At 39.8% G+C, this 143,050-nt stretch overlaps 11 protein-coding genes, 1 long non-coding RNA gene and 1 pseudogene across 22 annotated transcripts in view; 6 read left to right on the top strand and 7 right to left on the bottom strand.

Annotated features, from left to right (window-relative positions):
• Positions 1 to 6,959, bottom strand: part of LOC115734773 (SUPPRESSOR OF ABI3-5) — a 10,121-nt gene extending 3,162 nt beyond the window's left edge. Inside the window, exons 1-10 of one of the 4 annotated variants that reach the window (XM_030665690.2) lie at positions 6,840 to 6,959; positions 6,065 to 6,176; positions 5,787 to 5,946; positions 4,958 to 5,063; positions 2,770 to 2,875; positions 2,501 to 2,660; positions 1,276 to 1,330; positions 1,062 to 1,195; positions 888 to 980; positions 135 to 407 (exon numbers count right to left, since the gene is read on the bottom strand). In XM_030665690.2, coding sequence (XP_030521550.1) covers positions 135 to 407; positions 888 to 980; positions 1,062 to 1,195; positions 1,276 to 1,330; positions 2,501 to 2,660; positions 2,770 to 2,875; positions 4,958 to 5,063; positions 5,787 to 5,946; positions 6,065 to 6,176; positions 6,840 to 6,925 — 1,285 coding nt within the window. In that variant the 5' untranslated portion in view covers positions 6,926 to 6,959. The remainder of the gene's footprint in view (positions 1 to 134; positions 408 to 887; positions 981 to 1,061; positions 1,196 to 1,275; positions 1,331 to 2,500; positions 2,661 to 2,769; positions 2,876 to 4,957; positions 5,064 to 5,786; positions 5,947 to 6,064; positions 6,177 to 6,839) is intronic. The other 3 variants (XM_048282337.1, XM_048282336.1, XM_048282335.1) reach the window with 3 other exon arrangements.
• A 1,779-nt stretch (positions 6,960 to 8,738) lies between these two features.
• On the top strand, positions 8,739 to 13,804 carry LOC115734707 (annotated as a pseudogene).
• Positions 13,805 to 14,749: 945 nt separating this feature from the next.
• Positions 14,750 to 18,351, top strand: LOC115734794 (protein enabled homolog). Its single transcript, XM_030665726.2, has 3 exons — positions 14,750 to 15,111; positions 16,163 to 16,396; positions 16,887 to 18,351. The coding sequence occupies exons 1-3, from the start codon at positions 14,971 to 14,973 to the stop codon at positions 18,138 to 18,140; spliced, it is 1,629 nt and encodes a 542-aa protein (XP_030521586.2). The 5' UTR covers positions 14,750 to 14,970; the 3' UTR covers positions 18,141 to 18,351.
• A 178-nt stretch (positions 18,352 to 18,529) lies between these two features.
• Positions 18,530 to 19,318, bottom strand: LOC115734911 (oleosin H2-like). The gene has a single exon (XM_030665910.2). It carries the CDS (start codon positions 19,231 to 19,233, stop codon positions 18,730 to 18,732), a length of 504 nt encoding a protein of 167 aa, XP_030521770.1. The 5' UTR covers positions 19,234 to 19,318; the 3' UTR covers positions 18,530 to 18,729.
• Positions 19,319 to 26,049: 6,731 nt separating this feature from the next.
• LOC115734820 (LOB domain-containing protein 25) lies at positions 26,050 to 28,484 on the bottom strand. Of its 2 annotated transcripts, XM_030665770.2 has the most exons (3): positions 28,182 to 28,484; positions 26,623 to 27,239; positions 26,050 to 26,169 (listed from the first exon to the last, which is right to left on the bottom strand). In XM_030665770.2, exon 2 carries the CDS (start codon positions 27,233 to 27,235, stop codon positions 26,654 to 26,656), a length of 582 nt encoding a protein of 193 aa, XP_030521630.1. In that variant the 5' UTR covers positions 27,236 to 27,239; positions 28,182 to 28,484; the 3' UTR covers positions 26,050 to 26,169; positions 26,623 to 26,653. The 2 variants fall into 2 exon arrangements, with proteins under 2 accessions (XP_030521630.1, XP_030521629.1); XM_030665769.2 differs by lacking the exon at positions 26,050 to 26,169 and having other exon boundaries at positions 26,302 to 27,239.
• Positions 28,485 to 40,235: 11,751 nt separating this feature from the next.
• On the bottom strand, positions 40,236 to 41,670 carry LOC115734796 (probable polyamine aminopropyl transferase). The gene has a single exon (XM_030665727.2). It carries the CDS (start codon positions 41,311 to 41,313, stop codon positions 40,354 to 40,356), a length of 960 nt encoding a protein of 319 aa, XP_030521587.1. The 5' UTR covers positions 41,314 to 41,670; the 3' UTR covers positions 40,236 to 40,353.
• Positions 41,671 to 41,726: 56 nt separating this feature from the next.
• On the bottom strand, positions 41,727 to 66,205 carry LOC115734856 (histone deacetylase 6). Of its 3 annotated transcripts, none has more exons than XM_048282809.1 (7): positions 66,175 to 66,205; positions 45,364 to 45,924; positions 44,457 to 44,897; positions 44,217 to 44,359; positions 42,960 to 43,050; positions 42,741 to 42,877; positions 41,727 to 42,082 (listed from the first exon to the last, which is right to left on the bottom strand). In XM_048282809.1, the coding sequence occupies exons 2-7, from the start codon at positions 45,904 to 45,906 to the stop codon at positions 42,025 to 42,027; spliced, it is 1,413 nt and encodes a 470-aa protein (XP_048138766.1). In that variant the 5' UTR covers positions 45,907 to 45,924; positions 66,175 to 66,205; the 3' UTR covers positions 41,727 to 42,024. The 3 variants fall into 3 exon arrangements, with proteins under 3 accessions (XP_048138766.1, XP_048138767.1, XP_048138768.1); XM_048282810.1 differs by having other exon boundaries at positions 66,178 to 66,205; XM_048282811.1 differs by having other exon boundaries at positions 45,364 to 45,913; positions 66,179 to 66,199.
• A 3,084-nt stretch (positions 66,206 to 69,289) lies between these two features.
• Positions 69,290 to 74,492, bottom strand: LOC115734840 (PRA1 family protein A1-like). Its single transcript, XM_030665796.2, has 8 exons — positions 74,127 to 74,492; positions 73,281 to 73,321; positions 73,098 to 73,176; positions 72,702 to 72,788; positions 72,533 to 72,621; positions 72,353 to 72,424; positions 72,127 to 72,266; positions 69,290 to 69,713 (listed from the first exon to the last, which is right to left on the bottom strand). The coding sequence occupies exons 1-7, from the start codon at positions 74,282 to 74,284 to the stop codon at positions 72,163 to 72,165; spliced, it is 630 nt and encodes a 209-aa protein (XP_030521656.1). The 5' UTR covers positions 74,285 to 74,492; the 3' UTR covers positions 69,290 to 69,713; positions 72,127 to 72,162.
• Positions 74,493 to 88,691: 14,199 nt separating this feature from the next.
• On the bottom strand, positions 88,692 to 93,450 carry LOC125315893. Its single transcript, XR_007199163.1, has 3 exons — positions 93,332 to 93,450; positions 92,531 to 92,887; positions 88,692 to 88,703 (listed from the first exon to the last, which is right to left on the bottom strand). It is a non-coding gene; the product is annotated as an uncharacterized LOC125315893 (long non-coding RNA).
• Positions 89,041 to 97,987, top strand: LOC115734646 (serine/threonine-protein kinase ATG1c-like). Of its 5 annotated transcripts, none has more exons than XM_030665513.2 (13): positions 89,041 to 89,515; positions 90,193 to 90,310; positions 90,406 to 90,464; positions 90,899 to 90,963; positions 91,707 to 91,800; positions 91,873 to 91,953; positions 92,076 to 92,184; positions 93,699 to 93,771; positions 93,856 to 94,232; positions 94,315 to 94,667; positions 95,849 to 96,143; positions 96,634 to 96,704; positions 97,432 to 97,987. In XM_030665513.2, the coding sequence occupies exons 1-13, from the start codon at positions 89,273 to 89,275 to the stop codon at positions 97,666 to 97,668; spliced, it is 2,175 nt and encodes a 724-aa protein (XP_030521373.1). In that variant the 5' UTR covers positions 89,041 to 89,272; the 3' UTR covers positions 97,669 to 97,987. The 5 variants fall into 5 exon arrangements, with proteins under 5 accessions (XP_030521373.1, XP_030521376.1, XP_030521372.1 ...); XM_030665512.2 differs by having other exon boundaries at positions 89,042 to 89,515; positions 94,309 to 94,667; XM_030665516.2 differs by lacking the exons at positions 96,634 to 96,704; positions 97,432 to 97,987 and adding an exon at positions 96,313 to 96,521 and having other exon boundaries at positions 94,309 to 94,667; positions 95,849 to 96,162.
• Positions 97,988 to 102,888: 4,901 nt separating this feature from the next.
• On the top strand, positions 102,889 to 107,008 carry LOC115734705 (putative receptor protein kinase ZmPK1). The gene is made up of 2 exons (XM_030665603.1): positions 102,889 to 103,029; positions 105,239 to 107,008. Exons 1-2 carry the CDS (start codon positions 102,889 to 102,891, stop codon positions 107,006 to 107,008), a joined length of 1,911 nt encoding a protein of 636 aa, XP_030521463.1.
• Positions 107,009 to 119,685: 12,677 nt separating this feature from the next.
• LOC125316070 (putative receptor protein kinase ZmPK1) lies at positions 119,686 to 122,306 on the top strand. Its single transcript, XM_048283084.1, has one exon. It carries the CDS (start codon positions 119,723 to 119,725, stop codon positions 122,135 to 122,137), a length of 2,415 nt encoding a protein of 804 aa, XP_048139041.1. The 5' UTR covers positions 119,686 to 119,722; the 3' UTR covers positions 122,138 to 122,306.
• Positions 122,307 to 141,730: 19,424 nt separating this feature from the next.
• The window catches only part of LOC115734645 (putative receptor protein kinase ZmPK1), a 2,394-nt gene continuing 1,074 nt past the window's right edge, over positions 141,731 to 143,050 (top strand). The window contains exon 1 of the mRNA XM_030665511.2: positions 141,731 to 143,050. This exon is cut by the window's right edge and continues 1,074 nt beyond it. Within this exon, the coding sequence (XP_030521371.2) occupies positions 141,731 to 143,050 (1,320 nt within the window).

Here is a 143,050-nt window from a genome sequence, read left to right as displayed (position 1 = left end):
ATCATCGGCTAGAACTCGCATGAATGTAAACATCCTCAAGGACTGTACAGAGGTTGCATCAATATAAGTATCGTCGAATATATATTTATGCTTCCAACTGTATAAACTGTCACAACCATGAGGCAAAACCAAACCTGTTCTAACTCGTACCAGATCAAAGCGCACTTGACATATTGGAGCAGTTTTTAGAAAACCACCACCGGCAGGCATAGACGGGTGGAGTTTAGCAGATCGTTTGACGAGCCGACCGACTAGCCTAACCACTTGACTTTTTCCATCCTTTCCTGACCCTCTAACCACTTCCCAGTCCCACAAATCCACAACTGGGAACTCCAGTGCAGGCTCTTCTCTTGATTGAATGACTTGACCATATTGAGCTTGCCATTTTTCCTCATCTTGCAAGAGAGCTGGGTTAACAATATAGTGCAGTCAATCAGTATCACAAGAAAAAGATAATTACCTTTTGTAAATTGTGACAATAAACTGGGTTAGAGCGAGTGACATGATATTGTCACACTTCCACATACATAGACAACATAGGAGAACACATTTCTTAGAAGGCAATGCCCCAACTCTTTCACCATAATGATAGATTACAGGACAGATGCTTTTAGTTGTGGGGTTAGGGAGATAAGATGACGTAGATTGCCTCCAGAATGGTCAAGATTAATTCAAACCTAAAAAATAATTGCATGTTGCTTTTTTTAATCAAGAAAGTAGATATAAATCTTTTCCTCTAATTACCTCCAAGAAATATTCTATCTCCAACACAGAGAGAGAGAGAGAGAGAGGGGAAAAGCTTGAACATTGTATACAAAAGTGCATATTCCAATTAGTATCAAACTACACGAAATATAAATATCGGTCATTCTGGGTAATAAGGCAACCTTGATTTAAAGCGTCTTCATTTGAAACAGATGGAACAGGGAGGTCTTCCGGTATCCACTCTCCTTCTTCTAGCTCGTAAGCATCATTAGTTCCTATTTCAAAAGAAAAGGCTTTAAGTCATTCTGTATGAGTATTTCGTTATTCCAATTGTGATGCAAAACGCTAGAACAAACCGGGTGATGACAATCTAAAATCATTCCGATCACAAGCTTCAGGTGGTGTCATTGCATCACCAGATTCACCACCAGCATCAATTGTCTGGTTGGAATAGCCAGCCAAGTAAAGTTCAATCAGTGTATCCTCCAACCTAACCGCAGTGAAACACCCACTTCAGCATATCAGGATGATAAAATCTACAACAAGAGGCATGCTGCAGAAATATGGTACCATTCTGATGGTGGCTGTGCATCTTCAGAAGCATGATGGACAGCACCCTCATTGTCTGTGCAATAATAAAATACAATATTAATTTTAGTGCATGGAGCTGGAAAACCATGCTTTAATTTGTACAATCCAGTTGCTTCCAAGATAAGTCCATCAAAGGAGATACACTGGGAGCAAAATAAATGGATACACAACTTCTTTCGCACATTGGCAGTATAAAAAACAAAATGTCAAAGCAAGTCTGGGGTGAAAGCACCACTACGACGGCAAAAAATAATGATATTCAGTCGCCAGACTGGAGAAGCTTGGCGGATAATTATATCAAAGGTAGTGGCCAATTGGGCTGCCATGAGTTTATTGATCTAGATAATTTAGAACATATATTACAAACACTTGATATTTGATATAGCCATATCACATCAACAGCTGAACGTAACAGAGCACCGCAGATACAGGACGTTGCTATACTTTAAAAAGAAGAATCATTCAACAGAAAGTCATGTATATTGTGGATTCTATAACGTAAACCAGGATCAAACAACTTCCTCTAGCTTACGGTAATTGATAAATGAAAAAATAGTAGGTCAGACTGATGGGTCATTGGAGTAATGAAATTCTGAAAAAGCACCAGTTAGTGGTTGATGATCTCAGATTCTCACTATTGAGAGTATATTTATGCCTTCATACTCATAGACCTCATGCTCAGAGATCACATGGACTGATATGCTTGAAGCACCAAAATGCACCAGCACTTACTAAGAGATCTGAGGATGTCAAAGAAAAACTATGGTGCTCTCTTAAGCCAAACACTACATACAATGAGTTCTTGACAAAATTACATTCCAAAATGATAAAGGTGTAAATTCCACAGGTTGTCACTCAATTCTAGGGGATTTTGCAATCGAACCATTGAGTTTTGATCAGCCAAAACATTACACTTTCATTTTCTTGCAATTTAAGAACTTTGAGCAATATCTGCCAATCTTGGGCAAACTGCTATTTCCAGAAGCCTCGCCATTGCCACATGGCTGTTATGTCAGCATTCCACCAGAAATTGGCCAAATACTAGTAAAAGCGCATTAATTGCAAAAGAAGTGAAAATTCAGTGCTTTAGATAATTTAAATAAAGTTCAATGACTTGGCTGCAAAATCCACTAAAATTTAGTCACCACTAGTGAAATTTACCCAATAACAGTTATAAATCCACTGGCCTTCAGAAATGGTTCACCTGAACTGGCTTCATCAGCTATTGTTTCCTCTTGTTGGCAAGCGTCAGATTCATGTCTCAAGATAGAGGAGTAATTGTTGTTCATCCCATGGCATGTATGTGACTGAGATTCATTTTGGAGGGAATTTACGCAAGTACCTCCGACATCACCTTTATCAACCTGAAGTAACGATGGAGGAATATCAAAATTGAACCTCATATATAAGATTACAAAAGATAGAAGGTAAAGGAAAAATCAAACTAGTTCAGGTCGAGAATGCAATGTCTACCAGGTCGGACTTCAAGGGCACATAATGTCCATTTTGAAATTTGTAATATACACCATCTCTACTGCTGTAGTACCAGCCCGCATTGGGGTCATGATAAAACCCACTTCTGCAGAAGTACAGAGAACAATGTGAGAAAATAAAGGTCAACAGCAAAAACCTCTCGAACTAGATAAAGTCGGCAAAAATAATCATCTTAACAGTATGATGCCAGCTGTTTAGAACAAGAAATTTCACATCCACATTCCTAACAACATGGGACAAAGTTCTCCTACATTACAATTTCCCGTAGACCAACAAGGATTTCAGCTTAACTTGTAGAAGAGAAGATTCCGGTAATACCTCCTAGAGAATCATGGCTCTACATCACTTCGGGGATCATTTCGACCTGGTTCTACGTCATTTCATGGGGATCAAGATTCCAAAAAGTATATTATCTTCAAACAAGTTTAAATTATTTATTATTTTGATGACGTGTGCGCAGCCGTGCATAACTATCCAACAATGACAACAATGGTTCAACACAAAATGGAAATTAAGGGTCTGTCTGGCGGTGATTCTGATCCTCTGTTTCTGTTCCCAAAAACAAAAAAGGATCAGAAACATGCTTGGTAATAGAAAAAAAAATGATTTTGATTCCGGTCCCGGGAACACTTTTGAACCACTTTTCAGAAGCAAAAAAAAGATGATTTTGGTGTTTTGGAACACTTTTGGGGATCACTTTTTTACACAATATACTTATGACTTATCCCTCATACTTATAATTAAATTTTTAATATAAAATGGTATTATTTTTAAAAAAAAAGTCCACGTGGATTTTCAACTTTACATATATTAAAATAAATTAAAATTAAATTTTAAAAATTGCTAAAAACTAATTTTCTTAGATTAAAAATTTTATTTAAGGAAAATTTAATAAAAAAAATTAAAAATTTAAGAAATGGGGGAAATAAAAAATATTTAAATTTTTAATTTAATACTTTAAAAATAATTTAAAAAAATTAGATTGAAAATAGCTAAAATTTTGAAAAAAAATTCTCGTCACCGGATTCTTCCCCTCCCCCGCCCTTTTTTTTTAAAAAAATTAGTTTTTCTTTTGTAAAATTTTAAGCCTATTTTTAAATTCAATTTATATTTATATTTATATTTAAAAAAATTAGTTTTTAGAAAATTTTTAAATCTAATTTATTTTTTATATTAAGGGACCTCTAATACGCATTTTTTTCGAATTTTTAGCTATTTTATTTTTTTATTCTAATTAAGTTTTATTTTTTATTTCCTATTATGTTTTTTCAACTTTTATCTTTTTTTTTTTTTTATTAAAGATTGGACCCAACCCTCCATGTCGTCAACTAAATCTCCATTTTTTCTCCATTTTTTGAGCCACACAAAAATTTTGTCGAGTCGGGTGAAGAAAAAATCAATGTAGTTGAGTTGCATGTCTTGTAAAGCTTGTACGATGTGTAATTACAAGAGTGCAAAACTATAGGCGGTTGCACAATAAGGAGCTTTTCTTTCATTTTTTTTTGGGTAATCAATCTAAAAGTCACGAGAAATAATAACAAAGAAATGATTTAGACAAATTCTGTAAATGTAATACGAATTACTTTTCAAACAATATAAACGATCGCATACTCATGAAAAATCGACAAACGAATTGGGAACGGAAATTTTGTTACTTTTTTTTTTTGTTCCATAATCACTATTTGATTATTTTCCCTCTTTGCCATCAAATGTGATTATATAATTATTTGATTTAAATGAAAAAATTGGGAACGGAAATTTTGTGCAACTACCAAACGCGTTTACGTTCCAAGAACAAAAATTTTAAACGATTACCAAACGCGTTTTGATTCTCAAAAAATCATCCAGGGAACAGAATAAAAAAAAATGATTTTGATCATAATCATTTTTTGGGAACAGAATCACCGCCAAACAGACCCTAAAATTCTATCTTGAAGAGTTATCGACTATGTGGCCCCTGTAATGACCACGATAATCTAAAATGAACAACACCATAGACCAAAGCAGTACACAAGAAAGTCAAAGAAAAAAGTGTAGATCTTGATCTTGACTTTTGGCACAATAAAACAAGCATCATGCTAGCATCGAGAAACCACATGCTTATAATAGAAAGCACATGAATTTAAAGATTTGACACCCCCGAGATATCGAGTGCTAAGTGAGCAACCTGGCATCAAAGTACAGCTGCAATGTCTCATCCCAAATAAAGGACCACTCCTCTGGCAAATCTGCAGACCTCCCCGCCATGGAATCCACTTTTCTCTTTCCAGAGGCTAGACAACAATGACCAAGAGAGTTATCAGGCTTTCGAACAATACCACATGTTTGATTTGCTGAACCATAGTGGGACAGTGGACGCTAGCAAAGTTCCAGGTGTCAACAGTCTTTTGGTATAAAAAGGTATATATGCTCTAACCACTAGGGTCCTCTCAACTTGAAAATCTGTTCTTTTAAGTTCTGATACTTAGTTCCCGACCAAAAATAAAATAAAATCATGGTACTTTTAAGTATTGTTAGCAACAGTATCACATTGTTAGCTGAATCGTTGGCAACTTGGCATTAGTTATCACAGAGTCATGAAACAATATCACACGGATGTAGAAAAATACTACATGCATCCATAATCTCCGCAACTTCTTAAACACGCAGAGATGCCATGCAGAAGCTAAGACATATATGCTTTCCATTAAGACTATAGTGAAGAGCTTTAGTAAGGTCAAATGCCAAATTGTACCAACATTAAGCAGAAAAGAGCTCACAACGGATGCCAAAACCAAATCATGTAGCTTCAACAAAGACCTGCTACACACCTAAACTCAAAAAGAGCTCCTACAATGAATTGCCATCATTAAGCATCTCAAAGCACTTGAGGATCTCAAAGTAAAACCATGGGGCTTCTATTAAGCCTATATTACAGCCTAATATGTATTGATGATAATCAGTCTATACAATCAGGGAAAAGGTGAACAGAAGACTGGCACGAAGAAATGGTTCACCTGGAGTGGCCTCATTGACTACAGTTTGCTCTTGCTGGCAACCTTCAACTTCAACTCCCTCGTTTAAGGAGCAAATACCCTCTCCATCAAAGCCTTTATGCAAGTGTGATTCATCTTGCATGGAAATTTCACGGGTACCTCCTCCATCACGTTCATCAACCTGGACGAACAGGATAGTGAAACTTATCAATATTGCACCTTGTAGGGTGAAATGCCAAAGAGGAAACGAAAGAAAGGAACAAAATGAGCCCCTTGGACAATGAGGTCAGGAAGATTACATATACCGCATCATGGTTTAAAGGTACGTAATTTCCATCCTCAAATTTGTAATAAAGCCCGTCTTTAGTGCTATAGTACCAGCCCGCATTAGGATCATGATAAAATCCGGTTCTGTGAAAGGTACAAGAAGAAAAACTGTGACAGAGAAATGAAATGTCCAAAGGATTCAATTCGAATACAGAAAAAAGAAAATCTCGCATAAGTGATAGTTGTACAGCACCTCTCTCAAAACCGAAAGAACTTACATTCACAGCAATTCAATGGGAATTTCTTGACATTACATTATATTGTGTGGCACATGGATTATCTATTAGGTCTAGTGAAAGGTGAAAGGGTCATTCTGTTCTTCGGTATCCAACTAATAATCACTCCACCGCATAAGAGCCTTATGCTTGCACTTTCATATAAGCAAAAATACACGCCAAGCGCAACACTACGAACTCTAGGAACAGTTCTTTGGTTGTGTGGCCAAGAAAAACAACCAACCATGTAGGCGCAATGTTAATTCTTCACGCCAATTACTCTCTTCTTGCAGACGAGAACTCCAGTCCAACAGTCAAATCAGTTCGTCTCAGAAGATCATCAGATTAATCAATCTCGCCAAAAGAAAGCGGCAAAGAACACCAAAATAGATGGCGAGTTTCCACATCGAACCGAAAACGCTGACAATCTTGACATCCAATCGAGCGATCGCATGCTCACCCAAGTCCTCCTCGTGCAAGACACGAATCGCTACGGCGAAGAAAGCGGTGAATTGCTAAGAGCGAGGCATACCTGGCGTGAAAGTACAGCTGCGACGCCTCGTCCCAAACGAAAGAGCAATCCTCGTTCAGCTCTTGAGAACTCTCCTCGTCCGCCATGAAAGTCCTCCGTCTTCCTCTCTCCAATCCTCGCTCCGCCGTGAAAGAGCATCGATTTGGGCTGTAAATGAAGCCCATATGAGAAAGGGACAGTGAGCCCAAGTATCAAAATTTTATTTGGGCCATGGACATAGAAGACTTTGTCTTTGTCGCATGCAATCCGGCGTTCGTCGATAAATTCTCGTAATAATAAAAAGTCAAATATATTAAAAATTTTTACAGAAATTGTCGAATCCCAAAAAAAAAAAAAAAAAAAAAGTTCGATAGAAAATTGATCAGTTAATTCATTAAGAAATGTTAATTAGCACTCGATTCCAACCTAATTCAATTCCCTTTCGTTCACTTGCTCAACTTTAGTGATTGAATTCTCAAGTTTGGACGAGCCATTTTCAGGATATCAGACTTAGGTTGACATCGGTATATAAGCCATGTCCTACTAACAAGCAATCCTCAATTATCTATTTCACTTGTATATAAAGAAAATTTGCATGCTTCGGAATCTCCGATGTTTAAATAAATCGACGTTTTATTTTCACTGTAATTTTAGAGAAACATGAAAGCAAAAGCCTATGTGGTCCCCTTTGTAATTGGATAACCAACATCAAAAATCGTTTTTACATTGGATGATTTTAGTGTTTTCTTGATTCCCTACCTTATTTATCGCACTTTCGGTATTTATTATTGCTTTCGTTTCGTTGTTGCAACCGAATCTAAACTATGCTTTAGACAAAGAGGATGTGATATGTGTGAATTGTTTCGAGGCACAGCATAAATGCCATCATTTTTCTCCTTAGAAATCGAGTTGAAATAGACTGTCAAACCCTTAAGGGACTTGAAAAGATTTCGGATTCACCAATCGAGTTGAAATCGACCGCCATTTTCCGTGAAGTCCGGTCGATCTTTCTAGGCTTAAGTGTCCATTCACCAATCTTTTTCCCCTCTTATTCTTTTATTAACATTAGTAGTAATGGAGAATCAAATCGTAACATGGATTCATTAATTTGTACCAAATGAGAAAATTGGGAAAGATGATGTTGTCCAATGATTTTGGCGGCTGGCGATCATCAGGTTCGATGTGGTTCTGCGATATTTTCGTGGAGCTGTGAAATGAGATGAGGAATTTAATCTTTAAATTAGAAAGAAAAGATTAAAGTAAGAATAGTTTTTTTTTTTTGTTTTTTACTGCTACAATAGGTAATGAGATGATCTATCTCCAAGGCCACATAAATTTCTAGTGTCTTCCAGCATGGTCGATGGGGTCCACACATCGCAATGCCATGGAATCGTCCATAAACGTGAAACCAACGATTAGTTGGGCTCACATCGACTCGAACTGTATATACTTTCGCATTTTGTTTCGATGAACCGATTTAATTCGGGAACCAAATCGAATTTACCTTACTAGATCGGGTAAGTTTCCGGTAAAAAATAAAAAATAGTAATCCGACCTCGACCGATTCGGCACTCGATTTCATATTCGTGAACTTCAATTCGCCGAAAAGGCCGGTTCACGGGTAGGATCAATTTTTGAATTTGTCTTTTGTTTCAACTTTGTTTGAAGAGAAGACAAAAATATGTTAGAATGTGGGTTTGGTGTATTAAAGTTTAAGAAATTTATCCATTGCTTCACTACTATAACATCAATTGTTCAGTTGGTGTTGCTTTCCTAGAAGGGTGGTTACAGTACTCGAAATCCTAACCGAACTCCGACTCAATCTTGAAATCTTATTCTAGGAACCGACTTTGATAGGATAGGTTCCGAGTTCTCATGTAATTAATTGATCTTGCTTGTTACACAAAAGGTGACAAGGCAATGCCTTTTCAAATAGAGTGCAATGGAAGGCGCGCGATCGTCGTGAATGAACAATTAAAAGGGTCGAGAATTGGGGTGAAGCAATTCAGAAAAATCTAGAAAAGAATGGAAAGGTCGAGCAACTTTGGTTTCTTTCTTCTCCTTTTTTTTTTTTTGGTCAGAGAGCAACTTGGTCTTTAAAGACGTCACAGAATCACCCAGAGCAAAAGGAAATTGACATCTCTTGAGCTTTCTTCCAAGAAATTAGCACTTTGTGGGCCCCCATTCGTCTGCAGTAGTAGAAGCTGCAATCTTTCAGATGATCTGAAGTATATTGCCATAATCATGTAGAATTTATGGTCCTAAACAAGATTATACTTAGGAACAGAGTTAAACGGTTTCGAGATTTATTACCCGAATTGGATGTATTGCGTGGTGCCAAAAGTTCGCAACATCTTAATATTTTTTGAGAATTTGACTGAGATTGTGTGGTAAAAAATAATTGATATTCGTATCGGACTATCATGTTAATAGCTTTCATGAATCTAAATACCGATACAAGAACAATGCATGTCAAGACTCCATGAACATCTCTCCGCACCTAAATCCTCGCTCTATATGAGCTCCATTCTCGATCCTTCCCTCATTCCACACTCAAAACACATAGCTCCCAGTTCCACACTCGCACCCTCTCCCTCTCGCTCTCGCTGCGCACGCGCTATAGCTCTATCTTCCTTCCCATGCTCCTCCCAGCTTGACCAAGAACGCCGCGGACGCCGTGGCCCTCCTTGCTGACAGCGGTCGAATGCCTTCTTGGATTGCCCTCGAGGAAGCTGCTTTCGTCGCCAACGGCCACCCGGTCCTCACCCACGTCCCTCCCAACATCATCGCCACCCCTTCCCCCACCATCTCCTTCAGTAAGGTCAAGAGCGACGGCAACCTTATCACCGTCGGCTGCTTCGTGGGGTTCAAGTCCGGCGATTCCCCGAAATGCCGCCACGTGGTTAGCCTCAGCAAGCTCCGGGGCGTGCGGTTCATGAGCATATTCCGGTTCAAGGTCTGGTGGACCGCCCACTGGGCCGGGTCCAACGGCCGGGACGTGGAGCACGAGACCCAGCTCATGATCCTCGACCGGAACGACTCTGGGCGCCCCTACGTTTTGGTTGCTCCCACTTCTGGAGGGTCCGTTCAGGGCCTCGCTGCAGCCTGGGGCGGACGACTACGTGGACGCCTGCGTGGAGAGCGGGTCGACCAGCGTGACCCGGTCCGTTTTCCGGAGCTGCCTCTACATGCACGTCGGCGACGACCCCTACGCGCTCGTGAGGGACGCGATCAGGGAGATCCGTTTCCACCTGGGGACATTCAGGCTTCTCGAAGAGAAGGCCCCTCCCGCCATCGCCGACAAATTTGGCTGATGCACGTGGGACGCCTTTTACCTTACGTTGGCCCCGCAGGTAACAGTCCATGCAACCGTAATGTCTTTCACTCAACATTCGACATAGCCAATTTCATGTAAACTCATCCTGTCTAATATTACGTGTCTCGTCTCTTCCAAGGGGGGGCTTTTTTCCAAAGCAGAAGTAAAAATAAAAATAATTACCAAATCAGGTGAAAAAAAAAAAAATTACCAGTCCAGGTGCTGCTCGGCAGCCTTACTACCGAGTGGCACCTGGCTCAAGCTCGGGGCCCGCTCGGCAGTTAAACTACCGAGCAACCATCCCCTTTTTTTTTTTAAATTTTTTTTGTTGTTGCTCGGCACTTTGAGTGCCGAGCAACAATCTTTTTTTTTTTTGGCAATTTTTTTATTATTTTCTTTTAATCATTTTTTAATTTCTTTTTCTTGTTTTCTTTTAATCTTTTTTTATTATTCAATTTTTTCATTTAATTATTTTTTAATTTCTTTTTCTCGTCGCTCCGCCGTCCTATCGTCTCGCTCGCTCGTGCACCACAATGACGCGCATCGACTCCGCGGCCCTGTCACCTCACTCGTTCTTCTTTTTCTTCTTTTCTTTTAAACATTTTTTATTATTCAATTTGCTTTCATTCAATCATTTTTTTACTTTCTTTTTCTCATCTCTCCGTCCGCGGCCCCATCGCCTCGCTTGTTCATTTGCTCGATGACACGCCTCGATTCCGCGGCCCCGTTGCCTCGCTTGTTCGTTCACTTGATGACGCGCCTCGACTCTGCAGACCCGTTGCCTCGCTTGTTCGTGGTGCACGAGCGAGCGAGCGAGGCGATGGGGCGACGGAGTCAAGGTGTGTCTTCGAGCAAACGAACGAACTAGCGAGGCGATAGGGCAGCGGAGTCGAGGCACGTCATCAAGCAAACGAACATGCGAGGCGACGGGGGGCGGAGCGACAAGAAAAAGAAATTAAAAAAATGATTAAATGAAAACAAATTGAATAATAAAAAAATGATTAAAAGAAAACAAGAAAAAGAAGAACGAGCAAGCGAACGAAAGAACGAGGCAACGAGGCCGCGGAATCGAGGTGCGTCATCGTGATGCACGAGTGAGCAAATGAGCGAGGCGATGGGGCTGTGGAGTTGAGGCGTGGTGCACGAGCGAACGAGACGATGGGGCCGTGGACGGAGCGACAAGAAAAAGAAATTAAAAAATGATTAAATGAAAACAAATTGAATAATAAAAAAAAGATTAAAAGAAAACAAAAAAAGAAATTAAAAAATGATTTAAAAAAAAAGGATTTGCTCGGCATTCAAAGTGCCGAGCAACAATAAAAAAATTTTAAAACAAAGGGTGCTGTTGCTCGGCGGTTTAACTGCCGAGCAACACTTAGCTCCGCCATTTAAGTGCCGAGTGGGCCTCCCCAGCTCCGCCGGCCGTAATACTGCCGAGCCAGGTGCCGGTCGATGGTGAGACTGCCGAGCGACACCTGGTCTGGTAATTTTTTTTTTTTCACCTGATTTGGTAATAACTTTTGTTTTTACTCCTGTTTTGTAAAAGAAACCCTCCACAGGGAGTGTGGGAAGGCGTCAAGGGGTTGGTGGAGGGTGGCTGCCCACCGGGCATGGTCCTGATCGACGACGGGTGGCAGTCCATCTGTCACGACGACGACCCCATCACCGACGATCGAGAAGGCATGAACCGGACGGCTGCTGGGGAGCAAATGCCGTGCCGGCTTGTGAAGTTCGAAGAGAACTACAAATTCAGGGACTACCGGAGCAAGCGAGGCAACTCCGCCAAGGGCATGGGAGCCTTCGTTAGGGACCTTAAGGAAGAGTTTAGGAGGGTGGAGCAAGTCTACGTGTGGCACGCACGCCTTGTGCGGGTATTGGGGCTGGCTGAGACCCGGAGTCCCGGGGATGCCCGAATCGAAGGTGGTGAAGCCGAGGCTGTCGGAAGGGCTGAGGACGATGGTGGAGGACTTGGCCGTGGACAAGATAGTGAGCAACGGGGTGGGGCTGGTCCCGCCGGAGAAGGCGCGCGACATGTACGAGGGGCTTCACTCCCACCTCGAGTCGGTGGGGATTGATGGTGGTCCGGTTTCTTTTTAAGCCTACCTCCTTCTGGTGTTGGGTAAGTAACTGGCATTTCAGTCCTCATTATCTGACAGCGCATAGGTCGGGTTGCGAATTCGGATTCATTGTCCGAATTTTGGTATATGACTGACTATGCTTTTACCGCGCAGATGCTCCACGGATCGATCTTTCTGTAGCTCATGTCTTGACATTTATGTATATCTTAATTATTTTCGCCAATGCGGTTTCAGTTACTGGACATGCTCTGCGAAGAGTTTGGAGGCTGGGTCGAGCTAGCTAAAGCTTACTACCAAGCACTCACAGCTTCGGTGAGGAAGCATTTCAAAGGAAACGGGGTCATCGCGAGCATGGAGCACTGCAACGACTTCATGTTCCTCGGTACAGAGGCCATATATCTCTAGGACGAGTCGGTATGTCTATCAAGTTCGATCCGATCATGAGACAGAAGTTGATCGTTCTTATGTGTTAATCAGCTTCAGGCGATGATTTCTGGTGCACCGACCCCTCCGGCGACCCGAATGTTACATTCTGGCTCCAAGGGTGCCACATGGTCCATTGCGCCTACAACAGCCTATGGATGGGCAACTTCATACAGCCAGACTGGGACATGTTCCAATCAACCCATCCGTGTGCAGAGTTCCATGCCGCTTCTCGAGCCATCTCTGGAGGACCAATCTACGTGAGTGACTCAGTCGGCCAACACGACTTCGACCTGCTGAAGCGCCTGGTTTTGCCAGACGGGTCCATCTTGCAATGCCGGTACTACGCGCTCCCCACTAGAGATTGCTTATTTGAAGACCCTTTACATGATGGGAAGACCATGCTCAAGATCTGGAATGTCAACAAGGTAGGAACAAAGAAAGTTGCCTCTAGTCCCATTCATCGAGTTCTCGAAAAGATGTCTCCCAGAATTAGCACCGAAATAACACTAACCTGCGCATACTGAATCAGCACACGGGAGCACACGGGAGTCCTAGGGGTGTTCAACTGCCAAGGAGGAGGATGGTGTCCCAAGTCCAGGAGAAACAAGAGCGCGTCCGAGTTTTCGCGCACTGTCTCGTGCAGCGCAGGTCCTAAGGACATCGAATGGAACAATCCCAAGAATCCTGTTCCCGTGCAAGGAGCAGGCGTGTTCGCGGTGTACATGTTCCGGGAAAAGAAGCTTAAGCTCTTGAAGCCCTCGGAGAGCCTAGAGATTTCCCTAGAGCCATTCAGCTACGAGCTCCTGACGGCTTCGCCCGTGACCGTCTTGCCGGGGAAGTCGGTCCAATTCGCGCCCATCGGGGTTGGCAAACATGCTCAACTCCAGCGGAGCGATTCAATCGGCGGGCTTCGACCAGAACGCGGTGAGGATTGGAGTGAGGGGAGCTGGCGAGATGAGGGTGTACTCGTCGGAAGAGCCGAGAAGCTGCAGGATTGATGGGGTGGGAGTGAAATTTAAGTACGAGGAGAAGATGGTGAAGATTGAGGTCCCATGGCTGGACTCCTCTTCTTCAGAACTATCTGTAGTCGAATATGAGTTTTGACAGGGAGGGTCTGTGAAATCTTCAAACATGCAAATGCGTTTTTTTCCCAATGAAGAACATAGATCATAGAAAAGCATGTTAACGATGCTTAATTACCGTTGCGATCAACGAAAATTCTTGCAATAATGACCTTTTACAGCAGAAATCATTCGAGAGATCGACACATGTTACGGACGCGGGGCAGATTGGCCAAAGCAATTGACTGTGCCACAGACATCGTTTGACTCTGCCACGCATGCCGATGATATGATCACATGCCGAGTTCAAAGCTTAGGACGCAATGAACATTAGCTGAGAAGTCTATCAGGTTTTTTTTTTTTTTCCCTTCCTTTTTGGTGATATCTCGAGTGAATTTTCACGCATCAAATTAAGCCCGTCATTTTCTCGTTCCATTAAAGTCGAGGCCGAAATTACGAAATCCTTAACGAATTGTTTAGATGCAACACGCCCTCGAATGCCAATTTGTTACCTTGAACACAAATCGAACATATGCCGGGAGTGAAAAGCGGAAAGAGAGAGAGAGATCGGAATAAAATATTGCTGGGTATACTATGAAGCATCGATACTCATTGGGTCCGTGTGTCGTACCCGACGTTCCGACACTCTTCTGACACTCTTCGACATGCAATCGATTCGTGATCAACACTCTAGATACACCAGGGATATGCTAGTCCAACATCCCGACATACCATTTTAACAAACACTAATCCATTTTAAACATTTTCAATACATTATAGATCAAAATGTAAATTTATCAAAAATATATATTTAAATCATATACCCAATTATCTCAAAATTAATATACTAGCTAATAAAAAAGATAATCGTGCTTGTATAATATACATTTAATATATAATATATATCAATATGTCGAAATTTTTTATATTTTAAAAATGACTATTGACATGTGTATGGTGTCGCATCGCGTATTGGTGTCTACTCAGCTCTGTCGCCCTCATAAGTGCGGAAAGCAAGAATGGTAGAGCTACCGGTAAAACCAAGAGTCATACCGCGAAGCTGAAACCTTTCGAGGACGCGTGACGTCGCTTGATTGGCTTCTTCCCACTCACCGAACCCGCTTCGTTCATCCGCGAATCAACAATTTTGCTCGCATCAAAAACCCTAAATCAGGTCAAAATCGAGCAGAAGAGCTGACGCAGGATCACTGTCGTTGTCCCGATCCCCACCCTCCTGTCCCCGCTATATAGATTGGCGACGGTTCACGTCGATGAAGACATCGGAGTACAAGGACAAGCCGGTCATGGACTTCTCCGACGAGGACAGCGACGTCGACGCTTACGACTTGCGACTGCGCGGTTCGTGCAGCTTCGACTTCCACCCTGAGCAGTCGCAGCCTTCTCCCTCCAGAGTATGTTTTCACTTTTCCTCGTGCCTCTTTGCTTTGCCTCCCCTGTCAGTCCACGGCTGCTGAAACGAATTGCGCGATTGACTGGTGACTTCGTTGCTTGAAGATAATAAGTACGCCCTATTTTGGTGGTGAGGGAATCCGTGGCTGGGAATTAGCGAGATCGAGCTCTAGTGGTCCCCAATCACAACACAAACCGCAAATGGTGAGAAGGAAGAGGGGGGTTTAAAGAGAAGAAATTAGAGGAAGTAGAGATTCACTGTGAAGAATTAATGAGAAGATGAAGATCGGGTAGAGAGAGAGAGAGAGAGAGATAGAATAGAGAGGAATATAGAACAACTAGTGAGATGTCCCCTGTTACGAGAGCATATAAACTCTTACATGATCCTTGCCAAGCAAACACAAGTGAATTCTAGTGAAGATGAATGCTGTCAAGTGATTCGCTTAGGCTTATAACCGAAGGTTCCTCAATTTTGATAGTTGCTTTGTTTTTTGGCTGTTATAATTCTTGATCAGTTGCCTATCACGGTATGACTGGCTTCGTCACTTGTACATGACGCACCCTCGACCCATGACAATATCCTCTATAAGTCTACTAGTTATAAAGGGATGATCTCGAAACTTAAGCTGAGATGGCAAGATTAACTCTATTGACTCAAGTCTTCCGGTTTCGGAGAAACCAATGTTATACCAGAATTTCCATTCCTGTACAATATCTTCACCACCTCAGATAGCATCATAGAGACTCTTTGGCTATTTTCTTGTCATGTGCTCACTCTGTTGGGCGTTCTCATTTGCGCTAATTTTGTCAGTTATTAAGATATCGGTTGCTGACTTATGTGGCGGAAAATTTTCTTAATCGTGAGTTTTCTAAATATGGACTTGACCATTTCATTAAATATTTGCAGAAGTTGACCCTCTATTTCATCTATTTATTTCTGTTGTTGATGAATCCATCTCACTGGAGATAGAAATGGTTTTAGTCATGCCTTCCTTACAGGACACAACACTGCAAACTTGATGGATTAACTTTTATATTTGCAAACCTGGACAGGGGAAGGAGAGAGTTTCCTTCAATGAAACATTGATTTCTTTGATTGAGCGCAAGATGAAGGATCACAATGATAAGGTACTTCATGCTGTGGAGCATGTCAGTGCAAGACTGTCTCAACTGGAGACCAGAACGCGCCAACTAGAGAATGCTGTGGAGCATATGAAGGAATCTCTCGAGTATAATCATGGGAAAACTGATGGAAAGCTCAGAGAGCTGGAAAACCTGCTGAGAGAGGTATTTCCACTTCAGCTGTCTCAGATTTGTGACGATATTCTTGTGGTGCCTAGGAATGTTAACTAAAATTTGGTTTTGAAGTTGGGTTTCTTTGATAGGAAAATGGACTATGAACCTTTTTATTAGTCATTTTAACTTGATATCAGAGCTTTTTGACAATCGTTCCTGCACCTGGATCTTGACGATAGTTGGTGGTTGGTGTGTAGCATGCTAATAATTCTCTCCTTAAAATGTATGAAGTGCCAGTAGGAGCAGCAGTAATGATCCCTCTCTTGTAAGCATGTCCAAGTTCTTCAGTTAATTTTACTTACCAATACGAATTTGCTAATATTTGTACTGAAATGTAGTACTTTTCACATTTCCCTCGTGTGTGTGTGTGTGTTTGTGTATTTTTGGGTCAGACATTTCCCTCGTATATTACACAGTGAGTATTCTGGTGTTTCTCGATGTAGCACGTTCTGGACGTGCTTTTGATATATTCATATTGTAGGTTCAAAGCTGTACTCGGGATTTGAGAGATAAAGAAGACATAGCTCAGGCTCAGCTGCAGATTTTAAAGCTTCAGATCCTAAAAAGCGAAGCACGAGAGGAAAAGAAGGAAAATTCTTCTCAGACAAACTTGGGACAGCAGAAAGCTGCTCCTGGGACTGAACAATCGACAGAGCCACTTCCAGTCCCTCTTGTCTGTTCCCAACAATTTGCATCTTCGCTTCCATATGTTTCTACTAACCTTCATAATTTCTATGCTCCTCCAATCCCAGTGGGAATTCCACAGCTTCCATCCCAATTGGCTCAGAACACCAGTCCCTTCGTTTCACTGCCAGAACTGAATAGCCAACCACCCACTCTACCTCCACAGAACACCCATCAGCATCACCAGATACCGCTAGTTTCTCATTTGCAGCCGAGGCCTCCCATGCCATATTTTCCGTCTTTACCCGCAACACTGTATCCCTCAAAACCAGCACCGACACCTCAAGATTGCGGATTGCCCCTACCATATAGTGCTGTGGCTCCCCAAACTCACTTTCACGATAAATACCACAAGCCACTAATTTCTCATTCACACCCAGTGCCTCAAGGTCCTCCTCTTCCGTCTTCACCAGTGCTACAGTTTTCCTCAAGACCAGCATTGACACCTCAAGATTTTGGTTTGCCCCTAACGTACAATGTACCGTCTACCCAGCCTCATTATGAACCTCCCCATGACCCCAATGAACTTCCTTACATGCCTTCTCAAAACTATCCCCAAACTATTCATGCGCTTCCAAGGATGCCCTCCATTTCTTCCCATCAGTTGCAGTCTCCTTTCACCAAGACATATGACCAGCCAACAAGTAGGCCTTATTCAGAACTTCTTGGCAGATATGGGTCAGCAGGAGGGAACTCCAATTTCGACAATATTGATCCTCGAGGAAAGTATAACTCAGGAAACGGTGATTCATCTGTGGAAACTTCATCTCCTCCAGCCCCTGGCATGGGAAATGACTACTCGCAATTGCCGGTCGCGCGTATTTTGCCGCATGCTTTACCAACTGCCTCTCCCATTGGTTCTGCATCGAGTTCGAGGGAGACCAGAGGGAATGGGGCGCCGATGGATGGTGTCATTGACAAGGCTGTTGCAATGGGGTTCAGGAGGGACTTGGTGAGAGCTATTACAAACAGGCTTGAAGCAAAAGGGCAGCATCCGGACCTCAATCTGCTGTTAGATACTCTGATGAGCACTGGGGAGTCTCGGGGATGAGCCGCAGGTTAAAGCAACGACATGATCGGTTCAGCACCTTTTGCCTTTGCATGTGGGCGACTGTTAAAATGTTGTGGAGCTTCTAGTTTTTGCTGGTGAAGAACACGATGCACATGATGCATATATTATTTGGTTGATGTACTTATCGTGTGAAACCTATCAAACTTGCTACATCTCTCAGTCAAACCCGGAATGCACACCGGTATTTTCGGGGTTCTTGTTCTGTGAATACTTGTGTTTTGCCAAAGTGTATGGAATCGGTGTATCGTCTGCGACTGTTCCTAGTCTGAATCAAAGGTTGAATCGACTGTGCGTTCTAATTTGAGGATTCTTCAAGTTAGTTCACTGGTCAGCTCCGCGAATTTGGGTTTTAACACAGAACTCGGTCGTAGTAAAGTCTTATTAGTCGCTTACATGCTCGCATAAACAAATCCCAAAATGAAGGGAAGCATCATCATCATCTCCTCTTCCCTACTTCTCACACCTTTGGTACATATCATCGCAATCTTTTATTACTACGCATTCCACCGACTCATATATACACACGCAAGACAGACCATGAAAAGCGACGACCTCTGCGAGCTCTTGTTCAGGTCCTCGCAGCTTCACGGGCCTTCCCCTCATCGTGGGCCTTTTCCTGGATGGTCTGGCCCACATCCTTCGTCCTGTAGCCCAAATGGCCCGCCGTGTCCTGCATTTTCCGCTTGGCCGGCTCCACCTGCTCCGGCAGGAGCTCCCTCATCCTCCTCAGCATCCACGTGAGGGAAGCCAGCCCCGTGATCCCAAACGCCCCCGACGTCAAGAACCCGACGACCGCGAGGCCGATGGTGAGCGCCGCGGGGATGAGGACCGGGCTGAAGAGGACGAAGAGCGGGGCCGCTACGGCAAGCCCGATGAGGGCGCCCGCGAAGGTGAGGCCCGCCAGGAGGAGGAGGACACCGCCGAGCGGGACGAGCGTGACCACCGTGAGGACCTGGACTGTGGAGGGGCCTCTCCCGGAGAAGATGTCCCTGAGCTTCTGGGTCGAGGCGGCTGGGGGTTGCTGGCGGTGGGGGTGGGTCTGGAGCTGCTGTGGCTGGTGGTGCTCCGCCATTTGGTTGCGGTGGTGCTACGAGCTTGCTTTGACAGAGTTGATCCAGAAGCTAGAGTGATAAGTCTGATGCAGATGCAGAAGATTTAGTACGTAGAAGAGGTGAGGGTGTGGTTGAACATTTAAGGAGGGTAGGGAAGTGGACACGTGGAAAGGTTGACACGTGGATTGGGGTGAGAGCGCGAGGGTATGCATGAGAAGCCATTCCATGTTGTCGTAAAGCCTACCGCAGATAATCTTCCTACATATATAATTTCCTTTCTTTTTTTTTTTATCGAAAATCGATAGCTTGCTTAAAAGCAAATTTTTCTGTTTAACATAACACTCAATTACTCTATCGGAAAGCGATTGGCTTGCTCTTCCACATCAACAACACAACCGTCCGTTGCATAAAAATGCTTTCCCGTCCCTCATACAATGGGCAATTCCTCACTCCGGCGCTCGCCAATGGCGCAAGATATAACGTGAAAAAAAGAAGAAAAAAAAACATGGCTATTCTCGCTCCACAAGTTCAGCAACTTAAGCGAACCGGGACAAACGTAATACTTGAATATATATCATGGTTTGCGAACATTTATTTACTAATTGATGTGGCAAACATCGATTAATGAAAATTTCATGTATAAAACCAACTATTATCATCACATGTTGGATTGCAAATTACTTGTTTAACGTCTCTATTGGGAAGTTCATGTCGAGTTGAAACTTGAATCTACGATTTTTAGCTTCCACATTGCTTGTTCCATTCAGGTTCATATCGTATGTTCATTGCGCACAATGCTGGTCAATGGTCAATGGTCTCGGTTGGTACATGTTGAGAAATGGCACATGAATTTCCGCACCTATGCTTTCCAATGCCCAGCCCACGGATTACAACCTTGGGCCTTGCTTCATTTGGGTCTCTGTCGGACAATAAATCTTATTCGTAGTAATAATTGAAAAGGGTAAAAATTTACCTCATCCAAAAAATGGGAAAATCGCCCAATCAATCCTAAACCTATAGTGCAAAGGCTAATGTAATCCTAAACATTTCACTTTTGACAATTTAATCCTAAACCTTTGCCCGATATTCCAACGCAGCCATTCCGCCCAATATTCGCCGGAAATAGTTGACATGGCAATCCGTTCATTGCCGATCGTCTTACATGACCAATTGCCTCCCGATCAAAAAATTGGCTGGAAGGATTACGTTGGAGTTTCGGGCAAAGGTTAAGGATCGAATTAACAAAATTGAAAAATTTAGAACTGAATCGGCATCCGTACAATAATTCAGGATTGATTGGACAATTGACCCTCCAAAAAACTATTATAGTTGCAAGATGAAGAGAATGGACTACTAGGGAAAAAAAGTAAGGCATTGTAGTCCAATAATTGGAATCCATTTCTAATGTTGCGACCTTATTGATCTAGTCTCGTCCTTGATTGTACACGAGTTAACTTTCGCACATCAGACAACACGTCCTTGTTTCATACTGAAGCAAGCGACCGACAACATGGATAAGAGAACGTAGACTATTTTTCAGGGTAATTACAAAAAGGTTATAAATTTATTGTAACTATGCTAATTCAATCATAAACTATTTTTTTGCCAATTGAATTCTAAACATTTTGTAATTGTACTAATTCAGTCCATTATGGTGGCCGGTCTTGATATGACATTGACATAAATAAAATTTAATAATAATATAATATATTTAATATTTCTTTTAGTTTTTATTTTTTTTTCCTTCCTAATCTTACTGTGGTCGGCGAGGGTCGCCGGAGCTTTGTCGCCCACCGGCTGAGGGCTTTGAAGCCCCCGCCTCAAGAGGGTTTGCGAGGCGTGGCCGTAGGCAAAGGCAACCATGGCCTCACCAGCTGTGGGTGAGGCGGCCTCGTTCGAGTCCACCGTGAAGCCCTCACTATCCACAGTAGGCTTACGAAGAAAAAAAAAAAAGAAAAAAACATATTGTTAAAAATTATCCTTGTCGGTGTCGCTAACGTCACATTAGCGCCTCCCAGCAAAGTAGATTAAATTGGTAAAATCACAAAAGATTTAGGACTTAATTGAAAAAAAATAAATTAAAATTGAATTAGCACAACTGCAATAGTTTTAGGATTTTTTGGTAAATTTTTTGTAAGTTTTCCGCCGGCTTGATTCGAAGAAAATTGGACCATACTGAAAATCAACTGAAAGATGGACTAATTTTAGATCTATGACGGGGCAAATGGTCATCTAGGGTTTAGCCTTTATTCACTTAGCAATAAGGAAAAGAAATAATAACCATTCCAAACGATGAAAGCCAAATTCTATATAATTTGTTCATGGACGTATGTGCTTTCGTCACTTAGATGCTGGTGCAATCGAATTGCTTCCGACCGCATTACGAGGTTTCTCTTTAGGGTTTGGTCAACCAACCGCGCATATATAGCCGTCTTCGAAGAAAAGGGTTATTATTCTCTGACTTAAACTAATCAATGGTCGGAACATTCACATTAATATAAACCCTAAACATTCCCCACTCATTGAAAAACAAAAAAAAGTTGGAGAACGGAGCAAATATTTCCCACCAGTCGAATACCTTATCCTCCATATTCTCAGATCTCCAAGATCTGTACGCATCGCAGCTTTTTCAATTAACAAGTCATACGCCAAAAGACAGAATATTTATCTATCGCCAAAAGATCAAATTGATCAAATCTGATGATGTCTGTTTAATCTAATGGATCACGCTGATGGGATGGGAACCATCATAGCCATCATCATTGGCAATCTCAGGAAAAGAGCTTGCTTTCAGCGTTAAAAGGGCAGGGCATCCATTTGAAAAACGGAACATTTTTTTTAAAGTCCAATTGGATTTGGAAAAATCAATTAGATTAAGAGTGAGGGGGAGATCTAATTATGTATGTGATCCTTATCTTAGACCGTCCTTGTATTCATTGAATTTGTGCCGCTCTAGCTGATTAAAGTTTCTCTTCAGAAGATCTAAATCCTAGGACAATCCTCTTCGATTCGGGCCGTGTCGTGTGTGCATCCGTCGCGCCGGGCATTGCATTGCCGATGCTTGGTGCGGCAAAAAGAAATGTAGGTGATTTTCTTTGTCGTGGTGATCGAGGCGCACCCTTTGTCTTTTGTTTTGGGGTCATAAAAAAATTGTCTAACTCCGATTTGAATAAGAGCCGTCCTCGTTCCTGTCCTTCGCGTGACTTTGGCGGGTTTTTGTTGGTCTATTCAATCTCTTGTATGTACTCCCAATTCATTCATGTGCAATTTTGACTTCTGCAGCAATTAATATTGATGTCCACGTCCTTACCAAAAAAAAAAATATTGATGTCCACGTTATAGTAAGGAGCTACCTAGTTCCTACCTGATTTGGAGCTAATCTCTCTCTCTCTAAAAAAAAAAAAAAAAAAACTGTAATTATACGTAAAAATGTAAGTTCGAACACATGCGTTGAAAAATTAGGGTTAGCTCAATTTCATCTAGATATGGAGGCCACGTCCATAAGTAAACATACAAATTCTAGTATGGTTCATTAAACCGCATATACTATATGGGATCTTTTCTAGAGTATTTAGATTCTGATGTTATAGTAAGGGGCATAAATTCATTATACTCTACAAGTCTATTATGGCATTTAGTGTTTGAATATTGCCTCATTGGAATTTCTTTGGTGAAATTGTCCAAAAAGTCATAAATCTATTATACTTTTGCCAATTGAATCCTAAACCTTTTAATTTTGCCAATTGAGTCATAAACCCTTTTACGTATTGGCATTTGAATCCATTTGGCCACTTATGGCCGGAAAACCGCCGACGTAGACGCCGGGCTTCTTACGTGGTACAATCGACGCCGACACGAATAGATTTTATTAAAATATTAATATTTTTTTGAATAGTTTATTTATTTGTTCTCTTTTCTTTTCTTTTTCTTTATTTTTTTTCTCCTTATAATGGCCGGCGAGAGCCGCAACACCCTCGCCATGCCTTGCCCCTGGTCGACGAGGGCCCGGCGAACCTAGCCCAATAGTCGGCGAGGGCCCGACGGCCCTTGCCGAGCACCGTAAAAAAACACATAAAAAGAAAGGAAAAATAATAAAAATATTCAAAAAATATTAAAATACTACTGAATTTTGTCCACGTCAAGCTAAATTGGTAAAAGACTAAAAGTCTGCCCCAAAAAAAGAAAAAGAAAAAAAGAAACTAAACTAGTACAAGTGTAATAGGTAACTAATGATAACGCTTCCAAGAACCAGTTTGGCAACTTTAACAACTTAGATGATGCTTTCGAGCAAGGTTATACGTTAATCCTAAGCACATGCCCATTTTATCATAAACACACAGAAGTGCACGAGTGAATTTGATTGGATCGGATTGGATTGGACGGAAATAGACAGAAATTCCTGGCACATCGAGAACAGCCAAACCTAAGGAGTGGCGACAAACACTTCGAGTTACAAATTGTTTTAAGAGAGGCTTTTTCGCGGGTACATCTGCTGGACTGGAAGTGGAAGCTACAACTGTTGAAATGTGTGGGAAACAGTCTGTTTTTGCTTCTTTCCCACGTCTTTCCTGAGAACGATTTGATGGATTCTGGACCAACTGAAAATTGTCGCTTTTTTCCTTCAGGGAAATGACACCACCAATACTTTCAATACTTATCAAATAATCAGAAGCCCTTTTTTGTTGAACGTAATTTGATTCGCGTGATAATACTTCTACTTTAAAAATTAAATTTAAAAAAAAGATAATTTTGTTACTTTTTTAAGTGACTCTAAAATCATTTTTGAAGGAAAGAAATGCTTTAATTAAATGAATTTTTATTTTAAAAATTACGTGTGTATTTTTACTTTAAAAGTACCTATGTCCTAGAAATTTAACCTCCCAACTCGTGGGATAAAGACAGACATCTTATTTGCCGAAGCGAGGCAAATGGAAATCCGAAGAGCGGGATTTTCAGTGTGGGGGCAAGAATTTTTGCAACAGTGTGTTCAGGTTCATGTTCAGGTTCAGACTTTTCTTGATAATGTCTGAGATGACGAATTGGAGAGGGACAGCGTTGGACGTGACACTCACTGAAACTGGCAGAGATCAAAGGTCCCGACAGATCCACAGAGCAGTCGACAGGCAAAGATGAGAAAGGACCATGTTGCTCATTTTCTATTCCATTTTTTCTTTTCTTTCATAACATATTAATTATAGATAAGAGTCATGTTATAAAAGACACCGCTAAATAGGGCTCACCTATTATGTAAATATCTGTGGCCTAGTACTCTGAAAAAAACTCCAAATTTAGGTCCTATCTTAATTATATCAAGTACTCATTTTGCTCTCATAAAAAAAAATTCTAACTTTAGATCTAGTTTCAATTGTATCATGATTTTCTTTTTTGTCTTATTAAAGGTCACAAACTTTTACTGAAATCCCAAACTTGTCGACGTTAATCCTCTATCAAAGGTTTCTCTTGATAACTAAGAAAGGGAAAAATCCAGAGCACAAACTGTTGGAGCGTCCCAAGCTTTGTGTCTCAAGTGCGAGTAGAGACTTCGACCCTAATAGATGGAATACTCTTGAGCGTTAGAGATTGAAGACTGATTGCAAAATTGAAGATTCCTGAGTGAGTTGGAAGGAAGACAGAATAATAGCAATTTTAGAAAGCCACCTACCCAAATTTCAGATCCAATAAGACGAGATTTGCTCTATGGAAATTCATCTCCAAAGTACATCTTCTTGGATATGAAAATTGGAAAATTAACTAGAATAATGACTAACAAATGCCACATCACTTAGGGTGATTTTGGACGGAGGATTAACGGAGGCAAATATGAGAAGTAAAAGTTTGGAGTTTTATGAGACAAAACAAGTTTAAAGTAAAATTGGGATTGGACCTGAAGTTGATGGTTCTTTACAAGAAAAAAAAAATTTAGAGTAGTATTGGGATTGAAACAAAATTTGTGAGGTTTTTGTGAGACGGCAAAAAGTTTTTGATAGAGTTGGGACTAGAAACTCAATTTGAGGGTTTTTTTAGGGTATTAAGCAAAATATCTATGTCATATTTTCACTTTCTATATTTTGACTTGATGATTTTAGTAGTGGGTTTGTGTTCAAGAAAGAAAAAGATGCAAGACAAGAAACACCATGTCAATTAAGTCTTATTTGGATCAATAGCATTCCAAACCTCAAATAAATAAAGAAAAAAGCATCCCTTCGTAAGATCTTCTTCTTTCACTTGAAGGTTAGATAAAACCCTAGTTCTGTTCTTGCTGGAAATGACATGTCCCTGTTTGTTATTTTGGCTTCTCACTCGGCCAATACTTGCATGCTTACTAGTAGCCTATGACCCAACATATTATGCGAATTAGCCAAGAAAATGTGTAAGAGAAGCATGCACGTAATAAAGCTGCAACCTTTTACGCCCACCGGGGAGAGAGAGAGAGAGACAGGCGGACATCAAATATTATATTATATTCTATTCTCGTTTTATTTAGGGTTCTTAAAATTGGGTATTTAAAGACTGAAAACTCTTGCATGGAATTATGAGGTAAAGTGAGGCAAAGAACTGGTGGCGACTGTGCAGATTTGGACTTTCATGAACCTCTCTTTTTCCTTTTTGCCTCTGGAATTTCAGAACTTTGGAAGTCAGTGTTCTTTTCCTCCTCCACAAAGCTACTACCCAGAGTCACTGAGAACATAAATCAAATAAAGACATGAAGCAAACCCTTTTGCAGTACATAGACCAGATAAAATTTCTGGCAATCCTCGCAAAAACTTTCAAGCAATCTTTTTCAAAGGGTCTTCTCTACAATAACGAATTTTCACACTTTCGAAACCTGCTTTTTCCCCCCCTTCATGTGAAAGACGCGCAGCCGAAATGAAAAGCCGCAAGAACATCATGCTGGGAATATGCTTAAGTTACAAGAGTTGAAGATGAAGATTTGTGCTTTATGGCTGCTCAAAGATCTAATGAGAAAGTGATTATAAATCACAGTGGTCCTCAAGAACAACGCGCAGAAAGAGCGGTGAGAATACTGGCATGTATGACTAAAAGAGGCTTGTAAGTGCATGGATAAGCGTTAAAGAATATATAAACAATGATACAGACAACAGCAATTCCGCAGGCGCATGCTTTGGAACAGCTAGCAATGATAATATAAGCAATTAAAACACATATAGCTACACTACAAGACTCTCTCTTGAGCTGGTTTTTGTAGCTAGGTTTAACAGGGATTGACACATTAATACGAGTTAACCCCCATGAAACTTATTGCTTGTATAATGAGCAGTATGTTAAAATGGTCTAGAAGCTATAGCTACTACAAGACTCCACATATATATAAAACAGAAATTGAACAGAGACCTCAATTTTATAAAATCCATAACCAAGTAGGTATGCACATGGTTGCTGGATATCACCTTCCTCATTAGGGCTGGTCCTATTGAGTTCTCAAATGTTGCCTCCTCCTCCATTGAAGTCCCCTCCAAAGCTATCACTCCATGGAAGAGGAGGATAAGGAAGCGGATAAGGAGGAGGAAGAGGAGCTTGATAAAATGCCCCTCCTACTTCATTGCCTATTGGCCTCCCGACACCACCGAACTCGAGCGGCGCCACCCTTTGGCGTAGCGTAGCAGGTTGCACTGGATTATTGCTCCCGGGAATGGCTGCTGAGGATGGAATCTCGTTGCAGGCGTATCGGACAAGATCGGCATTGGCCGTGTCAAGCTCCTTCTGGAGCCTTTGGACCTGCCTCTGGAGGAAGGAGATGGCGCCAACGCAGCCATAGACCGGGTCGCGGACCCTTGCCTCGGCCTCATAAGCTAGCGAGTTCACCGCGTCCTCTCTCTGGTGTGGGGGGAGCTCGTTTAGCAGCTTGGTCACATTGCTCGCACCAAAGATCTTGTGGACGTTGGCGAACTTCTGAGGCTCCTCTGGTGGGAAGTAAGGCGAAAATATGCAACCCGGCATGCACTTCCTCCTCAGGAATTTGCAGGCAGCACAGGGGGAGTTGTAGGAGCTGGATGATGACATGTCTCTACAATCCAATGATTCTTGTGAGCACACTTTTTTTTCCTCAGTTTCAAGAACCATCGTATGTAGTTTGAATGCAACGTATATGGTTTAGCTTCCAATTAGCCAGTGCCTCTTTTTCTTTGAATCCATTCGCCTGGCTTGACTCCATCGTTTTGTTTACTTTAATAGTAACAGATGACATGAGAAAGCCGGTGCTCTAGGGTTACAGAGGACGGCTGATGAGTGAAACATATAAGTGCAAGTAATCAAAAGAGAGACCCTGAATAATTTTAGTCCATCCTGGTTCCTAGAGATTTGAAGTGAATCAACCTCAAGCTTCATTTCCAAGTGTACCCTTTTCAAGAAAAGCAGTAAGTTCATGCCAACCCAGAATTTCTCGTGCCTGAACATTCCATATTGGCTTTCCTCTCTTGCTCTTGAGAAGAACTAGGATATCTTCGTTTCTTATCTTGTTTTTCGTTTTTTGGCTTTTGTTGTTTCCACTTTACTATCCAACAGGTCTCTCTCTCTCTCTCGCTCTCTCTCTCTCTCTCTCTCTCTGGTGCTCAAGTCTCTCTCAGATCAGAAGAACTATTTGTGTGCACATGCTATTCAACATTGAGCTGGAGAAATCAATCTTTCTCAAGTTAGTTAAAGAATCTGACCAAGAAAAATAAGAAAAAGAAAAACGAGTTAGTTAAATTGAGTGTTGTTTCAACATCTTCCCACAACATAAAAGTTCAGCAAAGTTTTTCAGCATCTAATCATGGTAAATCCCTGATTAAGAAACTCCAAGCATTTGTCCGAACACCTAGCTATTTTTAGTCTTTTTTATGCTTCAGAGTCTCCCAGAAACTTCAACCTTTGCCGGTGAGCAGTAGCCATACCTCATGATCTTTACCTACCTCACAGCTAGTTCAAGGTCTATTTGATCAAAAGAAATTAGGAAGAAAAGGAACAGTACCTTTTGCCTTGTAGGGATCTCTCTCAGGAAATTTTTCCTTGTTCCAAGATAAAAAGGTGACCTTAGAAAACGATGGGAGAGAGGATGGAAATTTGTTGCAGAGAGCGAGAGAGAGACTCTAATGCTGAGAGAGCAAATTCTTATGATGAAACCCTAATTGGGCAGCAGTGGAGAAGAAGGCAAATAGTTCATGCCAATTCATCAATCACACCCCAGAAAAGCAGAGAGAGAGAGAGAGAGAGAGACAGCATTTCAGTGGATGGGGAAGGAATTGGAAGCCAAAAAAGACAGAGGGTAATAATAAATGAGAGGGGTACAGAGCCTAGAGCAAAAAAGAGTGACTATAACTCTCCCTCTCATAATAATATCAGCAATGTGTGTGTGTGTGGGGGATGACCTTCCATTTCGTGATTCGCCCCCCACGCCCCCCTCTCTCATCCTCGTGCGTTCAGACAGTATATGGATCCCCACATGCAAGGGTTGGAGAGAATATATCTGTCTAAGGGAGATGTTAAGCCTCACAAAATTGATTATAGAACCATGACTTGTCACAAGTAGTATTCCCGTGAGCAGTGCTTGTTCTTCTGGAAATCGTGGCTGTCAACCTAGTCAAATCAAATTAATGTAGCATACCATTATATTTAATCGTTTTCAATTAGTTAGATGAAACCCATCGTCAAACTTCTTCTTCTCTAATGAGATATCCAAAGAGGCCAAACAAAAACGTATATTGTGCACAGAGTATAATGCTTGTCTAAGTACCATTGCAGAAGTTCTGTACTGGGAGATCACCCAGAGGATAATTCGAATCCATTAACGTTAGTGGGACTCAATTTCACTCACAAAAACTTAAATTACGAATGATGGGTCAATCGCATGGGTAAGTTGTTGCAATAGCATGTAATGACTTTGTTTAACTAACCGGTCGCACGTACAAGTTAATGGTTTGGTGGAGCGACAACTTTGACGTTAGTATATTACTTTGATCCTCTAACGGCCCAAAAAGAAAATAATGAATTCCACAGGAATCTGTATGTTGATAAGACACCCAATAACTCATAAATTCTTAATTTTGAATGCATCTGTTTTTTTTTTTCTTTTCCTTGAATAGCGATGTTTTCGTCAATTGCGGATGAAATACTTACAGGATAAAGAGATTCCATGGTCTGAATTCTTTCAAACAGAAAAAAAAAAGGAGAAATGCTTTCCTAATAACTGTTAGGAATTGTACAATTTTAACCATAGATTCACATACTATCATCGTGTATTGCATAAAATACTTATTAATTGGGAGATCACGTGGGCAGAAATAGCTGACAAGATCGCAATACCGTTAGGCTAGCAATTTCCAAAAAAAAAAAATATTCTTATGATACGGGTTAATAGTTTCCATTTTCATCACTTCTCTCTTGACAGTAAAAATCTGATTTAGTCTCAACTGTTTTTAACATAATGTTAATTTTAATGTGGCAGACATAATATGATAGAAATAATAAGACTACATTTAGTAGGAAACTCATTTGAAGGCCCTTTCAGTTTGACATACTCCATTTTACTTTTTCATTAAAAAAAATATGATCATAAATTCGGATGATTTTGAAAAAAAATTATAATAATATCATATGATTTTAAAAATTTGATATATAGTTAAATTTTTAACATCGTGTACTCATACTTTATTAAGTATTTGTTCAACAAGTGTCTCTACGGTATTAGTCGAATTAACTAAATAAGAAGATAAAATTTTCCGATACACTACAAAAATGAAAGAATTAATCATCTTAATTTTTCGACCAAAAAAAATCATCTTAATTAAGTTGCCTACTTCAAAAATCCTTTTTTGTAAAGTGAATTTGGCATAACAAGAGTCCAAAGGGCTCCCTTTTGACCTTTTCTTTATCTTAAATTATTCAAACATGTTTACCAACAAATACCCACCATTCAATTCAGCAAACTTGTTCTGCACATATCAGTTACATTTTATCCAGATTACACGGTAAGGTGATCCATCAATCCGCCACTCATTTTTCGAACTAGGGGCAGCTTTCTAGCTTCTTCTTTCTTTCCTTCTCCCTCTCCTTTTCAACACTTTAAGCGGTGTTCTTGAAATGCAATGACCCCATTCAAAATAGTCAAAAAAGGGTGAAGAATGACCAATGAACATTGAACACGAACAATAATAGAAAAATCATTGAGGACTCCCGAATCGATATCCCCTGTGAATGCAAGTGGCACACCCCTCAGAACTGCAAGATCGTAAGCCTACTACACTCGCTGTGCTTTCCTATTCCCTTTTTCACTGTCTGTTGGAATGAAACACGCGCAATTTTTTTCCTTCATCGGTCGATCCGCTAGGGCTTCTAAAACATCACTACTAGACCCCCTTTACATATGCGTTTATTCTAGTATTCTAGGATGTGTTAAAGGGGCAAGAAAGAGGGAAGGGAAACATCTAGTTCTTGCTGCTTCTCGCTTGAATCATTTTGACTTTTTTGGTTGTCCATTTATGTCTACGACAAAGGGTCATTGTCCTAGAGTGGAAGTCTGTGAAGCCACAGTTTACTTAACAGACCTACAGAGACTAATGACTTGATATGCAAGTTTTTTTTTCCTTGTAGCTTATTCTTCTTATCATGACTATTCTCGGTAGCAATATTAAAGCATCGGATAATTGGGAGAAACCTCAATATTCACACACTAACCATTATAAATATCCTATCATCGCAATACCAATAAGATTCGGGTAATATTAAACCATTTTGTCATATTCAAAATTGGCGATATCATGACCCTTTTCATCAACCACATGAGAGAACAAAATATATTAATCAACAAACGCAATCTTCCACATTTTGAGAAATGACATGCCTTCTTTGCAAACCATAACCAAAATAATAGGGCCGTTGTATATTTCTTGAATTAATTGACTATGTTTGCTATATCATTAACAGAATGTCCACATACATAATGTTGTCCTAAAAATTGATAGGTACTTAAGACTTTGAAAGAATCGAATACGCTACGTGTACGCGTACACATATGCATGTATGAATAGGGATGTTGTATTGATAACTAGATTCTTTGAATCCTCTGATCATGCGATTGGAATGCTTCACTTTGTCCGGTGAGTTTCGTGCCCTCTTTCGCTAGTATTCCCAGGTGAATCTTTGTATGGTGAAATCAGAAGGTGGGACTGTTGCAAGATCATGTAATGTGAAGGTACCATCACGGGTTCATCCAAAGATATTGCCCGATGATGGATGATGGAGGCGACAACAGGATTCTACTGACATGCGTACAAGTGGCAGAGAATTTTTGATAGAATACTAAAAGGACCCCCCCATGCTGTTGCTTGTGTATATGTAGGCTATGATGGTTTTGAACTGGAAGGGGGTATTTTGGTAAAGTTGTGCCTATTATGTAGCAGCTCTCACACCTTAGCCTAGCTCTTCATCAAGTTCAATTTATTAAAGTACATTGCATGGTTTAAAAAAAAAAAATAGGAGAAAAATGTTTGTGCTTCTTATTCTCATGATTAGTGAATCTCATTCTCATACCAGAATGGGAAATGTTATTGCGGGCTGACTTCATCGCTCTAATTGATTGCATGCTGAGCAGAGAAATCCACTCTGAGCATGGTTGCTGCACCTAATAATTATTCTCCTCTGCCAAGATTCTTGACTCTTTAACTGTTGGGGATAGTCCAAAGTTTCTCAATTTCATAATTAAGATCTGAAAAGAGATAATGGCACAAATGATTTTTGAACTTCGTTTCAATATTCAATGTAGTTCATGGACTTTTAATTTATTCAATGTGTTTCATAAACTTTTGGTTCATGTTCAATCTAGTCCATCAATTATATGAAAATGGTCAACGCACTTCCTGAACTCAAATTATTGGAAGGACAATATTATATATTTTCATATAGTCCAGGGACTTCATTGAACAAATTTAGAGTTTAGAGGAACCATATTGAGTAAATTAAGAATTCGGCGACCGCATTGCATTTGAGCCAAAGTTTAGAGATCATTTGTATCACTTTCCCTTAAGATTTCAACACATTTTCATTCTCACAACTAGAAGATTGAGAAAATTACTGCTCGAATTATCAGCCCTTATGGTCGAAGTCAATATGTGTGAATGCAATATCAAGTCATGTTTCTCAACAATGACCTCAATTTCTATACATACCATTTTATCGTCGTGCAAGACACGAATTAAACTCACATAGAGGGATAAGTACATCATGAGTGCCATAATTTGTGTACGGTGTTCACTTGAGTGCCATAACTTTCAAAACGTTCATTTAAGTATCATAACTTTCAAAAATCGTTTACTTAAGTGCCACGTCGGAGCAAAATCGTTCACTTGAGTGCTACAACAACTTTTCCGGCGTGCCACGTCAGCTTTTCGGCTAGCCACGTCGCCTTTCCGGCGAGTCACGTTAGCTTTCTTGCTTTCACGTCGGTTTTTCCGGCGTCCACGTCAACATGACACTTAAGTGAACGATTTTTGAAAGTCATGGCACTTAAGTGAACGTTTTGAAAGTTATGACACTTAAGTGAATGCGGTACAAAAGTTATGGCACTTCTAATGTACTTTTCCCCTCACATGGAGATACAAAATCAGAAGTAACGAATCTAAACAATCGTTGATTACGGCTTAATATGATGATGTTGAATGATGATGTGCATGCGGTAACAAGAGATTACAAAATGGAAAAGGGCATCCTAAGAAGGAAGAGGTCTCTATATACAACACATGGTGAGTGAGTGGGGGCCTTTGGGAAGGAGAAATGTAGTTGTCAAGAGAACTATTTGGTAAATGGTAACGCGAGTCCCTTTCAATTGCCCCGACCATCTTTAGTTGGCCCTGTCCTTTGCCCTCTAGCCTAGCTATGTGCCTAGACATTAGACAACACACACACAACGCCCCCTCCCCCCTATGCCCTTTTCTCTTCTTCCCCCCAATGAGTTAGGGTTTCCACCAATCCCCATGTGGAGGAGGGCATTCGAGGAAAGGTCACTCTCCATCCACATTATGTCTCTTTTGTCAAGTCCACAATTTGTTTTTTTTTTTAAGTCAAATTATTTGTAACATGTGCACCTTATCATTAGAAATATAAAGGCCTGACTTATCAAGTTACTATATTGATTTCTGTGGATCAATCTTTATTATGTTATCCGGGTACTCCTGTTGTTACTCGTTAGAAGAGTAAGCAGGAATAGTCCGTACGAGAACATGAAATTTTCATCTAGGCTATCCCCGTAGATAGTTTGTCTATTCTCATCCTCCGTCTACATTGCGTATGCCAAAAGAAGGGTAAGGATGTGTTGCATGAAAAGGGCCATACTGGACCTAACAATCTGTATGGCATCCATGTTTAGCTAGCAAAAGTCGCCATGTCCCCCTTCAGCTCATGGCCTAAGGTCTATATCTATCAAACCTCTGTGCAACAACCTATGGAAAACGCACGGTAGATACAATAATAAGTGTTCCTTTACCTCTTCCTCGTCCATTTTCTCTTGTTCTCTTGCCTCTTATCAACTGCCAACGAAGCACGCCTGCCGGATTTCTAGCGAACATTCCATGTGGGTCAGCTGAACCAAAGCAGTCGTAGATCATTCATAGCTCGCCCCCCCTCTCTCTCCCTACAGGAATGCCATCGAGTAGCTTATATGCAGTCGTGAACATGACACTTTGTTCATCACGTTGCGTTGTTCACTATCACATCAAACTGAGGACCACAGAACGACATCAGTCTTGTTGCCATGTCATCATCTCCCTTCGGGTGATTAACGTTTTTCTTAATCTGGCAAATGTGTCAGGAGCGCCTAAAGCAATGCCCACAGAAAAAAAGCTGCCCCTAGGTTGATAAAGTCCCAACCTTAATCCTCCCTTCCTTTCCCCTGCCTCTCAATCTTGCACCAAAGATTCTGATACTTTGTGGAAAGTGCAACCTCATGTTTGTATCAGCCCTATGTTTAAGACTTTACAAGAGAGTAATTAGGCTTTTGCAGCATCTCATCTGTCTATGGGTATGAAAAGCAGATCACAAGTATTCTTTGATAGGGCAACTGAAAAGATACTAGTAGTAATGCAAGTTAAACTCAGTGACCCTGTACAACATCTGGTCCATTGGGAAGCAAATACCTCAAGAAACTATATGCTTTTGTGATTATTTAATTATGTGGGCTTGTTACTAGGATTTTTTTTTTTTCGAGGTTACTATGAAGTTTACAATGCAGCAGTTGATATTGACTATTGAGGACGGCTCATTGTGTATTGGACCATGATTTTTTTTTTTGGTCCAAATTGGGCCATGAATTTGGTTAGTGCAACTTTGAGGAAATTACCAAAAAAGTCCTAAACATATTGCAATCGTGCCAATTTACTATTAAATTTTTTTTTGGCCAGTTGAGTCCTAAATCTTTTGCATTTGTATCAATTCAATCCAACCGACCAACTTTAAATGGCTAAGGCTAACATGACAAATTTTAAAAATATTTCAATTATTTTGTAATTTTTCTTTTTCTTTTGTTCTTTTGTTCTTTTGTTTGTCTTCTTTCTCCAATTGGTTGCCGATCCGGTGACTAGTTGGAGGTGAAGCTCAACCTCATTAGCCCTCGCCTCCGGGCGATCAGTGATCTAGCTATCTTCTAGAGGAAGAAAAAAAGATTAAAAAAAGGAAAAAAAATAATTATGAAAAATATAAAGATATGATTAAAAATTATCATGTCGGTGCTAGTCGGGCAAAGTTTTCCGGATAAGCTGAATTGACATAAATGCAAAAGGTTTAAGGCTGAATCGACAGAAAAAAAATTTATAATTGAGTTGACACAATTGCAATAGATTTATGATTTTCTTGGTAATTTTCCCATGCAACTCCCGTATAAGCCAAGCAGTTGAAAATTGTTCTGAAAAATTGCACCCATGAATCTATTCATCTTTATTGTTTATCTTAGTCTCGCAAAAAAGATGACACTAAACCTATCGATCACACTAAGACTCAATTACACTTGCCAGTTCATTGAAAGCAATGGGTGTTGCATTTTGTTTCCTTTGTAATCACACAAGAAGAAGAAGAACAAGATTTAATGTGATTCAGTCGACCAAAGAGAAAACCCTTGGAAGCCTACGTCCGTGATGAGAAACCCCAAATCGACGTATCACCTTGGGAGGATTTCATTATATTTAAATAAGATATAATACATCTCTGGAGATAAACATGAATATCTATTTGAAAGGAAAATATGATTGTTATTTCCTTCTTTTTATAGATTTGAGCCAAATCTCCTACTAAATTTAAATTATGCTGACTAGTTGTCGTTATCTTTCCAACACTCCCCCTCCAAGCTAGGGCGAAGATGTCATCGGAGGTCAGCTTGGTCATCACACGCTGGAAAATTTTGGTGGGAAGCACCTTAGTAAATATTTCAGCCAATTGATCTTCACTTTTGATGTATAGAGTCTCAATTGTCTCGGCTTGAACATTCTCACGAATATAGTGACAATCGACATCTATGTGCTTGGCCTTTTCATTAAACACTGGACTTGAAGCAATATGAATTGCTGCTTGATTATCGTAAAACAATTTCGTGGGAGTTTGAAGCTTATTAAGACCTAAATCTTGCAACAATAAACGGAGCCATACTAATTCACATGTGGTTGAAGCCATGGCTCTATACTCCGGTTCCGCACTTGATCTAGCTACAACGCTTTGTTTTTTGCTCTTTTAAGTGAACAGATTTGCTCCCAAAAAAGGTGCAGAACCCCGTCGTTGATCTTCTATAGATAGGATTTCTACCCAATCTGCATTTATATAACCTTCAATTTCTGTGTGACCATGACTCTTCATAAGAATGTCACGTTCATGGCATGACTTTAGATATCGCAATATACGGTCGACCAACTCCATGTGACCTTCAGTAGGACTATGCATGAATTAACTAACATAACTAACGGCATATGTGATGTCGGGTCTTGTAATAGTCAAATAAATCAACCGACCTACCAATGTTTTGAACATTCTATAGTCTTTGAAAGGAGTGGTGTTGGTAGCAAACTTACTATCATAATCCAGAGGTGATTCCGCAGGTTTAGCACCTAATTTCCCGGTTTCCTTCAGCAAGTCTAATGCATACTTTCTCAGGGAGAGAAATAATCCTTTGCTTGATTTAGCAATTTCAATTCCAAAGAAGTAATGTAAACCACCCCCCCCCAAGTCTTTGATGTCAAACTTTTCGTTCAAGTATTTTTTTTTAGAATTTCAATCTCTTAAGGATTATCACTAGTGATAACGATATCATCAACATAAACCAAAACAACACAGTTCCTTTAGAGTTCTTGTTAACAAAGAGAGAATGATTTGACTCACCAGTTTTGAAACCAATATTCACAAGAGCAAGATCGAGCTTACCATACCAAGCTCACCGAAATTGCTTGAGACCATATATTGCTTTATTTAACTTGCACACAAATCCCCGTTCTTTTAAGGAATGTCCTGGGGGAAGGTCCATATACACTTCTTCTTCAAGGTCGCCTTGTAAGAAGGCGTTCTTAACATCCATTTGAAAAAGTGACCATCCGTAACTAACTACAACCGACATGATAACTCCGATCGTGTCCATCTTCACGACAGGAGCAAATGTTTCTTTGTAATCCACCCCATACGTTTGAGTATAACCTTTTTCCACAAGTCTTGCTTTGTGCCTCTCGATAGATCCACTGCTTTTGTATTTAATCTTGTAGATCCTCCAGCAACCAACAAATCGTTTATCAGATTGTGATGGAACAATATCCCAAGTGTGATTTTTATCTAGAGCATGTAGTTCCTCATCCATAGCTTTCTTGTATACGGTTGACCTTTGTGCCTTAAGAAAGCTTATTGGTTCTTTGTCCTTATCAATAGCAGTCAAAAAAGCACTTAACTCATGTGAAATATTTTCATAACAGATTGATGCCTGTATGGGATAAAGAGTGGATGAATGATATGTTGAGAAGTTGCAAAGCCCAGTTGATAGCTGGGAAATTCTAGTTGATCGACGAATTGGAACTACTTCGGGGACAATGGATGTAGATTCCACAAGGGTTGTAGGAATAGTGGGTGCAGCATCATGCTTGCTCTCTTCATCCCCTTTATTTGTCCGATCCACATTAATCACAAGATCATTTGTTGTAGGAATCACTTGAACTAGAGCAAGATCATTTGTTGTTGGAACCACTTGCACCGAAGCAAATTCAACTTCCAAACCACTATAATCGTAGATGGCAGTATCAATCTCCCCCTAAGTTTGATCCCTAGGAAAAAACATGCGAGTCTCATCAAAAGTAATATCCCAAGATATAAACAATTTTCTAATGGCGGGATCAAAACATTTGCATTCTTTCTTCATAGAGGAATATCCCAAGAAAACACATTTTCTAGCATGAGGATCGAATTTATTTCAAGATGATGAATGAATGAAGCATGTGCTTCCAAACACACAAAGATGAGAAATGTTAACAAATTTGCCAAGAATGATTTCCATTGGGAATTTGTATTTTAACACCTTACTCGGTAGACGATTGATGAGATAGCAACTAGTTAGGACAACATCCGACCAATAATGCGTGGGCAAATTCCCATGAAACAGGAGAGAAGGAGTTAGCTCAAGAAGGTGACGGTTTTTCCGTTATGCAACTCCATTCTGTTGAGAAGTTTTAACACATGAAAATTGATGAATAATCCCCAGATTCTTAAGGTGAGATTCAAAAAGGTTATTTGTATACTCGTGATCGGTCCACAGTATTTTGATCTTAGCACCACACTGCATACTAATCAATTTCGCGAATTCTTGAAAAACACAAAGCACATCACTCGTAGAAGCAAGTAAGTATAATCAAGTGCAACGAGATTTATCATTGATAAACACAACAAAATACTTAAATTCATCACGAGAGTCAACAGGAGCAGCCCCCTAAACATTTGAATGAAATAATTCAAACAATTCCGAAGATTGGTTGGTTCTAGAGGAGAAAGGTAATTAGTGTTGTTTAGAATAACGAAAAATCTCACAAGAACTAGTATCAATAGTAAAGGTAGGATCAATAATACTTAGCACACTATCCGATGGATGCCCCATATGCCAATGCCAAAGATGAGCCTCTATGTCCTTATTTTTCATGGCAATCAAACCCGCACTTGGTAAATCAAGCATGTATAACCCTTTCTCGAATCGACCTTCACCAATCTTCTTCCCCGTTAAACTATCTTGAGAGATTACCTTATCATGGGAAAAGACAACATTACAATTTAGATTTCTAGTAATTTTACTGATAGACAGCAAATTAGATAATAAAGCTAGAACGAATAACGCATTAGATTTGGTGGAAAAAAATTCCAATGTTCCAGTTCCTTGAACAGGAACCCGCTCTCCATTAGCAACAATAATAGATGGGTAATTAGATGTGCCACGAAAATCTTTAATCCAATGAGACGTGCAAGACATATGATATGTCGCTCCAGAATCAACAATAAAATAATCTTTTGAAGATGTAGCTAGGGCCAAAAGCATTACCAAAGTTAGGAGCAATGTTTTCCCGAGTTTCCCAACTCATAACTCGATGGAGAAACGTTGTTGCTCATTGCGAGTTGTTGGAGTTGGAAGGCAATTTGGCCAAAAGAAAGCTTGAATATCATGGCCGAAATTAGGAGTGCCACTTTTAGTTGCAAGCACCTTGTTTTTATTTTGCCTCATATGAGGATGTAACTCCCAACAACAATTCTAAGTGTGACCATCATTGTTCAATGAGTGCAATGAAACTTGGAATTTGGACCCCTGCCTTTTCCTTTCATGCCATTAAATTTATTGCTGCCGTTACTTCGAGTACTTTGGTGATTGGGATTGAAATTAACAATATTAGCTAAATTCTCCACTGTCTCTCCCGCTAACGTCAAGCCAACGACGTCGAGTTTCTTCACGTTGGATGATGGCACAAACATTAGTGAAAGATGGAAGAGTGGGGCTCATAAGGAGTCGTCTTTTGACATCCTCATATTCAAGTCGAATGCTAGCCAATAATTGAAAAACCCGGTCTTGCTCTTCCCTTTCCGAGTATATGCTCAGAGAATTAGCAAGAGGACGACACTAATGAAGTTCATCCCACTTCTTTTTTAAACTTCCCGGATGCTCGATAAATGGTTGATTGGATGCTTGCTCGGTATGAGCAATTTCCTGTTGTAACTCGAAAATTCAAGAAGCTTATCTTCATGACCATACATGTCTTTAAGAGACTTCCACAGAGATTCCGCCATTTCGGAGTAAGCAAAAATTTCGTAAATCCGAGGATCCATGGAGTTGAATATCCACAACATCACCAAGTTATGAGTAGATTGCCATTCAACATATTTAGGATTGGTGGATGATGGGGCTTTGATTGAACCATTGACATGGCCTAACTTGGATCGTCCTCCAAGTGCAATTGTAACTACTCGAGACCAAGGAAGATAGTTTCTTCCATTAAAAAGAAAGGACGTTAATCTATTGCTCATCTCATTTGAGTTAGAACGACCAACATTAGTGGGGTTTGAAGAACTAGCCATTATAACAATAATAAACGAGATGATCGAGAGCTTATCCGAATCAAAAGTAGAATGAAGCGGAAAATAACGAATTTTATATCTCAAGCGCCACGCTCGAACCCGGCTCTGATACCATATTTTCTTTATAATCACACAAGAAGAAGAAGAAGAAGATTTAATGTGATTCAATTGACCAAGGAGAAAACCCTTGGAAACCTACGTCCACGATGAGAAACCCCAAATCGACGTATCACTTTGGGGGGATTTCATTATCTTTAAATAAGATAAAATATATCTCTGGAGATAAACATGAATATCAAAATATAGTTGTTATTTCCTTCTTTATAGATTTGAGCCAAATCCCCTACTAAATTTAAATTATCCTGGCTAATTGGTGTTATCTTTCCAACACATTTTCATCGCTAACTTGTCCAAATTCAAGAACACGCTTTTCGACCCAAAAAAAAAAAGGAAAAAAAAAAAGAGCACACAGCTCAGTCGCCCTCCAGCTTCTTCACACAGGAATAAACGCAAACACATGGCATGCTCCTCCTCCCTGGACAGCTCTACCTTCTTATTTACTCATCTCCTACTCTGACAGAGTAGTACTAACCGCCGATCGGCCTCCACATATCCGCATAACACCTCAGGGACTTGGGGAGCCCCGCCTTCCACGCGTCAAGATCCGGCATTCGACCCGTGAGGGCGAGCGAGCTGTCGTCCTCCCTATTCCCGAGCCTCAACACCTGAAGCTCCTCCCCGAACACCTCACGCATCGCCTCCAGGGTCTCCTCCATGATCGCCCTCCCGTCTCTGTTCTTATCCTCCGCCTCCACGCAGCTCCCTCCTACGTTCACCATCAGCCTCCCTCCCCTCCTCAGCCCCTTCCTCAGCCTCTCCCACGTCCTCGGATCCTGGAGCTCCGGCACCAGACGCCCTTTGCTGAACAAGTCCACCAGAACCCCCGCGAAACCATCTCTCGCACTCGCCTTCAGCGCGTCCCCGATGTGGACAAAGATCCGACCTTGGTGATCGCTCTCGAGCCTCGAGAGGCCGAAGTACTCCCTCGCGACGTCGATCACGGCCAGGTCGAGTTCCCACCCCTGCACCACCGCGCGCGGGTACAACTCCAGGAGCAGCCTCGCGGCGGAGCCCGCGCCGAACCCGAGGACGCCGATGGGGCCGGGGGGGATGATGGGGGGGAGGGTGGCGAAGACGTCGAGGTAGGTGGAGGTGAGGGGCTTGAGGAGGAAGGAGATGCTGTGGATGTTGCCTGGGGAGTCGAGGAGGAGGAGGCGGGAGCCGGCGAAGGGGTGGTCGCACCTCCTGGAGACCTCTAGCACGCGGATGTAGTTGTGGCGGGACTTGAACCGGGCAAGGGTTTTGACGTCGTTGGCGGGAATTCCATCGTCCCGGGCGGCTGCGGCGGCAGAGACGGAATGTCGGTGGCCTTTCCGTGGGATTAGGCGGAGGCCGGAGGCGGTCGTGGGGGTGGGTCTGACGGGGAAGAAGATAGGAGGGACCGAAATGGAAACGAGATAAGACAGTGGCGATGGGATGGACGTCATTCTTGTCTCGTTGGTGTTGAGCACAGCACGAGGGAGGTAGAGAAGATGATTGCAATTTACAACTCGTGGGGCGCACCAGAAACCATGAAAATGCCGCAAATTTCGTAGCCGCAATCCCCAATTTTGTCAACGATGTGATCAAGTTCTCAAATTCATAATAATGACAATCTCTAAAGTGAATTATGAATTCATTCCCAATTTCACTGAACAATGAGCAGATTGGGAACATCAATACGAAAACGAAGGGCTCGTTGCCAAAGTTGATGCGGTTGCGCAGCTGCATAACTTACATAAACTTAGATTACTCTTTATCCAAGATGATCGAAACGAAATGGGAACTGAACTGGTGCGACCCCGGTAAATCCGATGTTCAAAAGAGTCAGCGCGACAAGGAAAGGGAGGGATGACATATGTGGGTAACTAAGTAGAATCAATCTCACATAAGCCAATGAAACAAACAACATCAGCTGGAGACACAAGGAAAAAACATCTCATTTACACTCAGGGCAATTCGGTTTTCCTATTCCAACATACAGTGCGACGTCGGATAAACAAAGCCTGCCTCATCTATCGGCTCACCAATCAACCAGTGTGCCCAACCGTTGGAGAGACTATATTGTCTTGATAAGGTTATCTCTTAGCCTAGAAAGAATTTCATGCATTGCATGTCAGAAAGACCAGAGAGTAGACAAGAATTAGAGCATGTTCTTGTCAAGATGGTGGACGGTCTTCCCTTATTTCGCCCCCATTGTTTTCGCCAACACTGTCCCTGCATTGACCCAAAAACTCAAATCACAAGGGAATCATGAATCACCCACAACCAGCATATAATATATAATACATATATATCTAGAGAGAGAGAGAGAGAGAGAGAGAGAGAGAGAGAGAGAGAGAGGGAGATCACGGACGGATCAAGAAGGAACATCCAAAGAAGAGATCGAAATAATAGGTACTAATTAATCAATCAATTTCACTTTGGCCCATAAATTGTGGGTCCTATCAAATCTCAGGATACAAAACGTGTGCTTTAAAAGTCGGCAAATGCAAAGACAAGAGGTAGTTGTAGATGATTTATCTAGTCACGTTTTTCTTTTTCGCCACTCTCCTTGCCCCTCACCCCATGAAGGTACCAAGGTTATCCCAATTACGATTCATCTTATAATTACTTTAGTGTCAAGTTACTTGGTGAACCGCTCAGTGGCCCTTTGAGGATGGAAACTAAGTGATACGACTACTGGATTTTGCTGAGTCCAAATTACTTAATGTTACTGGATGATAAATCACCAATGCCTCTTAACAAGCACCTAAAAGTTCGTTTCCAAAACATGATTTACACCTCCTTGGGGCAAAAAAAGGACAAAAGAGTAGAGATGCTTCTAGTTGGATTAGAGAAAGATTGCAACACCATAAGATAGGAAATGTCTGACCTCATTTCAACATTTTCATCGTGCAAAGCATCAGCAGTCGATGATCTATGTCGACTCTTGTCTTGTTCAGCATCTGATTCATAATCCTCACCATTCCAAATGCGCTGCTTTGGCCTTTCATTCATATCTTCCTCAGCCTGCAGATTTTTCATATCTAATACTGAACAACACAAAGGGACAAAAAATATCTAGGAAGAGTCCACAGGACCAACAACCTACCTCTTCTGGCTCTTGTGTAATGGGTGGCGTCATCTGAAAAGGAACACTTGGTGCATGGGGGATTCTTGATAGCTGCTCTAGTAACATATTCCTGAGATACAATACATGTCAAAAACTAATTCGAGGAGCGTAAAACACTGTAAAGATTAAACTCCATCCTAGCATCATGACAGTAATTAAAATGCAGGTGCATGCCTAGACTGGTTATTGGAGGGTACGGAGGAGTCGAAACCAACAAATTAAAGAAACCTCGAGCGAAAAATTTCCAAGAAAACTGCAAACAGATAGAGCAATGTTATCCACTATCAGAACTATCACGACAAGAACCACGTGTTTGAACTGTATCAATCTAATAACCCAGGAGTGGAGACAGGATTTGCCTCCCAACATACTTCGAAAATTACTGTTAATTCAATCTCAACTGCAGTCTTATACGTCCATGGAAAAAAAAAAATAAGTTCCATGGACTCCTAAAACAAAAGGACTGGGCTAATGCACAATTACCAGAAGCACACTGCCTGCCAGAGGATAGCACAGCTTGCTTGTACGAGTTCTTCTACTCCTCCGTGCAATACACAACTAATAGAGAGTAAAATCTATCTTTGCAAGTAGAAAATATCAAACAAGCTAAAAAACTTAACTATTAGAAAAAATGTGTGCCGAAAAGAGAATAACTAAATAAAAATTAAAAAAACTCCAGGCTTTCCAAATTAGAAAGCTACTGTGTATTCAAAATCTCCAAGAGAATAATGAAGCGAGATCTTCATATTACAAGAGGATTTTCAAGCAACCTTTTGCAACTTCTGAAGCAAAAACATGGACAACCCTCATAAGGCCAATACTCCGAAAAAAGACTGGCAACTGTGCAACACTGTGTCTAGTAAACAGTTCTAGAACCTACTGGAGGAAAAAGATTTGACCTATGAATAACTATTCCTGCCTATTTACAAGACTTACAATTCAACAGGATAGGCAGTGTGTGAGATTGAAACAAGACCATCATCTTCTCCAAACCAGTTCACAATATCACTTTTCTGGATATGATCAAAACATCATCTCAACCAGAAGACACATATAAGTCATTGGATGGAAAGTAAATTGCAAATGCCACTAATCAGGAGTTTGTTCTCTTATTTTCGTTTCTGGACGAGCTGTTGAGTGCATGTAGAATATCCAGAAAATGTACATAAAAACTAGAAAAGACAACATATATTTATGTAAACTCTGTCTATTGTCAGAAACAAGAGACAAGCAAACCTGATTCTCTCCAAATCTTTCGGTGCATTAAGATTCTCCGTGTTACATGGCTCGACATGAAGAGTATAATCGGGGCCAAAGTACTCATAATACTCATTGTAAGGCAAGTCATTTTCAGGTTCCACTCCCACTGCAACAGCAGTCTGTGTGAAAAAAGCAAAAGACAAGCATTTAAGAAATCACCTGAATGCTGTGGAAAAGTAATATAATCGACTGACACGGACAGGTGAAGCCACTGACCTCGTAACACCAACAACGAGCGACATTTCTCATTGTATAACCTCCCCCACCCAAGACCATTAAAGGAACGTTAAAAGATCTTAGAAAACGGAGGCAATCTGCATGACCTTTCACAGACAAATTGAAACATCCCAATCGGTCACCAGAGAGTGAATCAGCCCCACACTGAAGAACAACGGCATCTGGTTGATATACTTCCATAACCTTTTGGATAATGGGGCGAAACATGCCACGAAAACTTTCATCATCTACGCCATCATTTAGTGGCACATTGAGGGCGTAGTTCTTCCCAAGCCCTGCCCCGGTGTCCTTAATGTGCCCGCTTCCAGGGAAGAAGTCCCCAAACTTATGGAAGGACACGGTCATGACTCTATCCGTTGTATAAAATGCCTCCTCCACCCCATCCCCATGATGAACATCGATATCCACGTAAAGAACTCGCTGAAAATTCATATGAATTAAATTAAAAGGGATCCAGCGAAAAGACTGGTTTGATTGTGATTAGTCATACCAAGGACATGGCAAACTCAATAGCATGCGATATAGCCTATAGAAATGGTCAAAAAAACTATATGACATCAAGGTTCTCTAATTGGATATTCATTAATTTCTTCAAGCAGCAAGACACTAAAAATGAGAAATGTATATGCACATTGCCTATATCCAAGCTATCCTGCAACAGTAATAAACGAGAGGAATGAAGATATAGAAGTCCATTAAAACCAGAGGATACCTGAGAAAGATAGGAAAAAAGGGAATATATCTAAATCTAGCATCACCACAACTAGGTCAGAATTGATTAAGATTGTTCATCTCTAAACATTTTCTACCCACGCATTACCTGTAAATCTCAGTATGCATCGTGCAAAGAGAGAGACATCCCAAAAACAAAAGAGAGACTGTATACCCTGTGAACCTTGAGGAGCTCAAGAATTCCGAGCACAATATCGTTGACATAGCAAAACCCAGAAGCCTCCGACTTCTTGGCGTGATGCAGCCCGCCCGCCCAATTGAGGGCGATGTCCGAATCGCCGCGGTTGAGCTTGACGGCGGCGCCCATGGAGCCGCCGGCGGAGGCCTGGCAAAAGCCGAAGAGGCCGTCGAAGACTGGGCAGTCCTCGCCGACATTGAAACGCTTGAGGAGGCGGGAGAAGGCGGGGTCGGATACGGTCTCGGGGGTGACGGAGGAGAGGAAGTGGACGTAGTCGTCGGAGTGGAAGCGTCGGATGTCGGTGGTCGCGGCGGGGAAGGGGCGGCTGATCTCCATACGGCGGTGGAGGTAGTAGTGGACGATGAGGTTGTGAGCCATCCGGATCCTGTGGGGCTTCATCGGGTGGCCCTGCCCGTAATAGTAGTCGCCGATCGTCGGCTCGTAGAAGTAGCTCACGCGCCTCTTCCGCGCGTCTTGCCCCACCGATGGCAGCGACGCGCCGCCACTGCTGTCGACCATTTGCTCTGTCTCTCTCGGAAACAAGACGTCGCAGAAGAGAAGGGGTGTTCGGAACTCGAACTGATATTTGAACTCTGAACCGAGAGCAATCGATTTTACCTTTTCTTTTTCTTTTTTTTTGGGGGGGTCGAACACCCGATGCCTCAGAAGACCCAAATCTTTGGGTTGAGTTTTATTTCTGCCCTATATATTTTCTGTACCATAAAAATCCCAAACTATAAATTCAGTCACAATTTTTTTTAAAATTTTTCTATCTCATAAAAAAAATCATCAATTTTTACGTAATTCGAAATATATTCCCGACAACCGAGAGCCAAAAAGCTCCTGGACGCGAATTGTTTGAGCGTGCCTAGCCGAGTGTCCTGACCGAGAGCTCTCCAAAGATGGAAAACTCTCAAGCACGATAGATTGAAGACTGAGCGCAAAATTGAATGCCCCTAAGTGAGATGGAAGGAAGACTTTTATAAGAGTAAGAGCAATTAAAGAAAATCAATCCTAATCTCTCTAGTTTTTACCCAAATTTCATATTCAAGAATACGTCATTAAGGCTAACATGGAAATTCACTCTAAAGATTAAAAAAAAATGTGTTTTATTTTTTATCTCACCGTACAATTGTTGATATGACTTTCACTATATAAAGATATTACAAACTATTACACAAGGAAACAATACAATAATTAAAAATAATAAGAAAGAGATCAACATAATACAAAAGTTGTCAATCCATTGATTCTAGTATCTCCAAAAATGAGCGCTTGTGATTTTGATTGATATCTCGAGATTTTTCTTAATTGATTGATAAATCAACGCATTTACTCCTCATCAAATTGGGAATGAGAGAGTCCCAAATTCCCAATTTGCAACATAAGTTTCCAAATATATTCCTAGACAAGGGTTTTGTGAAGAGATTGACAATTTGATGCACAAGCGGAACATACTCACTAACAAGGGTTCCAAGAGCTACTTTTTCTCGCGCATAATGGTAATCTAATTCAATATGTTTAATTCTTGCCCGAAACACTAGATTAATCAACATATAAAGTGTATTGATATTATCACAAAATAGTATTGGTGGACTTGAGAGATGAATACCCAAATCTTTCAAAAAGAAGGATATCCAAGTAATCTCTATAGCTGTCGATGTCATTGCACGATACTCTGCCTCGATCTTGGATTGAGCAATTGTTCGTTGCTTCTTAGCACTCCACGATATATAGTTGCTACCTAAGAAAGTTCAAAATCAAGTAATCGATCGTCAAGTCAAGGGACAACCTGCCTAGTCTACATCACAAAAAGCATACAAGTCCAAAGTAGACTTGGACAAGATCTGCATGCCTCGATCTGTTGTACCACCGATAAAACGCAAAATGTGCTTCACAATTTGAAAATAACTCACAATAGGTTGATGAATGAATTGACAAACAAAATTGACTACATATGAAATATCCGGTCGTGTAATCGTGAGATATTGAAGAGCTCCAAAGATACTTCGATATGTAGGATCCGAAAATAGTGTTGCATCTATGCTAGAATGAGACCTTGTAGCCATAGGTGTGGAAACCGGCTTGCAGCCCTCCATTGTGCACGTTTAATAATTGATAAAGCATATTGTTGTTGGCATAGATTAAGATCACCAGAAAATATCTTAACCTCCACACCTAAAAAATAGAGTAACGGTCTCGTATCCTTTATTGCAAATTCGCTACTCAACGTAGAGATGAACCCATCAAGCAATTTTGGATTATCACTTGTAATGATCATATCATCTACATATAAAAGTAGAGTTAGAATGCCGTGATCCTATTTTTTAATAAAAATGAAGGATCCAAAATGCTGCAAAAGAAATTGGATGCCAAAAGAAATGAGCTAAAGCGATCAATCCATGCTCTTAGTGCTTGTTTGAGGCCATACAAAGCTTTCTCCAGTTTGCAAACATAAGACAAGTGATTTTCATCCTCAAAACCGCGCGGATGCTCCATATAAGCATGTTGAGATAAAAATTCATGTCAGAATGCATTTTAACATCTAATTGTTTGATGGGCCAACCTTTAACAGTAATAATGGTGAGGACCGTTCATATGCTTCCAGGTCAAACAACTAGCGAGAATGTCTCAAGGAAATCTACTCCTTCTACTTTAGTATGTCCCTTGCGACCAATCTTGCTTTAATCTTTCTAATGTACTATTGGCTTTTAACATGGACTTAAAAACCCATCTACATCCCACAATATTAGTATTTGAAGGATGTAGAATAAGAGTCCAAGCTTTATTCCGATGTGAGGCCTCGAGTTCCTCTTTCATTGTGACCGACCACCTTGGTTGCTTTAAAGCAGAGCATACATTGTTCGGTTCCATTGGTATCGAGTCCATCATATGAAAATTTGTATATTTTGGATTAGGCTTCACAATACCAGCACGTGCTCGAGTGACCATTGAATGACTTCGAGTGGTGAACGTGCTACTGAAAAACCATGAAGAACATCCAAAGAGGAATCTTCGTTTGTCAAATTGCATGGAGAACCAAGCGGAGCACCAAATAAGTTACCAATTTCAACATGACTTTGGCGAACATGTGATTCACTTCCGTCAATGTTATCTTCATGAGAATTATCCCGAGTAGTAGAATTCAATAAGTCATCACATGACCGATCAGAGTTAGTAGAGCATGCATCTTATTGCAAAAACAAAGGTGAAAATTCTAAGTCAGAAGCTAAAGTGTCTTCATTTGGCCAGCTTATAAATTCAGATAGCACCACTTTATCACTTTGATCCCGAAATAATGAGCTGGGTATAAGATAAGGAAATAGGGTCTCATCAAAGACGATGTACTGCAATATGTAAATCCGATAAGTCGAAGGATAGAGACATCGATATCCCTTATGGCGATCACCGTAGCCGAGAAATACGCATGGGAACGACCGAAGATCGAACTTATTCTTGGCATAGTCCCTAAGATAAGGAAAACACCTACAACCAAAAACTAGAAAAAAATTATAATTTGATTTTCTACCAAATAAGAATTCATACATGCTTAACACACTTGTAAGAAGTTGATTCAATAGAAAAACTACTGTTTGAAAGCTTTCGACCCAAGACATTTTAGGAATTTCACTTTGATGAAGCATCATCAAGCTAATTTCACATATATGCCTATGTTTTCGCTCGGCAACGCCATTCCGTTCCGGAGTATTTAGGCAAGATACTTGATTAACAATCACTTTCTTTTGCAAGTGGATCAAGAAATCTACTCGGTTGAACTCTCCTCCTCCATTAGGTGGAAAGATTTTAATATGCCCTCCAAATTGCTTTTCCAAATATTTCTCGAAATTGAGAAGACATGGACAAAAATTAGTTTTTTGCCATAATGGAAACAACCAAGTATATGCGTATAATCATCCACAACGCAAACATAGCACTAAAACCTTGAAATGACATTATCGGAGCCTTTCCCCGCAAATCACAATGTATCTTTTCGAAAGGCTTAATAGTGCTTGTTTTGGAAGGCAAAAAAGAAAGTTTAGATGCTCAGCCCATTTGATAACTACTACATATGGTAGTAGTTTTATTCCAAGTAGTAACAGTAATATCGCCTTTATTTTGAAGATGACGGATTGTCGTCGATTGTGGATGTCCCAACCTCCGATGCCAAGTACTTTCATCAACTTTCCCGAACCGGTTTGAAAATAGTGTTTCTTTTGGCGCCTCTAAGGTATAGATCACCTTCACGATTTCCAACTGTTAGAACCTTCCCTATTTTCCTATCCTTTATCGCAAAACCAGTGGCAGAGAACTCAAAATTTAGAGGATAGTCATTTGTAAATTGCTCACTGATATTAAATTCTTTTTCATATGAGGAACAAGTAGAACATTTTTTAAGTCAACACTCTCTTGGCCCAAATTGATTTGAGCATCATCAGTACGAGAAATTTCAAGTGAATCACCATTTCCAATTATAACACTATATTTTCCCATATATAGTCATAAGTTGAAAAGGTTACCTTCATCTCCGGTCATATGATTTGAAGCTATGTTTTCAATGAATCATTTTGAATTATGACTATCTTGAACAGTAAGTGCACAAATGCCTTTGGCACATCCGATGGGAGGAAAGATTGATTAAACCGATTAAAGCAATTTAAAGTAATATGTCCATGCTTGTTACATATTTGATAGGAAAGGATTTTGTCTATTCCTTTCTCAAGCTTCTCGATCTTGTTTTGATTAAATTGTGGCTTGTGACCCTGCAAATTCATAAAATTAGCCCTAGAATTTTTTATTCTTGAGCTATTGTGAGAAAACCCCCTTCCATGTGAAGAAAAAATAGTTGTTATTGGGATGTTGGCATTGTTTTCCCTTCTTGCTTCTCTTACAATTGCTTCTTTCACCACAGAAAACCATCCCATGTTGAATTACACCAGAAATTTTATTTGCCAGGGAACTCTCAAAGATTTACAGCTGCGAAATCAAGTTAGAGAATATTGGCATCCGAGGCTTCAACATGGAGGTCGTGAATGAATCACATTGATGACCTAAGCCATTCAAAACAAAGAAACCCTTTTTTTTTGTCCTCAAGGGGACATCCGATAGCGGATAACTCATTAAAATATTTTTGAAAAGCACCAAGATACTTGTGAAGAGATGAAAAAATATATGTATGACATTTTTGGATGTGTAGAAAAATTGAAACTTCACATTCCTCAGATACCTTAGCAAAAGTGTTTTGTAAAGCTAACCACACCTTAGCGGATGCCTTCAAGTCTACTACTTGAGCAAGAACTTCTTCGGAGAGCATCACAATAATCCATCCCCGCAAAAGGCAATTTGACATTCTCCATTGTAAAAACTCTGGATTTGTCTCTTTCTCCGAGGCTCCGGTTTCTCTTTCGTTAGCAGAGGAGCCGATTGTTGGACTCGATATCCGGTATTCGCAATCAATGATCCACTAGATCCCGACTTTCAATTAGTGGAAGCATTTGTGCTCTCCAACAAGAATAATTTGTTTGTGTCGGTTTCGATGGCACAAAATTGCTAATGTTCAAAGACGAAGGGTATGGATACTTGACGGAAGCCACGGTTAAGGAATGATTTCTTTCGAAAATATGCTCCGATACCATGAAAGAATAAATGTGTTTGATTCTTGATTTCAACGTACAATTGTTGAGATGATTTTCACTCTATAAAGTTATTACAAACTATTACATAAGGAAACAATACAACAATGAAAAATAATAATAAAGTGATCAACATATTACAAAAGTTATCAATCCATTGATTCTACCATCTCCAAGAATGAGTGCTTGTGATTTTGATTGATATCTTCATATCCTTCTCCCTTGATTGATAAACCAGTGCCTTTAAAGACATCTTCTTGGATTTTACATTTGGAGAAAAACTAGAAAAACAAGCTGGTTATCGTTTTGACCAAGGATTAATTCTCACACCTAATTTGAATGACGCGATGTGTGTGCATTCTATGAGGTTAGTTGAGTTGAAGATTCCGACAGCTCATATTAACAAGAAGCAAATGTCGTCGGGTTAAGTTGGGGCAAGAAAAGACTCAACACCGGAGGACAAACCAACCCATCATCCAGAGAACGAGTCCAAAGACTTAAAATCACAGCATGGTACATGTCTCTAAATACGTGGTCCGTGCGTAACGTCGGGGGCCTTTTACCGATTCGCAACCGCAAGGCCAAGCCACTTTGATTACGAGATTCATTTTTTTTTTTTTATCATAGATTACTAGATTCATTTCAAAAGTTGCTTTTCTTAGCCATGGTTTTTTTCAGGCTTAAGTACACCTCAAGTGCCATAAGTTGCGTACGGCGCTCACTTTAGTGCCAAAACTTTCAAATCGATCACTTTAGTGCTAAGTTTTTGCAACTTTGATCACTTCAGTGCTAATTTCGGATAAAATCGTGCACTTCAGTGCCATTCCGACCAACATCCCGGCGGAATGAATTACGTGGATTTTATAATTGATTTTTATTATCTTACGTGGCGAATTTTTAGAATCGATCGCCATGGTGGAATTCGACGTGGCTTAAAAGGACGGAAATGTAAAATGACGTCATTTATATATTCAGATAAACGACGTCGCTGAGTGTTGCCTTCTTAGGTGTTGTGCAGAGGAGCCGAGGGACTTGTGCGAAATCCGGTCGCGATCGTTGCTCGTGGAGTCACGGCCGTCGGTCGCTGGCCATCGTTCGTCTTCGGTCAGTAGCCGCCGCCGCCGCCCGCCCGCTCGCCGTCGTGAGGTATGCGTCCGTGTCCTTTGTCCCTCTCTCGGTTAGACCAGAGCAGAAATTAGGGCAAAATTAAGGTGAAATTAGGGCTTCGAGGGGAAAATTAGGATTAAGGGCAAAATTGGGGGCGAATATGGTAAAATGAAGGCTCGAGATTGATGCGTTGGGGATGTATACTACTTTAATCACAGCCTCTGTCTTCAATTTCTTGATAAAGAAAAATAGTGGCCCACTTGTTTAATCAAACCTTTCGAATTTGTATTTTTTGCATCCCTTTTGGTCCACTTGTTTAATCAAACCTCTGACACATTTGCAATGTAAAATTGCTTTTTATTTACTATGAAGTAGTGAACCGAATGCCAACGAACCTCAAAATATGGAATCTGAATACCCCGCTTTGGTTGTCTGTCCTATTGCTTTGTTGATACTAGACGACAAATAATGAGTCTTTAATCAAAAGCGAGCTCGTGGAGACCTCCACGTGCATTTGTTGATTGTGGTCCCAAAAGCTAATATCTTCATTGATTTTTTTGCTCTTTTCCTGCAGGCATGGACAAGAATCTTGTTGCTGTCATTATTTGTTATGGTGGAAATTTTGTCATTGGCACCGACGAGTGGGACTAAGAAAGTGGAAATGAAGGAACAATTTTCCTCGATGTCGGGACGTCGCCGTATGTTTCTTTCGTGAGGGATATAGTGCATTTATACGGCTGCAAAGTAGGTAAATTACTCTATTGTCTTCCCGGGAAGGGTTTGAGGGATGGGTTGAGAGAGTTGTGGGATGAGAATGGGTTTAAAGATGTGATTTATCACTATCTCCATGGCAAGGAAGCAAAAGTGTATATAGACAGTGATAGTGATGATGATGCTCGAGATGAAGACATAGCTGAAACAACGTAAGTAGGCATTGATTCCACTTCTCATGGAGGTGAAACTGTTGTAGAAGGGCATGAGGAATGGGCAGAGAGGGAAGATTGGGGTAATAGGCGGGATTGTGGGGAGAGGGAGGACAAGGAGGATGGAGGAGTAAGCAATACAATCGATGAGGCAATCACTGGATTAGATTGGGATGTTGCGGAATCCAGTGATGATGATGACGATGATGAAGTTGTGCGAAATGTCAGCTTCGTAGGAGACGACGATGACGATGAGGAGCTGCAACGGTCAAGGCAAAATCACAAGGACTTTGCGAGGAGAAAAAGTGTAACACTTAAAGGATTAGAGGGAGGTGAAGCAACAAATGGAGAAGAACCTACACCCGCTACAACTACTGGTAACAATGAGGAAATTGGCGGTGGTGACCGGGTTGGTACTTCTGATGGCGAGCCCGAACAAGAAGAAGAAGCTGCAACTGTGCGTAGAAGGAAAAGTAAGTACCCTTCCTATGATCCAACCGTAGCGAGTCCTATTTTGAGCCTTGGTATGAAATTTGAGGATGCGAAACAGTTTAAGGATGCTATTCCGAAGAGCTCTATTGCTGACCGTAGGGCTTTAGAGTTTCTTCGAAATACGAAAGAGTATGTGAGAGCTAGGTGTCCACAACGTAATTGTGGATGGAAGATCTACGCAGCACTAAGCAAGAGGAGCGGGTCATTTCAAATTAGATCATTTCAAGAGGAACATACATGTTCAATTGTTTTTGACAACAAAAGGATAACAAGTAAGTGGTTATCGAAGCGGTTCTTCAACACGATCAAGGCGATGCCGGAGATTAGAAGTCCTCACTTGAAGCAGCTAGTGAAAGAGCAGGTAGGGATTAATGTGTCGGAGAATCAATGCAAGAGAGCCAAGTATAAGGTGATGACAACACTCTTGGGTCAAGACAAGGAAGAATATGGCCAGATCCGGGATTATGCTTATGAATGTAGGCTTCAAAACCATTCAAGTATGGTGTATGCGGAGGTTGTGGAAAGGCCATTACCCGATGAAGGGACCATGTTTGATAGGTTCCACGTGTGCTTCGATGCATGCAAGCGGGGATTTTTATCTGGCTGTAGAAAAGTAATAGGATTGGATGGGTGCATTTTAAAAGGCTTATGCAAGGGTGAATTGTTGGCTGCAATTGGTAGGGATGGCAATAACCAAATGTTTCCTCTAGCTTGGGCTTTAGTGAGGATAGAAAATAAGGACACTTGGTCCTGGTTCATGAAAAATTTGATGGTTGACTTGGAGATTACCGATGGGAGCGGTTGGGCTTTCATGAGCGATCAACAAAAGGTAAAACCATCGTCGATGCATTCTTTTGAAATGAGCTCATTATGAAGTATTTTCCCTTTTCTTATAATTATTCGTTGGTTTAATATTGTAGGGGCTTGTTCCCGCATTAGCCGACTTGATGCCATATGCCGAGCATAGAATGTGTGCGAGGCACATATATGCGAACCGGGCGAAGAAGTACAAAGGAGATAAGCTGCAAAAACAATTTTGGGAAATTGCAAAGAGCACGAACCCGCCTGACTTTAGGATAGCAAAACAAGGGTTGCTTGAGCTAAGCAAAGATGGTTTCGATGCGCTATTCCAAACTGAAGCAAAGCATTGGTGTATGGCTTTCTTTAGCGAAGAATTCAAGTGCGATATCATCGACAACAACCTTAGCGAAGCTTTCAATGGCAGCATATTAGCCACTAGGTGCAAGCCAATCATCGTGATGCTTGAGGATATACGACTTATGGTCATGACTAGGCTGCGAAATAAACGAGATGATGCTGCGAAGTGGACTAGAGAATGTGGTCCTCGGATTGCGAAGATATTAGATGACAATGTGGCTGCTAGTAGGTTCTGCCATCCAATTTGGAATGGCGATGACGGGTTTGAGATCAAGAAGAATGAAGACACATATGTTGTTCACCTCTAGAGGAGGAAGTGTTCATGTCGGGCATGGCAACTTAATGGAATTCCATGCGCACATGCCATTTCTGCCATCCACCACAAAGAAGAGAACCCAGAACATTACCTAGTTGATTGCTACAACAAAAGGTCCTATCTCGATGCGTATAAGTTCATGATGCAACCTATTAGAAGTAGCAAGTACTGGGAGCCAACCAATCGTGATACCCCTGCACCTTTGCCATTAAAGAAGCAAGTATGAAGGCCAAAGCGGAGACGAAAGATGCAAGAGGGAGAGGTTTCAAGACAAAGGATGAGCAAGTTTGGTGCAAAGATGATGTGCTCGCATTGCCATAAGATATGGCACAATAAGAAAGGCTGTTAAGTGAGGAAGCAACATGAAGGGCAAGTGGTCGTTACAGATCCGACACAAGAACGACTAGAAAGCCACACTATGCAGCCAACCGAAGAACAACAGGAAGAGCACAATGAGTCAACAATTCACCAACCGAGGACAAAATATATGGTAAGATGTTACATTGTTTGTTTTCTTTGTCTTCCTATAAGATTTGCAATAACGTAACCTCATTTTTACATTTCGGGTGACAAGAAGGGCAAGAGTTGACCAAACTACCCAACCGCCACCACCCGAAGAGCCAACACAAGCTGCTGCACCAGGGTATGTTATGCAGCCAACAGAAGTGCCAATAACTCAGAGAACAACCCAGCCATCTCCACCAGCACCAGACCACACCGAATCTACCGTTGAACAAACGAGGAGAAAATATCCAAGAAGATATACATTCTTTGTTTATGTTACTTTATGGCTTGTAGTGTAACTTTGTTTCCACACTTCGGGTGAGAAGAAGACCAACTCAGAGAACAGTCCAGGCACCACCACCACCACCACCTCCGCAGCCAAAAGAGCCTACTGCACGGCCACCACTTCCCCGGCTAACAAGAGGGGCTCTTGGAAAGAGGTTGAAGGAATATGGTTATGGCGTATTCACACACGAACGCACCGGAATGACTATTTTACATGTAAGTTTCGTAGGACTTGTCCATTTAAGGATATCGATTTAAAAATTTCTGAATCATTTGCTTCTATTATTATGTTGTTGTAGCCCGGGAGAAGCTCGGAGATGCTTATTTCCGAAGGTGGGCCAACCCAAGAGTCAACAGCTGCGTCAAACAAGACTTTGCGAAAGATGAAGACAAAACCTGCAGCTCCGAAGCGACCACCAAGGAAGAAGCCAAAGAGTTCCATCTCAACCAAGGCTGGATACTCCACTTGAAGAGCTAGAACCTGCACATGTTAGAAAGAGTGCTAGGATCATGAACCAAGTCAAAAAGCCATCGAAAGGAAAATGAGCCGGAGTGGTTAATGTTTACCGATATGATTGGAGTGGAACTTGTATTTTGTGTTGGCGTTTTTTGTTGGGAACTCATGCCGCTTTAGTGTTGTCATTTTTTGTTGGGAACTCGTGCTCGTATTTTTAGTTAATGTAAACTATAAGCTTAATGACGATGGAACTTCTTGTTGTTGAATTATGCATTTATATTGTGTGATTCCACTTCTTATTGTGTTGTTTGGCTGTTTGTGAATGGCGGTTGATTATAGTTGCTGGTTGTTGGCTGGTTATATTTAGTTGTGGTGGGTGGTTATATTGTTAAGGTTTTGTTTTGGCACAAATTTGGGATCTGCAGGTTTTGATGCACCAGCAAGTTGCTGGTGCAATTTTAATGCACTAAAGTGATCGCTTTCAGGGCAAGTTGGCACTCAAGTAACCAATTTTCAGAAAAACTTGGCACTCAAGTGATCACTTTCACAAAAAGTTGGCACCGAAGTGATCATTTTTTAACCCCGACCGGCACTTAAGTGATCAGCATGTACAACTTATAACACTTACATTATAACCGATAACCAGCATTTGCAGCAACAAAAAATTACCTGCAACAAGATGTCCGCAACCTTTAAACAGCTCCAAATATGAAAGCTTGCAAACAAATATCTCCCCCAATACAACTTTACTAGCTTTAACTCAAATAAAAAATGCAAAAGCAAATCTTGAACTCCAGTAAATTGAGCACTCAACATAGCAACAGCCAAACTTTGTAGCAAATGAGCATGGTCACAACACAAGATATATTTCAAGCTTCAAAAAATGGAGAAACTATTCCGACCGCGGTTGTAGTTCCATGTGAAGCAAATCGCTCACCTCAACATATGAACCAAAGTATCAGCAAAAAAAACATGTCAAAAACCTCCCCAACTATATGCAGAAGCACTAACAAGAATCACGTAAAAAACCCGCAACAAACTACCCGCCATTTTTTGCAGCAAACCAAATAACTAAACAAAAAACTATGGAAAAAGTATTGACAATACACAGCTAGTCCAAAAACTGTCCAAAAACTAAGCAAACACTGCATTATAACCTTCCATTTCCAACAAAATACTTCAGCAAGCTCCTTTATCCATAGAAAAGTTGTCCATTACTTATACATTATGCAATACAAATACATATCGAACTCAACTTCACCTACGGAAGACTAAGAAAGTTCCTCTCATCACACACCTTACACTTGAACATTACATAGGTTACACAACATAACAAAACGATAATGAAGGCTCGATCACGCTTTATTTGTCTTCGCATTGTTGATACTTCCTTCTTCGATTGATTTGCCGGAGATGTTACGGCCTTTATCTCAGCTTCCCTTGAATCGACATCATCCAATTCGTCCATGAATGTAGGTAGAGGTTCATGCCGTCTTTCAAGAAGTTCTAATATCACCTATGTGGCTCGATCGGAGAATTTTTGATCAACCCATCTGAAATATTTGCACTTCGACCCCTCTCTATACCCGCCACATCCCATGAATCTTCTCCCATGGTTCAACCGAGTCCAAGACGTTCTTGTTGGACTCGGTAACCTACGATAACAGTAAATCTCACCATTATCTTTGCTTCGTCGAACCGAATTTGAGCTGCTCATGAAGCTCCTTCCCTCCATTTCGACCTAAGCTATCAATTTTGGGATGAAATCAAAATGTGGACTCAAATTTTCCTTCTACCCGCGAGTAGGGTTTCTATGGGGTTCAATTTGGGGATTTAGGGTTTATGTTGGGTGAAATCGGTTGTAACGACGTCGTCTTGCTCTTCAGAATGCTGAGTCGGCCTCCGACGAGCCACGTCGTCCTCCTTTTTTTATGTAAAAAGTCCACATAGGCTCCACGTACACTTTCCAGCCGCCACATATGCACTTAGCACTGAAGTGATCAAAGTTACAAAAACTTAGTACTAAAGTAATCGATTTGAAAGTTTTGGCACTAAAGTGAGCGTCGTACGCAACTTATGGCACTTGGGGTGTACTTAAGCCGTTTTTTTCATGTAAAAATGTGACAATATTATTCAATTGCTAGTTGAAGACGATTCTTTACGGACTTCTTTTGTCGATGAAGTCTAATTCCACATGCAAGTTTTCCCAAGTAAACTCTCCACAACTTCCTTCATGGGTCTTGTCAAATTTATGCCTACACCTTCGCTATACGACCGCAAGATGCAATTATCCACATCCGTTGGTTGAAAATAAGAACTTGAAGACTCAATTAAACAAGAACGTTTCTCTTGAACCAAAACAAGGGTTTCCTCTGTAGGTCTGTCAAAATCATGTTGATTTCTTCATTATACTTTTAAGACGGATGATACATATTCATCAAACAGCTCCGCGTCATATGATTGCCTCCCCATGTACGTCATTCGAAGCTAAGCTAGAATTTGGGGGCTAAATTCAACTAGGACATTTCTCTTGAATTAGGGCAACATAGTGTTGGTACATACAAGAATAGCAAGAGTGCCACAATTTTTTCTTCGCTCATTTAAATGCCATATCGGAGTAAAGTCGATCATTTGAGTGTCATTTTCCGCAAATCAATCTACATGGATTTTTTATTTAATTTTTAATCCGACGTGAAATTTTTTAAAGCAAACAAAACTTCCATGTGGATTTTCATAGTTATTTAACTACTATTTTTCATTCTTAATTTTTATTTTCCTTTTTATATTTTTTTTATGCCAGTGAGAATAACTATTATTTTTTATTCTTTTTCTTTTTCTTTTTTTTGTGTTGGTGAGCCTTACGGCCTCGACGGCCTCGCCCGTGGCCGGCATGGCCGCGAAGGCCCCGGGCGAGGTCTTCACGCCCTTGCCCACCATCGGCAAGGTTATGATGGCCTCACCGAGGGCCTTCACGGCCCCGCTTGTTTCAAGCAAGGCAACCCTCACCGGCTAGGAAAAAAGGATAAATAAAATATTAAAAAATAATTTTAAAAAATTATCCAGGTCACATTTTTCGGTGTCCTCATCGGCTTTTTTGATGTCCTCGTTGGATTTTCGATGAGGCAACTCGCCAATGGCACTAAAGTGATCAATTTTGCAAATTTGTGACATTTAAGTGAACGGAAAAAAAGTCATGGCATTTAAGTGAGCAAAGTACTAAAGTTATAGCACTCTTGTTATTCTTGTCCAATGTCAAATCATATTGTTATTATCAATTTGGGAGAAAATTACCAAAAATGTCATAAACCTATTGCATTTATGTCAATTAATCATTAACCTTTTAATTTGGTCAATTTAGTTTTAAATCTTTTGATAATTTGCTAATGTAGTCAACTCGACCAATTTTAGACGAAAATGGAAGACGTCAACGCTAGTCATGTTTTGTGGCATGGTCGACGCCGATATTGACTTTTTTTTAGTTTCTTTTATATTTTTTAAAATTTTCATCTTTTCCTTTTCTTCGCTTTTCATTCTTTTTTTCTTTTTTTCTTTGTAGTCAGCAAGCTTTGGCGACCTTCGCCAGAGCTTTGGACGAGGCTAGCCTAGCATAAAAAATTGCGACCACGGGCGTGGGCCCCTTGCCTAGATCCGGGTGAAGCCGCCCACGGGCAAGGCCGCCTTCGCCTAGGCCGGCGAGTCCATTGACCCTTCTAGCTACAATGAAAAAAGAAAGAAGGGAAAGAGAAGAAAAGAAAAAAGAAGAAAAATTGAAAAAATTAGAAGAATTGTCAATGTTAGCGATTGTCGTGCCACTTAAAACTGCTAAAGTTCACGTCGGCCATATTCGGTTAAAATTGGTCGGATGTACTTTTTTGGCGAATTATCAAAAAATGTACGACTAAATTGGTCAAATTAAAAGGTTTAGAATTGAATTAGTATAAATGCAATAGGTAATGCCTTTTTTTAATAATTATCCGTACATAAGATAATCAGCAACCCACCCCGCCTTATCATCTTTACCTTTGAGGGTTATTCTTCTCAAGGCAATCTAATTGCCACTGTTGACTTGAAAAAGAGCTGATGACAGGGTTGATTTGGTGTCGGGACATGAGTTCCTGGCGGACCAGGGAATCTCGAAGCACATCTTCAACCACTTCAATTTAAGATGGATTTAAACAAATTAAATCGCCACAGTCACTACATTTTAACTAATAATTAGGAAAATCAATGACATCTACGAGAGAATAAGGTGGTATGTTGACCGTGGACAATAATATGGGAGAACAACCTTATATTCAGGCCTCTTTCTCGAATTTTAGCTCACATCTTATCTATTTCATAGGGTTACGAGATATTTCGTGGATTTCGAGTTTATTCATCAAAATGGGCTACTTTTTCCGATACGAAAAGAAGCCGTGCGTTTCAAAATGTCCATTTAGCTTATGACATATGCGTGTTCTTGTGAAGTAGGCGATGCTCCTGAATGACTGTTGGGTTTTACGCATGCGTCCATGTAGGTTAACCCAGCCCATTACTCATAAGAGTTAACTATCTACAATGATTTTCTACGTCGCTGTTTGCTTGGAAATTGCTAATGTGGACCTAACTGACGCTAACGTGCATATTTTTGTAATTTGAAAAAGTCAAATCTTTTTAATAATTTTGTATTTTTCATATTTTTTTATTTTTTTCTCTTCTTTTATTATTATTATTTTTCTTTACCGGTCATAGGCCACAAGTGAGGGTTGAGTTCACCCAAGGTTGGCGAGCTCGAGCCTTGGCTCACCAACCTCGAGCGAGGCCTCGCCTCGCCTCGGCTCACCTACATCAAGCGACACCGAGCTTTGCCTTGATGGCCTCACTCGATACAGGCAAGGCTCGAGGTCGCCGGCCATGGCGAGCTCGTCCTTCACCTACCCATTCGTCGGATGTTGCCGTGACCAGCGATCGGCAAAGGATGAAAGAAAATAAAAATATATGTAAACATAAAAAAGAGATATATAAAAATAAATAATAATTAAAACAGAAAAGAAAGGTGAAGAAGTGTAGGGAGGAAAAAGGAGGGAAATTGATTTTGTCTTTTTATAAAGAGAAAATCATTTTTCCCATATTTGAAGGTTTTTTTTATTTGTGGAAAATATCTTCATTGACTAGTTTTATTTTTTTAACCAAACGCCGTAAAACTTTTTCCCGTAAATTGCTTTTTGTGAAACGAAAGGAACCGAGTTCCATTCGTTTCGCGAAAAACAACTTTTAGAAAAATTTTACTCAGATTTTTCAGCTTTTAGTTCACAGAAAAAAAAAATAGTCAAGGGAAACATTTTCCATCAATGAAAAAAATACTTTCAAAAGTAGAAAAAACATTCCGTCAATGGAAAAAATGCCTTCAAAAGAGGAAATCGTATTTCCTTCTCTTTCCTTGATGCATAACTTCGCATTTCTTTTCTTTTTTATTTGAATTTGTTATTTTATGATTTTTTACTTTTACTTTCTTTTCAATTTTTTTCTTTGATCTCTTCCTCTTTAGGACGCCGGCCGAGGTGATCGCCCACATTCGAGGCTTGAGTACTATGTAGCACGGACACGCCTCCAAGCAAAATTTATGAGTGTTGGACATGTGCCGGTGTCCGACACGCGCCGAACACATCGGGACAAGGCTGGAGACACTCGGACACGCGTGTCGCCTCGCCCGAGAAGCTTGTGGAGGACTTGCATCTCCATTCGGACAACAACGACACTGCAGACTCACCTCGCTCGAGTCGCCTCACCTCGCCCGAGTCGCCTCACTTGAGGAGCTTGCAGAGCGGGATGGCAAATATGGCATGGAACTCGGTGTGGGGGCAATTGTGGAGGAGATGGGCGAGCTGGAGGGAAAGGGAATCGGGGTTGGTCTGCTTGGTGAGGTTGAAGAGGGACTCGGCCGAAGATCGGAGGTCGGACCATCGCGAGTTGTCTTGTGGCTGCTGGAATGAAAAGAAAAGTAGGGGGTGAGGCTAAAAAGAAAAGTAGGGGTGCCATTTTGGTTTCGAAGCGGGAGGTTTTTATTTTTTGGAGAATATAAGAATAGTAAAAGTAGGGGGTGGGGGCCGAGGTCCATCGAGCTGCGCCTGGGTTTTGAAGTGGAAGGGGTTTTAGTATTTTTTTTTTCTCATTTTTATTTTATTCTTTTTTGAGGGAATAAAAAAAATAAAAACATATATAAAAAAAAAATATGGCAAGAGGGGGCATTGTGGTCGGTCATAGGAAATCATTGTGGCCTATGATCGGTAAAGGAAGAAAAAAAAAATAGGAAAAAATGGTAAAAGTAATTAAAAATTCAAATCTAAAAAATTATTAAAAAATTCATAATTTATGTTTTAAAAAATTATAAAAAAAAATTTCACGTTAACGTTGATCGTGCCACATAGGACGGCCGGGGCCACGCCAGCAATTTTCGACCCGACGACGATGCAAAAAATTAAATGAGAGAAAATATTTTCCTTACCAAACAATGAAAAATAAATTTCAATTCATTTTGAGATTGTGGCTGAACATTGGAAGATAATGTTATTTTTCTGAAAAATAACTTCCTGAAAAATATTTTTCTTGAACGTCACATTTTTCGTGAAACGAATGGAGCCTAGACATTGTTCCTCCCATAACCATGTGTTGAGCCCATAGTTTGTCAAGCCCATAGTATGGGCTTGTGCGGGATGTTGAGTTTTATATAAGGCTGACCGAAACCTTTTCCACGGTCAGTTCAAACGTTCACGGGAGAAACAGAGTTATCTGATTATGCTCTGATTACCAGCATCAACTTTATATCCAATCAATAATCATCAAGGGACATTTCGCATAAAGAGCAGAACGAACTAACAAAGGCAAACCTAAAATTAATCAATAAAAGAGTTGTGGATGTCAATAATTCAACGTAAGTTAATTTTTACGTGAATGAAATATACATTAAAAACGAAGAAAGTAATTTCATAAAAGTATGCTTCTTGATTTAGAAAATAATAACGTATAGAGAACGAAGCCAATTATTACAAATTGTTCTAATAAACGCACTTTATTTATGACCTCAACAATAAAAATAAAAGAATACAAATAGTTAGTTTCAAGTTCAAAAAATTTAAAAATAAAAATAAAAGTAAAAGTAAATTCTTAAATAGTTAATTTCAATTGATGGTACACAAATAACTTCACCCTCATTGAATAAATCCTTCTAAAATATTGCAACTTCTACCGCCCTTTGTGTAGAAAACTTCAATCCGAAAAGTGTCGAGCACGTTGATTTTCTGTCCCTCGTTAACAGCCGCAGCCACCCCCTCCGCCGCCGCTATTGCATGGTGCAGAATCTCCCCCACTGCCGCCAGCAGCGTCACCGCAGCCTACAACTCCTCCGTCAACCCCACCGATTGAACAACCGCCACTGCCGACATCGCCAGTGCCGACCATATCTCCTCCACACTCTAGAGAGGCGCTGCAATCATATACGCCTCCAAAATGAACGTTTAGCGCCTCGTGCTTCGTCGCTGTTCCTCCGTGTCCTCCAGCGGAACTCCCGTCCCCTAAAATCCTTCCCCTCATACGGATCGCGAAGACAGCATTCAAGGAGGCAACGATCGCAATCAGAAACGAAATCGTAGAACACACTGCAATCTAAACTATGACAAACGTCTCCATATTCTCTTCTCATCTAGTTTATCTGACCTGCCTGTAAGGTGGTACCTACCTTTATATAGTAAATTTAAGGTGGTATTGCTGGAGGAACAATTCAAAATAGCACGATACTGTCAAAAAAATATAATATGTTCTTGAACCGGTCCCCAGCGACGGGGGCGTTTGCTTCTGATAGAAATACTAAGAACGTGTTTACTTAGCGGGGTTTGACTTTTTCTTGTTTGATCGCGTGAAAAAAACGGCTGCCTAATCGACTTTGTCGGCGTCGACTGCCTCTGCATGGATGATTTTCGAGACCATTGGTACTGAAAATGGAAAAGTAGCTGATCGGAAACATGAACATGTACAAAATATTAATAGCATATTACTTTGGTGGATTATAAAGGGGGCACAAAGTCCTTAACGAGATTAGAAATTCAAGTCATTTCGTAAGCGAATCTTTAGCCAACTCTACTTTGTGTGGAGGAACTTATAACAGGCTCGTACCGTTAGAATATTGTCTTGAGTTTGAGCCCGAATCGAAAATCTTAATTTCGAAAATAAGTATATCTTGATCGCGAACTTAAAGATAAGAGAAAGGAGCATGCAATCTTCTTTTGGCTTTTGGAGTTTATCGAGAAGATCAAAGAAAATCTAATATGAAAGTGGGTTGACCAAACTTAAATTCTGCATTAGATAATATTTGTTTCGAATCTCACGAAAATCTATCCTTGGTGGAATTGGTGTGATTTTTTTATTTTAAATAGGTTTCCTAATCCTAATTGGAGAAGGTTTTCTAGTTTGAATCCAATCATTGCCTATAAATTAGAGGCGGATCTTCATTGTAAAGAGGATAAAAGAGGAGCTTTTGCTAGTGAAATTACATCAAGTATTCAAGTGTCAAAAGCTGATTAAATCTTGTGGTAAGATTTGTGTTGATTCACTTGTGAGATTAAGAGATTATTTCATGATGAATTTTGGAGCTAAACACTAGTGGGTTGTTGAATGTAATTGAGGGCTGAAAAACATTGAGAGTATTTGAGTGATTTGAGTGTGATTTGTAATCTCTTTGTACCACCTGTTCTATAGTACAATTCGTTACTACTCTCCCCATAGACGTAGGTTTCTACGACCGAACCGCATAAAACTTGTTATGTCTATTTTATTGTTTGATTGCTTGCTTCCATACAATATGTACATCTACAAGTTGACTGAATAGTTATAATTCAAATTGAAAAGACAGCAACTGTAATGACCCAATTGACAAGGGCAGGAAATGATTCGTGAGAACATGCAATGACCCAATCTGATAAGGGCAAGAAGTGATCCATGAGAACATATAGTGTGGAGCAAGACGGCTCGAATAAGAGGCGATTCCCCCCATGGGTTTCTAGGACGGTGAATGGAACATGAGGAAATGTTCCTGGGTTATTTGTATATATCTGAAATTATAAATATAAATCTACCCAGCAAAGCACTCAGTTTGACACATGATCACGATCTAACTTCCAATTTAATCACCTACAGGCATGACATCGGTTCTTTGCCTTAAATGGGCAATCTAGACATCAATCAAATTGGCATATTTTCCCACCCAAACTTGATTCCTAGTACCATCCATTCATATGTCGATCTTCAAGCGAAATCAATAAGACCCAATTTGATACGTCGACCCGGAAGCAACCGGTGGTTTCCGGGATGAACGGCGATACAGCAACACAGCAACTCTTCATAGATTCGCCAGCAAAACCCTTCACCATCCAAAGCAAATTCTTGAAGACAATAAGTCTTCTCAAAATAAAAGAAAAATTAAAAGAACAAAATCAAAAAAGTTAAAAATTATTCATGTCGATGTCGGCGACGTCACGTCAAGACCGGCTGCCGATGGAAACTTCGACGAGCATTGCAACGGCAAGGGGGCAGCAATGGAGCAAGTCGTGACGGTCCAACGGAGAGAGAGAGAGAGAGAGAGAGAGAGAGATAGATGATGATGCTTTGGTTGGTCTGTGTGTGGTTTGTCTTAAAATGTGAGGACATATTGGTGAAGTCAAGTTTTATTTATGTGCCTTATTACGGGTTGTGAATATAATTATTGATGTGTCAATCATTTAAAAAGCGTTTGAACTTAGAGGGTTAGATTCAGTTAGTACATGAGATAATTTTTTTTTTTTTATGTAATTCATAACTTCGCATATATATTTACTGGAAGTCCTAAATTACCAACTGCCTATCTAAGGCTACCGCACTTTGCCAGCCATGCCCGGCACCGTCACATCTTCTCTCTCTCTCTCTCTCTCTCTCTCTCACGATCCAATGCTATCGACCGCCTTTCTGAGCCTCGAGACCTCAGATTCGAAGTTGCCAACCTCAATGTCGACCGCAGCCTTTGTAGTTGCGGGGGAGGGTTGAGGGCTACGGTCTTGAATAAATCCCATAAAGCATGGGGACGTTTTACTCCTGCAGGGTGACCACGTAAAGTTACTTCCAAGTACAGAGAAGTTCAATCGCCTTGTTAATTACGAGCATTGGTTGAAGCCTAGTAGGGGCAACAGCTTTTATTGGTTTTTAAGGGGACGGAAGCCTGGAAAGTGGAAACGGCCCAATGAACATGAATCAGCATCGAACAAAGACCTTCTCGTCAACTAGACATCTTGAGTTCGCATTTCTTCGAAGAATGGACAGTATACACCAAAATTAATATCTATACAGTTTCAGCAGGATCGGGCATATCGAGACTGATACACAAGACCGACGATCAACCTGAGAAGATGAAGACTACCAATTATGTACAACTTTCGCGGTCAAAAAGGAGTGATTACATGGCCTTTAAACCACAGATGTCTACACGGTCTCAGTATGTTCACAATTCAGAAGAAGAAGAAGAAGAATGAGCACACATCATACACCGATATCGCTAGTGCAACCAGCACAACCGCCGGTTTTGTCGCCGTGGTGGTGCGGGATGGTGCTGAGGCAACATCCGATGAGACCCAGTATCAGTATGACTCCCCATGCTGATGCAAGAGCCTGTGTCCACTTCAACAAGCCATCCATGTTTGACCTTATTATGACCTTCCTCTCTTCATCGATCTCAAAACACTTACGGCAGAGAGACGATCAAGTCAGTGACTATTGGCAACTAACAATTTTTTCTGATGATCCTTATTATAGGCAAGACGAGAGAGAGAGAGAGATAGAGAGAGAGATCTCAGACAGATCATAGACAAGAGGGAAGGAGTAAAAGTGACGCACATCGTGCGACCCTTAAATTGGGGCCAGTCTGCCCCTGCGGGGGACATTATTCTTCCTAACGTGACAGATACTCCCCCGCTACTAATATTTCTTTAAATTGGAAAGGAAATGGTTCTAAATGTCCGGGGAAACTATAAATAAAAGTTCTAAATCTGTCGCAATTATGTCAATTCAATCCTATATCTTTTTTTATCAATTCAGTCCTAAACGTTTTACATTCATGCCAATTTAGTCCATTCGGCCAATTTTGATTGGAAATTGCACACGTGGTGCGACCAGCGCTAATGTAAATAATTTTTATTAGTATTTTAGTATTTTTTAAAAAATATTTTTTTTACTGATTTTCTCGTGTCTTTTTTTATTTTTATTTTGTGTAGATGCGAGCCCTCACTCGCAGTTGAGCAAGGGCCGCAACCCTTGCCGTGGCTAGTGAGGCCTCATGACCCTCACTCAGATCTGCCAATGGTTGATGAGGGGTCGCAAGCCCTCGCACAATGGCCGGCAAAGGTCAGCCTCTTCCCAGCCCTATCAAAAATAAAAATAAAAAAAGACAGGAAAAAAATAAGATAAATAAGTAACTGGAAAAAAATATTAAATATTATTTGCCGGATAGATTGAATTGACATAATTATAAAAGGTTTATGGCTAAATTTAGGACTGAATTGATACAACTACAATAAATTTAAGACTTTTTTAGTAATTTTCCCAAATATTGGTCTTCTGGTCCTCAAATGATCTTTATACTCTTACAATCGAGCTTGCTAATGAGCGTACGTTCTTGCGTTGGAGCTTTTCAGCACAATATTTGACCACTTTGACGTGTTCTGCGTATCGAAATATAACCTTCAACAAAAGGATTGTTCACAGGTTTAGTCCCTTAGATTTCATTATTTGCACGTCCGATTTGACCCTCTTTTAACTTTTTTCTAGCAATCAAGTTCTTAATTTTATCGATTTGCACAATCAAATTCTTTCGTCAATGCTAATTAGTTCCATAACATGGCAGAGTGCGGACGCACGATGCAGATGGGGAACCAATTAGAAAGCGAGAAAGCTGGAAACAAAAAAGGGAACCTAGAAGAGAACTTGATTACCGTCAGCAATTTTCATGGCATTACTGATGGCAACAGAGCGAAGCGATCGATTGTAGATGAAGAAAGCTCGAGCACTTGATTATTTAAGGAAAAATAATTAGCGGACCAGACCCTCAGCGGGACAGAAATAATATTGTACTTTAACCCAAAAAAAAAAAAAAAAAAGAAATCGCTTCCTATCTTCTTGCATAAATCTTTGAGTCAGCTTGACAGTCATTCTAAGTGTGTAGAGGGGATAACAATTAGCGACAAACTTCTTTTCCTTAAGCAGTAATCCTGATCAGCGTCAGCATTAGTTGCACTGAATTCTCGTTACAAGAGGAACATTACAATTGCAACGCAATACAAAAAGGGCTCAGGGTAGAAGATTCATGGAGTAGCGTTGGATGGTGATCTGCTTTATGGAGTGAAATTGTAGCTCGACCTTCTACGAGCAATGTCCACGCAATCAAATACTAAACGAGCCAACATCTTTTGTCGTCTCTCTTTTACTCGAAGGAAGAACGAATTGTTCGAGCCACTTTATGCGGACATACTGCTTCTTGAAGGAAGAACGAATTGCTCGAGCCGCTTTATGCGGACATACTGCCCATTCATGAAGCCAAACGTGTTCACTTTCATAGTACAAGTATCTTTTGGGTAGGCCATCGTTGTTACCAAATACCAATCCTTCAGGCAGGACATGTTACCTAAGCTCTTCCAGGAGAACATGTCAGAAGGTTCACCTCGCCATCATCCTATGATGAGAAAAAACAGAGGTCTTCACATCCCGCTAAGATCTATCAAAAGCCATTTCACCATCTTCCTTAAGCTATTGAGCTGACATTCAGTCGACCGAAATGGTAAGTCTTTAACAACTCGTGGAAAGCACATAGCTTAACACCACGGCTAATGCAAGCTCGAAGGGGCTTATTGCATGGGTTTCGCTACCTGTGCCCGCAACCTCCCTGGATTTTGGTCTAGCAGATTTCCTTTTCTTCCTTCATTTTGTGGGTTCTTTTCACAACCGTGAATGTCGGGACGGCGACTTGTTTCACAGCATAAGGCTCAAGAAAATCTCCTCCACTTAACTTCCCAAGAGTTACAGACAGGTTGTGCTATCTCAAGTTGCAAATAATCGTAACAAATTTCTCTGTGTTTCCTTTTTTTCCAACCTACCTGTCTGGTATGCAAACAAGGTTACATGTCACACAAAGGAAACTGATTTCAAAAGCTAAATGAGCCATCAGGTCACCCAGAGTTCTTCATGGTGACCCGTATCTGCTCTTCTGCCTTTGCTTACCAGGAAATGAAAAGCGGAGTACTTTGCTTTCAACACTTTACACCTTCAGAGAATCAGCGAAGATTTATATGCCCTTCACCAGTGATCCCGGTCCGAGAAATAACTTATTTCACTATGCTTGTCTCGGCTGCAGTCATCCGAAATTGCAACTATATCAATAAGCTTCAAGCATTGGGGGAAAACACCTAAAAACAATCGGAGTCAACATACTAGCCTGACTTTAAATAAGCTGAAATAGGTAAGAAGCATTGTCATTTTAATATTCGCTTCTGAACATTGTGAATCAATTTGAAACAAGGCAACAATCCATTGCTGGCTTTTCCAAATCTCAGCTTCTCGGCATTCATTGCTCATCAATGATCGGGGCAGAAAGGACAAATAAGGGCCCTCATGATTATTTGACATGTTTGGCATCTGGGGAAAAAACAGATGACACTTAACTTGCCAAAGACAAAAACAGCACATTGGACAAGAACTAATCAGTTTCTCCTGTTCATAACCCCAATGAGGAAGTCCTATCAGCCCATTATTTGCAAGTTGCAAGACAGACCAGCCCACGACTGATGATCACCTAGTATGATGTCAGCTACTATGTTTATTGGCATCAAGACCAGAATCACGGATTTCCACGTATCTATGAGAGCCCAAACAACAGAAGGGCCAGCTTGTTTCGCATAAAGATTCATAATAAAGGGAAATGTTTCTTCAAAAATCATTTTCGAGGAATTTTCCCTTGTTGGAAAATTTTGGCCATAACTTACTAAGGAAGAATTCCCGTATGTTAATAATATTGATTGTTTATTAAAAACTTGTAAGGTTTTTTGTGAAGGCATCCAGCAAACTTGAAAACAGTACATGAGAGAGAGAGAGAGAGAGAGAGAGAGATCGCTTGCTTTAGAAGAGGTGCACTAGTCCTCATCCTTACCGGATTAACGCCAGACTGAGATCTTTTAACTTAAAAAGAATTCCTCTTTTTTAGTAGAGGACTTCATTTTCCGCCTTTTATACTGCCGAGAATTCATTGACAATGTTTTCAGGTTGACCACCATGTGTCAAACACCAAAAATCAATGAGAACAGTTTCCAAAAAGATCCTTTCAATTAAACAAACACACCCTAAATCCAATCATATCTTCTCTAACATTAAGAATATATCGAATGGTTGCATACATAAGTCTAGCACGTCATATTTTCCTTGTGGAAAAATGAAAATTTGTTTTGAAATGTAGCCATCGCCTTCATGCCTAATCTCATATATGACAGTGGTCACCCTCATATCTCCAAATAAAAGGTAGTTTAGTTAAGCACTCGAATCAGGTCACATTTTGCTCAATCTGCATCTAAAATCATAAAACTCAAAATTTAGCCATAACTCTTTGAAATTAGAGCTGCTTGAATTTTTTGATCCACCAAACACCAATGCTGCTTATATTGGAGTCACTCAATTCGTATGTCTGATAAAATTACACAGATGCTTCCTATGTCCAATAAGACTCTGCTTGTCCTCCTTCCAAAAAGTCATGCCCTGAATTCATGATGTGTGTTGAAATGTTATTCTTGTAGATGTTAAGCTATCCTAGAGTTTTGACCAAAAAAGGCTATGCTAGAGTTAGACACATGTCAACCTCTAAAAAAGCTTTTGATTACAGCTTTTACTGCCTTAAGTAAAAGGTCTCACTCTGCTCTTCTTTCTTTCACAATATTTCATAGCATCCTCCTCAGCAAACCTTCATTCAAGTTTTGGTATTCTATATGATGACCTTGCATCTATGATGCTACCATGAGCTAACAATTTCATTGTTTTCACCATTCCATGGTGACATAATCTTTTGGAAAGAAGCGTTCCCATAAGGGGAGTGCCTAGCCAGTCAAACCAGCATCCACCTCCAGCAATCCAGTCCAGAAATAACATGACACAAATTTAGCCACCTCTGTACAGGCAAGCGGCATCACAGAAATTATCGTGCTGACCACACAAAAGAAACAGCATATACAATTTTCTTATTGCAACAGTCAAAATCCCACAGTATACTCTCTGAAGAAGGGCAATGTTCAATCTCTTCAAAGACATTTTTCCCATTTATGACCAGGAAAAAATCTAAGAGCAAGTGAAAACCACAAACTCACATGCATTACAAGGAATTTGACATGAAAAGTGCGCCGGAAGTCTTAACTTTGTGTACAAAATGGAATCAAGTCCTAAGCCTATCAACTCATTCAATTAAGTCCTAAACCTTTTTCCAAAAGTGCAATCAAGTCCTTTCAATGAATAATCCAACATAGCTTCCTTAAATTGCACTTCTCAACATAATCCAGGACTTAATTATAATCTTTCAACTAAGGGTAAAATTTAATTGAACAAATCAAAAAGTTTAATTGACTGCACTTTTTGTTAAGGTTGAGACTAGATCGGATGAAGTGAAAAGTAACTTAATCACATTTTCTATATTAAGTTTAGGATTTGTGGTGCAATTTTCCCAAAAAGTTGACAGTGCTATTCTATGGTAAAAGGATGATTGAGAATTCAATTTTCCCCAAAGACAGAAAGATAGTCTATCTAACCATGGAAGACAATATAAAACAAGTATAAGAAACTTACCCAGAAAATCTTACTCTTTTCTAAGCGGGAGATACACTACAGCTCACTGTAATTACGCCAAACAGCACGAAATTCCTCACGGAATGTATTCAGGCGAGCTTTCAAGTTTGGTGTTCTAAAACTTGCATGGAGGAGAGTGGCTGAGAGAGCAAGCAGACATGGAGAGGCATATTAGATAAATTGCAAAGTACAAGAACGACTAAATTAAACTAAGTAAAATTTGTACCAGAAAGTCCAATGACAAGTGCCCAAAGGACAGTTAAAAGACCACAGGAGACGAACCACAGGACAAGTGAAACTGTGCAAGGATAGAGAAGGAAAAGACCCATCAGTGAATGGCTTGCACGATATGGAGAAAAAAGAATTCAGAAAATTATGCAACACCAATGGCAAGTTCAGGATTTACCAGCAGAGAATATCAACACAAAAACCCAACGTGGCTGACCGCATATGTGGACTGCCCTTTTAGCTGATGGACGCCCACGGATGACCGGTCTGTGGGGGAGTAAATTGTTAAAAATGCCAATCACTGGAAAAAATGGAAATTTAAGGAACATAAGAGACCCCAAACTTACGTGAGAGATGGCCTCATCTTGGCAGCTAAATGTGGAGAAAACTGCCTAACAGTCCTTGTGACCTTCTCACTAAAAGTGCCAGCAAAACTGCAGTAACAACCATCGGCGACATCAACAGGCAATGCTAGAGACAAAATTGGCACAGCGGACACAGAGTATGGCAACAAAGATTCATGTAGTTTACATTCACCATCGAGCTGGGACAGGAAAATATAAAACCCAAACTGCTAAGTTCACTAGTATCTCACAAGCATATGCAATTACATGTTTTATAGATCAAATAATCATGTAATGGATGCTTTTCAGTAAGATGACTATCCTCCACCAGATGTGTGTGTGCGAGAATGCGTGCGCGTGCGTGAGAGAGAGAGAGAGAGAGAGAGAGAGAACCATAACCTGTCATTGAGAAATGCAATGCTAAGGGTTGTCAAAAGAGCCGCAACAATAGCAAGTGGCCTCCTGAGAAAACCAAGTGCTACAGTCGATACAACATTAGGCAAAAATTAGGAAAAAAGGCGATAGTTCTACATTCTCCATTGTCAAAACAGGACAGAAATCTTCCTTCATACAGTTACTTACCAAGAATGACGACAATCATGATGAAGTAGTTTGTCCTATAGCTGCAAGGACAAAATATTTTACCAGTAGTTAGATAGGAAAATGCCAATTCCATAGAAAAAACCATTAAAAGGAAAATGGAGGTTTGCGTTTAACTATCGCTCAAATATCACATTCCATAACTAGTCAACAACTTTTTAAGTGTTACACTTTCCCAACAGTTACCAGATCACAGGCGCTCCACCCCTTTATATATAAATGGACATCTCTCTACAATACATCGGCAACAAATAGTAGCTGAACTTCACCCAGCTTCCTTTTTTCTCGTCACTATCAACTACTTCACCATCAATGAATTGTGGCATCAAACAAATCTTATGCTCAACATGCTATCTATCTCCGAAGCTTGTAATCACAAGCATTGGTCAGGGGAACAGAGTGGCAGCTTCCCAATCACTTTCCCAGTCAGTTTTAGCTACTCTAAATTTAGTGAGATTTTGCAATTACCCATGCAAATAAGAGGTGATCTGAATTAGAAACCAATCCAATAGTGCTCAAAATCGCATTTTAAGCTAGAACAAAACCGAAAAACAAAAAACCTAGTCATTCAAAATCAAGCATGACTAAGATTCTCTGAAATTCTCCACTCTTCTCTTCAAAGTTCGGAACAATAAGGCCGTGCACAGAATTCAAACGGTAAGAATCAGTTCATTTCGTGATCAACACAAACTCTATCAAGAGCACTCCAATTTTGTCGCCCGAACACAATACCTCAGATCCGCCCCCTCCGTTTCACGGCTAAGAACTCGTGATACGAGCAAACAAAGGTCTTACAGGTTCAACGAAGATGAGGGAAGGAAATCGTACTAGTAGAGGTTGCATTTGAGCCGGCTGCTCCACTTGGCGTAAGATCTCGGGACGGTGAACCTGGAGAAGAACTCGGGCAAGGGGCGAGGCGGCAACGACCAGTCCACCTCGCGAAGGGCGTCCATAAGATCCTCCGCTGTCACGCTCCCCCAATCCATGATCAGCCTCTCTTTCTCCCGTTCCGGTTCCTGCGAGTTGGAAACCCTAGAGGCGATGCGCGATCGAGGGATTGAATCGATTGAAATCGGTTCGGGTCAGAGGTAGGAGACGACACAGAATCCAGAGGGAAGGAATCTTCTAGAAACGAAACTTTGCTTTGGCGTGTTGGTAGATATTTGCGTGCGATGATTTGATGATCTAAGGGGGGAACGGCAAAGGGAGGTGGGGCCTCCAAGAAAATAGCTGCTCCCGTAAAAGAAATTATTTTCAAGACTGCTTTGATCGGGAGAAAACTGTACAAACGAAGAAAAGAAAATGTTTTCGTGAAAAATAAGTAATTTTCTTATGTACGATAATATACGATCGAAAACGTTTTTTGGTATTTGGATCTCACGACTTTTATCTCACGCTATTTTTAAACTTTCTTTTTCTTTTTCTTTTCACACCGCACCCAGCCACCTGCGGCCGGAGGCTAGTGCGGCCATGGGCTAGCTCCAACTCGTTGGTCACTAGCCTCTGGCGAGCCCGGAGCTTATCGGCCCGGTTCTATGGCCGGTCGCCGGCCTAGAAAAAGAAAAATATAGAACGTAAAATGTAAAATATGTAAAATAAAATAAACAAGTAAAATATTAAAATATTTGAAATGAGCAATTAGAGAAGGCATTTTTACCTCTTTAGATTTAGGAATTCACTTACTCAATTTTATGCATGAATTTTTTGTTGACCGGAAAGTGTTTTGCATTGATAAGCCATTTTTGGCAAACCAAACGAGTGAAAGTTTGGAAAATCAATTCCTAGAAAACACTTTCACTAAAACAAACACACGCCAAGATTCCGTTGTTTTGCAAAAAATGTGGTATTTTTCTGAAAATGTTTCCTATAAAATCAATTTCCAGAAAAATAATAATATGTTTCGGTGTTTGTCTAAGACTTTAAAATGAACTGAAAATTATTTCCTATCGTTTGGCAAGGAAAATGTTAAATAGACTTGCATATGAATAGCCAGGGAACCCGGCTTGGGCACCATGATCTCCAGCTCGGTTTCTTGGCTCTCGAGCACGAGGTCTTGGGTCCACATAGGTCAAGCTTGAGAACCCGATGCCCGTGCCCGCTCCATGGTGCTCCGACACGGGTTTACAAAGGCGGGGCTTGGGTTTAGACACTTGGGCCCAAGTCCATTGAGATTGGACCCCAAATCCCGGATCCCCAGATCGAGACCCCGGCACCCGAGGCTTGAATCCATCAAGGCTAGGCCCAATGCTCAAATGTTGTTGCCCGAGCCCGAGACTCCTATATCGCGTCCTTCTCCATCGAGGCCGGGTCTCGAACCTCGACATCCATGCTCGGGTCATCGAGGTAGGGTTTGGACCACGGCGCCTAGACCTAGGTCCATTGAGGTTGGACATGGGACCCTCGTGCCCATGCCCGTGTCTATCAAGGCGGGGCTCATGCTCGGGACCTCAATGCTTGGGCTCGGGACCCCAATACTCGGGCCAAGACCCAATCCTCGGGACCTCGGTGCCGAGGCCCAACCACGATTGACAAGCTCTCCGCGCTCGGAAGAGATATCCTACTAACTCTAAAAGCATAATTATTTAAACAAGTAAAGATGCAAACATCTTACCCATGTCTTGCTATGAAAGCATAAGAGTGTGAACCGCTGTAACCAATGTTTCATCCGATTCGATTCATCTTTCCTAAAACGATTTTTCACCAACTTTGCAATTGTCGTAATCATATACATTAAAAGTTATACTTTGTTCCAAAATTCTATGCTGACAAATTACAGTAGTGAAACAGTTGTAACATAGCTTAGCTTTGGGTGCCTGTCTTTTTTATTTGATTATGCATGAGCTTACGACATGCATTCAAAACCATGCTCCTTTTTGTTTGGCTTTTACGGATGATACACTACCGATTGATGAAACTTAAGCTGGAGCTAATCAACTCGAACTTCAAAGGAGACAAAAGATTTGATCATATTACACCCGACCCGTATAAATATAGGAGATATGACACGACTATCATTCTATCTGAATGACACAGTCTCAAGCATAACCAACGTTAGGATATCTCTATTTATATTTATTAGAGAAGTAATCTAGTTACTGTAAGAGAGTTATAAAACCCATCAATAATATATATTTCCACAAACTAAGGCTGCGTATGATAGTTTCTGTTCTCGAAATAACTTTTGGAACAGAAATATTTTTTCCTGTTTCTGTTCCTGGCAACGATTTTTGAAAAAAAAAATGTGTTTGGTAACTGCAAAAAAAATTATGTTCCCGGAACAAAAAAAATAACAAAAACGCATTTAGTAACTGCATAAAGTTTTTGTTCTCGAAAAAAAAAAAAAAAAGAAACGCGTTTGGTAACTGCAAAAAATTGTTCCTAATTTTTTTTCATTTAATTAAGAGGACTATATATATTAAAATTAAGATGTCTTAATCTTTTTAACTTACTAAATCAAATTAAATCTCATTTTTTCAATTTACTAAATCAAATTAGACCAATGGTATGCACAATTTATGAATTACAATATGGATGAGATCAACTATAAAAAAAAAAATTGAAAGAGAAGACGAATTGGAATTGGACAACGAGAACATCAAATATGTTTTCTATAGATATGAAAAATTACAATTATGAGTTACACGTAAATGTTCCTAAATAGTTAAAAATATGATTACCTATAAATGCGGACCCCTAAAAAAATATTAATTGCACTTTGAGTAAAACCGGGGATAAAAATGAAAAATATTTGTGCGTTTAGGTCCTTTTAGTCCAATTGTGAAATTTTTCCAAACATGAGGACTGAAATGAGATGCAGGTTATCAAAGTCTCATGTCATGACTCTAAAAGTAAAAATTTTTGGCTAAAATGATTTAAAATGAAAATTTTAGTCAATTTACGATTATGTTCAATGAAGAGGAATGTGGTCCCAAACTGAATTTTAAAACTATAAGAGTCCAAAATGAAAAGGAAATTAAAATAAAAATATGAACTATGTTTACGCATTTTTCTGACCACGAATACTATTTTTCCTGATTTTTGAATATTTTTATAATGAAAATAAATCCAAAAAATGTCAAAAATTACGAAAAATATTTTTTGTTCAAAATTGGTTCTTAAGGTTAGGCCAAAGCTTCCAAGGTTGATTTTGTAATTTTATGAATTGTTTTGGTATTTTTAATTAATTTTTTAAAATAAAATGATAAAAAATGAGGTGTCAACATCGTGCAAGAACAAAAGAGAAAAGAGTGTGTTCAAAAATAAAATTATTCTCAATTGTTTCTAAAAAATGTTATAAATGTATTTCTAAAAAGTGTTTCAAGAACATAGAAGCAAGTTTTTTTGTTTCTTGTTTCTGTTTCTCAAAAATATTCCTGGAACACTTTGGGAATACTTTTTCACCATACACATTTACGGAGTATTACCCTACGCAACCTAAGAAACTAAACCTTAACAATTAGGTATTTCACACTTATCAAAATATCTAAACTCATAGCCACAATCTCAGGAACTTATGCTTGAGGCTATGGTTGTTCACCCCATTCATTCCAATTTTTCACTTGACTATCAAGGTGGTCGCTTTTCCGACGGCACTAGGCTGGGTCTTCGGCCGTAAAGTCGGGTATCTCAACAATCTCGCTATTTAATAGACCATTTGGGATGTACGATCACGTCCCTTTATTCTTTTATCGCTTGAACCTTTTTAACATTTGAAAGAGTCTCGACATATTATGAAGAACTTGGATTGATCATCGACTTTTAACTTATGAAAAAAACCGGGTATCTCTTCTTTCTCTCTTTTTTTTTTCTTTCTTTATTTTTTTTTATCGGATTCGTGCAACCGACCATCCCCTTCTTGATCGCGCGTGTGTATATACATAACTAGCATCCTCTTTTGACGGGGTAAGTATAGTACAAGTTTCATAACTTTTGTACGGCGATCATTTGAGTGCCACAACTTTTTTTTCGATCACCTAAGTACCAAATCGGAGCAAAAGGGATCACTTGAGTGCCATCTCCGGCAAAACATCCTACGTGGACTTTTTACTTAATGTTTTATTGTGACGTGGAAATTAAAAAAAGAATTACAGATCCACCGTGCAAATTCTTCTCCAACGTGTCCTTCTTAAAGAGAAAACGACGCCGCACGATCAACTCTTAAACCCGCTTTCGAGATCGAGAGAGAACGATCAAAACCGGCTCGAGGAAAATTAGGGCTCCAAACCTTCCCTCTCGCAAATCGATTTCTGTCCGATAGATTCGACGCTCGCCAAATCAAATTAGGGCTCTGATCTTCATCAATCTTTAGTATCTCAAGCAAATCGATCGAAGGCCCTACTCTATTCTTGTGATTCATGTCGGAGTCTACGAAGGCGGAGGAAGTGTTTGTCACGTGACGAACCGGGGTCGACACAAGCAAATGTAAGTGATTTTTTGTTTGTGTGAAGTGATTAATAAACGACACACATGTTTATTCATTTTAGCGTTATTGACAGTGAGTGAAAGCGAAAGAAAAGGCGAGAAAGGCGATCCGTTGGAGGGAAAAATTAGGGTCTCGTTGGCATAGTATAAAGGTGAGTTTCATTTTCTGAGTTGTAGCTTATGTCGTTTTGTGTCCACCGGCGGACAACGAGATTGTTGTTTACCGAATGTGATGGGGTAGTGGGGACCGAGTGCTGAAGTTGTCGTGTCTTTGCTTTGTTGTGGTCCTTGTCTGTCATGGAAAAAATTATTCTTTCTTTTGGGCAGTGTCGAGGGTTGTGGTCCCCATTATAAAAAAAGATTGTTTTTTTATAACCGCATTGTTAAAGATTTCTATTGTTGTAGTCCCCGTGATGGGGAAAAAACTGATTGTAATTGGCTACAAATGCTAGCGAAATTGTTAGCAGATGATAGAGAATGCTATAAAAATTATTTCTTTTATATTGCACTATTAACATGGTTTGTGTTGTGGTCCTTGTTATATAAAAAATATATTTTATCTTTCATGCAGTGTCAACATAGCTTGCATTGTGGTGTCTGTTATAGAAATAATTATTTTCTGAATCAACAGTGTTACCATGGGTGATACGACTGGGCCGGTCAAAGTTTTCTACGGTGGGAAGTTTATAATTGGAGATAACGAGACTAAATATGTCGGTGGAGATGTAGCTTTTGTCCTCATTAGTGTGAGTCGATTGTCTTATAAAGAGTTTAAGAAGGATATAGTGTAACGGTTGCAATGCAAAATTACTAAACTATATTATGTAATACCCGGTCAGAGTCCGAAGGATGGAATGAGATTCATGCATGATGATAGTGGTGTTAGGGATGTTATTTACTATTTTCTTCATGGTCAAGAGGTGTCTATGTATGTTGATGGCAATGGAGGTGGGGAAGCAATTTTGGAAGCTCATGTGGAAACTCGGGATGGGGATGCATCCGCTTTAGAAAAATATCTACAAGCGGAGGACAATCATGCTTTCCATACAGCTCGCGTGTTAGAGCTGTGTCGGCAACTTGAAAGAATTGGTGGCATATCCGATGGTGAAGACACGTGAGTCGAAGAATCGACTCGAATAAATGTGAGCTCTTGGGAAGTTGCATTGTCCAGTGATGAAGATGAGGAAATACTGCTGCATACACAATGCCCAAGTGATGTTGATGATGTAGACATTGCACAAGCAAGAGAAAAAGTAAGAGCATTTCAACAACGGAAAGAAGGACAAGTTGGGGTAGTTGATGAGGGTACTTCAGCGGGTAGGGAAGATGGAGCTGCTGTCAATGATGCTGATGATACAGAAAATGAGGAAAGTAGTGAGAATGATCGCAGCAGCTTAGACGACAATGAAGATGGTGCACTTCAAAGTGGGAAAAGGTCAAGTAAGTACCCTTCTTACGATTCAAATTCTACAAGCCCTTTGTTTTGCTTATCAATGAGATTTGATAATGCAAAACAATTGAGAGAGACTATCATAAAGTATTCAATCACTCAACAGAGGAATCTGAAGTTCATTTGAAATACGAAGAACTATATTAGGGTGAAATGTGCACAAGATAATTGTCCATGGATGATATATGCTGCATTGGATAGAAGAACCGACTCATTTCAAATCTGGTTACTCCAGGAAGAGCATAAGCGTGGTATCGATTTTCGTAATAATAGAGTGACAAGTGTGTGGTTGGCCAAGCACTTTTTCAATACCATTAAGGCCATGCCAGAGCTAAACAAGACTCGATTGAAGCAACTAATTAAAAAGGAAGTAGGTGTGAACGTGTCTAGAAATCAATGCAAAAGAGCTAAGCACAAGGTGATGGGTGAATTGATGGGCATGTATAAGCAAGAGTATGCATAGATTTGGAACTATGCTAGGGAGTATCGGTTTCAAAATCCACCGAGTAGAATTCATGTCAAGGTTGAGGAGCCGTCACTAGATGAGCATAAGACACGATTTCATAGGATGTACATATGTTTTGAGGCATGCGTAAGAGAGTTTTTAGCTGGCTACAAAAGAGTGATTGAGTTAGATGGTTGTTTTTTGAAGGGTTTATGCAAATGAGAGATATTGGCAGCAATTGGAAGAGATGGAAACAACCAAATGTTTCTAATAACCTGGACTGTTGTGAAGTCGGAGAACAAGGACACTTGGTCTTGGTTTTTGAAAAATCTAATGGCTGATCTTGACATAACAAACGGAAGTAGTTGGGCATTTATGAGCGATCAACAAAATGTGAGACACTATGATTGAACTGTTGTCTTTCTAATGATACTCATTTTATGTATGTTATTAATGTTTGCTGGTTTTCTAGGGGCTTATTCTAGCTATAGCTGAATTGATGAAATATGCTAAGCACAGAATGTGTGCTCAGCACATATACGCAAATTGGGCGAAGAAGTATAGAGGCGATGAGCTACAGAAGCAATTTTGGTTGATTGCAAAAAGCACTAACATGACGGACTTTAGAGCTCACAAGCAAGCCCTATATAAGTTGTCTGCTGAAGCCTTTAAAGCCTTGTTTCGCACCGAAGCAAAACTTGATGTAAGGCCTTTTTTAGCAAAGAATTCAAGTGCGACATCGTTGATAATAATCTTTGTGAGGCATTCAACGGCACGATTATAGAAGCCAGGTGCAAATCAATAATTAGTATGCTGGAAGACATCAGAGTGATGGTCATGACTAGGCTACATAGGCAGAGAGATGGATGTACAAAGTGGCCTACACAATGTGGGCCTAGAATTGTAAAGAAATTGGAGGAGAGTGTACGGGGTAGTAGGTTTTGCGAGTCGATTTGAAATGGAAACGATGGCTTCGAGATTAAGAATAATGGTGACAATTATGTTGTCCACTTGGAGAGGAAAAAATGCTCTTGCCGAGCATGGCAATTGACCGGAATACCATGTTCACATGCTATATGTGCCATTCAGCTGAAGAACCTCAATGCGGAGGATTATCTTGATGACTATTATAAGAAAAATCGGTATCCGTCTGCATATCGGTTCATGATGCAGCCACCGAGGAGTAGCAAATTTTGGAAGGAAACAAACCATCAACCCCCAAAACCTCTACCATTGAAGAAGCAAATTGGCATGCCTAAAAAGAAAAGGAGATTGGAGGAAATTGAGAAAAGTGGTAACAAAATGAGCGTGGCTGGTGGAATAATTCGATGCTCATTTTGCTATGGAGAAGGGCACAATAAGGCTGGTTGTCGAGCTAAGAAACAGTACCAACAACAACAACAATTGGAGATAACACAAGCCAATTATGCAAGAGTATCGCATGACAACACAAGCAGCCATGCGGTTCCAACTCCAGACCCAACTCGGTCCACAAGTGTACAGCAGAGGAAGAAATATCCGGTAAGCTATTTGTTATTGTCCTTTATTTTTACTATAAATCCTTGGAGCAATGACTTCATTGCTTTCTCTTTTTTGCGGAGTTAGAAGGAGACCAACTGAAGACATTCGTGAAACCATTGCGGGGGCACCACAGGGCGACACAAGCAGCCATGCGGTTCCAATTCCAGGGCAAACTCGGTCCAATAGTGTACAACCGAGGAGGAAATATCCGGTAAGCTGTTTGTTATTGTCTTTGCTTTTGACTATAAATCCTTGAGGCATTAACTTCATTGCTTTCGGCCTTTTCGCAGGTTAAAAGGAGACCAACTAAAAATGTTCCTCAAACTTGTGCATCACAACATACATATGGTGCAATTGCAAAAAGGACAAGACATGGGTTGATAGATATGAATCTCGACATGACCAACTCAAGAAATTCGGAGGCCTTGATATCCGAAGGAGGACCAACTCAAGAATCGATCGCACCGATACAAAGAAGCCAAGAGGAGGCACCGATAAACCAACCAATAGTTACTCGAGCACAAGCGAAAAAAAAAAAATCAATGCCACCTCCAAAACAAAGGGTAAAAAGGGCGGTTGCAAAAGAAGCTCTCGCCCCAAGCTTAGTTCCATGTCGGTCAAATGATATTGCAAATGTCAATGCACAGACTGTTGCCATAGTGCCAACACAGACGGTCGGTTCAACGGGAGACAATACAAATGTACCCGAACATCCAAGCGAGGTGGCTCCTCCAAAAGATAAAACAGTGGAAAAGGAGATGGCAATGCAGCGTGTGAATATAATTCCAATTCGGAAGAGTGCTAGGATCATGCATCAAATGAAGTCTTTTGAAGAGAAAAAAAGGAAGTGATGAAGTTGTTCGGCTTGACCGATGGGAGGATTTGAGATGATGTCTGCTGTTGATGTTTCTTTTAGAAATTTGAAGTTGCTAGAGTTGTGTTTGATTAAGCAACTTGATTTGATATATGTTATGTAGCAATGTGGTTAAGTTGTGATATTGCTGCATTTTGGTTGGGCAGCAATATGTTGCATTTTGGTTTGGAACATGTGTTTAGCAGCAATTTGTTGCATTTTTTGCTGGTGTGTTTGGCGAGAACATTATGTAATTGAACTTGGTTGGCTGTTATTGTTGTTGATGATATAAGAATATGCGGTACCATTGAGTAGCAATGATTATGTAATGGTGCAATAGTATTTGTAGTTGGATTGGCTTGTTGTATCAAGATAAATAGTATTTTACGCTTGATACAGGTGAAGCGGCAATATAAAAAAAAGTGAACCTAAGTGATCACTTTTTAAAAATTGAGAAACTTAAGTGACCACTTTTCAAAAATTGAGGAACCTAAGTGGTCACTTTTCGAAAATTGAGGAACCTAAGTGGCCACTTTTAAAAAGATATGGTACTTAAGTGGGCACGTTGTGAAAGTTAACGAACCTAAGTGGTCGATTTAACTAAATCTATGGCACTCAAACGATCATTCGATGGCTTGTTGGAGCTCATTCTATCTCGAACACCTTTACAAAAAAAACTGAGGATGATGCTTCTAATCTTGCTGTACATCATTTTGACATTGCATTTGCACCATTGCATTCATGTTGGCATCCTCAAAACTCACATAATTGTAACAACCATTCTTGGCATAAGAACAATATCACGTTCATATAGGACATCATCATATAATTATTCCTCAACTACGGTAGACTCAAAAAAACCTTCTCTTTAGTAGGGTTACATATGCCCATAAACCAGAACAAACCCATCAACAGCAACACCATAACAATCTTTCGATAAATATCTCTTTGATTTTTCATCTTTGAAAATTCCTTCTTCCAATGGTTCAACAAATATTGTAGACCCTTTATCTCTGCTTCCATTGAGTCCTCATCATCTAACTCATTTGTCAATACATGTCGACCTTCATCTTGTTTTTGAAGTAGCTCCAAGATAACCTCCGTTGTTCGGTTTGAGAATTTCGAGTCAACCCACCTACAAGAAAGTCGGTATACAATTTCATTTATGCTTGTTGCATTAGCGGGGTAAAGAACAAGAAAATATCCCCTCAAAATCAAGCAAATAAACCCTAAATCCAAAACATGTTAACGCTAAAGACATCGAAAAACTTGATAGATCAGCAAAATAGAGATTATGGACATAAAATATCCACAATTGAAGTCTGCAATATAATTGGCGCATCCATGGAATCTTTTCCCAGGATTATCTCTCGTCCAAGCCGTTTTTGTTGGACTTCGCAGCCCACAATAGCAAAAGTGTAGAGCTGCATCTTGGCTTTGCTTGTACACTTGAGAGCCACTTGCCCTACTTTTACTTCCCATCGCGACTTTGACGATTTGATTTTGGGTAATTTGAAGTCTGCACTATAATTGGCGCATCCATGGAATCTTCTCCCAAGATTATCTCTCGTCCAAGCCGTTCTTGTTGGACTTCGCAACCCACAATAGCAAAAGTGTAGAGCTGCATCTTGGCTTTGCTTGTACACTCGAGAGCCACTTGCCCCGCTTCTACTTCCCATCGCGACTTTGACGATTTGATTTTGGGCAATTTGAAGATTTCGATTTTGTTGTGTTCGGCTTGATAGGGTTAGGGTTCTGAATTCCTTTTGCGAGAATTTGATTTTCCCCCATTTGTTGAAAGATCTCGGTAGGGTTAGGGTTCAAGTGATTTTGCCCCAATTGTTGAAGCAATTGATTTGTCTCGTTCAATCCGAAGCATACGACGTCGTTTCCATTTTATTTGCTGATTCAGCTTTTCGGCGATCCACGTAGGTTGGATTTACATTATTTTAATGCCACGTAGGATTTTCCGATGATCCAAATCGCCGATGGCACTTAAGTGGTCGATATTTAAAAGTTATGGTACTCAGGTGATCGAAAACAAAGTTGTGGCACTCAAGTGATCGCCGAACTAAAGTTATGGCACTTATACTGTACTTACCCCTCTTTTGACCGAGTCAAACCAACTATTACAATGCATGAGTAAAGTCTAGCAAGAGTAGAAGTTCGAATGATTCCTACCTATGTGAGAAGTAGAGACCTGGAAGTGCCAAGCAATGATAGAGATGCTTTATAGCTAGGAGTGTCCACAGTTAAAGCATCAAGCTTAAAGCGTCAACGAAGTTAAAAGTGTCAAAAGTTTCGTATGATATTTATTTATTATTAAAATTTTTTGACGATATTAAATTGAAAAAAAAAAACGATCACTTAAATATTCTTTGATGTGGTATGTTAGCCGACATGGATCTTATTGCCGAGTTGGATTTTCATGTTCCATGCCAAGTAAGATCAAATTGACTAAAAGGATAAAACGGCTTCATTTAAAGAGTACAAAATCAAACTTTTTGTTAAGACTCAAGGACCATACTCAAGATTGACAAAAGGGTCGAGATGATTATTGGACGGCTCTAGCAAGCATCCTTTCGGAATGGCTTTTATTCCCTATTGTTAAAAGGCAACCTAATCAAGTTGTTTACTCATATGCTGACTGGGGTGGAGGTCCTAATTCAAGGAGATCAATTTCGATTTTTGTGTCTTCTTTGATGTCTTATGCTTATGTTGGCATATTCTAATAAGAATTAGTCATATCGGAAATAGCCAACAAAGTCAGCATCTTACTCGGTAAGCGCCGCATCTAGGATTCTGTACTCACACCCGGCAACTAGAAGCTCGGTCACGTGGCGAGTCGATCGGCAGGCGGTGGAGCAATGAATTTCATTTCCACACGTCCCGGAATTGCCCCCATCGACGATCATGCCCGAGACCCGCCAATTGGGCGCTAATAAGGTTGATTCTTTTAAGCGGAATAAAAAGTGACTTTGGAACCTTGATCTCTTGAAATAAGAGATCAAGTCTCACTTGTTGCTAGGGGTGAGCATGGTTTCAAGTTTTAAGGTTTGCATGGTATGTTCCAGGTTTTAAAAATTGGAAAACCCGTTCTGACGATAGGTTTCGTGTAGGTGGAACCTATAATATATAACAAGTTTTTGTGTTTTTCTTGAAATGTTTTCTCGTGATGGTCATGTTGTATTCCATAGCGTCCGATTATGAGTGTATATTTCGGAACCACTAGTCTAAACTTTCATTTTTGATGATATTTATGACTGAAACTTTTACTTTGTCAATGTATCATATTTATACGTATTTCTAAATATGATTTTTGGTCAATGGATTGTAGTAGTAAATGATGTTCATTAAATGTGACGATTCACCGCAATTGTTTAAATAAGAATACATGTGGAATTTAGGTAAATTTTAGAACCTATGACATGATGGGTTTCGGGTTCCAAGGTATGCAAACTGGGTTGTAGGTTAAAAAAAAAGGAATTTCTATAGGTTTTTAAGTGAAACCCGTATGGAACCCGTAACCACTCATCCTTACTTGTTGCTCACGCTCCTATGACAAAAACTTATACAAACTTGCCAGGACTTACCATTAGCCGAGCTTGTTGATTAGACAACATTGTCCAAATTCTCCTAAAATATAGTTCGAGCCCATTTAAATTGTTGGGCCCTTTAGAAGCACATTATTATTATTATTATTATTATTATTATTATTATTATTATTTTCACATTACTCCGGTAACTTTTTTTTCATTTCGTCATTCAATGGTAAAAATTTTCACAATTCACGGGACCAATGAAAGGTATACTCTTAAAATCTTCATAAGTACACATTCAACCTTGAGTTTGCAAATAATTGTTCAAGTGCTACGGACCATTTTAACTAGGAGTAATCGATTCCCGATCCGGTCCGGTTCTCCTCAAGAACCGAGAACAGGACCGATGGTCCCGGTTCTCAATTTTTCGGAATCGAGAACCGGACCACCGGTCCGGTCCGATTCCCGGATAATTCCATTGGACCGGACACATGTAAAAAAAAAAAAATGCACCATTCTTGGCAGGAATGATGTAGTTTTTGGGACTGCTGTAGTTTCTTCTAGCTTTTGGTGTTACAATTGTGTTGTCTATGAATAGAGAAGATTTTGTGATGGTGTGATTGTCCGTAATTTCAGAATCCAAACCAATCGTGGCCCAAAAGCTCCGAAAGCACGCAGGTGCTCTTTAGAGCAGGACTCTGAGGCTTCTGAGTTACTCCCAGAACTCCAAAAGCTTTTGCTTCCTAGAGCTGAAACACATTAGAAGAGCCAAAAGCACCCTAAAAAGCTAAAGCTATTGCGGAAAAACATCCCTGCTAGCCCAATGATAATGCCCATCTTTTCATGGCATGACCCATTCTGCAATGGACATGAAAACATAAACTCTCAAAACCTCACACCTGCTTTACTCCTGCTACTTGGCTCTATTCAGCAAGTATTGAAGCCATTAAACTTGAAAATGTCTTGATCAAATCAGCAGGAGCTTAGGCTTTGGAATGGGAACCAGTAAGGTAAAAGAGAGGTTTCAGGAGCAGCAAGGGCACGCTCTTAACAAGAAAGAAAGGGTAACTTTAAAAAAAAAAAAATTCGATCGGTTCGGTCCGGGCGGTCCGATCCTGGGACTCTAGAACCGGGAATCGGGCCGCTCCCTCTAGAACCAGGAATTGCACCACCGGTCCCGATCATGTCGGGGAGGTTTCGATTTGGGCGGTCCGATTTGCTCACGCCTAATTTTAACCACGCTTGGGCATTTCGTTATATCTCTATAGTCTATCCCATCAATCATATGTTGACACGTAATGCTCGAATTGTTATCGGATTAGACCCACCCGTCCTCATCCATCCAAATTCATAAAAGGATAAGATGAACCAATAAGATTGCGACTCATCTCGGTCCCACCGTACACACAGTAGAACTGGCCGCACCCAATAACTTCCAAAGGAAAAAAGACAAAAAAAACACGTTTTTCATCTATCTAGTGGTAGCCAGCAAGCAAACCAACGAAAAGCCCTTTCCCTTTCGGTCTCCCCGTCCTTCTCTAATTAAACGCAAAAATCCAATCTAAAAATCTAATCACAATTCAATGCCCCTCTAATCCAAAAAATCCCACGCAATTATGTGACACAAAAAGATATAATCTTTGAATTGAAAAAAATTACAGATGATGATTTTTCACTTAGTTAAATTAATAGATTAATACCATAAAAAATTTCAAACTAGTATTCTTGTGATAAATTTACTCAAAATTATTTTTTTGATCACGTAAACTCTAAATTAATACACCATTGACAAATTTATCCCAAACTGATACACTTTTGACAAATTTACTCTCCGTTAGTTTTCGTTAATTTGAATTAATACCACCAAAAATCTCAAAATTAATATACCTATTAAAAATCTCAAATGGATACATCCGTAAACTTTCACGTGTTAACTAACTTAGTAATTTGACGGTAAAATTTAACGGATTCTAACGAAATGTAAATTTATCACAAGCGTACTGGTTTGAGGTAAATTTATCACAATTGTATCGGTTTAAATTTTTTTGGCGATCAAAAAAATAGTTTGGGATAAATTTATCGCAAATGTACCGGTTTAAGATTTTACGTGGTCAAAAAATAATTTACGGTAAATTATCATAAATGTACCAATTTGAGATTTTTCGTGATATTAACTCTAAATCAAACTCACCTACCGAAAAAAAAAAAAAGAATTAAACCCAGACATTTTTTTTCCCTATTTATCCTGCCTCTAACTATTTTTTTATTTTTTTGCTCCGCCTCTTTATAAAGAACGGAAGTCAAATCCGCATCCATAATATTAGCTTATCTTCTTAATTTCTTACGAACAGGATGCATGCCTATTGACAATTAAACCTTGATGCTCGATAATTATCTTCCTAAGCACGTGTCTATGTACGGCACTCATGAAAATCAATCGCTAATTAATTATTTTGTCAAATTCGAATCACCTCTCCCCACACGCCCACATTATAAATTGAACCTCCATTGATATCATTCTCTCCCCCTCTTCTCTTCCTCTTTCCCTCTGGCGTCGTCAATTCTCGTTCCATTCTCCTTCCCAACCTCGTCGCCGCCGCCCTTGGAAGTTCCGGGGCGCAAGGTCCGAAATCCACGTCTCCCAGTGCCCGATAAGCTCATCGCCTAGCTCCGATTCGCCGGTTCCGGCCGAGCTCGGCGTCCCGATCGATTCTAGGGTTTTTGTTGTCGTGGTAGGCGCGGGCGATGGCGCAATCGGCGGGGAGAGGGAGGGTGGTCGGGGATTACCTGGTGGGCCGGCAAATCGGGTCGGGGTCGTTCTCCTTGGTGTGGCACGCGCGGCACCGGGTCCACGGGACGGAGGTCGCGATCAAAGAGATTGCCACGAGCAAGCTCAGCAAGAAGTTGCAGGACAGCCTCCGGTCCGAGATATACATACTGAAGAGGATTAACAATCCGAACATCATCCACTTGTTCGATATCATTGAGGTGAGTCGTCTTGGGCGTTTTTCGGCATTTTCAAAAAGCCAAAGTTGCTTACTTTTCAGTGGTGAAGCTCGTTCAGTTGAGCGTGGGAATTGTAGGCCGTGACGCGGAGGAGTTTTCGGACCTTTTGGGAGTTTTAGGATGTTCTCTTCCTGTTTTTTCTTGGACTGGTATGATATAGACTATAAATGATGGGGCGATCTTATTACTAAGGTCACTGCTGGTTTGGCTAAATTGTTATGGAACTTAGTAGGGACGTTGGCGTTCCTAGTGCGTAATGAGACCTTCTTTTGTTGTTTCAGAAGAAGAATTCTTTTACTGAAGAAAAAGCATTAGATGCTTCGCAGTTCATCATGGATTTGCTTGAGTACAGTAGATATCTTATTCTGTGCAAATACCCTGTGGATGATAGAGGTTAGACAGTAGACACATTATAAACTGTGGCGCAAAGTCCTTCTCAGTTGAAGGTTCTTTTTTGAGTCTAGGATAGCAGGTTTGCCTCCCAAAATCATTTATCAGAATGGAGTTGATAAAATGCGTATCTAACAACCAGAAACAATGTTGACATGTCAGACACGAATTCACGATATGTTCTTGAGCTGTTATAATATATGTATATATACATGTTCTTTGGAGATTTTATTAGTAGCTTAAAATTGGAACCGTGTTGCATGAGTCAGGCCCCTGGGAAAATACATCTTGTACTGGAATACTGCAAAGGTGGTGATCTTTCCATGTATATTAATCGCCGCGGAAGAGTTCCTGAATTGATTGCTAAACACTTCATGCAACAGCTAGGTGTGTTAGAATTTTGTTCATCTACATTTCGTCTGTCATATCTTTTCTTTCCAACTCTGTGTGATTTGAGTTTTGGTGATTGTGTCCCTTTGCAGCAACCGGTCTACGAGTTCTCCATGACAATAGGCTTATACACCGGGATCTGAAACCACAGGTGCGGTAATTGCATGTACGTTAATTCCAAGAATTTTAGGTTTCTCCCATGATTAATTTGAATAATTCATATTTGTAAGAATTGATACCATGCCGATACGTCCTTGAGCGCTTTAATATCCAAAAGGACGAATTAGATGTTATTCATTTGTTGCAGAAAGAAGTATATATCTCGAGAAAGATAAATTGTATGTGAATTTTGTATACTTAACATTTATGAAAAGCATATTGCTTGATACTCTTCTTTTTCATCCACTTGTCAGATCTTGTACATATTATAACCTGGATGACCCCTTCTATCTACCAATACTGAACGTTCTGTCTTATATATATATAAGACAGAACGTTCAGCATTGGTAGATACTCTTCTGTCTCATCTATTCTAATACTTTTCAGACGATGAACATACTATAACCTGGATTACCCTTTGAACAGAATCTCCTTCTATCCACCAATGATGAATGTTCTGTATTAAAGATTGCGGATTTTGGATTTGCAAGGTGAAAGGACTCCTCTCTCTCTCTCTCTCTCTCTCTCTCTCTCTCTCTCTCTTACATCTATAGACGGCGAAGAAAATACGCCTGCCTCTGACTGTGACTTTGATTCTCTATATATCTAATGTTTTAAGGTTAATTGTGTAATTGTAGTTGAAGACTGGATAATTTAATAGTTGGGGTTATTTAAGTGACTATGCATGGACATTTTTTAGTCATTCAGAGAGACTTGATTTCATGTAATACCGTCTTAGACCTGGATGGTTGCAGCCCATGTTCTCAACAATCCTCAGGAATAGCTCCTTGAGAATACAAGTGCTGAACCTTGTGTTTGCACCTGCTGATCTAGGTGTACTTTGTTACTAAATGCTATTTTGTGAGATTACAATTTTTCCTGTAAAGTGCATCTCGATGGTGTCGACTTCTAAGTTGAATGTCTGTATTAGTAATTCTAATTTGATGGTGTGTTTGTTGCAGCTTTTTTAATTTTCCATTTTTAATCTTCTTCTAAATTTGGACCTGTACTGAGTTAATTTTTCTGAGGGCTTTGGTACTTCAGGCTTAACACGATTCATTTTCTACAGGGTGGGCATGTGACCTGGTCTGTTTTAATTCTACAATTTTTTTTAGGAATGTCGGTCTATTGTTTTCTAATACATATGTTTGTGCTGAGGTTGTGCAATTTCATTTTACTGATTGGTTGTGTAAGTTTTGTTTTCCCACTTAATGTGACTGTTCTCTATTGGCAGATTATTGCAACCAAGAAACCTTGCAGAAACTCTTTGTGGTTCGCCTCTTTACATGGCACCGGAGATCATGCAACTTCAAAAGTATGATGCTAAGGTAACAGCTTCTCCTCTCAGTTTAAGTGCAGCTGTTGCTTCAAGAAACTCACTCGTTGAATGACATATGCAGGCAGATCTCTGGAGTGTTGGTGCAATATTGTATCAGCTTGTGACTGGGAAAACCCCATTCACTGGGAACAACCAATTACAGGTATAACTGATACTGCTTCATGCCAGAATGCTTTTAAATGCTTGCTAGCACCAGTAGGATAGCGATTGCCCCTTATTTGCAGCTTTCTGTCTAAACCCTTTCTTCCTATGTGCTTTGTACAGTTGCTTCAGAACATTATGAAACCAACAGAGTTGCAGTTTCCTCCTGAAAGTATGGATCTAAGCTTTGACTGCAAAGATTTGTGCCAGAAGTTGCTTCGCCGTAATCCAGGTATTTGGGAGCATGTAGCCTGTGGTCAAATAAGAAAAGGAAAACAAACCCACCAAATTTTTTTTAACCCCACCAAACAATCCTAATTGTTTAAGGACTTTGTTAGGCATGGATTACTATGGAAAAGTTGTGATGTGGTTCATGCAAATATGAAAAAGGATGCAGCTAACTGTTCTAATTCTTTTTAGGACATTTCTTATTTTAGAAGTTGTCATTGGCATTGTGTGCGTTCTGGTTGCTTTTGTGAATTTTTGTTTAGTCAAGAATGAGATAATCTGGTAACATCTGGATGTTGTGATTAAGTAATTGTTTGGTGAAAAGCTTGTGAAAATTAGGGGGCATCCACTAATAATTAGATGTTGGAACTCCAGTTCCTGGAAAAAGAAACTCTGGAAGTTGCATTGAGCATAGCGTGTAACAAGTGTGGAGCTTTAGGGTTTTCTTTGTTCTTTGTTTTTGATGAAGGAGTGAAAAGTGGAGAGCAGAATTGGGAGCTACTATCTTAGGTAGGGTTGATTTTCTTGCTGACTTGGCAGACACTGATATGATGGTTTTACCAGGTCTTCATGGCAACTCGCAATATCATGCGGCATTTGTTCTTGCCATAATATGTGACTGCAGCTTCTAGAATAGTGTTGTGTACACAAAGCTATACCGTGCCAAAACTGTTTGTAATTTCATTACCTTGTTTTGCTTCAGATACCTGGTGACCTTGGACCTCAGTTATCTGTGCTAAAACCTGTTTATCTCATAATTCCATTTAGCTGAAAACTTAGTGATATTAGCCGAAAACTAATAATTAGACGTTGGAACTCCAGTTCCAGGAAAAAGAAACTCTGGAAGTCGCATTGAGCAAGGCGTGTAACAAGTGTGGAGCTTTAGGGTTTTCTTGGTTCTTTGTTTTTGTTGGCGTGAAAAGTGGAGAGCAGAATTGGGAGTTACTATCTTAGATAGGATTGATTTTCTTGCTGACTTAGCATACACTGATATGATGGTTTTACCAGTTCCTCATGGCAACCCGCAATATCATGTGGCGTTTGTTCTCGTCATAATAAGTGACCAAAGCTTCTAGAATAGTGTTGTACGTACAAAGCTATACTGTGCCAAAACCGTTTGTAATTACACTGCCTTTTTTTACTTCAGCTACCGGTGACCTTGGACCTCAGTTAGCCGTGCCAAAACCTGTTTATTTCGTAATTCCATTTAGCTGAATACTTAGTGATACGAGAATAATCTTTCTTTCTGGTGTTTCAGTTCTTGTTCTGCCCGTGGATGCTGTTTGCGTGATGAAATGACGAACTGGCTCTCTACCTGTCTCATATACCTGTGGACTTTTGTATACTAGATCTATTTTTGGCTAATTGCGAAAATTCATTGCTCTTGATACTTAAATGAACTAATAAGGGAAAACAGGAAGACATTTTTATATTACATTATTTGCCAATGGAATCTAATTTAGTTGGCATGGGTTCAAGTGAAAAAACTTAGCTATGAATCTTTGTTTGAATCTACAGTTGAACGGTTGACTTTTGAAGAGTTCTTCAACCACTCATTTCTGTCCCAGAAGCAACCCGATGGTTCTTTGAGGTACTTTTGAGGGAAAAACATTTGCCATAGACATTATGGATTAGAATCTTCTGTTCATGACTAGGAACTTCTTTCAATATGCAGAACTGGCAAGTTTTCAAGAACCATGGATAGTTTTCCTTTGTCAGAGTCTGACCCTGTGAAGAACGTAGAGGAATCAGTTCATGATGATTGTTTTCCCTTTTTTCTTGATGATGATTGTAATGGTTCAGTTAGGAGTCCATCCTTTTCAAATAGGAGGACCTCAACACAGTTGATTGAGGGAGTAGCTGATCCAAAGATTGATAAGAGAGAATCGCTGTGCGCTGCTTTTGGTTACATGGATCAGAACTCACTGAACAGTAGTAGCAGCAACATGAAGATGGATAATGATAGCTTTAGGCCTGACACTCATAGAAATTCTGATGCAAAACCAAATGATCCTTTGCTGGACCAAAGACCAGTGAACACTCGCTCGAGAGGTATGTTCCTTTTCTCTCTTTATTTTCAGTTACAAAAGCTAATGATTGCTTTTGAAGTATATCGTCTAATTCACAGTTGCAGACTCTATGGAGTTGATTGATGACTATGTTCTAGTTCCTGGACCTCCTTTGGATGTCTCATCTTCCTCTCTTAGTGCTTCTAAGACGAGTCAGTTTCCATTCAAATCAGATAGTCCACCTCAGGCATCTCATGAAGTGGCTCCCCCGTCAAGTGTCCCAGTGCCAATTGGTCCTTTAAGTAGGGGTAACATTTTCCGAACTGGAAGCATTGGAAATCCTACAGTTGCTCAAGGGACTTCATTTGAATCCATGGATAATGTAGATGCCTTCGAAAAGCCATTGTCCCACTGTATGACGAGAATTACGTCATTGCAACAGTTTGCATCTATCATCAAGCAATTAATGAACGAAAAGGCAAGTTACAACTTGATCCCCTGGATTATGACTTTTGTATTAGATAACTACTTGATTGACCCTATTGACGCAATCATTTTACTTCTATTAAGTAGTAGAATGGGGGGAGATTGTGGAGTGAAATTCTGATTTTGTCCAACTTCGTGAATATGGTAACTTTTTGGATTGTGGTTTGTGCGCTGAAATATGGACTGGGAAAGGAAAGGAAAGAAGAAAAAGAAGGGGGAGGGGGGCGGGGGGTGGGTTTCTGAGGATGGGTAGGCTATTTATCTCGTACATGAAACCTATCCTGCTGACACTACCAACATTTGAATTTTGTAAAATATTGTCGCCTATAAAAACTTTCTGGAAAGATGTCAGTTCTTGCAAATTACAGGAAAGCCTTCATCTTATTTTTTCAAATTTTCTTTTAAATTTAAGCAATTTTTCACACAACATGCAGGGTACCCTATATCTTTTCTTTTCTCCTTTCCAATCTTTTACTCGTCTACATTTCTCATATATGATGATATAGTTTAATTCTTACTAGAAATAGGGACACAGGATGTAAACAAGCTCAAAAAATTAAATTGAAAAGTCACAAAATACAAACAATTATTTAAAATAATAGGGGATTGAGGCAATGGCTAGGCTTTAGGATAGAAGAAGACTGCTTTATATTTGAAAAAAAATAAATAGCAACAGAGATGAATAAAAGTTTGTAATATTTATCGGTTTTCAATGATTAGGGAATAAAAGCGCATCTCCTTTTCAGCATTTTGTGCACATGTGCAGGGACTCCCAATTATCAATTAAAATAATGAAACTGGATTCTTAAGAGTCCAAATAATTTTTCATGAGAGGGTATGTGAATGGATATGGGGGTTTGGCATGACCTCAACCCTTTTATTTGAAGGTTGAGATTGAGACCGAAACCAAAACCTACCCTATTTTGGTAGCGAAATGGGAACTAAAACTCAGCCACATTGGACCTCGTAATTTATTAGTTCCTTGAGTTATCTGATGCACCGTTCTCAGAATTGCATTTATCAATCTAGTGCTTCTTGCTAGATTCAGTATGCATCTCATATTGATTACGCCCACGAGAGAAATATTACCTTCAGTATTTATTGAACTGCATTCGTGAAACGTTAGGCTTCTACATCTTCGTGTTGGTAAATATGTCTTGAATCTGGAAACAGATGGAGAAGAGAGAGCATTTGGAAGCATTTTCAATCCAGCTTGTTATTCTTGCTATATGGAAACAAGCATTGAACATATGCCATACAGAGGCTGCATCTGCTATGGAAGGAAGCCCCAGCCCAGTGACTATGAGATTAAGGAGGAGCTGCGACAAAAATCATTGCAGTTCCAGCTTGGAAGTATGTAGTAATGCTTACAACACTTTTGGGCCAGAAGAGGTTTCCACCCATATTGAGGGTGAATTTCTTCGGGAAGTGGAGCATGCTGAGGAACTTGCGAAGGTTATTGAACCAGGTCTGTCATGTCTATATATATATTACATATATTTCTGGTTTGGATCATTTCTTTGTTTACTGTTGCTTTTTTGCATCATTTCCCCTTCATCAAATTCTATTCTGATCATTTATCCTGTGTATTGGTTATCATGTAAAGTAAAAGGACTTAAAAAATCTTCTCGTAGAATTCTAGTTCTGAAAACGGTCTTTAACTCCAAATCTTTGGTATCCTTGATAATTCCCGATAGTGTCCTGAGGACCTAACTGAAGGGAAGCCACAGGAGGACAAATTATGCCAATGCATGTTCTTTGCTTGGTCAGTCACTAATGTACTTCAGTGTAACAGGACTCATTGTAATTCAGTATACCCAGACATAATTAGGTTTGCTTATATGCTAAATAGTGACTCTTCAACCTGATTTTGTCTTGCTATGAATTGAATGTGACTAAAAAAGTGAGGTACATCTTTCTGGTTTATTTAGTGTTTAACATGGGTAAGATGATTGCAGGAAGTACAGAAATGCCGGATGCAATGGAGGCAATATTTCAATTTGCTCTTGCTCTTGGCAGACGTGGGGGTGTGAGTGTTCTTTATTAATTTTTGTCCTTCCTGCTAATATCATGTGGTTTAACTAATGTCCTTATCTAGGCCATCGATGCAGATCTACTAGTGGTGTTAACACTGCGTAATACCGATTATGAATTTTTTTCAAAGTTTGATTTTCAAAATCGTAGGTGGCCATACATCATTGGTTTGTGTCTGCATTATGAAAACTGCATAAATGTGATGTATGGGCAGGTACATTTTTATGTACAAGTCTCTGCAAATGTTTGGTACCCCCAACATTATCCTTACGCTCCATTTACCAACTGCTGTAAGCGTTGTTGTCCAGAACAGAATGATACAATTGCCATTCCTTTGGATGAGCTCTTTTTCTTTCATAATGACTCGGTTAGAGGCCTTAATCATATTGATCGCTCAATGCTCTGCCTTGATTAAGCTGATGATTCATTAGATAGAGCAAAGCCTGTGCAGAGCAGGGGACGTATGCGATGCGATTCACCTGCAAGGCGGTCTAAATTGCATGGCATAGCCAGCAATTTGCTCCCAATGCATGAATCATCAAACATACTATTATATTGCAGTTGCACTATGTAAGAGCTCTAAATTGAAATGTTAGCTCTAGCTGAGATATTTAGTATCTGGAAACTCATCAAATTGCTTTGAAATTATCAATAAAGTCCGACACCAGTTCAGTGAGTATTTGTGGACTGATGTACTTGAATGTTGCTGTTTCAAATTGCAGGTTGATGAGCTTATGGGTGATACAGAAACTGCAGAATCATTGTATTCAAAGGCAGTGCAGTTATTACTCTTTCTTCTAGTGGAGGCGCCGACACTTATCCTCAATCCACCTTTCTCCCTCACTAACTCAGATCAATATAGGCTTCGTAATTACATTGATTTTCTTAAGAGCAGGCAAATTCATTTAAGGTCGGGCATGGCTCTTCACAAAAGTGAAGACCAGCAATGCCGCACGTAGACAATGATGAAGTTACTTTACTTCTCTCCAATAACTTCGCTCCTGTTACGACAGTGTGAAATAATTTATCTGTACAGTTATTCTTCTTGTGACTGGGTGAAGTTGGCAGGAGAGGATTTGTAAATAGGATGGAGGATGAAAAATTCTCAGAAGTTCCGCGCAGAAATTATCAAAATGCCTTGTTTTCATCGGAGGTGTTTCAGCCAGTCATTATATTCCTTAAGATTCAGATAGTTTTTTCATTGTAAGCACCACAATTCGACTTGTACCCATTAATTTCCATCCGACGAAGATGTAAAGGTACTATTCTGTGCTCAAATCTTTGGAATGTTGGACCCATAGAAAGAGAGATTCTCTTGTTATCCTTTAGTTAATGAGGACTGGGTTTAGATTACTTTTATGTCTAAGTCGTAAAGGATGATTAACAGTACTTCCATGCATTATTTTTGTCGTAAGGTGAGATGGCAGTCGAGGTCCATTTGCTGCCGTGACCGTTTCATTGGAATTTCCAAGCATTTTGGCATCATCTTCAGTTGCTCTATGTGTCTAGTAAAATTTCTTCTTCCAGAGCTCGCACGGATGTATGGAAATGTGCTGCAAAGGAGAATATGTGCGGCAATGCGACCTTAACAGCCAATTGAGCTAGCAGTGATCCAACAGTGGTGATCGTGATCAAGGTGAATGGTTATGGGGTGTGGATTACATTCTCCATCCTTTGTCTTCATGTCGGAATAATTGTCCAAAAAGTTCTAATTCTATTATGTGGTGTCCAAAAAGTTCTAATCTTATTATGCGGTGGCCAATTCACTTTTAAAATTTTTAATTATGCCAGTTTAGTCCTTAATCTTTTTACGATTTGCTAATTTAGTCCTAAACTTGTTAATTGTTTCAATTTAGTCATAAATATTTTGAAGTTGTGGTCTTAAATATTTTGAAGTTTTGCTAATTTAGTCTTGAACATATATTCTTTGGATAATTGATCAAAATGACTATATTGACAAAATGTCAAAAGATTTAGGACTAAATTAGTAAATCATTAAAAGATTTACAACTAAATTGATTAAATTAGTAATGTTTATGATTGAGTTAACCATCGTACAATATGTTCTCGATCATGGAGCTAGGACCGAGCCCCATCTCTACCCTAGAAATGGGTCTTGCGTCCCATCACGAGTGCCTCACTTTCCTCTTAACCTTATCCGAACCAGATACTTAAGTTTCTAATGATGCAAAAGATTCTCATGTCACCAAGTATACAAAACTAAATGGGTTATGGCCCATTTAGGAATATCTCCAGAACCAGTTCAATGAGATGAGCGAGATGCAAGTTTACCCTGAATTTTTAATTTTTAATTTTTCTTATGACGAAACATGAGATTTTCTATGAAGAAATATGAATTTGAATGCAAAGAAGTTGTAACTAGGTTTAGACCTCCGTTCACAATCATGTAAAGTTTAGATAAAGGCACGATGAACGATTTTTCTGATAACTAAAGCCTACAACATTACACCATTAACAAATCAATGAGTTCATGATTGAATGGAGGAAAATTACTTCTTGATGTTTAAACATGGTTTTGCTAAGAAAGATATCTTTTACTTACATTACTTCACACGACATTGTGATTCAAAAGGATACCATATATAAGCTAATTGATTATTTTGGATACTTTGCAAAGTGTATGCTCACTCACGGAAGATTTATAATAAATTGGACCAAGACATGATGCTCTAGATGTTGACTTTCAACTATGTCAATGATTCGACATCGCTTGCATCTGGATTGTATGAACCGGCACGAGTTCCGAACCCGTTTGGGCATGAGTGAGCCACGACCGGAGCGGACAATATTGTGCTGATAATAGGAAGAATGAGCCTTGCCTACCTTAAATACTATCAGATTCATGATATGGAATGTTGATTTAAAAGTTGTCTCCGATCCTACAATGTTCATGGTTGGGCTGTTGTTGGAAAAATGTTACACAATATGAAAAACAAGAATCTTTAGTGATCTATTTAGAAAAGATGATGAACTAAGAACAATTATCCGAGGCGTGCAAACATTGTCCTAAAGGATAATTCCATCCCTCGGAGTACAAAACTCAGTGCGTAAGGTTTCTAGTGGCTATCCTCTCAAGATACAATAAACCTTCTTCTATACTCCGCATTGAATATTAAAAGGAATATGAACAACGTTATGTGTATAACTCAGCAAGAAAATGTATGAGAAGTAAAGAAAATTCTCTTAGTAATTCGATCTAATTTTAAGATTGTATCTTGAAGTTCAAATATATTCAAACAAAATAGAGCCGTTGGGAAACCGTTATAAAGCCGTTGTAGAATAATGGATGATTTAAGAAAAAATAAATTACACATTACAAAGCCGATATATATTAATGACGGACAAAAGACGTTACTAATTGATGACGGCAAAAAACCGTTACAATAATAATAGCTTTTACTATTTCAAAACTTATTGAAACATCCGACGGTTGTACTGGTCAATAAACTTTGCACAAACTTAAGGTAGCATGACTTGTTTCAAAGCGGGGCGAGCGCAATTGAACTTATGACCAGAGTGGACAACATCATGTTGCAGTTGGCCTGACTGGAACCGATCCACATGACTAATGACTTCTAGACGTGGAATGAGCCATAAAACTTTCAGCTACACATATAACAACCAAACTACACTTGTTCTAGGGCAGCTTTTCCTATTTTCATATTCATAAGCGATATAGACCACTAGAAACGAAATGTTGAGGATTGATGCTACATTGGTAAATGATGATGATGATGATGATGATGATGATGATGATGATAATAATAATAATAATAATAATAATAAACAACCAAACTACACTTGTTCTAGGGCAACTTTTCCTGATTTAAAATTGATAATCTATAGATCATTCAAGACGTAATGTTGAGTACAAATAGGACAGAGACCCTTGATGATAAATAAAGGAAACTCGGTTTCTGATCACCAAAAAAAAAAAAAAATCCATCTCTACATTTTAGAGAGAAAACTCAATGAGGGATTTCAACCTCACATATTTACACAAAAAGTTTCATGACACATCCATGTCTTTTACGAGGATTTATTATGATAACATGGTATGGTCAAAATGCCCAAAAAAAAAATCGTAATTTAGACCACATCCTACGATCACGTACGCTAGGCAATGATTTTAAGGAAAATCTGGGTTTTATTTTTTCGATTAGTTGGAAAACAAAATTGTCGTCTAGAAGATAAAATTAGAGAATTTTCTCCATTATCTCTGTATTATCGTAATAACTTTGTCAAGTAATGTCCACATTGATTTAGTACGAATACCTACTAGAAAATCAATTTACCACAATAAGGGTGTGAAATTACAATGAGCTTCAAAATGGAAAAGTTCAAAAAGAAGAGAAGAGAAGATAAGAGCTAAAGTATTCATCGTCAGCTATGGGAAAGGCAAAGATGAATTGAAATTATGACAAGGGTTTATGGGGTTTTTTTCAAATTTAATTTTTTTTAAAAAATATTTACGAAATTATTTTTTTAAAAAAAGTATTTACAAGTTTGGGTCTCGCTTGGCAGTTGGGTTGCCGAGCGAGGCCCGCTCGGTAGCCCAATTGCCGAGCGGGGATGGGCTTTTTTTTTTTTTTTTCAATTTCATTTTTTTAAAGTGTTTTAATTATTTATACTTATAATATTTAGTTTATTTCGTATTTTTTTAACATATTTATATTTATTTTATTTATAATTTTTTTCTTGTGAAGATTATCTTTATAACATAATTAGTAATAATTAATATAAAAATTATTAAGATCTATAATTAATAAATAATGTTGCAATTATGTAATTAATTAAAAATATTCATAAAATAAAATTGGTAAGATATATGAAATTGAGGAACCCCTTCTTAATTCAATATCTTTATAACATAATCAATTGAAAACCTATCTAGACGATCCTGAATCGCAAAAATTGCCATTAATAAATCCCGAAAATACTAAAAAAAATCGGAAAACCCATCCAGACGATCCCGAATCGCAAAAATCCATCGTTCGTTATTGCCAAAGGCAATGTATATTGATTAGAACGCCGTTTCGCTTCAGCCGACCAAATTTGAGCTCGATCCGATGTCGTCGACCTAATCCGCCGGTTGTTAACACATCACCGTTTCGCCTTCCGATTGGATTTACGTCAGTCCAATCGATCTAGAAACGCACTACTAATACATTTCGCATCACTCCGGCAAAACTACAAAAGCTGATAAAATTTGTCATTTATGAAATGTAGGGAAAAGGGCAAAAGAAGGGTTTTTTTTTCCAATTTAATTAAAAAAAATATTTACGAAATGACATCTAGATCCTCGTCCTCCTTAATTTCATATATCTTACCAATTTTATTTTATAAATATTTTCAATTAATTACATAATTACAACATTATTTATGAATTATAGATCTTAATAATTTTTTATATTAATTATTACTAATTATGTTATAAAGATAAGCTTCATTCGAAAACAATTATAAATAAAACAAATATAAACATGTTAAAAAAATATGAAATAAACTAAATATTATAAGTATAAATAATTAAAATACTTAAAAAAATGAAATTAAAAAAAAAAAACGCAGCCCCACTTGGTAACTAGGTTCTTGAGCCGATGGGCTGCTTAGCGATTGGGCCGCCGAGCAGCTGGGCCTGGGCCTATCACAAATGCTCGGCGGTTGGGCTGCCGAGCGAGGCCCAAACTTGTAAATACTTTTTTTAAAAAAATAATTTCGTAAATATTTTTTTAAAAAAAATTAAATTGGAAAAAAAACCCGGTTTATGGTAACTTTCACAAATAAAATAAATTGAAATAAATTTAGAAAAAATTCCGAATAAAGGCCTCAAATGTCCTCCTTTTCTCAAAGAAGAGTTTGAAGTGGTCATGTTGTCTCAAAAGAGGGCATGGGCTCAAGGACATTTTCGTCATTTACCTTTTTGATTTTTTTTTCCTTTTACTGGTTTTTTAAAATAAAAAAAATACAAAAATTTAATGAAAAAGAAAAATGAGTTGGGGACGTCGTGTTCATCAACTCGATGTTTCCCACATCCAACCATAGAAGACCATCGCCATCAACTGTCACCACCGCCCTCACCGGATCTCTGTCCTATCTCACCACAGCGACAACCTCGACTCCCTGCCCTCTTTACTCTCCCTTTGACCCCAACCCCAATGCCGTTGAAGTCGCACGGTTTCTCCCTCGTCACCCCCTCCTCCTATGCCTCCAAAAGATCTTCCCTCTCGCTGTTGGCAATTGTTGACGCCCCACTGGTGGTGGGGCGATGGCCACAGACGGGAGAAGCAACCCTCCCGGTTCTATTTTTTTTTTTTAACTTTTTTAATTTTTAAAGAAAAAGAACAAAAAATAAAAAGAAAAAGATAAATGATGAAAATGCTCATGACGCCGACACTTTTTGAGATTATAAGGTCACTTCAGGCCCTTACGTAAAATAATATTTACTTTATGTCCTTATTCGAGAAGATGGAGACAGCTTTATGCCTTTATTTGAAACAATATACACTTCAAACCTACCGTCAAGAATAAAACATGATCATACAAGAAGGGATGCAAAAGTGACTATTGATGAGTTTAACATGTTGAAAAAAACGAACGGAAGAGAATTATGGAAGCAATTCGAGTTTGAGGTGGTGTTTCGAAACCGTACAGGGGACAAACCAACCGTATGCGGTTTGACATATATGACGGGTTAAAGAGAACAGTTTATGTGTAAAGTACTATATATAAATGAAACCCATGATTTGTAAAAGTTGTGCTTGGTGAAGATCGCAGAGGATAAGACTAGACACGATTGTAAAACTCAGTTACAACACGTGAACATGAACTGTCAGTCCATTATGGTCAGCTACGATTGAGATTGTACTTTAAACCCGATTATACTCGTAGATTGATCTTTTTCTACAGGCGGCCGTCTTCACAACTTGCGATTGCGACTTGGCGCTTTTGTGATTACGGATTTCTCCGCCAATCGGGCCCCTTCACTTTAGAGGGTCAGTTGCAGTAATTGACCGAACCAAACAAGATTATTGTACATTTGACTTACGTAATCGTTGTAATGCAGTTTCTAATCCTCGACGTGATCTGTGGAGAGTTGGTGAGCTGAATATGTTCCCCGTTGGGGTTTTTACCCCCACACAGTTGAGACCAACACAAATCGTGTCGAAATTTTATCTTGCAAACGAAATAGACAACGACTAACAAACAGTAAATGGGTAAAGATGTCAGTACCTGTGTTCCAGGTTTCAGGGTGGATAGGCTCTTGAAACCACCCTAAAACATGTAATAGGTCCCATTAATTATTCCAAGTTCCCCCCAATTAGTCTTTTTCCAAAAAGAAAAGTTTATTAGGTAAAAAGTTGCCACGATAGTTATCGACACGTTGTACATTTAATGCAAAAACTTAAGGATGACATGACATAATGCACATTTGTGTTTAGTAATAATTTGATTTTAAAGGGATAATTACACCGAGAGTAAAAAAAAAAAGTTAAAAGGAATAGATCATTTTCCACCCATCATGTAAAATCTACGAGCTTACATGAAAGGGAGGGTGAAATGTAATTGAAGATTTAATTTTCGTAAATCGATCAAAGATTGCCGATAACTCGAGTTTTCGTAATTCGATCAAAGATTTTAATTTTTGTTTACGAAAAAAAAAACTGTTAAAATTTCGTAAATAAAAAGAGAAAGTCATAAATAATTGAGTGCACGTGCATTTCATTAAAAATATTCAATAAGATAATTTGTAACCTATGCTGCGAGCTATGGTATCCACCGTGAAACATACCTATCAATGCTGATTCTACGTGGTCTATAGGTTCCACAAACTCTCTGCACACCCTAGATATGTGGAGGGAAAAAAAATTTGGGCTTTGATGAATCTTTTTTTAAGCAACCTATAGGAGATAATTTCAATAGTTAAGTGCAATTTTTTTCAATTGCCTACTTCTTTTTCTTGCGCAGGACAACATTTTTGGAGCAGAAATCTGTTTGGTTACGTAACTTCATTTTTCTACTTCTAGATCACAATTTTTTTTGCTCCAGAAGTAGTTTTGGAGCCTCTTAAAAAAGTGAAATTTTTTTTTCTTCTTTCCAAAAGTAGAAAAATCAAATCAACTTCTGATCAGAAGTAGATTTCTAATGCATAAGTGTTGGCATGTAACGATGATGATTCTTCAAATGTAGATGTTGGCCCAAGGACAATCCAAATGAAATCGTGTAAACCCAAAAATTTATCCTACATCTCCTCTTATTTGGCATTTTGACGGTTGAAACTTGACTATGCAATGCCATTCATATAATATTTGATCAAATATCGTAATAAAAGTATGTAACCCAGTTTGGGCAAGCCATTGACCATTATATCCCTCCATCTCTATATGCGTGTGCGCTCGAATATATCTTTCTTCTAACATTCCAGTGATGAAACACAGAAATTATTTTCAAGCTTTTCTCTCTTCCCATTCATCATCTTCTCCATATGCTTTTCGTTCGCAAGCACAGACGTTTTGCATAGAGGCTCTTCTCTATCAGTTGAAGAACGTGAGTCCGACACTCTTAACATCCCCAGATAAGACCTTCCCATGCGGCTTCTATGGCCTTGGAGGCAATGCTTACTGGTTCTCAATCTGGTTGACCCACTCCAGGGACAGGACCGTGGTTTGGGCGGCCAACCGGGACAAGCCCTTGAATGGCCGAGGCTCTAAGGTCACGCTTCGGGGCAGCAGCGCGTTGGTCGTGACCGTCGTAGATGGTTCGGTGATCTGGGGGACGCACACGACTTCCACCGATGCCCGTTCTCTAGAGCTCTTAAATTCGGGCAATCTCGTGCTGAGAGGTCCTGATAGGAGAACCATATGGCAGAGCTTTGATTATCCAACTGATACTCTGCTGCCAAGCCAGCTCCTCACCAAGAGCCAGAGATTGGTGTCATCTCTAAAACCAGGAGCATTTTACTCTGGCTACTTCAATCTCTGCTTCGACAATGACAACGTGCTGAGGTTGATGTACGATGGACTGGACAAATCGAGCCTCGATTGGCCTAGCCCGCACTGTGGAGTGTCCACGAACGAGAGAACGAATGACAACAGCAGCCGGGTCGCAGTCCTAGACGACATGGGCCGTTTTCAATCGAGCAACTGGTTTCTGTTCAATGCTTCTGACCGAGGCCGGGGGATCATACGGCGGCTGACAATGGACCACGATGGGAATCTGAGGCTGTACAGCTTGGACGACCAGTCGGGGTCCTGGGCAGTGACGTGGCAGGCGTTTCTGGCACAGTGCATTGTGCATGGGATATGTGGGAGGAATGGGATTTGTGTGTACACACCTGAGCCCCAATGCACATGCCCTCCTGGTTACGAGATGAAAGAGCCTAGTGACTGGCACCAGGGTTGCAAGCCCAAGTTCAATTTCAGTTGCTCCGAGTCTCGCGACGTGAAGTTCTTGGCGCTTCCCAACATGGACTACTACGGATTCAATGCCGTCGAAAACAATGACACCTCATTCAATTTCTGCAGGCAGGCCTGTTTGGATGACTGCAGCTGCTTCGGCTTCGTCTACTGGGAATCGCAAATTTGGTGTTGGACGAAGAGCTCACTCTTTAACGGCTACCAGGTTCCATCTTTTCCCGGAACTTTACATCTGAAATTGCCTGTCTCGATGGTGGCCTCCTTGGAGCCAATTCTCAACGGCAGCGATCCTGAGTTCTCCACGGCCGGAAACCAATTATTGGTAGGTTCATCTACGTTGTATGACACTATAGGCAAGAGGAAGAGATGGGTCTATGTCTATGGGTTCGCATCGGCTTTCAGGGCCGCCCAAAAGATCCTCATCTTTTTCTCGGGCTGGTGGATTCTCTTCGGGAAGAGTAATGTGCAGAGCATATCGGAAGATGGGTACCACGCAATAACGAGCCAGTTCAGGAGTTTCAGCTATGAGGAGCTCAAAAGGGCGGCCTGGAACTTCAACGGAGAGATAGGGAGGGGAGCGTCAGGACTGGTGTACAAGGGAGCTTTAGTGGACGAAAGGATCGTGGCAGTGAAGAGACTCGGAGATGTGTACCATGAGGAGGAGGTCTTCTGGGCTGAAGTCAGAACAATTGGGAAGATAAATCACATGAACCTGGTGAGGATGTGGGGGTTCTGCTGTGAGGGCAAGCACGAGCTCTTGGTCTATGAGTATGCGGACAATCAGTCCCGGGACAAGCACTTTCCCAGACCTTTACTAGGAATGACTTTCCCAGACCTTTTCCCATTATTTATCAAATCATAGGAGACAGATCTAACACGGAGTCACGATCCAGTCAATCCACACCTTATCACAGCTCAGCTGAAGCATAACATACTCCAAGAAATTCCATTGAACTCTCTGTCCTAGATCTTACTCATTTGTAATTTCAGTGCACACCAGCCATCTTTCCAATTCTTCTTTAGTTTCATATGGTGAAATACATCCTGTGCTGTCCTCATGGATCTTCCATCAAGAAAAGCATCTTGATATGGAGTAATGAGTAAAGGGAGCAACTATTTCATTCTATCGACACAGATTTTTGATATGGAAGCCTGGATAACCCTCAGGTCCTGGTGCCTTGAGAGAGCCAAGCCGAAAAGTAGCAGTTTCCACCACATTATTCGTTAGACAGTGCAGTCAAGGCTGAATTCCTCTCTACAGTAACTAATGAAGGAATCTATCCCTCCAGAGTCTAGACTCTCCCACCTATTCACCGCATCACTTCTGAGAAGATCATAGTAAAAAAGCTTTCAAAAACAGCAATGACTTCCAGTTCTTTTCTCACCCATCTAGATTGATCCGGGTTTACTCTAAAAATTTTAGTGCCAGCCCTCATTTGAAGAGTAGTTTGGTGAAAAAAACTTGGTGTTTCTCTTTCCAAAGGTGAGCCATTTAACCCGGAGATCTCTAATGCCAGTACATTTCCTCCATTCTCCAGGTATCAGCCAGTTCTTGTATAAGTCGTTCATCAGTGTTTCCTTCACAAATGTAGAGCATGCTGGCATTTGACAAGTTTGGCCTGCACCCCATTAAGATTTTTGGCTTCGAGCTGGCAATTCCAGGCTTTAGTTTATTATCAGTTCAAGATAGATAATTACTAATTTTATCACCTCTAAATATAAGTAGCGGGTTCGCATCTATTGTGGGATTTCTTTTCTTGTATATTAAAGTGGACATTGTCTCGAATGATGACTTGAATTGGCCAACTTAGTCTCAAATAATGTCCCAAGCTCAATGACTAGCTAAATCTTTGCCAGCAGGCAGTAGCAACATCAGGGGCAGTTTTGACCAAAAATTTCTGTTTTGACCCAATTTGAAAAGCCCTAATTGAAGCTACAATTCGTACTGACCAGTTAAATAATTGGCTAAAACCCTAAAAACCAAAAAGCCCCAAATTTAATTCTGATTGAAGTTAGGGTTCTTCAGAGTGGGTGATGGTGTTGGGAGGAATTTAGGAAAATTGTGAGGGTTAGTCAACAAAAAAAGTTCTAACTTGGTTGTTTTTCTTTTAATTGAAAGGAAAATTTTCATTTCGAAAGAGAAGTACATAACTTCGCGATAAAGATATAAATCAAATAAAATAAGTAAATCTGAAAGATAAATCAACTCGTTACAACCTGCAGAGACCCATAAAGATGCATCAAAGCACATGCCAAGATTTTCCTCTCTAGTAATTACAGCTTTGTCAAAAAGTGGTGCATGGTTAGGTTCGGCGTCCCCAGCACCATCATCGTATAGATACAACAACGCACCCCAACAGGTTGAGAAAGCACGGGTAAAGCCTAGTAAATCCCAGATCTACTTTTAGATCATAATAGAAAAGCACACAAATCTAAATCTAACTTTAGACTGGGAGAGAAGATGCAAAACAGATATCAATTGATCACAAAATAACTTTTAGATAAGTTGACTGCTAAAGTAGTAAAAAAGCCGTGCTCGATTGTATGGAGCAAACATTAGAGTCGGAGCAAGTGACCATTTTCGAAATAGCAGATACTTCCGACATGCTCGCGCTTCGAACTTCTGAAACTCTTCGCTCGGAGAAAGTCGACGGGATCCTCCACGAAATCAACAATGAAAACTTAAAAAAGATGTGGTAGAGATATGAAAACAAAAGGGAGACTGAAAGACAGTGGGAAGGGGAGGCTCAGAAAAGTCCCTGCAGGGAGAGTGGGCGGCGTTTTTTTCTTTTGTTCTTTTGAGAAGAGGAGTCCTAAAGGCCGAGGGAGGTTGCTTTTTCCCCGAACTCGGTTGGTTTGATCGAATATAGTCGGATTCATATTGATATATTTAACTCGTTTTAACATATTTTTATGTAATACAAATTTAACGACTCATATCTGACCTATATCATTTAAACACTCCTAAATTCAACCAAATCATAGAATATTTGTTTCTTTTAAATTGATAAAAGAGTAATTTCATGCGATATAAATTTAGTGAAAATTTTGTATAATTTTTTAACTTTGATTTTATTTATTTATTTCTATTTTCTTCTCCTTTTTTCCCTTCGGCAACTGGTGGCGGCGGCTTTCCACCTCTTGAACAGTTTTTACATTTTTATATTTTATTTTTCTCTCTTTCTTTTACTTTTAAAAAATAAAAAATAAAAATATTAAGTGATATACTTGAGGCCCATTGACACAAGCCAAGTCCAACCCACTTAATTTTTTAGATGTGTCAAAAATGGGTTCAATTGTATGACTCATCTGATTCAACTTTAACTTTTTGGACCCAATTTCACTTGGCCTTTTAAAAACTTGCAACCCATATGCAGTCAATTTGTACAAAATATGAGCTAGAAAATAGGTCATGGACCCATATTGACGACTCTAATAGAGAGCGCTATATCAACAAAAAACCAATCATACTGCCGGAACATTAAATCGGTCAAAAATTGAATTTGACCTGATTCCACTGTCAAACAGGTGCCTGATTGAGCCAGATTAACAAATTGAAAGCAAAGATTTGAGGGGAGAGTCCAATCTTAAAAATCACAATTTCACTATTTTTGCAATTTCGAGCTATTAGGCTCACCAGGGATTTTTTTTCCCCTTACTATTTAGTAGGAAGCTCATCTTAGGTAGACAAATTTTGGACCTGTGAATTTGGAAAAACTGCATCAAAATCCTAAACGTTTTGTTCAATATGTATTGAAATCCTAATAGTTTCAAAAAAGGGCAATCAAGTCCTTCGAAAAAAAATGCTTATCCGATATATGCTAAGGTAGCACGACATGGCATTTTTCAATATTTATTGGTTTATGGGTGCTGACATGGCGACTTTAGGTGAACTTTTTTTTTTTGTTCGGAAAGGACTTTCAGACTTCAGTTAATCTTGAAGTATTGATACCGTGACAATCTAGATCCTTCGTTATCGACCTTCCCTGGCAGTGGTGTGGGCAATGAGGTCATATAGGGGGTTGATGAGGTCAGGTCACCACTGCATTTCTTAGGAGGATTCCAGTTTTTTTTTTCTGGTCATAAGGAGGATTCGAGTTTGAGACTGAAGTAAATGGACAAAAGTCACCCCAAAAATTTGATTTTTCAAAGAGATTGAACACAAAAATTTCGGTTGGGGATGTTTAGGACGTGATCCTCTTTAGGGCCGCCAAGCAAAGACGAAACGAAACCAAAGGCTTCACACGAATTGTCCTAATCATGCGCACGTGAGGAGGCGGGTTTAGGTCACACCACATCGAGACACGTTGAGATCTCCATTGTAAATGATTGGACGCCAAACACAATATTTCAGTGATGTGCACATGCCGAGATCTCCTAACTGATTTTGCAACAACTTGTGGTGCGCGTTTAAGTTCAACTTCTTCATTACCATCGCCATGCAGGGATGCCAAAATTAATATGTTGAAAGAACGCGTATCAGATACTTGTAAGGGACTTCAAGATCTGTGTCTAGATCTAGTTTGGAGAGTAAAGCCCTCAAATCTTAACCTGAATCTAGATCGGAAGAGGAGACCGGCATAATCTTGAAGAGGCTGTGGAGTTATGTCATGAGCATCAAAGAGTGAGATATTAAACATTTCAAACGAAAATTTTAAGGTGTTGTGGAGTAGTGGAATTTGACGGATATCGATTTGGAATTATGGTTTGTTCAGAGTCAATATTGAAATTCTGTGCGTGCTGTTGTACAGTTACGAATTTCTGGTTTTGAGATGATTTCTGCTCATCTTTGGCCATATATCTTTTGGGTCGGCTAAGTTAGTAATTTTGTGGTGTTTTGAAAGGACTTCCTCTTAACTCTATTTTCGCTTGAAACGAGATTTGTGGAGGAAGTTATGGCGCAAACAAATGCAGCGCCCGAAATGCGCATGGCGAACAGGAGTGGATGTCTACTATGAGCAAACTTTCACTGGCATATAGGTGTCGTTCTATCGACAAATAGGCTTAGTTTAGTCTAAGTCATTTATTAAATAGTAATTTCAACATTAGTTGCATTCAAAGTGACATATAACTAATCCGATTGAATCAACAATTTTCTATTCTTTATCCCATTCTTTTCAAATTCAAATTTGCATCGGTAGGAGATGACTGTTCGAATGAAAATTTTATAGTGACGATTAAAAAAAAAATTCAAAATTTCTTAACGGTCCCTAAACCATATGAACTGGATAGAAAGACGTGTGAGGAATTTAGGAAGAGGTGTGAGGGTTAGGAAAAGAATTTCTAACTTGCTTGGTTGAGTGCATGGAGAGTGCTGTATCATCCTCCGGCTGGAATATATCAACAAAAAAACCAGTCAAACCGCCGCCGGAACATCAAACCGGTCGAGAATTGATTTTCACCCGGTTCAACTATCAAACAGGTGCCTGATTGAGCCAGATCAACACATTGAAAGCAGAGATTCGAGGGAGGAGTCCAATCTAAAAAATCACAATTTTACTATTTTTGCAATTTCGAGCTATTAGGCTCACTAGAGATTTTTTTTTCCCCTTACTATTAGTACAAAGCTCATCTTAGGTAGATAACTTTTGGACCTGTGAATTTGGAAAAACTGCATCAAAAGTCCTAAACATTTTGTTTAATATGTATTGAAATCCCAATAGTTTCAAAAAAGAACAATCAAGTCCTTCGAAAAAAATGCTTATCCGATATATGCTAAGGTAGCACAACATGGCATTTTTCAATACTTATTGGTTTATGGTTGCTGACGTGGCGACTTTAGGTAAACTTTTTTTTTTTTTTGGGTAGGAAAAAACTTTCAGACTTCAGTTAATCCTGACGTATTGATCCCGTGACAATTTAGATCCTTCGTTATCGACCTTCCCTGGCAGTGGTGTGAGCAATGAGGTCATACAGGGGGTTGAGGTCAGGTCACCACTGCATTTCCTAGGAGGATTCGAGTTTGAGACTGAAGTAAAGGTACAAAAGTCGCCCCAAAAATTTGATTTTTCAAAGAGATTGAACACAAAAATTTTGCTTGGTGATGATTAGGACGCGATCCTCTTTAGGGCCGCCAAGCAAAGACGAAACGAAACGAAAGGTTTCACGCGAATTATCTTATCCATGCAATCATGAGGAGGCGGGTTTAGGTCACACCACATCCCGAGATCTCCATAAAAAATGATTAGATGCCGATCACAATATTCCAATGATGTGCACGTGCCGCGATCTCTCACTGATTTTGCAACAACTTGTGGTGCGAGTCTAAGTTTAACTTCTTCATCACCATCACCGTGCAGGGATATCAAAATCAATATGTTGAAAGAGCGTGTATCGGATACCAGTAAAAAATTCCGGATCTGTGTCTAGATCTAATTTGGGAAGCAAAACCCTCAAATCTTGACCCGAGTCTAGATCGAACGAGGAGACCGGCATAATTTTGGAGAGGTTATGGAGTTACGTCACGAACATCAAACATCGGGATATTAAATATTTCAGACAAAAAATTTGTAAGCCGCAAGTGCAACACTTAAGGCGTCTATAAAACCCAAATTGTATATTTCACGGATATCGGGATAAGTCATAACCAACACGCAAAGTCCAAGTCTGCCCCTTCACATTCATTAAAGTTTCTTTTCGTGACAAGTAGATGAATGAATGATTATGTACCATAAGGTTGCGTTTGGTCGTCGGGATTTCTGGTCGGGATAAAATTGGATTAGATAGGATAAGAAATCTAGGGATTTGGCCATATCCTATCCACTATTTGGTGAACTGTGGATTTAAAGTCGGATATTCTCATATCCTATCCTATCCTACATTTGGTAGAAACCGTATATCAATATAAAGAACATATATGCCCCTACGTGATGTTTATGAAATATTCCGATCTTATTACTATAAAAATAATGTTCTCATACACAAAAAAAAAAAAACTTGAAAATATACATATTTTATTTTATTTTCAAACCTCTTTGCAAAAAATAAAAAAATAAAATGAAAATAGAAATAAATGAGACAAGCAAGTTGTAATCATTCTAAAAGTTAGCTTTTATACGACGGATAAGAAAAATCCTATCCGACCTTATCTTACCCCCTCCCCTCGGATTTTTTAATCCGGGTTATATCCCTTCTATATCCGACATTATACTATCCAGGACACCTACCAAACACGGAATATGATAAAACATATCATATCCAAAGTTTTATATGGACGACCAAACGCAGCCTAAGTGTAAGATCGTAAATCGGGGCCTAGTTTTCACCATTTTTTACATTCATATTTAAGTTCTACGATGCAACATAATCATAGGGTCCAATGACTTTGCGATATACTTTGAGGGTCCCACTTATTTTGAGAAAAATAAATTATTTAAAAAATATTTTCTTAAAAATAATTTTTAGCATCGCTCGAAATAATTAACAAAAAAAAAAAAATTTTCATTACCGATAACAATTTACAGATAAACATTCTCCCAAACGATTTTGTTCGTTCATTTTTGTAAGTCATACAAGCGATCATTTTTAGTAAAACGTTTTTCGGAACGTGAATTTTTAGCGAAAGAACGAAACCGTTAATGCATTTATTAACAAATACTTTAGAGCCAATAAGTAAATAACTAATGAAGAAAACCCCGGCACGCTTCGACTTGTTCGTGTCATGGCTTTATTTTCAGAGGCGGGCGAGTCCCTTGTGAAAGTCTCGTCTAGTTTTCACCTCGACCAAGATTGAGTCATCTTCGCCGCACCCAAAAGTAACTTTTGTTCTTTATTTTCTGCACTTGGGTCCTATAAATTAATATTCTAAATATTATGGCGAATAGAATACAATGTTTCAATGATGAACATGACTTCGATAGATGATAAGGCCTACCAGGCACAAGACTTGGTCACGAGGCTCCTCAAGGCATCATTCTTAGCAATTTTATATTGCATTTGGACGGAGCACAACCCTAAACATTTTCAAAATAAGTTAAATGATATCCGAATTATTTCGGTTAAGTTGTGTAAAATTTTTAGATGTAAAGCTTCACTATACAAAAATTTCAGACCTTCCCAAGTCAATGCTCCATTGAGTAATTATATGGAAACTTCACATCTTCATCTTCTCGCATGATTAGTTCTATCTATAACGTTTTTCTCAGCCTATCGGACCCAATTTGAAGCCTTCACACGGCCAGGACAACAACTGACTGACCCTAAAAAGATTATTTTTAATTATTTTTTGTAATTTGTTTTAATTCGATATCGAATCCTCGACGTGATCCGTTGCTAGATGAGGAAACCGGTTATTAATCAGTTTTGAAAGCGCATGGTATTGTCTTTCTGTGGAGAGTTGGCGAGTCCCACCGCCCAATGTAAACATTAAGCAAATATCCGAATAGTTTGAAAAGAATCTTGTTAACGAAACTAGTTAAGAACATTTTAGAAAGTGAACATTTTTTTTTAAGAGAAATACTTTCCTGACAGTACTATTAGGGATGGTACAATTTCAACCGTAAATCCACACATCATCACTGCGTGTTTTTCATAAAACACTTATTAAATGAAAGATCGTGTGATTAGAAATAACTGATAGTATTGTTAGACTAACAACTTCCTTTTTTTTTAATACACCGTGGTTATCATGTTATGTGTAATCGACGTATTCGAAATCAAAACATTCCTTATTAAATATATTTAATAAATGCTTTGAGACTCATTAACAATAAATATTTTACTCAAGTACTTCTTATGTAGCACCAACACTCTTCAGAGACCTCCATGTAGTGTCCGACTCTCCGATATGCGACCGACACATGGTTAGCACCCCAAACACGTCGGCGACACGGAAGTCCAGCATGCCGACAAGCCATTTCGACACGTGCGGGATCAATTTTAAGCATTTTTAATAAATTAGGGATCAAAATGTAAATTCATTAAAAATATATATACTTTAATTTTATACGCACCCACCTCAAAATTAATATACCCAGCTAATCATTAAAAAAAAAATATAATCTCGAATTCCCAACTAAAAAAGAAGAAGACTTTTTTTTTTATCGGAATGAAGAAGAAACTCACAGTTGATATTTTTATATAAACATGACAAATTATCATCTATATATGAAAATATAAATTTAGTATACAACGTGTGCCAACATATCAAAATTCTCTATTTTTTTAGAAATCACGTGTCGGTGTGTCGTATTATATTGCTCCACATATCGTGTCGGGGCTACAGAGTACTCCTTGCTTTCTAATTGTTTAAGCAGCTAGCCCAAGGTGAGGATGTAAGTAGGGTCGTAAAGTTTCCTGATTGGGAAGGGTACAAGTTCCAAGTTTCTGAAACCCATGACCCATCCTATGGGCTCTTGGAATTGGAACCACCTAGAAACATGTCGGTTCCATTTTCACTGCATGTTAATGTCAGTAAAAAAATAAATAAATAAAAAGAAGTGAACCAGTTTCCACTAGCGGTGGCCACGGGCCGTGAATCGCCGGTTCCGGTTCATGAACCGCCGGTTCCAGTTCGTGGCCATGATGGAATCGGAGCCGGCCCTTAAAGGGACAGTTCCGATTCCAGGCCGGTTGAAGGCCCGGTTCCGATTTTAAATTTTAAATTTAATTTTAAATAATAAATTATGAAATAAAAATAATAAATTATCAATTATAAATTATAATCAAATTGTACATTATAATCAAATTGTACATTACAATCAAATTTGAGGGGGGAAAAAGCGAGAGGGAATGGGCTTGACCTTAATGAATTATTATTAAGCGCCTACATATCTTTTTGGGGATAGAAGAATCAAACCCATATAGTTCTACCTTAACTTACCTCATTATCAATCGTCACTACCCGTTGTCGTACTCGTGGCGGTGGAATCTATATTATCATCATTGAAGAATTCGTCGTCTCGATCCAGCTCTTGTTATCAAAATTTAGCCTTTGTCCAATCATGGACACAAGCTTGAGCCTCCACAATATTCGGATTTAATTTTGAACGACAGTTGTCCAAAATTAATTCTCCGGCGCTAAATGCTTGTTCAACCGCAACCGTTGAAGAATGGGTTGCTAACATTTTTCTTACGATGAGAGCGAGGACTGGGAATTAGGTTGAATGAGTCTACCACCACTCCACAATTTTGAAATCTGTGCTGTGTTGGGTATCACGAAACTCAAAAGCAATGGTTAAATAATTTTCTAATTCGGAAATATTACCGGTTGCTTCCTTTTGTCTTTTTTGTCTATTAATGAGCAGATTGTACTCTTTACTAAGTCTACCACTCTCCTCCCTTTGTGATGCACTAAGTTGAGAAGATCCACTATCGCCTAAACCATATCTACTACAAAATTCATTATATAATGCTACTATTGCTTTTTTAACCGATACATGTATAGTTTTAATATCTATTGTTTCATTCAAATGTAAATAATCATAATAATAATCATTCAGATAATCATACAAACCATTTAATTTAGTACGTGGATCGAAAATAATAGCAACCAAATAAATAAGAAGAATACATGCATAATAATGTTGTCATTTTGCTTTCATTACTATAATAGTCGGAGCTAATTGAACATTTTGCTCATATTCACAAAAAATACCAGCAATGTTAATAAACTCTATTAAAAATAAATGCGTAGTAAGATAATAAACACCAGATAAATTATAAGTTGCATCACTAAAAACTTTAAAAAAATCTAAATTTTTTTTGCAAACAACCCAATCTTGCTAGAGTAAAATAATTTCGAAAACATTATTTGAAATAAACATACATAATAAATCTTTATAAGCAAAAAGATTGATGAAGCAATTCATAGGTAGAATTCCAACGAGTCGGAACATCTTTTGAAAATCTTTTTGGTTTTTGTCCATGTGATTTACAAAATCTGCCCAATTCTTTCATAATTTGGGAATGACTCCATAAAAATTTAATTGCTCTCTTTGTGAGGGTGAGAAAAGCCTCAAGAGTTCGTAAATCATTTTGTACAGATAAATTTAAAACATGGTAAGCACATCTAATATGAAAAAATTATCTGTCAAAAGAGGGTTTATAAATATTTTCGAAACCGGGAATGGAAGCGGTATTTGACGTGGCATTATCAAAACCTACTGAAAAAACTTTATTATTTAAATTATATTCTTCTAAAACTTGCCTAATTATTTTATAAATATTATTGACCGTATGCCTTTAATCAAACACTCGAAATGCAAGTACTTTTTTTTGAATGTTTCAATCGTCACTTATCCAATGATATGTGATACCCATATAAGAATGAATTTGCCAATGATCACTCCAAATGTCGCTACCTATATGCACACGTCTATTGAAATTCGTAAAAAAGTTTTGCAAAGCCTTTTTTGTTTTTTATAAATCCTAAAAAGTTCACGTTTAAGAGTAGTTCTCGGAACAGGTTTTTCTTGCAGAGCATATGCAGTGTTGATAAAAAAATTCAAACCAAAATTTTCACCAGTAATAAAAGGTAAATGTTCAATGGCAACATATTGAGCTAATGTTTCTTTATAAAGTTCATCATTATAACGAAATAAAAGAGAAGTGTTAGGATTGGCGTACCCGAAAATTTGTTGTTGCCTGGTGTCGATTCCCGTTTGCATTGCATGTTTTTGTGTTAGATGTCGACGATATGTTCTATTGCCGTCTCCTTTATTAAAATTGTATGATTTCGTAAAATGTTTACGCTTTATCTTGTACTCATCTTGCATTGGGACGTGCTCAACGTTGGGAACACAGTTGATATTATCATCATCGCCTATCCAACATATAAACTCACGAGGATCATATTGATCATGAGGTTAAGGATAATCGGATTCCCCCATCTCCATCGGCATCGAGCTCTTTCCCATGTTACGAGATCCGCTTCCACTTGCCATTTTTGTTAGAAAATTGAGCGGAAAGTGATTCAGAAAATTAACAGAATTGAGCCGGGATTGAGCGGATTGAGAGTATTTGAAAGAATTGAGAATTGAGAGAATTTGAGAGAAATTATGAGAAAAAAATGAAAGAGGAGGAATCGTATTTATAGGAAACTTAAAAGGAAAAAAAAAGTGGAGGGGGGGGGGGCATGAGGGGGGATAGAGCACCCTTTTTTTGTTGGGCCAGTTTCTAATTTTTTAAAACCGAAACAGGCCCTTGAGGGGCCAGGCCGGTTCCGGTTATTCTACGGGGCGGTTCTGGGCCCAAACCGGCCCGTGGCCATGTCTAGTTTCCACTCATCTTTCATTTTTGTGAGCTTAGATGAAAGCTGACTTAAGTACATTATAAGTTTCAAAATTTGTGTACGGCACTTACTTTAGTGTCAAAACTTTCAAAACAATTACTTAAGAACAATTTTTTTAAAAAAACGGTCACTTTAGTGCCAAAACTTTCAAAACGATTACTTTTGTACGAACTTTTTTTAAAAATGATAACTTATGTGCCAAAATTTTTGAAAAACACTCACTTTGGTGCTAATTCCTCCGAGCCGCGTCAACTCAAATATTAATGAAAAAATAGACCACATCGGATTTTCGACGAGCCACGTCGGCTCAAATCGAAATTGGCACTGAAGTGATCGTTTTAAAAAAAGTTGACATTTAAGTGATCGTTTTAAAAATTTTGATACTAAAGTGAGAGCAGTATACAAGTTTTGACACTTATAGTGTACTTTAACCGATGAAAGCCTATCCAACTGTAAAAACTTCCAATATAGACATAGCCAGACTTGTCATAGAGGCTAAGAGAGGGAGAGTGAAATAAAGAGAGGGAGAGTGAAATAAAGTTGGAGATTTTTTTTTTCCTCTAATGGGATTAGAGATTGCTAATGAACTAGGCTTTTCACACATAAAATGTAAAAAAAAAAATCGTAAATAAAATCGTAAAGAAAAAGATGAAGTCATAAATAATTAGGTACGCATATAGAAATGTCATCCTAGGTAAACTTGTACCTTCCTATAGGGTACCTTGCAAAGGGTACCCGGTGCATGGTGCAAAGTGGGCATAGTATGACCATAATTCGAGCACCTATCACACACCCTCCAATCCCGAAATTTATGGACCTGTAACTTATCTTGCAAGTTCTAACACCTCCTATGAAACCTACCCGAGACCATGCAGGCTCTACGGCCTACGGGTTCACGGATTCTCGTACCCACCCCTAGATATAAGTTTTTTTTTTTTTTTGGTCAAACCCCTAGATATAAGTTGGTGTCAATATTTGAGGCTTTTAACGTTATTTTAAGCAGCCCATAGGAAATAATTCCAATAGTGAAGCATATTCATTCGAATGGCTCTACTTCTTTTCCCTTGCTAATAATTCCGCCAGTGCCGGCTCTGAAGCACATGATGATTTTCTTTAATCGTGCGGGCCAAATCAAAACAAAACCGTGGGAACCAGAATTCCTCCAATCTCTCCTCTTATTCATATAATATAATATAATCTTCGATCAGACAACGAAATAAATGTCTGTGTGCCCCTTGTGACAGGTATCATTTTGGGCAAAGTCGTTGACTTTTATTTCTCACCATCTGTACGTACGCGCACTTAAATCCAGAACTCTGTGTCCACACATCTCCCAAAACTCCAGCGATGACACACAAAGCCATCGCATTTTCAAGGTTTTCTCTCTTCCTGCTCATCATCTTCTCCACATGTTTTTCCTTTGCAAGCTCAGACGTTTTGCGCAGAGGCTCTTCTCTATCGGTTGAGGAACGTGACTCCGACACTCTCACTTCCCCGGATAACACCTTCACATGCGGCTTCTACGGCCTTGGAGGCAATGCTTACTGGTTCTCGGTCTGGTTCACCAACTCCTCGGACAGGACCGTCGTTTGGACGGCCAACCGGGACAAGCCCGTGAATGGCCAAGGCTCGAAGGTCACACTCCGGGGCACCGGCTCGTTTGTCCTGACCGACGTGGACGGTTCCGTGGTTTGGGAGACCAACACGACTTCTACCGATGCCCGTTCGCTCGAGCTCTTGGATTCGGGTAATCTCGTGCTGAGAAGTCCTGATAGGACAGTTCTATGGCAAAGCTTTGAGTATCCAACTGATACTCTGTTGCCAAACCAGCTCCTCACCAAGGGCAAGAAATTGGTGTCGTCTCTACAAGCAGGAGCATTTTACTCTGGCTACTTCAATCTCTACTTCGACAGTGACAATGTGCTGAGGTTGATGTACGACGGACCGGACGTATCCAGTCTCTACTGGCCGAACCCCGACTTAGACGTGTTCCCGAATGGGAGAACAAATTACAACAGTAGCCGGATTGCAGTCCTAGACGAGACGGGCCATTTTCAATCGAGCGACCAGTTTCAATTCAATGCTTCCGACCGAGGCCGCGGGATCAAAAGGCGGCTGACAATGGACCACGACGGGAACCTGAGGCTCTACAGCTTGGACACGCAGTCTGGATCGTGGGTGGTGACATGGCAGGCGCTTCTGGGATTGTGCAATGTGCACGGATTATGTGGGAAGAATGGGATTTGTGTGTACACACCTGAGCCCAAGTGCACATGCCCCCCTGGTTATGAGATGAGCGAGCCTAGTGACTGGTACAAGGGTTGCAAGCCCAAGTTCAATTTCACTTGCTCCACGTCTCAGGACGTGAAGTTCTTGGCACTCCCCAACACGGACTATTATGGGTTCGACGCCATCTACAACAACAACGCCTCGTTCAATTTCTGCAGGCAGGCCTGTTTGGACGACTGCAGCTGCTTGGGGTTCAGCTACCGGGAATCGCAAAGATGGTGTTTCGGGAAGAGCTTGCTCTTCAGCGGCTACAAGGCCCCAGCTTTTCCCGGAACTTTACATCTGAAACTGCCCATCTCCATGGTGGCATCCTCGGATCAGATTCACAATGGCAGCGATCCCGATTGCCCCGTTGCCGGAGACCAATTAATGGTAGGTTCGTCAACCACGTATGACACTATAGGCAAGAGGGTGAGATGGACCTACCTCTACTGGTTCGCATCTGCGATTGGGGCGGCCGAGATCCTTATCTTTTTCACGGGCTGGTGGATTCTCTTTGGAAAGCGAGATGTGCAGAGCATAGTGGAAGACGGATACCGCGCGATCACGAGCCAGTTCAGGAGGTTCAGCTATGAGGAACTCAAAAACGCGACCCAGAACTTCAAGAAAGAGATAGGGAGAGGAGCGTCAGGATCAGTGTACAAGGGCGTTTTAGCGGACGAAAGGGTCGTGGCCGTGAAGAGACTCGGAGACGTGTCCCATGAGGAGGAGGTCTTCTGGGCTGAAGTCAGTACAATTGGGAAGATAAATCACATGAACCTGGTGAGGATGTGGGGGTTCTGTGGTGAGGGCAAGCACAAGCTCTTGGTCTACGAGTACGTGGAGAATCAGTCCCTGGACAAGCACTTGTTCTCGGGGGACTTCATCGAGTGGAGGGATCGGTTCAGGATCGCGCTCGGCACTGCCAAAGGCCTGGCCTACCTGCACCACGAGTGCCTCGAGTGGGTCATCCACTGCGACGTGAAGCCGGAGAACATCCTCCTGGACAAGACGTTCGAGCCCAAGATCGCAGACTTTGGGCTGGCGAAACTGCTCCAGAGGGACGGCGGGAATTCGCAGTTCTCGCGTATAAGGGGCACGAAGGGCTACATGGCGCCCGAGTGGGCACTGAACCTCCCGATCACGGCGAAGGTCGACGTGTACAGTTATGGGGTGATGGTCCTGGAGATAGTGAGGGGGATTCGGCTCTCAAATTGGGTCGCGAAGAAAGCGGAGAACGAGGAGCAGGAGGCCGAGCTGACGGCCTTCATCCGGGAGATGAAGAGGAGGATTCAACGTGGAGAGGATCTAGGGATAGAGGATTTGGTGGACAAGAGATTGGAAGGGCAATACAGCAGGAAGCAAGCAAGAATGCTCGTCGAGATTGGCGTGTCGTGTGTGGAGGAGGACCGGAACAAGAGACCGACCATGGATTCAGTAGTGAACCAGCTGCTAGAACTTGATGATGAACCTAACTTTCCTATGTCCAGATAATGAAGATTAAGCCCTCTTGCTGATGGCTTTCGGTATCGCGGAATATCAATTTCCAATTTTTTCGTCTTTTTGTTTTGCGTAGAGGGATTGTACCATGCTAATGCTGTATGCGAAGTTCATTTCATTCCGTTTCTATTTGAAAATGGGGAGGAGATTATTCATCGTGACACTGCGAGAAGAATCTCAATTGAACCAAAACATGGTTCAGTTCAGATCGCGAGGATGGATCACTTCGAATTTGCATTTGAGAAGATGATTTAGTCCACGTCAAACTGTCAAAAGAATACCTAAAGGAAGGCCACCAGAGCAGGAGAAGAAATTTTGGAGCTAGATAGATAGCCGATAGGCATTACACAGTGACCTCACGTCCCCACTGTATTAAATTCAAACAAATCAGCGTGGCTGGCCACATTTGGACAATGACAGCGACCGAAACCAAAAAACATGATAAGACTTAACGAAGGAACCACTTTTAACCCCTCTTTTTTTTACCGTCAATTCATCATTTATTTTAAATGTCGAGGTGCATGAATTTGGACTTCTTCTCAAGTGTTGAACATTTCAAAAGAAGGTTTAGAATGCACATTATTTCGGATAAGAACTTAAAAGTGGTCATATTAAGATATATTTGGTTTAGCTTTTTCAAACGACTTCGAACTTCTAAAGTGCTTTCGAAAAAAAAAAGGTTTGTGAGAAAAGAAATTTGGATCACATTGGGAAAATCCTAGCATTAGGTTTTTAACTTTTTTGAATGGCAGGTTCGCATTTTCTTTTCCCAACTTGCCGCTACTATTGATTTCATATTTCGATTTTACCCTCGCGAATATTCATCTTCTCTTTGTAGATTTAGAGTTTGCAAAGTTGGAAGAGTTGTATAAATGATGTTGGCGACAGGTAGGTTGGGGTCGCGCGACACCGATGTCATGTCACAAGGGTCGCGCGGTCCCATCCCTTAGGTCGCACTGTCGTTGGAGTCCAAATTTGTTGCCTGAATTGCACGGCATTGGAGTTTTGATCAGACTCATCTAAGGTCGCATGATCTCGGAGCCGCCTCACTTAGGGTCGTGCAACCTTGTCTTCCCTTGCCTAGGCTCTCGCTGACCATCCTAGCCCTTCGACGACTGCCGTCAAAGTCTGACGACCTCCTCTGGCATTGATCGAGGCCTTTGGTTGCGATTGTTGTGTGGCTCTGCTCGTCGACACTCTCCTTAGCCGTCCCTTGCTTTGCTTGCAAGTAGGCCGAACTGGGGGCTACAACTGGTGGCGATTTGGCCGAGGAATTAGTGAAGCTGAAGCAGAAATTGGTGTTGCAGGTGCTAGTGGAGCAAATTTTCTTCTATTTTTTCACTTCAAAGTTGCTTGCAAAAAATGTACCCAAAGTGAGGGCAAACAAACCGTATTTTTTTTCGACAATTATGCCTTTCAGAAAAATTATAAAAAAAAGTCATAAATCTATTATAATTATGTTAGTTTAGTCATAATCCTTCTTTTTATCTATTAGGATCATCAACAAGCATGGTGAAATGCTTTTTGTCAGAGCTTAGGACTAGCTTTTCTGGATTTTAATTTCAGCTCAGCGGAATCCAAAGAAAGACAGACCTACCCACCAGTTTTAAATGGCAAGATCAATAAAATATAATTGGATCAAGAGAAGAACCAATGTTCTTCTTCAAGATTTATCTCGTGTCTAGTACTGCATGATCGGGATTTTTGCTTGTTTGATTATCATATGAAATTCTGCTATTGTAATTATCTCACTAGAAATTGAGAAGTTTAATTGGGGAATAGTTTTGAGTTATGGTCAAGATTTGGCCAAATGATTGGAGGGTGAGGACAACTTGGCTGACACAACTAAAGATGTCGAAAAGGACGTGCTCATCAGTAATGTGTTCATACCCGGTTTTTAGCCAACAAGCCATGCAAAGGTAAAATCCGAGACAAGGTTCGTTCCTTGACTGGAAAGAGCCATTTTAATATTTTTTAACAGTAAAAGGACATCCGAAGTGTCAATATTTGTGTACAGCGCTCACTTTAATGTCAATATTTTTTTTTGGATCACTTAAGTGCTAAATCGGAAAAAAACCGATCACTTAAGTGTCAATTCCGGTAAAAAATGATTACTTAAGTGCCAATTCCGGCCAAACAATATATGCGACATTTTTTATTAATTTTTTAATATTATGTGGATTTTTTTGACAAAAGTTAATCCACATGGCGTCTACGTGGTAATTTTTTTTTCCAAAAAAATTAGTCTACATGGACACCACGTTTAATATCTATTTACAAAATAAGCTAAAATATTTTTAAAAAAATTAAATTAAATATTAAAAAATAGCTAAATAACTAAAAAAAAGAAAAAAAAAATGCTGAAGATCATTTGCAGCAACGAGGGCTTGAAAGCCCTCGCCGCTGCCACCCACCATCACCAACAATGGCCTTCGACAGGTGGGGACCGGTTCACCGGGAGTCGCCGACCCCTGACCACCGGCTAGTGAGGCGAGGGTTGCTTGCCTAGCACTAGCAAAAGTTGCGGGCCTCGCCGTTTTGGGTGAGGGCGGCCCTCACCCAAGTCCGGGCGAGGGCTATTTGCCCTCGCTATGGCTAAGTAGGGCCACCCCCACACCTTTGTTCGGTGGCCAAGGGTTGCCAACCTTGGCTGAATAGCCCTCACCCATTGCTAACCATTACCGGTGAGGGCTGTGCAAGCCCTCGCCATTGCAAATCTTGAATTTTTTTTTTACTTTTTTTGTTTTTGTTTTTTAGTTAATTTTTTTAACTGTTTTTATTTATGTTTCGATTTTTAACTTGTTAGGTGGAATTTTTTATTATTTTTTGGCTTCTTTTTAATGTTGCTGAGATCTCCGGCGAGCTACGTATGCGCCATGCATGATTTTTGATAAGCCTCATTGGACTTGGCATTGAAATAATTATTTTTCAAAAAATTAGCTTTTAAGCGATCCAAAAAAAACATTAGCACTAAAGTAAGCGACATATATAAATATTGGTACTCCTCGTGTCCTTGTGTCATTTTTTAACCTATAAATTTCAAGGCCCAATACCCAAAAAAATCTAACTTTAGCATTTGTGACAATTCTACTCAAAACTTTTTTTTGTCTCTTAAAAAACTCTAACTTTTACATTTGTCTCAATTCTACTCTAAACTTTTGCTTTGGACCCAATTCTACCGGCCTAGTACCAAAAAAACCCTCAACTTTAGCATATGTCCCAATTATATCCAAAATTCTTTTTTTGTCTAGTAAAAAACCTCCAATTGTTACTTTTATCCCAGTTGTACCATCGTTAACCTTCCGTCTATAATCACCATTAGTTAATCTTATGTGGTATTTTGACGTTGTTAATGAATGACACCTCAATAAAGCTGACATGAAAAAATTTCTGAACTTCTCTTCTGTAGTTTGCTTCCCCTATATATTGCTTGGAGACGGCACGTTTCGTATTCTTTTCGGCACTCAACAACCCAAAAAAAGGCTAGACATTGAGATATTTGGAGTAACAATCTAAAACCTTCTCGTCCTTAAAACCTACTATTTCTAAATTTCGAAGATTTATTGGTAAGTTCAGCGAGAAACCTTGAGCCACGTAAGATTAATTATCGGTGATTATGGATGGAAGACTGACTGTGGTAGAATTGAGATAAAAGCAAACGTTGAGAGCCTTTTATGATACAAAAAAAAAGTTTTGGATATAATTGAGATATATGCTAAAGTTTAGGGTTTCTTTGGAGTATTAGATCGGAAGAATTGAGACAATAGTAAAAATCGGGAGTTTTTTATGAGATAAAAAAAGTTTTGGATATAATTGTCACAAATGCTAAAGTTGAAGGTTTTTTTTTTAGTATTAAACCTAAATTTCAATATCTAAACTTAGGCATTGATTTCATCAATAATCCAAATATGACTTTAGATGACTTTTTGCTCAACCCTCAAAGTCAAACTTTAGTCAACATTTTTCAGAAAATTAAAAAAGTAAAACATCACTAATTGAATTCTTTTCGTGCTTAATTATACTTTTAATTCTTCAACTTCACAAAAACCAGTCGAAAATTAACTCCTTGGTCAAATGAAAAGTTTTGACATTCATCTCCAAATTTCAAAATTCAATGATTTCTAATCTAGGGACCATGGGTAATCATAATTTCAAGTCAATTTTGCGATTTCAAGCTTTCACAGATTGATCAATTTTCGAGTGCCGATTTCAGCCCCGATCTGTCCTTAAAAAAATAATGCCAATAAACCTAATTCGAACCCAATCAAGTGAAATAAGCTTAATTTCAATATCAATTCTGAAGAAATCATGGCAATTTCGCAGAATTTACTGTCAAAGGACTAATTGGTCCTGACATGTTTGGGTTGGTTCAACCTATTTGACTCGACCAAGGCCAACTGACTTGGGCCGAAACCCAATTTGACCAAATCTAACCAATGTAGCTAATTGAATAATCAAGACGATTGGAAAACCTCAGACCGATCCGGTCAACCCAGGTCAATCCACTTTGACCATACTTAGACTCGACGCATCTAGGTAAGTATCAATTAAATCCATCTAGCCCAAATGAGAAAAATACCAAATCCAATTAAAAAAAATTTAGAGCTAAATTATACAATTAGAAAATCCCGTGTCAACCAGTGGCCAACCCAGGAGGGCCAGATAGAGCCCGGCCCATTGGGCTATTGGGCCGAACAAACCAGCCCAGCCCAACTATTCGCCCCTTCTCTTCTTACATTGCAAGGATTATTGCCATTAATAAAATTACCAAAATACCATTGCCATGGCACCAATCCACGTGAGGCTAATCTTGATCATTCATTAGTCCTTCAATGTCAGCCATTTAACTTGCCAATTCATCAAGCCATATGATAAAACTCCACCCAATAAGAAGCTTACTTTTGATCAAACGACTTTGAACTCAGAATTCCTCCAACCTTTGCATGTTCATTGATTTTTATGATTTTTTTTTTAAAGTTGAACCTGAGAAATTTATCTGAAATAGGAGTTGTAGGCAAGATCAAGAGCGTTTCAACGATATAAATGAAATAGCAATCAGACATCATCTGCTCAAGAAAAAAAATATCAAGCTCCAGAGAGTGAAAGGAATTTGGTTTTGATTTGAAAAAAATGAGTTCGTGTGGGCTGATTTTGTTTTGCAATTTTGAGACATCGGGAGGTCCTTTTTTTCCCTCAAGATGTTAAAACATAAAAGTTTTCAAGAGGAGCCAATGGAGCATTGGACGAGTTGGTTGAGCTTCTTGGGGCTTAGACAGTTAAACCGATGAGGTCCCAGATTTGACTCCCAACAACCACGTCTTGGGGCATTTATCCGGTGGCATTGACATACCCCTATCACTCCGAGGAGTAGTCCATTGCACGTGAAAAACCTCGGTTATAAAAAAAAAGTTTTCAAGAGGTCCTAAATTGTAAATTTGGAGATTTATACAAATTTCGAAATTAAATTGGGTTGGGAAATTTAATGAAATTCGGATAAGGTTAAATTGGCCTTCAAAACTATTCCGTTTTTTACTCTGGGGTATTTACTAAAGCTTTAGTACTTCTTATGGGGATTTTTTTTTTTGCAAACAATCATAATATAAAGGTTGAAGAGAACATGTTGAAAGTGCTCCTCGTAAAATTTCACAGCATTTGAACTTCGTTTACTACATTTCTTGCATTTTTCAAAAACTGGGTCCGAACGGGCTTGGATCCCGAGTGCTTTGGGTAAATTGAAAATTCTAGGTTTTGGGTGTTTGAATTGGAGAAAATTGTCTTAATGAAAATTAGATTACAACTCTCAAGATTTCATATGATACCTCGATCGTTTAATTAATAGATTATTAGCACATTCAATTGAATTAAAACATGATTGGACAAATTAGGATAGAATTTAGAAGTATCTTCTAGGTTCATTAATTGTTTGTTTATCTCCTAAGGCGAATTAGTCCTATCGCATGTCTTAGTTAACCTTGCATGTGAGTGTGTAGATGCATGTTAGGCTTGCAATGCATGTCTTTCGGCGAGTAGATTAGAGGGGTGATTAGAACCTAGTTAGATGTTAATAATATTAGCCCATCGCTTTGTGAACCCAAGTGGGGGTTAATAATCATTAATATTAATCTAAATCCTTAGTTTGATTAGGAGATGGTTGGGTTAATCGAATTGTATGGGCAAATCGAATTCCCAAGCATTGATGAACTTTGCTAATTGCTAGATTGATTTTGCATGAGCATGAGATGTTAATATTGTAGGGAAAAAAAATGATATTTGCGGAGAAAGTCCCGGATAATTTTTCCCACTACCGCTTCTGTGAGAATTAAATAGGACAAAAATATCGATAGAAAGTTGTAAAGATAAAGAATAAATAACACCAGCATTTTAACGTGGAAACCGCTTTAATGTGAAGGGAAAAACCACGGGACGGTAGTCCACTCCAAACCCAAGCTTCCACTATAGCAAATAATGGGATTACAACTTCACCCGAAAGTGGATCTCTCACTTTAATTTATGGATCTAGATCTCTCACAAATTAGATAACTCGCTCAAAGAAAAACTCTCTTGGAAGAGTAAGAATTGTTTCTTCCGCTACGCTCCGAACTTCTTGCTGCAATATTCTCTATTGAAAACGACTCCTATTTATAGGAGCGGATGCAATCTCAATTGCACAATTTGGAAGATCGCTTTGATAATCTTTCAATTCGGTAAGATTTTGAAAGATCATTTTATCTCCCAAGTTTCCCTGAATTCGTATCACTTGGAAGATCACATTTGATCATCTCTCGATATCTCTTGATTTTGTACAACTTGGAAGATTGCTTTGATTTTCCTCTCGATATCCCCTGATATTTTTTTTTTCTTTTCTCCTTTTTTTTTCTTTTTCTTTTACATCATCTACTACACATATTTTACATTGTCCTCTCTAATTGTGAGGGACTCAACAAATCTCCCCCTCACGAGCAATTAGAAGAGGACGTCAAACCTGCGAACGTTCGACAAGCTCGCATCTTCACCGTAGATAGAGTTTTTGCCATCATGTCTGAGCCGTTGTCATCGGTATGTACTTTCTTCAAAGCAAGGCTTTTTCTTCCAACATATCACGTATCCAATGATATCCGACGTCGATGTGTTTGGATCCGGAGTGAAAATCTGCATTTTTGCTGAGGTGAATTGCGCTTTGACTATTTGAATACAAAATGTACTTCTCTTGATTGTGGCCCACTTCTTGCAGAAATTTCTTCATCCATAAGAGCTCTTTACATGCTTCGGTTATAGAAATATATTCCGCTTCAGCGGTAGAAAGCGCAACACATTTTTGTTCGGGATTGCCAAGAAATTGCTCCCCCTACAAAAGTCATTAGATATCCCGATGTAGACTTTCTTGAATCCACATCCCTAGCCATGTCTGCATCTGCAAAACCTTCTAGCACAATTTTACCATTACCAAAACATAAACATCTATTAGAAGTGCCTCCGAGATACCCGAGTATCCATTTGACAGCTACCCAATGTTCCTTACTAGGATTGCATAGGAACACGCTTACTACAGAATCTGCATAAGCGATATCAGGCCTCATGCATACCATCGCGTACATTAAACCGCCAACCGCCGATGCATAAGGAACCTTTTCCATTTCCTTCTTTCCCATCTCACCTTTTGGGCACTGTTCTACACTTAACTTGAAGTGGTTTGCAAGTGGAGCATTAATCGCTTTGGAGTTATTCATGTTGAATCTTTCAAGAACTTTATTAACATACTGTCCTTGAGATAACCAAAGTTTACGATTCTCGCTGTCTCGGAATATTTCCATGCCAAGAATTTGTTTCGCGGGTCCCAACTCCTTCATCGCAAAGGCCTTGCTCAACTCTATCTTTAAGCTGTTGATCTTGCTTTTATCCCGACCAACAATGAGCATGTCATCAACATAAAGTAGGAGAACGAGGATATTACCGTCAAGAAATTTCTTGACGAACACGCAGTGATCGGCAGTGGTTTTGTTGAACCCATTTTCTTCCATGAATGTATCAAACTTTTTATACCACTGTCTTGGTGCTTGCTTGAGCCCGTAAAGACTCTTCCTCAATCTACATACAAGATTTTCTTTGCCTTTGATTTTGAAACCTTCCGGCTGATCCATGTAAATCTCCTCGTCGAGGTCTCCATGTAAAAATGCAGTCTTCACGTTAAGTTGCTCGATCTCCAAGTTTAAGCTTGCTGCTAGTTTAAGAACAACACAAATAGATGATATTTTAACCACAGGTGAAAATATCTCTTCGAAGTCGATACCTTCTTTCTGAGTGAATCCCTTCACCACCAGCGTAGCTTTGTACCATGGTTGTGAGTTACCTTCTTCACTCTTTAGTCCGAACACCCACTTGTTCTTGAGTGCTTTTCTTCCTTGTGGTAATTTGACTAAATCATAAGTATGATTTTCATCTAAGGATTTCATCTCCTCTTGCATAGCTTTAAACCACTCTTCTTTGTGCTTGTGGGTCATGACTTCTTCGTAGCTCTCCGGTGCTCCCCCGTCAGTGAGCATTACATACTCATTGGGAGATTATCTACGACTAAATTGTCATTCACGGGTTGATCTCCTCAATTGAGGTTCCGGTGGAACTTGTTCATCAATTTGTTCGGGTTTAGTTGAAGTAGTCTCACCTTGAATGCTGGATTCAGTTTGCTCCCTTTTAGAATGATTGGGAGAATTATCTGGACAAAGATCAACAGGATATTCGTCTCTTGATTGAGATTTTTCGTGTTTCTCAAAATCTTCAATTGTTTGATCTTCAAGAAACACCACGTCTCTGCTTCTAATTATCTTCCGGTTGACGGGATCCCAAAGTCCGTAACCGAACTCTTCATGAGCATAACCCAAGAAGAAGCATTGCTTCGATTACCCGTCAAGCTTTGATCTCTCATCCTTGGGAATGTGAACAAATGCTTTGTAGCCAAATACCTTCAAGTGATCGTAAGAAACATGCTTACCGGTCCAAACACTTTGTGGCACATTACCGTGGAGTAGAGCTGAAGGTGATATATTAATTAAGTCAACCGCCGTCCTCATTGCCTCACCCCTAAAAATGGTTAGACAGCTTTGCATTAGAGAGCATGCATCTAACTCTCTCATAGATGGTTATGTTTATTCGCTCCGCAACACCGTTATGTTGAGGTGTTTTTGGCACGGATTTTTCCAATCTGATTCCGAAATTTTTGCAATAATCCTCGAACGGTCCTCAATACTCGCCACCGTTATCCGAGCGTACGCACTTCAATTTCTTGCCTGTTTCCCTTTTAACCTTCACATGAAATTGCTTGAAAGTTTCCTACACTTGATCTTTAGTTTTCAAAGCAAATGCCCACACCTTTCTAGAGTGATCATCAATAAATGTTACAAAATAGAGAGCACCTCCGAGTGATCTAGTTTGCATTGTACATACATCAATGTGTATCAAATCTAGAATTTCAGCTTTTCTAGATGGTGGGGAAGTACGAAATACCACTATGTGTTGCTTTCCCATAATGCAATCAACACAAGTATTTAACGGTGTACCTTTAATTCCGGGTAGAAGTTGCTTTCTAGTAAGAATCTTGAGTCCTTTCTCACTTATGTGTCCAAGTCGTCTATGCCATAAGTCGATAGTGATTCCTTTTCCCATTACATTAACCTCTCCTCTAGACAGCTTCGCTTGTGTGATGTAGAGGGAGCTAGCCTTTTCTCCTTTGGCCACCAACAAATTACCTTTAGTGAGTTTCCATTTTCCATCACTAAAGTAATTATCGTAACCTTCATCAGCAAGCTTGCCAGCAGATATAAGATTGAGACGTATGTTCGGAACATGTCTCACGTCTTTGAGTAATAGACTGCATCCAATATTAGTTTCCAAATAAATATTACCAATACTAGTAATTTTGGACGTACCGTCGTTTCCCATCTTTACAAAGCCGAAGTCTCCTTTCGTGTAAGATGTAAAAAGATTTTCATGGGTCGTAACATGATAGGATGCGCCAGTATCAACTACCCATGTCGAATCTTGGGATGCAAGATTAATAGAATCATCACTTTGAATAATAATTACCTCATCTGCAACATTTGCGGAATCATTCGTCCGATTCTCATCACTTTTGTTGATACTATGATTCCTGGATCTTTTTGCCTTTAGCTTTTTGCATTCTCGGATAAAGTGCCCCAATTTACTGCAATGATGGCACTTCTTGTCACGTCTAAAATTGGATTGTGACCTTCCTCTTTGTTGGTTTCGGAAGTTCCGGCTTTTGCTCCTCCCTCTACGTTCTTGATTATCTTGTCGACCGATGACAAGAGCCTTGGACTCAGGTTTTAATCCGCTCTCTTTCCGTCGGGATTCTTCATTCAACATTCTATCTTTTACCATATCCATGGTAAGTTTGCTGTTGGGAGCGAAGTTACTGATCGACACAACAAGTGTGCCCCAGCTATTTGGCAAAGGGCTAAGCAGCAGCAACACTTGCAATTCATCATCTAATGTCATCTTCATAGAGTTGAGTTGATCTACTATACCTTGGAACTCGCTCATGTGTTCCAAGACATTGCTCCCATCCTTGTACTTCAGATTCACGAGTCGTCGCATATGATTGCTTTATTTTGCGTCGTTGTCCTTGCGTACATTTTCTCCAATTTTTGCCAAAGAACACCAACATCATGTTCATTAGCAAAATTTTGAAAAATGCTTTTGTCGATCCATTATCGAATTTGAGCAGCGCATTTTCGATTTAGCACCATCCACTCACCTTTGGACATGGTTATTGTTTTGCTATCCTCTGATGCTACCGATTTGTCTTCTGCTTTGGTATCGGATATCTTGATCCATGGTGCTGGTTTATCCATTGACATCACGATCGGCTTCCAGAGATCTTTAACATATAGCAGATCCTCCATCTTTGGTTTCTAGATCGCATAATTGAATACAGTTAATTTTATCATATTACCAGTATTCTCTTCCATTTAATTCTGCACAAAAAAAATGATAGAAGAAGCTGGCTCCGATACCACTTGTAGGGAAAAAAATGATATTTATAGAGAAAGTCCCGGATAATTTTTCCCACTACTGCTTCTGTGAGAATTAAATAGGATAAAAATATCGATAGAAAGTTGTAAAGATAAAGAATAAAGAACATCATAATTTTAACGTGGAAACCCCTCCAATGTGAAGGGAAAAACCACGGGACGGTAGTCCACTCCAAACCCAAGCTTCCACTATAGCAAATAATGGGATTACAACTTTACTCAAAGGTGGATCTCTCACTTTAATTTGTGGATCTAGATCTCTCACAAATTAGATAACTCGCTCAAAGAAAAACTTTCTTGGAAGAGTAAGAATTGTTTCTTCCGCTACGCTCCGAACTTCTTGCTATAATATTCTCTATTGAGAACGACTCCTATTTATAGGAGTAGATGCAATCTCAATTGCATAATCTGGAAGATCGCTTTGATAAACTTCCGATTCCGTAAGATTTTGAAAGATCATTTTATCTCCCAAGTTTCCCTGAATTCGTATTACTTGGAAGATCATATCCGATCATCTCCCGATATCTCTTGATTTTGTACGATTTGGAAGATTGCTTTGATTTTCCTCTCGATATCCCCTGATATATATATTTTTTTCTTTTCTCCTTGTTTTTCCTTTTTCTTTTACGTCATCTACTATACATATTTTACATTGTCCTCTCTAATTGTGAGGGACTCAACAAATATCGTGTGAATGGAAGATGAAAGTCGACGTCCATGGCTGGGGTAGGAGCTTGGAATGACGGAAGAAAGTCCTTCAAGGTGGTCCATGAAGGTAGCGGTCCTTGGTCATTAGTTTTAAGGTTCAATTAGTCTAGTTCAGTGTTAATTAGGCTAGTTTAGTTAATAAACTTAGGTTAGTTTAGACTTTGATAAGTAATCTGGTTTAGATTCTAGTTAACAAAATCAAATTACAGTTACGCTTCGTTTGTTTCCCGAAAAATGAAAGATCAAAAAAACATTTTTCTAAAAATAATTGCTTGTATGGTTTGAAAAAATTAGTCAATGAAAAATGTTTTCATTATCAACAATAATTTGTGTCTCAATATTTTCATGACGATTGCAATCATTTTTAGGACGATATTTTCCAAATCATTCATTTTTCTCAAAATAAACGTACCATCATCTTCATAATATGCATATATTTAGGCTCACCCTAGATAGGATTAGTCTCTAATCCCAAGCTTATGGGGATTCAAGTCCCAAGGCTTAAGAACAAGGCATTGTCGATTTTTTGCCCAACTCGTATCGGGTCAAGCTTACGACAGATTCATGTTCTAAGGCTCATAACGAGGCCATATATATTTATTTGCCCGACTCGCATCAAGTTTTCATTTCCCACACATTCATTAATTGGTTCTTAATCAAAACACACTTCAATCACTTGTTTACCAGTTTTTCTTTTTAGAATGGTTAGGATTAGTTTAGAACCATAATACACCCCCTCAAGAACATGTGTATGTTCACTTAGCGAATTTTTGATACCTTTAGGATTATGATTGATGATCAATATTACATAACCATTTATATAACAACATTCCAAGTTCATGCTAGCGAAATGGCATTAATAGAAATATTAACGTAATCAAATCCCCAAACTAGAATATCTGATTGTGTAGAAAACGAGATGACACTCCCACGTCTTGTTTGGTTCTAGTTGACTCGAAATGGTTAGTGACAACTCCTTGAAATCCATATGCTTAAAAAGAACTAAGGAAACAAAATCTAACGTCGTGCAAGGTATGGACTTGGGAGAGTTCGCACTTAATGAATAGTCATTGGCCCAATTTGAATAATATCTCTTAACTTTTCTTCTTCTCATTTCCGCGAAAGGAAGGTCGCAACATGATGCGGGAGCGCTGGGCGGTATGAATCAATTCTCAAATCTCCACTCCGAGCACATCGATTGATCCGACTCAATCCTTATCCCTGCATGCAAAGGCCAATTTCAAGCATAACTTGATTCAATGGAGTCTAGCTAAAGATGTGAATTCTACAGAGGAGTTGTCGATTCAGTGGACAAGTTGTCTATAGACTAACAAGATATCGATAGACGAGTTCATTCTCTATTTTTAAGTTACTAACCGACCACTGTGCATCAAAGATTATTCTAGACTAATCCAGCACAATTGTTGTTCTTTCAAGCACAGGCAGATTTTGGTTCGAACTTGCTTAGATAGGTCAAGAATGGAGTTATCGACACGAATACTATTGGCTGAATTATCTATTAAGGAGTTGCTGATTCTTTCATGCCAATTATGTTACTGGGTCAACAATCTAATTGCTGATTTCGATGCGAACCAACAACATATCAGTGGGAGACTATTTTGAACCATTCTTACTTATTTGATAATATCCCAAGATAGTTATTTGCTGGTCAATGTAGGTAGATGAAATTATGGAGGAGAATAGCAAAGTTGAATAGTCGAAAGTTCAAGTCTTTATGTCATTATTGCATTCTTAGTTTCTAGGTCTTTATGGTCTTAATTGTATTGATGGACCAAAGGCTAGTTAGGACGATTCCTATCACCATTTGATGATCTTTTACGGTGTCTTTTGGGATGTCCAGGCTAGTGCACAAATTTAGAGAGTGTTTTCATATTTCAATGCATTTAGTTAAATGCATTAAGTTATTGGGCCTTTCAATTCATAGCTTTTATGATTCTTTGTTGTGTTGTTGTTTTAAGAGTCATAATTAGGTGACTTCCTCAAGAGTCTGTTTGGTTTCGAGAATTCGAAGAGTCTTTTCTTTTGTTTAGCTTTATCTTTTATATATAGAGGCGTAATCTCCATTATAAAGGCAGCCTTTAATAATGTGAATATTAGAACCTTGCCTATGTTTTGAGCAAATATCTTGAAAAGTGGATAACTCCTATTTCTGTTTCTTTATCCTTGGAGAGTAGATTAATCCTTGCTGGTGAGCCGAGAAGCCCTTTATCCTTGGCTGGTGGTTCATCTTTTAGACCCTGGTGGTGAAATTCGTTGATCTTGATTTTGATTTTTGGCTAGTGATGTGTCTTTTAGGCCCCGATTGGATCGTATTATATTCTTCATTTAGCATCCATCTATCATTATGCATCCCCATACACTTTGATGTATTCATACTTCCTTCCACATGCACTCAAAACACATTTGCCTGCACTCGTAACCGCATCATGATAGAAGGCAAAAAGTATAATCCTGTTGAACCTATCGAATGAGGTGTTAATAGAGGTGGCCAAGAAGAAGGATGCCGCAGCGTTGTGGGCAAAACTTAAGGCAATCTATGTAATGAAAGATTTGAACAATAGCTTACACATGATGAAGAGGATGTTTCAGTTTAGATACACTCAAAACACATTTGTCTATCAGGTCTCACCTAGATGAGTTTCATAAACTTACGAAGGATTTAATTGTAATTATTTTCACCAAAAGTGACCCAAAGCGGATCTTATCTTAAATACGGTCATGAATTAGTCAACTTAGCCTCAAATAAGCGTCCAACTCACCGGCTAACTAAATCTTTTCGGCAAGCTTACTCCAGCGGCAACATCAGGGGCAATCATATTCAATATTTTCTGCTTTGACCCAATTTGAAGAAACCTCAAAATGAAGTTAGAATTCGTGCTTTCAAGATTTTTCTTCCTCTCCCCCTACCTCAAGCCCTGGTCTCCCAACACGAAATCCTTCCTTGCCGCCTTCAAGTCCCATGTCGAAAGCTGCAACCTCTATTGGAAGAGCATCGATTCCTTCTAAACTTCAGCGTCCTCTTTTTGTCGCTTGAAGTTTGGATCACTGTAAGTGTCGTTGTTTCCTTGTTATTGCTTCTTTCGGAGCGAGTGATGGTGTCGAGAGAAAATTAGGAAGAGGTGTGAGGGTTAGTCAATAAAAAAATGTCGTGCTTGTTCGGTTGGTACTTGCATAGAGAGTGCAATATCATCGGGAAAATTATCAAAAAAAAGTCTTAAACCTATTACAATTGTGTTATTTCGGTCTTAAACTTTTTTTTTTTGTGCCAATTCAATCCTAAATCTTTTACATTTGTGCCAATTTAGTCTATTTAGCCGGCCGGAGCTGACTTGGTGCCGCCGATCTGACGGTAAATTTTTAATAATAATTTAATATTTTTTATTCTGTTTTTGTTTTTTTATTTTCCTTTTCTATTTTTTTTTATTTCTTTTTCGTTTCTCCTGAACATCGTCTTCCTCGCAACGCCTGTCTCCTCCAAAAGCTCCAGAACCTCGAGTTTCCACCATTTGATGGAGTTTCTTTACTGCCGGCCGGCGACCAACACTGCTCTCACCTTCTGTTGACCGCCATACTCGTTGTCAAACCATCGCCGGGCGACCACTAAACTCAACACTGGGGACCAAAAATTTGACGCCGAGCAACAATCTCTGGACATCACTTTTTGAACACGAATTGGAGCTCTAAATCCACACACACACACATATATGGTGCGGCGAATAGAAAACTAACACAAACAGCCTTTAACCTTAGGCTATCACCGGCGAAGGAGCAGCGTTTCCGACTCGTCCATGGCCGACGCCAGAAAATCAAGCATAAACTAAAGGAAAAATTCAACGTCAGACCCACATCTTGCGATTCATGAAGCACTCAAGCGTCGGAACAAACTAAACACGCTGATTTCACGAGACTAGGTTTAATGTTTCATTTAGGTAAATCATTGAACAGCTAATATGCAACTCGGGATGCAAGCTCCTAGATTTAACCTTTAAGCGATTCTCGAACTAATGATGACGCGCAGAGATCTAAATCGAATTTATTCATCAAGTATCACCTTCAATTTCACAAGATTAAACTACAGTCTTGTTGATGAGATTCAACATTGCGAGAATCGACGGCCGCCGGAGATCTAGAATACTTAGAGTCCTCGCGGGTGAGGGCTCGCAAGGGGCTGGCGGAGCAACCCTTGGCAGGTGGCCGGCAAGGCTGGAGTGTTCGGAAGAGGTAGGCGTTGCGAGGGACGATATTCAGGAGAAAAGAAAAAGAAATAAAAAAAAATAAAAAAAAGACTAAAAATATTATTAAAAATTTGCCATGTCCGCTCCGGCCAGCCCAATGGATTGAATTGCACAAATGTAAAAGTTTGGTACTGAATTGACACAATTACAATAGGTTTAGGACTTTTTTGATAATTTTCCCCAATATCATCATATAGTTGGAATATATGGTATACCATCATATCTTTGGAATATATCATATTACCATCACACCACTAGAATATCAAACCAGCCAAAAACTGATTTTGACTCGGTTCATTTGTCTAATAGGTGCCTAATTGAACCGGATCAACATATATATATATATATATATATATATATATATATATATATATATATATATAAAATACTGAATTGAGGGGGGATTCCGGTCCAAAAAAATCACAAATTTTCTATTTTGGCATGTTTCGAGCTATTAGGTTCACTAGAGAAGTTTGTTTACTATTATTACGAAAATAAACGTGGGTAGATAAATGCCGTCCCTATAAATTAGGATAAATTTCGTCAGTAATCCTAGACATTTCGCTTAATGTACAATTGAGTCCAAAAAATTTGAAAAAGTGCGACCAAGCCCTTCTATACGAAGGCTCACCCAATTCCGCCGATGTGTCACCGGCCAAATCCGACATGACGTTTTTTAATTTCTTCGTAGTTACGCACACTGATGTGGCGATTTCGGGTAAGCCTGGAGAAGTAATCCCTCGATAATTTAGATAGTTCATCATCGGACTTTTTCAGGCAGTAGTAGTGCTCGGCAGAGAGGTCCCATAGGATGAGTTCACCGTCCCTGGATTTCTTAGGGGGGACCATCACAAAGAAGATAATTCTCGATTTAATTGGCAAAAGTTTAGGCTGAAAACAAAGCCACCAGAGTTGCCCAAAATTGACTGAACTTTGAAAATTGGGTTTGGACGGTTGGACAACCCCTCTTTCGGGCTGCCAAGCAAAGACAAAAAGAAACGGAACCCCGAACCCAGATTTCGCTATCCTTTGCGAACATGAGAAGGCAGGTCTGTTCTAGGGGAAGAAACCTTGGACGCACGATGCAGCATTTTCGCCTGTTCAAGTCAACAAATAGTTTTACTATTGACTCGAGAGAACGTGAATGCACCGAAATAGTGGCGAGTTAAAATAGATAAACACATATCCTGCATTCAAAAATTGAGATATAAAAATGTTGATTGTGCCAATTCAGTTGTAAACACTTTTTTTTTTGGCCAATTAAATCCTAATTTTTTTGCATCAGTGCCAACTCAGTCCATCTATCAATGTTGGCTGTAAATCGCTGACATGGATGATGGTTGTCCTACGTGACGCAATCGGCGCTAACATGGATAGTTTGTACTAATGTTTTAATATTTTTTTTTTCAGGTTTTCATTCTTTATTTGGTAAAGTTTCCTTCTTTTTTTCCCCTATTCTTTCTCTTTATGTTTTTTGTTTTTGTCTTCCCTTCCTCCTTCCTCCAGCTAGTCGCTAGGCCTTGGTGACCGGTCAGAAGCGAGAACCGGAGACATCAATCTTGCCGATCTCTGGTGAAGCTCGCCCCTGCGCCTGGCGAGGTCAGCCTCCCCATGGCTGGGCAAGGCTAGCCCTAGCCGGTGGGTGGCGGCGGGTGAGCTTCGCCAAAAGCCGACGACTAGACGAAGGAGGAAGGAAAGAAAAAAAAAGAACTAAAATAAATAAGTTAAATAAAAATTTAGAAAAATATTAAAATTGTCCACGTCAGCACTAGCCACGCCATGTAGGGTAGTTGGCATCCATATCATCAATTTTTTGCAAAAATTTACTGGATGGACTGAATTAGCACAAGTACAAAAGGTTTACGATTGAATTGACATAATTACAATAGATTTAGGACTTTTTTGGTAATTCACCTAATAAAAACTATATCGGGTTACCTTTGTCTTAGTCACTTTTGTCAATTTCCTTCCATTTACTATAGTAGCTACCTAATTTGGAAGGTCCAAAAAGGTTCAATATTATCCGAATTGAGTGATACCTCCACCACCTCCCCTCCATGATTTGTCCTTCTTTTCTAACTTATAAGTGTGCCAAACGAGCGGGGAAAAACCAAAGAAGAGAGGGGAAAGAGTTAATTAGGAATTACGTGCTGAGGCAAATGGAGAGAGAGGTCCGTGCAATCCTTCTTTTCCAGAAAAGGGAGTGCTCGGGCATTGAAGCAACCGTCTGCTTCTTCTTGGTAAAACTGCCTAACCATTTGAAAAATTCAAAAGTTTCTCGAATTGGCACTAATTTCAAACATATGCAAAAGTCTTATAACCCAACTAATAAGAGATTGCAAGACTCGACACGACTAAAAAATTCGATTGTGACGCGTGATTTGGTTGTGCCTTGATCTTTCTAAAGACAGCCAAGTCCTTCGAAAAGTATTGTCTAGTCGTCACCTCGGACCAAGATAAAGTCATCTTTGCCGCATAAAAAAACGTCTTTTGTTATTTATTTTCTGCAATTTGTTTCTATAAATAATTGCTATAAATTGCATGGGGAAAATTACAACGTCACCAGTCAATTTCCATGCTGGTCTACATTGGACCTTCAGAGTATTCTCCAAGATCGATCTGTCTACACGTGCCCATTTTGACAACTGGCGATTGCGAGTTGGCTTGTTGTTGAGATATTTTTCAGCCAATCGGACCCAACTTGACACCTTGCCAGGTCCACAATTGACTGACCCTAGGAAGATTATTTTACATCTGACTTTTATAATTGTTTCAATTTGATCTCTGATCCTCGACGTGATCCGTGGCTAAATCCGGAAACGGGGTCACTAATCTCTTTCGAAAGCGCATGCTATTTGTTTTTGTGTGTGCATAGTTGTTGAGTCCCGCTGCTCAATGTAAGCATTAAGCAAATTTTCGAATAGCTTGGAAAGAATCTTTTCAAAAGGTGCCCTAAGGACGCTAGTTAAGAACCCTTTAAAGAGTGTGCGCAATTTTCCAAAGCACCGTTTTGATCATGTTATGTGTAGTCGACGCATTCCAAATCAAAGCATTCCTTATTAACGAAATCCTTTTAAAAGTATCTCTGGATTCGTTACAAAACCCTTTTAAAAATAGACTTATGAAACCGATTTCTAGCTGTTTAGGAAAACCGGTGAAGGGGTAAAGATGTAAGCAGGGGCATAAAGGTACCCAAATGGGTAAGGTATTTGTTCAACCCTCAAATGCATTCTACAGCTTTGGCCGTTAATTTTTGAAATTTGAAACCTATCCTGAAACATGCTAGCTCTACAGGTTCTAGGCTACTCTTAACTACTGATAAAACGCATGTTCATGTTTAAAAGTGACATAATTCGAATAGGATAATAATCGCAAAGAAAGTACAAAATAAATAAATAAAGTAATGAATCGATTTTCAACTATTATTTAAAACTAAAGAAAGACGTTCAGTTGGGGGCAAGACATTGACTTTTATGCCGCTAGATCTACATGTGCGTGTGTACTCGACGTGCACTACAAATGTCTGCAAGCAAAATAAATTCCGAAACTCTGTGCATTCATTTCCTAAAACTTCAGCGATGAAACACAAAGCCATCACGTTTTCAAGCTTTTCTCTTGTCTCACTCATTGTTTTTTTCATATGTTCTTCCTTTGCAAGCTCAGACGTTTTGCTTAGAGGCTCTTCTCTATCTGTTGAAGAACATGAATCCGACATTCTAAAATCCCCAGATAAGACCTTCACATGCGGCTTCTATGGCTTTGGAGGCAATGCTTACTGGTTCTCAATCTGGTTCACCGACTCCTCGGACAGGACCGTCGTTTGGACGGCCAACCGGGACAATCCTGTCAATGGTAAACGCTCCAAGGTCACTCTCCGGGGTACGGGCGCGTTGGTCGTGACCGACGTGGATGGTTCTGTGGTTTGGGAGACCAACACGACTTCCACCAATGCCAATTCGCTCGAGCTCTTGAATACAGGCAACCTTGTGCTGAGAAGTCCTGATAGGACAATTCTATGGCAAAGCTTTGAGTATCCAACTGATACTCTGCTGCCAAACCAGCTCCTCACTAAGAGCAAGAAACTGGTGTCATCTCTAAAAGCAGGAGCATTTTACTCTGGCTATTTCAATCTCTACTTCGACAATGACAATGTGCTGAGGTTGATGTATGATGGACCGGACATATCCAGCCTCTACTGGCCTAGCCCGTACTTAGACGTGTTCCAGAACGGGAGAACGAATTACAACAGCAGCCGGATCGCAGTCCTAGACGAGACAGGCCATTTTCAATCGAGCGACCAGTTTCAATTCAATGCTTCTGACCGGGGCTGGGGGATCAAAAGGCGGCTAACAATGGACCCCGACGGAAACCTGAGGCTCTACAGCCTGGACAAGCAGAAGGGGTCGTGGGTGGTGACGTGGCAGGCGCTTGCGCTACTCTGCGAGGTGCATGGGATATGTGGGAGGAACGGGATTTGTGTGTCCACACCTGAGCCCAAGTGCACATGCCCTCCTGGTTACGAGATGAGCGAGCCTAGTGACTGGCACGAAGGTTGCAAACCCAAATTCAATTTCACTTGCGCCAAGTCTCAAGACGTGAAGTTCTTGGTGCTTCCCAACACGGACTATTACGGGTTTGACGCCGTCTACAACAATAATGCCTCGTTCAATTTCTGCAGGCAGGCCTGTTTGGATGACTGCAACTGCTTGGGGTTCATCTACTGGGAAACGCGAAGATGGTGTTACACGAAGAGCTCGCTCTTCAACGGCTTGACGGCCCCAAATTTTCCTGGAAATTTACATCTGAAACTGCCCATCTCCATGGTGGCATCCTCGGAGCCGATTCGCAAAGGCAGCGATCTTGAATGCTCCGCAGCCCGAGACCAATTAACGGTAGGT

The sequence above is a fragment of the Rhodamnia argentea genome, chromosome 7 (assembly GCF_020921035.1).
Source record: "Rhodamnia argentea isolate NSW1041297 chromosome 7, ASM2092103v1, whole genome shotgun sequence".
NCBI lineage: Eukaryota > Viridiplantae > Streptophyta > Magnoliopsida > Myrtales > Myrtaceae > Rhodamnia > Rhodamnia argentea.
Note: the sequence above shows the minus strand (reverse complement) of the source record. Positions and strands in the feature narration are given on the sequence as shown.

Bases quoted from the DNA above. Each gene is read 5' to 3' on its own strand.
- LOC115734794 (XM_030665726.2), top strand. From the start codon at position 14,971: ATGAAGACATCGGAGTACAAGGACAAGCCGGTCATGGACTTCTCCGAC. The intron at 15,112-16,162 runs GTATGTTTTCAC...AAACCTGGACAG, and splicing joins CGCAGCCTTCTCCCTCCAGA to GGGAAGGAGAGAGTTTCCTT. The intron at 16,397-16,886 runs GTATTTCCACTT...TTCATATTGTAG, and splicing joins TGGAAAACCTGCTGAGAGAG to GTTCAAAGCTGTACTCGGGA.
- LOC115734911 (XM_030665910.2), bottom strand. From the start codon at position 19,233: ATGGCGGAGCACCACCAGCCACAGCAGCTCCAGACCCACCCCCACCGC.
- LOC115734820 (XM_030665770.2), bottom strand. From the start codon at position 27,235: ATGTCATCATCCAGCTCCTACAACTCCCCCTGTGCTGCCTGCAAATTC.
- LOC115734796 (XM_030665727.2), bottom strand. From the start codon at position 41,313: ATGACGTCCATCCCATCGCCACTGTCTTATCTCGTTTCCATTTCGGTC.
- LOC115734856 (XM_048282809.1), bottom strand. From the start codon at position 45,906: ATGGTCGACAGCAGTGGCGGCGCGTCGCTGCCATCGGTGGGGCAAGAC. The intron at 43,051-44,216 runs GTTTGCTTGTCT...ATTGTATCTCAG, and splicing joins AAAGATTTGGAGAGAATCAG to GAATATGTTACTAGAGCAGC. The intron at 42,083-42,740 runs GTCAGACATTTC...GGGTCAATGCAG, and splicing joins GATGAAAATGTTGAAATGAG to GGACAGTGTTGGCGAAAACA.
- LOC115734840 (XM_030665796.2), bottom strand. From the start codon at position 74,284: ATGGATTGGGGGAGCGTGACAGCGGAGGATCTTATGGACGCCCTTCGC. The intron at 72,789-73,097 runs GTTATGGTTCTC...TTGTTACTGCAG, and splicing joins ATTGCATTTCTCAATGACAG to TTTTGCTGGCACTTTTAGTG. The intron at 72,267-72,352 runs GTACAAATTTTA...TTGCTCTCTCAG, and splicing joins ACTTGTCATTGGACTTTCTG to CCACTCTCCTCCATGCAAGT.
- LOC115734646 (XM_030665512.2), top strand. From the start codon at position 89,273: ATGGCGCAATCGGCGGGGAGAGGGAGGGTGGTCGGGGATTACCTGGTG. The intron at 89,516-90,192 runs GTGAGTCGTCTT...TGCATGAGTCAG, and splicing joins ACTTGTTCGATATCATTGAG to GCCCCTGGGAAAATACATCT. The intron at 90,311-90,405 runs GTGTGTTAGAAT...GTCCCTTTGCAG, and splicing joins ACACTTCATGCAACAGCTAG to CAACCGGTCTACGAGTTCTC.
- LOC115734705 (XM_030665603.1), top strand. From the start codon at position 102,889: ATGCCGTTGAAGTCGCACGGTTTCTCCCTCGTCACCCCCTCCTCCTAT. The intron at 103,030-105,238 runs GTTCTATTTTTT...TCGCAAGCACAG, and splicing joins CGGGAGAAGCAACCCTCCCG to ACGTTTTGCATAGAGGCTCT.
- LOC125316070 (XM_048283084.1), top strand. From the start codon at position 119,723: ATGACACACAAAGCCATCGCATTTTCAAGGTTTTCTCTCTTCCTGCTC.